Source organism: Pleurodeles waltl, chromosome 1_2 (genome assembly GCF_031143425.1).
Source record: "Pleurodeles waltl isolate 20211129_DDA chromosome 1_2, aPleWal1.hap1.20221129, whole genome shotgun sequence".
Classification (NCBI taxonomy): domain Eukaryota; kingdom Metazoa; phylum Chordata; class Amphibia; order Caudata; family Salamandridae; genus Pleurodeles; species Pleurodeles waltl.
In genome coordinates, this window is record NC_090437.1 from 145,023,400 (window position 1) to 145,167,578 (window position 144,179).

The following is a 144,179-nucleotide window of genomic DNA, read 5'->3' on the forward strand; positions in this document are numbered from 1 at the left end:
GTGACACAGAGCACCCCCTTCCTGGTGACCCTAAGAATACTCTAAGTTTCAGAGATCGTACGTCCTGTCTTAACTCTTGTTGTAGGGTAAGTATGATGCAATTTGACCCACTTCGACTATGTAATTCTGAATACCATGCAGAGCATAGTAGCCTCCAGATAATCCCATCTCACTGTATCTAAGGCTTTTTCTAAGTCCAACGACACTATCACAGCAGCAAGATCCTGAGGGTGGATTTAGTGGTAAATCAATGAGTAAAGTGTGCGGAGGTTTGGGAAGTGTTGCAAGTGGGTGAGAGCCCATTCTGATTGCTATGTATCATGGCTTACATATGGGGCAAGACTCTGGTGGCCATCACTTTACTGAGTATTTTAAAATCAGTGTTTTACATGGAAAGTGGTCTATAATCAGTGACTGTATTTCCACACCCTACAAACTTAGGTAGCAGAACCAACAAGGCCTCTGTAGTTGTGGCATGCAGGGTTTTCTTCTTGTAAGCCTCAGTATACACTTAGGTTAACTTTGGCACCAAAGTTCCTAAAAATAATTTGTAAAACTCCAAGGTAAGTCCGTCCGTTCCAACGTCCTATCTGTTGGCAGAGATCTAACAGCAGAACTAACTGCTATAACAGTCACTGGGACTTCAAGGGGCTCTTGTTCCACCATGGAAAGGACCAGCAGCAGCAGATTCTCCAATAAGGTCCCCAGTATCTCAGGGAGGTCCTCCCATGGGGGTCATAGTGTTGCATGTAGTAGCTCCTAAACAAGGCATTGATGTGCATGGTAGAGAAGAGCACTGTCCTTTCCGATGAAAGTAGCCGAGTGACTGGGATACCCCTTGATTCTGGGTGAATCAGGCATGCCTGGAGCCTCCCCGCTATACCTTCTTCCTCATGGGCTTTGTACAAATAGGTCTTGTAGTTGTGGCAGTGGAGGCGTTCAAGTGCCACATTGTAAAGTTCTCACGTTTCCAGCAACCTCAGGAATGCACCTGGACTCCTGCCTTGTTCGTCATCCTGCTCATTCAATACTTTCTTGAGCTGTCTGAGTTAACATTCCAGGTCCCACCTGATTCCCATTGTCTGTCTCAAGCAGTGCCCTTGTACCACTACTTTGAGGGCATACCATTCATCACCCCTTTGTGATGCAGTCCCCTGGTTAAATGTGTAAAAGTCTGCCATCTTAGAGGTCAATGCGTCCTTAAAGACTGTGGGGGTCATTATGACCCTGGCGGAAGGCGGAGAAGCGGCGGTAAGACCGCCAGCAGGCTGGTAGTCTTTTTTTTGCGATTATGACCATGGCGGTCACCGCCATGGTCATCCGCCGCTTCTACGTTCCGCCCGCCAGGGCGGAGACAACTGCTGGGCTGGAGACCAGGGTCTCCAGCCCGGCGGTCGTCACTATACCGCCGGCGGTATTTTGACCCGGCTGACCGCCATGGATTTCATGCGGTTTGGAACCGCCATGAAATCCATGCCGGTAAGCACTATCAGTGCCAGGGAATTCCTTCCCTGGCACTGATAGGGGTCTACCCCACCCCCCAGCCCGACCCCCTCCCCTACACCCTCCACCACCCCTGCCACCCCCCAAAGGTGGCAGGACCCCCTCCCCACCCCGACCCCCAACATCACATCACTCATACACACACGACACGCACGCAGGCACCACCAACACACATACATGCACACACACCTACATACATGCCAACATCCACACACACAGTCAGACACGCACACCCACATTCAAACATACACGCACACAACCATATAGACATACCTACAGTCATACACGCACTCATTCCCAACCTCACAACACCACTGCAAGCATACACGCACTCACCCCCCCCCACTACATACACACACGCACACCCCCATGCACGCACACAACACACAACACCCCCCCACCCCCCTCCCCTAACGGACGATCGACTTACCTGGTCCGTCGATCCTCCGGGAGGGGACGGGATCCATGGGGGCTGCTCCGTCGACACCACACCGTCAACAGAACACCGCCACGCCGAATCACAGGACGTGATTCTGTGGGCGGTGTTCTGTTGACGTGGCGGTGGAGGTGGAGCAACCTCCACTTCCCCGCCGCCCGCCAGTATGGCTGTTGGCGGCTCTCTGTCTGAAAAAGGACGGAGAGCTGCCAACAGTCATAATACGCCCAGCAGCAAACCGCCACCACTGGCAGTCTTCCGCACGGCGGTCCCTCGGCGGTCTTGGCAAAAGACCACTGAGGTCAAAATGACCCCCTGTGTCTTCTAATGCCATAGAGTCTAGAAGCCATGTCTGTATGGGTGGCTGTACGTCTGTTACCTGCAATGTTATCAATAGTGTGCTATGGTCTGACATGTACAGCCGATGTATTCTATATGGTTAACATTGCAGCTAAGGGATCTAGGGCCAGATGTAGCAAAGTTTTGCGAGTCGCAAACGGGCAGAATCGCTATTTGCGACTGTGCAAAATCAGAAATGGGATGCAAAAAGCCCATTTCCGACTTGCAAAAAGCGATGGGACCCGTTTTTGCGACCCACAAATAGCAAGTCGCAATTTGCGAGTCGCAAACCTTATGCAATTGCAACTCGCAAATTGCGACTAGTCGCAAAAGCCCATTTTGCACGTCCCATTTACCACTAACTCAGAGCAGGTGGTAACCATTACCAAAGTATAAAAGGAGACCCAGAAGGCATCTGGGTTCACCAAGATGGCGGAGATATACCTGATAGCAGTGAGAAGGAGAGTCCACGCAGCCCAGCAGAGGAGGAGGAGGGGCCACAGACAGGAGAAGATATATAGAACAAGGCAGACTCTTTTTCAGCAAACTGAGGATGAGATATACGATAAATACCGCCTTAGCAGCGCAGCCATCCTAGAATTAATTGATTTACTCAAACCACAGCTAGAACACCAGACTCTGCGTGGCTGCGCCATCCCTACGCATGTGCAAGTGCTATGCTCACTGCACCTCTTGGCCTCAGGGAGCTATCAGGGGGTCATTGCTGTGGCAGGTGGGGTATCCCAAAGTGCAGTGTCAAGGTTCCTCAGGGCCTTCCTAGATGCCTTAGTCACGCACACGTCTCACTTCATATACCTACCAAGGAATGAGGCAGAAATGAACAGCACCAAGCTGGACTTTTACCGCATTGCCCACTTTTCCCATGTCATAGGGTGTGTAGATGGGACACACATGCAAATATGCCCCCCTGCAAATCTGGAACACCTTTTCCGCAACAGAAAGTGTACCCACTCACTCAATATTCAGGTTGTTTGTGACGCCCATTATGTCATCACCGACATTGTAGCTAAGTTTCCAGGCAGTACCCATGACTCATACATGTTTAGGCATAGTGGGATACATCAACGCCTGGAACGTGGGGAATTCGGAGACGGTTACCTCCTAGGTAGAGCTACAGACACTTGCAGACATACACACAGGTCACTGTGCACGACAATATGGACTTCCTAACAGTTTACTTTTTGTGCCCAACAGGTGACAGTGCATATGCTCTTAGGCCTTGGATCATGACTCCGTTTTTAACACCCAGCAATGATTCAGAGAGGCAATACAACAATGCACATAAGAGGACCAGGAACCTCATTGAGCGCACCTTCGGACTCCTGAAAGCAAGATTCAGATGCCTCCACCGCAGTGGAGGTGCCCTCCAGTATACCCCCATTACCGCATTCAAAATTGTGGTCGCATGCGCCATCCTCCACAACATAGCCACCCGACGTGGGCTACCTCTCACCCCTGCAGACCCAGATCCTGATGATGAAGAGCAAGAACAACCACATCGCCATCATGGGGATAGGAGTATCGCTAATCAAGGCAGACTGAGACGGGAACACATTGCAACACAATATTTTGGAAGGTACGTGCCAACTCCAACCATACTCACCTATTGACCAAAAAGCCCATTTGTTAAGTGGCAAAAAAATAACTGTTTTATTTGTGCATTAATGAAACTATTTACAATTACTGATTGTCCATGGGCATGAAAATGCAAACCAGGCATGTGGCACATTAACGTCATGTGCCACATCTTATGGTCCAGGGTGATCTCTAAGACCTTCTGCCCCTCCTGCCAGCCTGGCTGCTCCCTGGTGCTTCCGTGGTGCTCTGCCTGCTACTCCTGAGCACCCTGCTGTCAGTTACAGAGACACTGCTCACTGTCGAGCCCTCCTCACTGTCCTGGGGTGTTTCCCCTGTGCCCCTCAACATATTCCGTGTCTCCATCATGTCTATGATGTGGGTCAGACGTCCCAGGGCCCTAGCCACATCCCCAGCAAAATGGCCCATTTCCACCTGCAGCCCAACTGTCCTCCTCAACAGGCCTGTGGTGTTCATGGCGAGCCTGCTGATGGATGTGGCCATCCTGTCCAGTCTGTGCAGGAGCTGACGGTCCCTGCGCCGCCCACCCTCGGCCTGGGCCAGTAGTCCTCCCGCCAATTCCCTCATGGCAAGGGCAAGGTCCCCAGTATTATTGCAAATCATGTCCATCCTTGTGTTCATTTGCTGCATGCTGGCATGGTTATTGCGCACGAAGCGTTGCAGCACACCACTAATCCTCCCTAAAATCCGATTTTGTAGGCGCTGACCATGCAGCAGATGTGCCTCACTGGTGCTGGGAGGAAGTAGCCCGGATGCAGACTGCAGCCCTGATGTGATGGATCTGCGACGCCTGTGCAGCGGTGGCTGCCCTGTGCTTTCACCTGTCTCATCCCTGCCTGTTGCTGGGGCAGCCTCTTGGGACACTGTTGCAGCAGGTGTGGCTACTGCAGGGATGCTGTTGACCGTGCAGGTGGGGGTGCTAGCGGGTCCTGGGGTGTCCTCATGGGGCTGGCTGCTTGGAGTAGTGGTGGTGTCTTGTTGGAGACCTGTGGGACATGGGGAACAGACTGTCAGTGTCTACCATCTATTGCACACTTCCCAATAAACATTTGCCTATGAACTGCCTACTTGACTACATTTCCCATAATGCATCATTCTGGTGTTTGCTACCCTGAAATGGAGCTATCTTGGTTGTGCATGCCCCTGTGTACATGGTGGGTGGGGGTATGGCATTGATAGGGGTACAGGCATATCACATGGTACTCACCGGTTGATGTGCTGGGCTCTGAGGTGTCCAGGTCCCCAAATCCAGACACTGCCTCCTGCTCCAAGGTTTCCTCCACCCTTTCTTCCAGGGGTGTGGGTGGTGGCACAGACGATGGTCCCCCTCCTGTGCCTCTCATCTCCCGGAGCCTTTCAGCCACCCTCTCCTTGGTCCGGGAGCGGAGGTCATACCACCTTTTCTTGATGTCGTCTATGGTCCTATGGCTCACCCCCAGGGAATTAATCTTGTCCTGTATGTCCTGCCACAGCTGTTTCTTGGTGGCTTCAGGAACATTGAGGGCTGATCTACCAAACAAGTCATCATAGTGCTGACAGCATTCCTCTGTCAGCACCTCCAGCTCCCTCTCAGAGAATTTCAGCTTCCTCTTCCTTGTTGTTCCCTCCATGGCAGCTGCTGTTTGTCCTCTGTGTAGTTTGGCAGTTATAAAAGGGTGTGGTCCTCCCTCCTCCCAGGTGTATTAGTAAACTTCCTGGCTGTGATGTCATCATCATGTGCCAGGAAGTGTTTCCAGAATGTTCTGGAGTGGTTTCTGGAGTGTTCTGCTGCACCTGATAGCAATTTACAAGTTAATCGCAATTTGCGACATGTACTCGCTAACTGCGAGTTTGTTTTTTGCACACTCGCAAAAAGCGACCACGCAATCGGCGGACTCGCACACTGCGTTGCGAGTCCGGATGCGAGTCGCTATTTCTGCACGTTTTTTTCCATGCATTCCAATTTGCGACTCGCATTTTGCGAGTCGCATCAACTCGCAAAATGCGAGTCGCAAACTTTTGGTTTGCTACATCTGGCCCCTAGTGCAGACATTTTCATCTACTCTATTATGGACATGGTAAAAGTGCGAGTAATAGGAGTAATCCCTATCTAGCAGATGCTGAGTGTGCCAGACATCCTCCATACCCCAATGGGACACCCAGGTCTCTAAACCAGCCGCCATCCTGTGTTGTGTGATTTGAGGCCACCGACAGCGGTGGAAGGGACCGATCCGGGTCAGGATCAATGGCAAAGTTAAAATCACCTCCTATGAGGAACTTGTCGCCAGGGAATATGGCTATCTGTGCTGAAAGAGCACGTAAGAAGGTCTGGTCCTGATTAGCTGCATACAGAATTCCTAGTGCTACTGGTATGCCACTGAGGTGCACCTCAACTAAAATATATTGACCCTCCTTATCTACATCAACCAGTGTAGCTTCAAAGGAAACCTCAGCCCTCACCCAAATCAGTGTTCCTCGTGAAAAAGCCGAATAGGTAGTCGCAAATAAGTGTTCAAGCCAATGCCTGTAAAGGCATTCGGCCTCTGTAACATAGCTACGTGTACTCCATGTCTTTTAGTGCAAGTTAGGATTTTGTGTGGCTTGGGCATTGAACCAAAGCTTTGAAAATGTCAGGTCATCATTGTAATTGTATTGGATGTGTTAGTCATGGAGTCCTTAAATTGTCTTCCCACCAAGCACTTGGCAGCCCCTTCCCCACCCCCCTCCCCAAAGGAATACATTCAGCAGGAGACTCCACCCAAAGTACCTCAAAGGACATAAAAAACAAACAAACATCCTAACTCCCTCATCCCAGAGCAGCCCAGCAACAGCTGACTGCCCAAACGACTTGTACCAACAACAGAGTATCAATTAACATTACCTCTCTGGGGTGTCCGGAGAGGTGATTATGGGGGTAATCTATAAAGTTTCTTCAGAAATTACTCCTTGAGCCCACCTCAGCCCATTCTATTGGGGTAGCAGTCACTTCTGGGTCATAGTGAACTCTCAGGTGTCGGTTAAGCAATGTCTTCAAATGTTCAGGGTGCCACATAGGGAAGTTTCTCTAGCTCCCTGGTGGCAGAGTCAGTAAATCTGTCTTCAAAATAATGCTCAGGGCTGCTGCCATTTTTTTATCCAAGGACTCTGTCTTCACAAGACTGTAGGGACGCCTCCTTCCCTTGGTCTGTTTGCATTTTTGTGGGTTTTGTCACGAATCCCACTTGGTTCCAGCCAAGAGATTGTCTCCTCTTCTACAGTGTTGAGGCATTTTGGACACTTCATTCGTCAGTCTGTCTATTCCCATATTTGTACCTCTTCAGCCAGGACCATGCTCCATCTGAGTCCTGGCAGAAGTGTAAAAGTCCATCAAATATTATCTTTAAACCGGAGGGGAAGACCAGGGAGTACCTAATTCCCTTTTCATGTAGCATCTATTTCACCACCAGGAAGGAGGTTTGTTTAGCTTGTACTGCTGTAAAGTCTGGTAACAGTGACCTGTCCTTTTCCAACTTTCAATGGGCCACCCGTCCTTGCCTATTCCAACAGCATGTCTCAATCAGGATAGTGCAGCAGTTTAGCCACCATTGGTCTAGGCAGTCGACCCGGTGGTGGTGGTCGGGTCAGCACTCGGTGTGCACGTTCCAGGGTGAAGAAAGGCATGAGCTAAGCTGTGTCCATTATTGAGCACAACAATGGTTCCAGTTATTCCACCATGTCTGTTCCTGCCAATCCTTCCAGGAGGCCCACTATTTGGATATTGTTGCGCCTACTGCGTCCTTCAGAATCTTCTGCTCTGTTCTCTAGCCATTGTACTCGACCCGTAAGTTGTGCAATTTGGGCCTTCGCAACTTGGTGTGTGGGCTGCAGGTCAGCCAGGGTGGCCTCAGCGTCCTTCACTCTGCTGGATAGTTTCTGATGATCGGCATGTAACATGCTCAGTTCTACAGAGACTTTCCCTATATCTCGTTGTAGTGTAGTTTTTGACTCTTCAATAGCACCCGTATCTTTTTGAGAGTGTCCTGCATCCCTGCAGGTGCTGCCTCCGCTTGCCCTATGTCGTCTGGCATATCATGGTGATGGTTTTGGGTTGCCAGGTGTGGTCCTTGCGATTTAAGATGTGGTTTACCCATGCTTCTCACTTGGGCCCTATCCCCGCACTCGTGTTTCATTCTCCAGGTCACTAAGAAACCTTGTCAGTTGCTCATGTGCCACAGGGTACCCCGATTACTTACCTTTACATAGCCTGGCCTGATTACGACTTTGGCAGTTGGGATACTCTGTCACATCGTGGCGGATTTCCCGCCTGCTGTTGTACAAGTTCCATAGGATATAATGGAACTTGTAATACGGCAGGTGGAATATCCGTCACATTTGTGATGGAGTATCCCATCCACCAAGGTCATAATCAGGCCCTTTATGTTTTGAGGTAGTAGCTTAAAGGTTTAGACTATTCCTCATTTGCAGAGGTATCCCTGGGGTAGGGAGGCACTTCCTCGCACTCCTCTGTTCTGCCTTTTGGCTCCCCAATTATGTTAGTGTTTCCTTGTTATTGCAATTGCTTAGGCCCCATTTCCTCTCTCTGATCTCATGGCAAAGGAAACACTCCCCGGCCAGCTCAATCCTCCTCCCCAGCACGCAGTCGAGTGGCAGATTCCGGCCACCAATGCTGTTCACCTCAGTTCTCCATGCTCGCCCATTCAACAGGCCATTTTATCAGGGTCTCTAGTGGTGGCAGCAAACTACAAGGGTGGTAGTGTAGGATCGGCTGTCCAGGGTGAAATGTCGTAATTGTTCTCCATTAGTGTTGCGTGACCAACATGGGTTGGGCAGTCTCTCACCTCTTACAGCAGTTGCCGGGGCAAAGTCGTCCCTATCACGGCTCCTCTGATCTCCAGGGACTTTAGGGAGCCAGGGGGCTCTTCAGTCCTTGTGGTTGATTAAAGGTATCAGGCAATCAGCCAGCATAGCCCCATACCCACAATGCCAGTAATGGGCTCCACTTTCTCTTTGTGGCATGTCTCGGTATCAGGCCTCCATGATGTTTTCAACTTCATCCACAAGTGAGCCCTGTCCAATATTTTCACAGCAAACCCACTGGTATCAAGTCGGGCTTGGCCACTGGCCACTCAGCCCATTCCCGCTTCTGCTGTCAGTACAGGTATTTTCCTGTTGTATGCCCTTGTGCGGTTCTCATGGAGGGGAAACATCCAGTCCCCCTCCTGATGACTCTAAGGCTCAACAGTGTAAGGGGCACTGCAGAGCGAACTTCTGCTGTTCTGTAAGGCCTCAGCACCCCGATCCCTCCTCACCTCTTCTTTTCCGACTCTGACATTGCTCTCTCCGCCCAGCTCTCTGTAACTGTTCTAGCCTCTCTGCATCTCAGTTCCAGGCCTCCTCCTCAACTTTCCTTCAATCAGCACTGTACTGCTGCATGCGTGTTCTTAACTTTGTGGCCCTCTCAGTATCTTGGCCTGGCTGTCATTTAGTCTTGTGAGTCCCTGTCTCTTCACAGTGTGCCTCTCTGTTTAGGGTCCGTGAGGTTGTTCTGCCATTGCAGGGTCTTCCGTGGCTGACTTGGCACTCCCCCAGGAACTTCTTGTATCACCTAGAGTAAAAAGGGGCAATGCCACTGTACATTCTCCCTATCTACATACACTTCATCACACAAAGTACATTAGCTCAATATTGTTATATTGCCAATACACGACCCTACGTCCAAACTGAGGGCGTGCCAGAATTACTGTCCTGATTTAACTGTGGGGGAATTATCCTTATGGAATTGGAAACCTCACACACTTACTAGTGTCATGCTTCATCCTTGGCAACCTCTCCCCACCCTAGTAGAACAATGCCACTAGGGCGGACTCAAACCTCCAGACAAACTCAGACTGGAGGGACGAACTCTGACTGGAGGGATTCTTATGTAAAAGGTGTTAGAAATGGGGTCCTTGGTTGCCAGTCAGGTTACCCCCTGTCCAAGCAAGGACCCTCACTCTAGTCAGGGTAAGTCACACACAATCTAAATTATCCTGTGCCAACCCTCTGGTAGCTTGGCACTGAGCAGTCAGGCTTAACTTAGAAGGCAATGTGTAAAGTATTTGTGCAATACACCATGTAAAAACACAGTAGAACACTGCAAAAATACACCACACAGTGTTTAGAAAAATATACAATATTTATCTGAGAAGATGCAGGTCAAAACAATTGAAATGCGATAAGTATATGTTGAGATGCTTTAAAAATGATTTAAATTGTCTTTAGTCTTTTAAAAGCAATAAATGTCTCTTCCAAGCACACAGTAACTGGTTTGAGTTAAAAATCTCCGCAAAAAATGCAGTTGAGGAGATGTGTGGAAAACAGAGAGGTGTGGTCGAGTTCTCGGGCTGCACACAGCGATGTATTGTTTAGTTTTCATACAGGGAAGGCTTTGCAGCGATTTCCGGCGCTCGGTCATGGATCCTCTACGGGTTGCAGGGTTTTCAGACACTCCGGGGACTATGCATGGATTTCCTGCACTGACAGGACGAAGTCACAAGGGCTGCGTCGATCCGATAGGCGTTGTGTGGAAATTTCTACCGCACGGCAGGTGCTGCGACAATTCCTCTCTGGAAGTCAGGCTGCATTGTTCTGGTTTGGCTGTGGGTCGATCCGGTGGGCCGTGCATCAAGTTTCTGGTTGCTACACTGGCGCTGCATCAATCTTCTTGTTGCAAAGTCAGGCTGCGTCGTTCCGGTTCGGTGTGCGGTGAATTGTTCACCGCAATGCAGGCTGTGCATCGTTTCTGGCAGGCTATGCGTCTCTTTTCATCGCACAAGGAGTCCTTCTTGTAGAGATGAAGTCCTTTTGGTCCTGATACTTCAGGGAACAGGAGGCAAGCACTATCCAAGCCCTTGGAGGGCACTTCTCACCACAGCCAGAAAGCAGCAAGGCAGCAGGGCAACAGCAAGGCAGCAGTCCTTCACAGAAAGCAGTCAGGTCAGTCCTTTGGACAGCCAGGCAGTTCTTCTTGGCAAGTTGCAGATTCTGGTTCCGATTCTATTCTCCAGGAAGTGTCTGTGACAAGAGTGTCTTGTCAAGAAGTGTCTCAGTTGGTAGGGTCAGAGAACCTGCTTAAATACCCAAATGTGCCTTTGAAGTGGGAAAGACTTCAAAGAGTGGCTTAGAAGTACACAAGTTCCCCTTTCAGTTCCATCCTGTCTGCCAGGGTCCCAGTAGGGGGTGTGGCAGTCATTTGTGTGAGGGCAGGCTACTGTCCTTTGACATGTAAGTGTCAGGCCCTCCACCCTCCCAGCCCAGGAAGACCCATTCCATATGCAGATGTATGCAAGTGTGACTGAGCATCCTGTGTTTGGGGTTGTCTGAGTGAATGCACAAGGGAGCTGTCAACTAAACGTAGCCAGACGTGGATTGGAAGGCACAGAAGGTTTTAAGTGTAGGGAAATGCTCACTTTCTAGAAGTAGCATTTCTAAAATAGTAATTCCCTATGCGAGTACTCATATGAAAAGGTGTGTGGGGTGGGCATGCTTGTGTGTTTCACTGCAACACTGCACATGTAAAACGTGCTTGTATATGTAGTGCACATGCTATAATTTCTGCGCATACTATTTGGATGAGTACAATACTATAAAGTTGAATTCATTCTTCAATAACAGTTAAAAAAATTGCAGTAGCATCTTCAAAGATTCACCTTATGTGAAATATCCCATATCCTAAACTGTAGGAGATACCACTTCTTGGTATGGAAGGGGAACGGTGTCCTTTGTAGTCACACTCTGTTCATAATGTTATGAGACACAGAAATAGGAAAATACCAGTTAATTTACATCACTGTCCATTTTTATAGAAATTGTTATTTAATATTAGTACAAATATTCATTATTGAGTCACGCTATCCAGTAAGGGTCACATGTTGGTACATATGAGAACATGTTGATATCTCAGTTTGTGCCGTTCTTGAGGTCACTGGCTAGAAGGTTCATGCACACTCATCTTATTCACTTCAATATCGAGCTCTGAGCCAAAGAAGTAGAATTGTAACATTATGTTACTCCTGCTTGACAAGATGCAACTGAATACTAGTCATTATCATAGCTCAAACGTGGGGGGGTCGTACATAACAATCTGCCACTCAGAGTTATGGGGTAAAAAGCCACTTTCGTTGGTCACTCTCACATCAGTCTCTTCATCTGAGACAAAATGGTGTACTAATGGGTTCATGCTGTGCTGTAATGGAGGAGCCGCCCCTTTCAGCTAAGAACTTGACCATCTGCTGCAAACAGCCTTAGCCCACGAGCCTGTCTGCTGCTGCAGCACCACAGTGGCCCCACCTCTACAGCCTGGCCAAAGAGCTTTGAACTCTCGAGACAAACACTCAGCCTGGCAGACATTGGCCCTCATTACAACCCTGGCTGTAAAGTCGGCTGACCGCTGTGCGGACGGCTTCCAACATACCGTGTCCGTGGCGGAAATCCACTACAGGTATTATGACCCACACTTAGAAATCCTCCACAATACAGACACCCACACATGTCCAACACACCAAAGGTCAGTGATAAATTGACGGAACCAAAACTCACACCGTAACTCCAACAGGAATACGGCCACATTATCACGACCCATGAATCATAGCAGCGGTCATTCAACTGTGGTAAAACATTGGCGGTACACACCGCCACGCTCAAAATACACGCACACTTACAAAACACAACCACATTTGACAATTAAAAATGCACGCACCTGACACACATACACACACCACACCCCCACACCCAATCCAATTTAAAACACACACCCACATTACTCACAACCCCTTACAACGAAAAGTTTTGAAGAAGCAGAGAGACAGAAAAGCAAAGGCAATACCAGCATCTGGAGGCACACAACACCATCACTCATACACCATCCATGCACAAAAAAACACACACCCCAAAACATCACCCCACACATCACCGCACAAATCAGTCATACCACATCATGGCACCTTAAAGACACCCCAGGTTTTCTGAGGAGGAGCTCAGGGTCATGGTGGAGGAAATCATCCGGGTGGAGCCACAGCTATTCAGATCACAGGTGCAGCAGACATCCATTGCTAGGAAGATGGAGCATTGGCGGAGAATTGTCGACAGGGTCAATGCAGTGGGACAGCATCCAAGAACACGGGATGACATCAGGAAGAGGTGGAATGACCTACGGGGGAAGGTACATTCCCTGGTATCCAGATGCCAGGTACCCGTACGCAGGACAGGCGGTGGACCACCACCTCATCCCCCACAACTAACAACATGGGAGGAGCAAGTCTTGGAAATCATGCAACCTGAGGGCCTCGCAGGAGCAGCAGGAGGACTGGACTGTGGTAAGGCAAATCTTTACTACTATATCCCCCACCCTACCTGCATGACACCACAAACGCCTACCCCTACCCTCACACTCATCACTCCACCACTTCACATATACCCCACTATCACAACACACCCATCCTTATACCAAGCCCTGCATGTTACACCAATGCATGGACACCCATCACCAAAGCATGTCCAAGGGAAAGACTCACCCAGGGCACACAATCACCACTCACACAAGGGCCAAGGTGATACTGCAAGCACAGTAATAGAGGGAAACACACCCACTGCACAAGATGGCACACACAAATACAATAACAATGCATTTACCTCCCAACAGGACGACAACACAACATCACCGGACAGGAGGTGCCAGCCATATCCAGCCCCCCCCACAGAAGAGGCCCACAGTGATGACAGCAGCTCTGCACGCATGGATCAAGATGACCATCAGGGACCTCTGGACAGTCGTTTCCCCTGCCACAGACCCAACTGCCCCACAGAACCTCCTCCCTCAGGAAACACCACCACAGCACTCACCCAGCGGGCCCATGCCAATGTCCCCGGGACACGTCAATCAGCAGAGTGTCCACCACTACAGGGCCCCAGGCAAACACACTAACCCAAGCAAATCAGGGACTTGGGGTTAGTGGCAGTGGGCACACGGTTTAGGGGACAGAGGCACAGGATAACAGGGAAGCTTGGAGGGCTGCTGTGCGACTGGGGGAGGACAGGCCCATTGAACCAACCCTCCACGAGGCACTATCAAACATCATGGGAGCATACAACCATTCCCAGGAGACCATGGGCACGGTACTGGCCACATTTCAGGAGACCCAGCAGCTGCAGGAGGGACAGTACCTGGGGATCAGGGAGGACTTGAAGTCCATTAACACCACCCTGGTCACCATTGCAGGAGTGCTGGCAGACATGACCAACACCATGAGGGAGACAGTGGCATACCACCGGGCCCCTGACACCAGCCCAAATGACGAACAGCCTTCCACGGGCGCTAGTAGACAGGAGCCCCTGCCACAGGACCAACAGGCCACCAGCACCCCACACCCTGCAGAAAGAGCACCCTGCAGCATTGCCAAGACCCCCACCAGAAAATAAGACTCTCCTGATTGTCACCCTTGTGTCCCACTCTCTCACCCTGTCCACATTGAACTGACATTGCTCCTCTTCCTATGTCCCATTGGACAATGCAGTTGTGATACCCAGGGACTGGACTCTACTATGGACCTTCCAACACCATCACCTAAGCCCCTTCCACATACCCCTATACACATTAACCCGTAAATAATCACCCTTGAATCACAAACCAATCTGGAGTCAGTCTGTACTTTCACAAATGTATAATTACAACTTCTTCCACAAATATCAATGTAAATGTTAATTTGCACATACCAATGTATGACAGTTGTTGGGCAGCTGTAAATATAGCAGAAGGCAGAATGAGGTACCCAGATCTGTGAAATGGAAAGCCAAAGTGAACTGTCAGTGACCATACACAGGGGTTAAAAGGGTGACTTAAACAATGTCCTACAGTAGTCAGATATGAGATGAGCAGTGCCAGTCTCTTACCTGTGTGTCACTGGGAGTACTGCATGATGATGTTGTTTCGGTTGTCAATATCTTCTTCCTCGGCCTCCTCTTCCTCATTGTCCACAGGGTCTACAGCTGCCACAATACCATCATCAGGCCCATCCTCCTGCAGAAAAGGCACCTGGTGTTGCAAAGCCAGATTTTGCATCATGCAGCATGCCACGATTATCTGGCAGACCTTCTTCGGTGAGTAGTATAGGGAGCCACCTGTGACATGGAGGCACTAGAATCTGGCCTTCGAGGCCGAAAGTCCACTCAATAATACACCTAGTTTGCCCATGTGCCTCATTGTAGCGTTCCTCTGCCCTTGTCCTGGCATTCCTCACTGGGGTCAGTAGCCATCAGAGGCTGGGGTAACCAGAGGCACATGCAAAAGTCAAGGGAAATCTGTTAGACACACACTAACCCTTAGTGACTACCCCATACACAGACACCTAGTCATACTGTGTGGGGTCCTATGGCTCACCTATTAGCCACACCCAGTGCCTCTGGAGTTGACCCATCACATAAGGAATGCTGCTATTCCTCAAAAAAATTTATGCATCATGCACACAGTCAGGATACTTGGCATTCACATGAGAGATGTACTGGTCTGCCAAACACACCATCTGCACATTCATAGAATGGTAGCTTTTTCGATTTCTGTACACCTGTACATTTCTGCGGGGGGACAAATGCCACATGTGTACCATTAATCACACCAATTATGTTGGGTCTATGTTCCCGGCCATAGAAGTCAGCTTTCACTGTGGGCAAATCCTCCACCTGGGGGAAAACGATGTAGCTATGCATGTGTTTCAGCAGGGCTGACAACACTCTGGTCAACACGTTAGAAAACATTGGCTGAGACATCCCTGATGCCATGACCATTGTAGTTTGAAAGGAGCCACTTGCCAGGAAATGGAGCACTGACAGGACCTGCACTAGGGGGGCGATTCCTGTGGATGGCGGATTGCTGACATCAGATATGGCTCCAATTGGGCACACAGTTCTTCGATTGTGGCATGATCAAGTCTGTAGGTGATAATGATGTGTCTGTCTTCAATTGTCGACAGGTCAACCAGGGGTCTGTACACCAGAGAATGACGCCATCTCATCATTTGCCCCAGCGGATGTGCCCTATGGAGGGGAATGGTGAGCAGAGGGTCATGTACCACATAGGTTGCACAAGTGTTTTTGCTGTAGTGTGAGTAAATTTCTGTGTGCGTGACCGCCATTTTCTATCTGTTCACCCACTTGATACCTGACCTTCCACAGGAGAGGACCTACACTGCAAGTGCTGCTTTGACCACAGTCTGGAAGCAACAATGGCTCATGTGTCTGGGGAAAGGGCCCCTGCCTTCACCGCTGAGGAGTTGGACAAACTGGTGGATGGGGTCCTCCCCCAGTACACGCTACTCTACGGTCCTCCAGACAAACCTTTCCTCTAGGTCATTGCCACCAGAAGAAGTGTATTTGTCGTGCCATCTCCAAGGAAGTGCAGACCCTGGGGGTCTCTCATAGACAGAGCACCCACTGCCGCAAGAGATGGGAGGACCTGTGCCGCTGGAGCAAGAAGATGGCGGAGGCCCAGCTGGGGATGGCCTCCCAATGTGGAAGGGGTGCCCGTCGCACCATGACCCCTCTGTTGTTCCAGATCCTGGCGGTTGCATATCTGGAGTTGGATGAGTGCTTGAGGGCATCACAGCAGCCACAAGGGGGTGAGTACAGTCTCATTCAGCTGACTCTGCGCACTTTATGAGGTGTCTGGGTGGGGGATGTGGGCTGTGGGTTACCCTAGGCCAGGGTGAACTTGGTAGGGCAGGTCCCTTGTTAGGCAGGCTCTGAGGCACTCCAACCCCAATAGTGTTAGCGGGAATCTACAACTAGTCAGGCTCCTGTGGGTTCCAGGTGTGCAGCAAATGGTGTTAGGCATAGTCCCCCATGGGCAGGTGATTTTCATACTAACTGGTAATGCATTGCCTAGTGCATAGGGCTGCTCCCTGTGTGTTGTGTCCGCCAACGGTAGTTGTGTTTCTGGCATTGACCATGTGTCTCCTCTGTCCTTCCCCTCCTTTCTTGTTTTGTCACCCTGTCCTTGTGTGTCTCCTCTGTCCTTCCCCCCACCTTCTTGTTTTGTCACCCTGTCCTTGTGTGCATTAGCATCATCTGGCGGAGGAGCAGAGGCACTGGAGATGGAGGGAGCTGCATCCCACATGGCCCAGGAGGGTGATTTCACAGAGGGTGAAGGCACCACTGGGACCTAGGGCGAGGGGAGCTCCACGACGGGGGCAGGAGGGACACCAGCGACAACGACTCCTCCTCTGATGGGAGCTCCCTTGCAGTGGTGGGCACCTCTGTGCCCACCACAACAACAGGTACAGCCGCCACCCCCCAACCAGCATCCCCCTCCCAGCAGCCACTCAGTGTGTTTCCCGTGCCCGCTCACCCAGGAGGGTGGGCATCTCCTTCACCCCAGGCACCTCAGGCCCTACCCCAGTCAGCCCTGCTGCCCTCAGTAAGGAGGCTATTGACCTCCTGAGATCCCTCACTGTTGGGCAGTCAACCATTCTGAATGCCATCCAGGGTGTTGAGAGGCATTTGCAGCAAACAAAAGCATACCTGGAGGGCATTCATTCTGGTGTGGTGGCCCAACAGAGAGCATTTCAGGCTCTGGCCTCAGCACTGATGGCAGCCATTGTCCCTGTGTCCAGCCTCCCCCCTCCAACTTCCTCCACCCAGACCCAATCCCCTGTACCTCAGCCTATCCCATTCCCATACAGACACATCAACATCCACTGCCTCCCCTGTGTCCCCCTCCTCCAAGTCCTCCACCTCCCTCCCAGTCTTGTCTCCACTCACACCTGCATGCACTACATCCTCAGCCACTACCTCCATCACCAGCACAGCCATTACTACACACCGCTCACGTGCAATCACCACCCCATTACCATTCATACTTCCCCTGTGTCATCTCCCAGTGTGTCTGTGAGCCCTCCTCCCAAAGTACCCAAACTTCAGCACACACTCACTATACAGCCATCCACCTCACAACAGCCTCCAACCCATGCACCTTCACCCAAACTCAGCAGACGTACACCTCCTACAACCACTACCTCTTCCTCCACTCCCAAACCCCCTCCATCTTCCCATCCCAGTGTGTCAAAACCAATTTTTCAACCTAACCTGAAACTCTTCCCTACACCTCCCCCGTCCTTCTCCTAGGGCCAGGATGTCTAGATCTCAGCCCAGCACCTCAGCCACCAAATCTGCTTCAGCTGTGGTCCCTGCTACTCCAGTATGGTCAAAGGGGGCACCCGTCAGAGCTGCCAGTGTGCCACCGACAGTAAAGAAGGACCACCCTATTCCACCACCTACAAAGCTCAAAACGGGACTGGCTTCCAGCAGGGGACAGTCACACCACCCACCCAGCAAGGCCTCGCACAAACACAGAGTGGACAGTGCCAAGGTCCCTGCAGCGACTGTCAAGATGGGAAGGGCCACAAGCCAAAGGGCACATCACCTCTGGGCACGATGTCACCTGGGGAGGGGCTGGTGACCACCAAATCATCAGGGATGGCAGCCACATGCACCACAGTCACCACCGCCACTCCGACCACCACCTGCACTGCCACCCGCACCGCCGTTGCCACAACGTCAGTCTGCAGCATCCTCCCCAAGGATCAGCCATTCGAGGCTGCCAGAGACGGTATGGTGTCTGCATCCACCCCAACAGTCACCTGCACCACGGCCAGCACTGGCAGCATCTCCGCCGCAGCCACCGCCACCTGCACCACCATCAGCACCACCACATGCACAGCCGATGCCACTCTGTCGGATGTCAGCCCCATCCCCAGTGTGCAGCCATCAGAGTCTGCAGGTGACGTTCTGGACCCTGGACACGCTTCTTGAGACACCACCTCCAGCACTGACACGAACCAGCAATTGGCAGCCTAAGTCGCCGCAGGATGGAGTGTGGGTCTGCCTCCATGGAGTATCATGCTAAATGTTCTGGGTACATCGCGTGGCTGTGACACCCAGGTGAGATGAAGTCAACATGCTACACTCCAGGTGCAGCATCACTGGGCACAAAGGCCCCTTCAGAATCAGTGGAGAAAAGCCTCCACTAACCCAGTACTTGGCAGGATAAAGCACTCTGGGCACAAAGCCCCATCCAGAACCAGTGGAGAAAAGCATCCACTAACCCAGTCCTTCGCAGGATGAAGCACTCTGGGCACAAAGCCCCCTCCAGAACCAGTGGAGAAAGGCATTGACTTGAAAGACTGTGGCTTTGCACTCTCCAGGACCAAGCAGTGGTCAAACCACCCACTTGAGAGACTTGAGAGACTGTGGCTTTGCACTCCCCAGGACCAAACAGTGGGCAAACCACCCACTTGAGAGACTTGAGAGACTGTGGTTTTGCGCTCCCCAGAACCAAGCAGTGGGCAAACCACCCACTTGAGAGACTTGAGAGACTTGAGAGACTGTGGCTTTGCACTCCCCAGGAGCAAGCAGTGTGCATGGAGCCCCCTCGAAGAGCAGTGGCGTTGTACCATCATCCGGCTGATTTGCCCCCCTCCCCTTTCCCCTGAGGTGCCTGTTTTTTTGTCGACCTGATGCCCCTGCAGTGTTCTCACCGTTTTGAGGCAAGTGTCATGTGTGGGCTTCACCCATGCTTTTTGGGACCACTGTTCCATGGACTTTTCATGGGACAGTGTAAGGACTTATGTACTTGCTGTAAATATTTGTGTATACTGCTTATTTGCTGTTCTCTTGGGTTATCTGATTGTTCATATTGTACACTAGTTAAACTCATTTCGTTTGGTCCTTGCGTTCTTCCAGGGGGTGACGGGGTGTATCTGTGATGTTATTGGATATGTGTGTGTGTGTTGTTGTGGTTGGGGGGTGAGGGGGTTGCGTTTTGCGTGTGTGTATCACTCACTTTTCCCTCCTCCCCTCCCCTGTGTGCTAGTTGCAGTACTCACCGTGGTCCTCGCCAGCGCAGCCTTCTTTCCACTTCGTGGTGTATTTATAGATACAGCAACATGGGCAATACTTGTAGTTCGGGCTCCATGGCATCCTGGTTCTTCGTTGAGTGTCGAGAGGTGAGTGGTTTCCCTTCCAAAGACTGTTTACACAGCGCTTTTGATGGCGTTGGTACAGCCCCAGAAAGGCTGGCGGATTGGTGCCTTGTAATAGTGTGGGCGGTACATTGTCTTCCGCCTGTCTGTTGGTGGTGACTGCCGTGGTATTTGTTGCTACCGCCGTGGCGGTTGGAGTGTTAAAGTGGCTGTCTGTGTTGGTGGTTTCCGTCATGGTCATAATTCCATTTTTTTGACTGCCGGCCTGTTACCAGTATTACTGCTGCTTTATCACCGTCCGCCAGGGTTGTAATGAGGGACATTGTCTTTAGGCATTTCTGAAAGAGTGAAAGGGCAGTCTAGCTAAAGAAACACACTCTCTTCTCTGCTCTGAAGTTCACTAGCATGGTTTCTGCAGCATGGAAATTAACCATACTAGGCCGTCCTTTCTGGGTTAGTTATACTGACAACCAAACGCATGTTTTCCTTTCATTTATAGTTCAGGCACACTGCACAAATGAGTGAGTTCAAACAGAAAAAGAATGCCTAGTGGATACATCAAATATTGGCAGGCTTGCATATAAAATGTTCTGTTTTCTTAAATGTAAAAACATCCTTTTAAAAAAAAATGAGAACAGAAGGGACCACTCCTTCCACCTCCTCTTAAATTTACATCTTACTTGGACCTTACTCTTTATCGTTTACCTTACCGTTTTAATTATTGCCAAAGGTATGCTTTAATGGCAATGCATGATTTGTGGCAATTTCCAGTTCCACTCAGCTGTAAAAGCTAAAATGTCAGCATACTATGAAATACGATATGTTGCTGCCCTAATGTCATGCACTAAACCCAGTCTTCAAATAAATTATCTGGTTCAGTTTGATACTGAAGAGATCATAAGATAAGAAATGGAAACACCAAAGGGAAAGAATATACATTGTGCAAGTTAAAGAAACGGATGGGAATTGCACTCTTTTACATGATGAAATCTCAGTTAATGCAGACACTGCAGATGTTTTGGGCCAGATTTACTAGAAACTGGTGCAGCGTGGTGCTACGCCAAAATCAGCAGTGCCACGCTGCGCCAGTTTTGACACGTAGGGCTGCACCGTATTCACAAGAATACAGTACTGCCCTGCATTTCCCCCTACACCGACGCAGAATTTGCTGCCTTGCGCCAATGCTGCCATCCTTGTGCCATGGTGCAGGGATGGCTGCGTTGAGGGGGAGATTGTTTTTGTGCAGGAAGGGACACAAACAATTGATTTCAAAATATAGATTTGTAGTAAATCAGATTGTACATAGTGCAAACCTTTTATGTGCCCATTGAAAGGAGGGCTTCAAAACTCAGCGCATGTTTATCACCTTCACCTCCTAGAAAGAGGTTGTAGGTTAATGTTCTTCCACTTCAGAGGGTTTCAGCACTATGGTGCAAGGATGCCTGGGGAAGGCGCAGGCATCTTAAATTAGCGCCGACGCAAGGGGAAACGCAGGGCTTAGACATATCCTTTTAAAATTCAGCGCAGCCCTGCGCTTCAAAACTGGCGCAGCGTGGCATGCCAGTTTCTTGTAAATCTGGCCCTATGTTGTTAAAAACTACAGGCACTGGGTGATTGACTGCAAAGAGCAATTTGATAAAGGAACTAGATAGAACCTTATTGCTTGAGAAAAACTCCCTGTAAAAGGCTGTAGAAGTGGATCGTTCATTATGAAAACCTGCCAAAGGACGTATTAATTATGAAAACCCTTTGTCAAAGCAAATAGGTACAGCCCTGTTAACTTTGTAACCCATTATTGAATTGTTTGTTGTTATTACGTATTCATTTATTTTTGTATCTGCACTGTTTAGCTATGTGTGGACTAAACCAAATGTTATTTTCATGGAAGAAGCACTCATGGGAACATGGGGCCAGATGTAGCAACCGGTTTGCATGTCGCAAACTGTGAAAAACGCAGTTTGCGACATGCAAAACGGCCATCGCGATGCAGAGTCACATTTTGCGAGTCAGTACCGACTCGCAAAATGTGATTCCGATTCGCAAATAGGAAGGGGTGTTCCCTTCCTATTTGCGACCGCATCGCCATGCTGAGTTGCCAAACCATGGGACTCTTTCCCCTTTATGAATGTCCCTGAAAATATTTTATACTCTGAAAAAATTAAACCAAATGGTTTCATTTTTAAATTTTTTATTGCAACTCGTTTTCCTTTAAGGAAAACGGGCTGCAATAAAAAAAAAAAAAACTGATTTATTTAAAAAAGCAGTCACAGACATGGAGGTCTGCTGTCTCCAGCAGGCCACCTTCCCTGTGAGTGCAGGGACTCGCTATGGGGTTGCAATTTGCGACCCACCTCATAAATATTCATGAGGTGGGTCTTTGCGACCCCATAGCGAGTCGCAGAAGGTGTCTGAGACACCTTTCTGCATGCACTTTTGCGAGTTGCAGTTTGCGAGTCGGTATGACTCGCAATTTGCAAGTCGCAAACATTTTTCTTGCTACATCTGGCCCATAGTTATTACCCCAGATCAACCAAAGAGGTTTTCACAAACACTCTGTAGAAGCATGGCGGAAACGAGCCAAGGTGCATGGATCAGACAGTGCAGAGATTTGCCCCGTAATGTCATTATTGGGGACCAGTCAACTATAACGAAGGTAGTCCTAGGATGGGACTACTGAGCAGTGCACATGAGCGCAATATCCACTAGCTGGCATGGAGCCTTTGTAAATAAATTAGTACTGGACACAATTACAGTCAATTTTGGGCACAATATTAATTAGCAGAGTCCTTCTTTCTTTGGTTCGTCCAGAGCTCTAATTTTTACCATTTGCATTGAAGATTTATGTTTCAGAATTCGTTCAACAGTGACTTCGAGAGGTCTCACAATTCTTTCAGCATTCCCCAGAGAAGTCGGCATGAGGCATTGATGAAATACTGAGATCACGATTTAATATTTGTATTCGCTGGCACTTTCATGGTGATAGGTGGATGAGAAGGCAATGCCGATGAACGTTTGTGCACAAAACCGTTTTTCTGCTGAAAATGAACTTAAGCGCTGCACCAAAATCAATTGGCACTTCAAACACCAGCACCCTCCTGATTGCAACATGGGAGTAACGGAACGTGAACTGCATACAACCTCCATATTTTTCTCAATGAGCAATATGCTAAAATATCGTAATTTGGCTTTGATTGGCATCCTAATTACAAAGGTGTAAACAATAGGCAAACAGAATACCGGATGACATTCCTATGCGTAAAATGTGTAATTGCAGTGAATTTACAAGTATTATATAGCTTATCCTTTGTCCTTGTGTGAAAATGTGTACTCAAGGGTTTACCTCAAGCCCACATCTCACATGGCGTGCTGCTTGACTGCCGTTGCACAATAGAGTAATGTCGTTGTCGAGCGTCACATAAATAGCTTTCTTTGAGCCCATGCGCATAAAATGACATTGGGGGTCATTCTGACCCCGGCGGTCTGAGACCGCCGGGGCCAGGGTCGGCGGGAGCACCGCCGACAGGCCGGCGGTGCCCCGCAGGGCATTCTGACCGCGGCGGTTCGGCCGCGGTCAGATGCGGAAAACCAGCGGTCTCCCGCCGGTTTTCCGCTGCCCGTGTGAATCCCCCATGGCGGCGGAGCTCGCTCCGCCGCCATGGGGATTCTGACACCCCCTACCGCCATCCTGTTCCCGGTGGGTCTCCCGCCAGGAACAGGATGGCGGTAGAGGGTGCTGCGGGGCCCCTGGGGGCCCCTGCAGTGCCCATGCCAATGGCATGGGCACTGCAGGGGCCCCCGTAAGAGGGCCCCAAAAAGAATTTCAGTGTCTGCCTAGCAGACACTGAAATTCGCGACGGGTGCTACTGCACCTGTCGCACTCCAGCAACTCCGCCGGCTCCATTCGGAGCCGGCTTCATCGTTGCTGGGTCTTTCCCGCTGTGCTGGCGGGCGGCCTTTTGGCGGTCGCCCGCCAGGACAGCGGGAAAGCCAGAATGGCCGCTGCGGTCTTGTGACCGCGGTGCGGTCATTTGGCGGTAACCGCATGGCGGGCGGCGACCGCCGTCCGCCGCGGTTAGAATCACCGCCATTATCGGCACACGACTCATTAAATTTGGCGTTCTGTAATCTTTTACCATATGTACAATGCTCACCTGGTGATTTCCATTCATGACACTAGTGATCATTTTCACACACTGATGTCTGAATATTAGCAAATCTGGTCCTGAGGCTGAGGCACTCAAGTGCATTTTCCTACTAGCTGGCCTTTGGTCTACGTTATAAAAACTGATGTCAAATCAAATCGGTTGAAGGGATAGGAATTGCAATTGACTTTACTGGTATATCTATGAGTTGGCTGCACATGCAGGATACCTGAAGTAACATGGTATAATAGTGTCAGTCAAAATTCACAGGAGTTGATATGCTGTTTCTAGTAGAATTAAGAATGATTGAGTGGCTTGTGTTGGTTTTGGAGTTGGGCTGTTCCAGCATACAGTTTGCTCTGAAGTCACAGAATATTTTTGCTGAGTTTGCATGTATTATATAGGGGTGGGCAAAATGTTCTGCTCTGCTCGTGGAATTGGTGGAATTTTGGCCACTCCGCGTTATTCTTTAATGCAGAGTTCTAACCCAATTCAGCCAATCACCGCAATGGCAGAGCTTTTCTCAAGTGAGACTTAGGAATATGCAAGCTTGTAACCAGGAGCGAGATTTGGCATCCCCTAGCTTGATTTTCTAACATGAGCCATTGCAGGCTTTCGCGAATGGTCGCAGTCAGAGGGCTATCATTCGAGAAGATTTGCTGCTGCTCTTGTGGATTTTCTACTCAAGCGGCAGTGAAATCTACTCAAATGGCCACATACTCTTGCACACTGCTTAGGGCCATTCGTGCTGTGATTTTAGCGAAGAACGCGCTACTGATGTGAAAAAGCTGCCAGAACAGTCGGACGAGCATTTTCCACCCGTTTGTGGAATTCAACAGAATTTTTCAGAGTTTTTCTGAACTCTGCTGAAATCCATGGAGTGAAACTCCATGAGTTCTGCCCAACCCTAGTATCTGGGGCCGGCTTTAGGGTGGTGCAAGCTTTGCAACCGTACCTGGTGCTGGCCTGGATTAGGGGCGCTGACCTCAGGGGTGCGCTGTGTTTTGCAATAACTTACGAAACTTGCGATTTAAAAGCACCTGCTGAAAAGTTCATTGTGTGTCCAGCCTTCAGGAAACAATTAAAATGTCAAGATACTGCTTGTGATTAATGTTCTTGCTAGGGAGAGAGATGGGAGTTTTATCTAGAGGCAACTTTGACTTGCCATAAAATAGTGCATGGGGTTAATGTGCCTGTTGCAAAGAACAGAACTATATTTTTTGAGGATAGCTGAGTGGATTAGAAAAGCCAGCCTTTACAAGTGCTTTAAAAGTATGTGAAAGGGGGTTATGAAGAGATGAAGAGCATATTTGCCGGGTGATAGTGAGGAAATCCAAGGAGGTGGTCATGAAGTTGGGGGGTGCCAAAAAAGACTGTTGCGCAGGGCACAGCCATTACTAAAGCCAGCTCTGCTAGTATTATATCACCCAGAAGATGGTGCCACTTGTAGGATCCATGCAAGTCCTTGCGAGTTAGGGTTTGTGGCCACTCTTTTGGAAAATGGACTAAAAAACAAGCAGAAGACAAGGGATGTGAGAGGCAATGGAGTTTGTAGTTGAAAGAGGTTAAGTTGACATGGTTGTGGTTAAGCGGAATGAGAATCCTGCCACTGCTCTACATGATCTGTGACTTGGGCGTGAGGGGAATGCCAGATTTCTTGATTACAATATAGGGAAAATTAGCATTTGTAAGATTGTTGTTTGGGTAGTCACTAGTTAGACGAAATTGCTGCTTATGAATGTTTGTAAATGTGTTTGACAGATGCATACTACTGAGCAGGAAATGAGAGAGAAGCATAGTGAGGCTGCTGTTTTTTAGTTCTCGGCTAGACAGTGCATGCATGTCTCGAAGAGACATGTTGTATTCAGTTGTGGGATTCATCCCACCCATAGGCTTAGCATTTGTTCACTCTTTCATGGCTCTTGTATCCGTCATTCCCTTTGGTCCATGACATGCATGAGGCATGCCTCTTCTTGTGTTCAGCCCTCCTCCATAGCACCGACCAAGTACTTCTATCAGACCACTGCTCTAATTTTAGGAGCTACTTTAGTCTTTGTTTTTGAGCACTCACACAAGCGCTCATGTTTTCACTCGCTCTGTTCTCCGTTTGCTGTTGCCACAATGCTTTCTACAGAAAAATATGTGAAGTGATCATCTCATTGAACATGTTTGTGTACAACATTAAGTAAATTAATTGTACAAACATGAATGCTTTCACACGAGCGCTCATATTATCACTTGCTCCGTTCTCGGTTTGCTTTTGCCAGATTGCTTTCTGCAAAAAAATGTGAAGTGATCATATTCTTGTACATGTTGATGTGCACATAAAGCAACATTAAATTAATGCATTTTTTAAGCATTTAACCCCTTAGCTGCTGGGCCTTTCCCCCCCCAGTGCTGAGCCCTTTTTTGGCTATTTGGGGTAGTTCGCGCTTAGGGCTTCATAACTTTTTGTCCACATAAGCTAACCACGCCAAATTTGCGTCCTTTTTTTCCAACATCCTAGGGATTCTAATGGTACCCAGAGTTGGTGGTTTCCCCTGGAGGAGACTAAGAAAATAGCCAAAATACAGTGAAAATTTTGTTTTTTTCAAAAAAATGGGAAAAAAGGGCTGCCGAAGAAGGCTTGTGGTTTTTTCCCTGAAAATGCCATCAACCAAGGGTTTCTGGTGCTGAAATCACTATCTTCCCACCTTTCAGGAACGGGCAGACTTGAATCAGAAAACCGAATTTTTCAACACAAATTTGGCATTTTACTGGGACATACCCCATTTCTACTATATTTGGTGCTTTCAGCCTCCTTCCAGTTAGTGACAGGAATGGGTGTGAAACCAATGCTGGATCCCGGAATGCTAAACATTTCTGAAAACTAGACAAAATTCTGAATTCAGCAAGGGGTCATTTGTGTAGATCCTACAAGGTTTTCCTACAGAAAATAACAGCTGAAATAAAAAAATATTGAAATTGAGCTGAAAACAACAGCCATTTTTCTTTATGTTTTACTCTGTAACTTTTTCCTGCGATGTCAGATTTCTGAAAGCAATATACCGTTTTGTCTGCTGGACTCTTCTGGTTGCGGGGATATAAAGGGCTTGTAGGTTCATCAAGAACCCTAGGTACCCAGAGCCAATAAATAAGCTGCACCCTGCAGTTGGTTTTCATTCTATACTGCGTATACAGCAATTCATTTGCTGAAATATGAAGAGTGAAAAAGAGGTATCAAGAAAACCTTTGCATTTCCAAAATGGGATCAAGATAAGGTTTTGAGGAGCAGTGGTTATTTGCACATCGCTGAATTCCGAGGTGCCCATACTAGCATGTGAATTGCAGGGCATTTCTCAAATAGACGTCTTTTTTACACACTCTCTTATATTTGGAAGGAAAAAATGTAGAGAAAGATAAGGGGCAATAACACTTGTTTTGCTATTCTGTGTTCCCCCAAGTCTCCCGATAAAAATGATACCTCACTTGTGTGGGTAGGCCTAGTGCCCGCGACAGGAAATGCCCCAAAACACAACATGGACACATCCTATTTTTTTTATAGAAAACACAGCTGTTTTTTCCAAAGTGCCTACCTGTAGATTTTGGCCTCTAGCTCAGCCGGCACCTAGGGAAACCTACCAAACCTGTGCATTTCTGAAAACTAGAGACCTAGGGCAATCCAAGGAGGGGTGACTCGCGGGGCTCGGACCTGGTTCTGTTACCCAGAATCCTTTGCAAACCTCAAAAAGTGGCTAAAAAAACAAGTTTTCCTCACATTTCGGTGACAGAAAGTTCTGGAATCTGAGAGGAGCCACAAATTTCCTTCCACCCGGCGTTCCCCCAAGTCTCCCGATAAAAATGATACCTCACTTGTGTGGGTAGGCCTAGCGCCCGCGACAGGAAACGCCCCAAAGCGCAACGTGGACACATCAACATTTTTGGAAGAAAACAGAGGTGTTTTTTGAGAAGTGCCTACCTGTAGATTTTGGCCTCTAGCTCAGCCGGCACCTAGGGAAACCTACCAAACCTGTGCATTTCTGAAAACTAAAGACCTAGGGCAATACAAGGAGGGGTGACTCGCGGGGCTCGGACCAGGTTCTGTTACCCACAATCCTTTGCAAACCTCAAAAAGTGGCTAAAAAAACAAGTTTTCCTCACATTTCGGTGACAGAAAGTTCTGGAATCTGAGAGGAGCCACAAATTTTCTTCCACCCGGCGTTCCCCCAAGTCTCCCGATAAAAATGATACCTCACTTGTGTGGGTAGGCCTAGCGCCCGCGACAGGAAACGCCCCAAAGCGCAACGTGGACACATCCAAATTTTTGGAAGAAAACAGAGGTGTTTTTTGAGAAGTGCCTACCTGTAGATTTTGGCCTCTAGCTCAGCCGGCACATAGGGAAACCTACCAAACCTGTGCATTTCTGAAAACTAGAGACCTAGGGGAATCCAAGGAGGGGTGACTTGCGGGGCTCGGACCAGGTTCTGTTACCCAGAATCCTTTGCAAACCTCAAAAAGTGGCCAAAAAAACAAGTTTTCCTCACATTTCGGTGACAGAAAGTTCTAGAATCTGAGAGGAGCCACAAATTTCCTTCCACCCGGCGTTCCCCTAAGTCTCCCGATAAAAATGATACCTCACTTGTGTGGGTAGGCCTAGCGCCCGCGTCAGGAAATGCCCCAAAACAGAACGTGGACACATCAAATTTTTTCATAGAAAACAGTGCCTACCTGTGGATTTTGGCCTCTAGCTCAGCCGGCACCTGGGGAAACCTAGCAAACCAGCACATTTTTGTAAACTAGAAACCCAGGGGAATCCAAGATGAGGTGACTTGTGGGGCTCGGACCAGGTTCTGTTACCCAGAATCCTTTGCAAACCTCAAAATGTGGCTAAAATACCACGTTTTCCACACATTTCGGTGACAGAAAGTTCTGGAATCTGAGGGGAGCCACAAATTTCCTTCCACCCAGCGTTCCCCCAAGTCTCCCGATAAATATGATACCTCACTTGTGTGGTTAGGCCTGGTGCCTGCGACAGGAATAGATCACACAACGGTCAATGTTGGTCCTTACGTGAGGCAGCTGTTGACCCTGGGGTGATCCATTCCTGACACAGGCACTAGGTGTAGGCACTCAAGTGGGGTAGTGTTTTTATCAGGACAGGTGAGGAGTCACTGGGTGGTAGGAATGTTGTGGATCCCAGCATATTCCTGTAGTTTGTGTGACAGAAATGCGAGAAAAATAGAGTTTTTTCTCAACATTTCAGCTTTGCAGGGTATTCTGGGTAAGAAAACTTTGGGGAATCCACACAAGTCACACCTCTGTGGACTCCCCCGAATGTCTAGTTTCCAGAAATGTTTGGGTTTAGTGTGTTTCTCTATATGGCCGCCGAATCCAGGACCAAAAACACAGGTGCCTGCCTTACAAAACCAGTTTGTTTTGCCATAGACAATTTTGATGTCTCCACAATATGATTTGGGTGGTGGAATTTGGGGCTGAACTAAATTGGTGAGCTCCCAAGAGAGCACTCTCTCTCTGCTTGCCGCCGCATTCACCTGCTCTCTGGGTTGGCCTAACCCACTATTACCCAGTTGCACGAACAGCTTGCGAAGGGACAGCAGGACTGTCCTCATCACCTCCCTCATAATGTACTGGAAGAGGAGTTTTCGAATGGGACTCCTCTGACTGAAAAATCACTCCCAGAGTCTGCGCCATTGTCCTATCCCTCAGATGCTGTCTCAGTATCTGATGTCTCAGTCTCTGATCCTATGTCAGAGCGGTCCTCTATAACCCGAGTGCAGGCAGCAGTCATCCATCAAGATGCCATCTCTGCTATTGGCTAAACTGTTGCTCTAAAACACTAGCCTACGTAGACAGTCACAAAATCGATGGTGTGTGTGAGATACGTGCAACAGTAGAGGCCACCTTACCTGCGCTTCTTCCCTCAATCAGCACGTACTTTCAAGACACTCAAAAAACACCTTGTCACATACCATTCGTCACAGTCTTTAGCACCTCCTGCGCCCAGTCCAACAATCATTATTGGTGCTCCCACTCCCTCCTCCTCGGATTCCCTCATTACCACCCAGCAAAAGTGCCCTTCATCTCTCCATAGACTTTACTAATGTACTCAGCTATTTACATAAAATACAGATGTGCTCTTTGCAGTAGGCATATAAACCTTCTGCGCTTCTTTATGGCACTAAAACTGCCACTAGACAAGTCGGACCCTTTTCCCCCCAGGGAAACCACACACATATTGACAAAAGTGATGTATATATGACAGCCAACCACCTGAAACTCAACTCAAGCAAAACCGAAATAATCCTCTTTGGCCCTCACCAAAAAAACCTGGGACCCCCCATGGTGGCCCACCACGCTAGGCCCTGCACCCACCCCCGCCAACTACGCACGCAACCTCAGCATCATCCTAGACTCCTCCCTCTCTATGACCCAACAAATCAACGCTCTTACCTCCTCATGCTTCAACAAACTCCGTATACTGAAAAACATTAAAATGGATCCCCACAGAGACCAGAAAAACTGTCACTCACGCACTCATCAGCAGCAGGCTTGATTACAGAAACGCCCTCTACGCCGGCACCACTCTAAAACTCAAGTGCAAACTACACGCATCCAGAACTCAGCAGCACGACTCATCCTCGACCTCCACCGACACGAACACATCTCTCCACACCTCAAATCCCTCCACTGGCTCCCCATTGACAAAAGGATCACCTTCAAGATCCTCATCCTCACACACAAATCACTCCACAACACAGGCCCTGCCTACCTCAACGAGAGTCACCTTCCACACCCCCACACGAAACGTCCGTTCAGCTGACCTCTCTCTCGCCTCTGACCCCCGCATCAAACACACCACCACCGGGGGCAGATCCTTCTCCTACATTGCACCCAAAACATGGAACGCACTCACAACCTACATTCGCAAGACCCAAAACCTACTTCTTTTCAGGAAGGGCCTCAAAACCTGGCTTTTTGAACAGTGAACCTCCTAGCCCCTTTCCCTCCCCCCCGTCCCCCCCCCCCAGCGCCTTGAGACCCTCACAGGTGAGTAGCGCGCTTTATAAATCTCTTTGATACAGATCTACCTATATATATATATATATAAATATATATCTACATAGATATATCTATAGATATATCCATGTACCTAGATATATCTATCTACATAGATATATATATATATAGATATATACATATATTTTTTTTTAGTTGTTGTATGGTTTCCTTGGGGGCCAAAATGGCCCCCAGGGAAACCCTACAACATCTAAAAAAAAAATTGCCCCCACCCTGCCCACGGGCGACCCCCTGTCATTTCATTTTTTTTTTTTTTTGAAAAAAAAAAAAAATCCCCTGGGGGGGGGGCGCGATCGCGCCCCCCCCCCCCCCTTCCCCAGGGGGCACCTACCTTTTTATTTTTTTAGGAAAATTATGCCGGGGGGGGGGCCGCCCGTTTTCCGGGGGGGGCCGCCCCCCAAAAGTGAAATCCCTGCTGTCTAGTGGGGTTTCCTGGCCCCCGATCGCAGCTGTGCTGCGATCGGGGGCCAGGAAACCGTTTCAGAAGGCCTCATAAGAAAGGTGAGACTCTCCCCTTTCTTACGAGGCCTTCTGAAACTGTTCCTGGCCCCCGATCGCAGCACAGCTCCCCTTTCTTACGAGGCCTTTTCAAAATGTTTCCTGACCCCCCCGATCGCAGCTGTGCTGCGATCGGGGGAGCCAGGAAACCTGAAAGTGTTTCCTGGCCCCCGATCGCAGCACAGCTGCGACCGGGGGCCAGGAAACACTTTCAGGAAGGCCTCGTAAGAAAGGGGAATGCCCTTCCTGGTGTCGGCCACTGGTCGTGACCCGCACCAGGGAGGGTGTGTGGGCGTCGGCCAGTGGCCGACGCCCGCATTTAAGAGGTTAATGCTTTCACATGAGCGCTCATGTTTTCACTCACTCCATATTCCATTTGCTGTTGCCAAACAGCTTTCTGCAGAACAACATGTGAAATGATCATCTCCTTGTACGTCGGTACACAACATATGGTAATTTAATTGTACAAACATGTATGATTGCAGGAGTGCTCATGTTTTCACGTTTCATTCTCCGTTTGCTGTTGCCAAACGTCTTTCTGTAGAAAAACATGTGCAGTGATTATCTAATTTTGCATGTAGGTGTACAATTAAGTAAATTAATTGTACAAACCTGAATGCTTTTAACTTTCAGATAATGTTGCCTTAAGAGTGCTGTGAACAAATGTTTGGCTACAGCAAATTCTTCGCCACAAAACTCAGACATTTGTAACTGCTACTGGATGCAGACTGCTTTCTGCCCTTCCCTTTCCCACGGCCATGTGAGGTGGTGAAGTGATATGTTCTCAGAGGAGGGCAAGGAAGAAGAAAGGGGCATGCATTTTTCTGAACAGTTGCAAACATGACTGCTGTCTTAAATATCAATATTTCACATCGGTGTAAGTCCAAAGACTTAGAGGAGAGAGTCTGTTCTCACCAGTGAAGACTTTTATTTCTTTTCAGCAGCATGCAAACTTTTGTGCCTCGTCACACACACCACCTATACAGTTAATGTTTTGCTGAGGCACAAGCCGTTTTAAAATTATGGGGGTCATTCCAACATTGGCGGTAAAAAGCGCATACCGCTGTCAGAAGACTGCCAACACACCGCCGCCGCCGCGGTAAACCGCCACAGTCATTCTGACCCACAACACGCAATCCGCCAAAATACAGACACCCACAAAAGTCCGCCACACCAAAGGCCAGCGAGAAACTGGCGATAACCAAACCGACACCGTCACGCCAACAGAAATACGCCCACACTATCACGACCCACGAATCCATGCGGCGGTCTTTCAAACGCGGTATTCCATTGGCGGTACACACCGCCGCGCTCACAATACACACACTTCTACAAAACACAGCCACATTGGACAATTCAAAATACACACACCTGATACACATACAAACACCACTCCCACACACCCAACACAATATAAAACACACACCCACATCACCCACAAACCCCCACTCCTAGAGAATCGAGACCACGCACAGAGAAATAGAGAACCGAGCACCCAGACGTGCATATTACAATCACCCAGCAATATTTCCACGCACTTCACACAACACACCAATACACATCACCACACTTAGCACCACACAATCCACCCCACACATCACCTACACCACCCCATGGCACCACAAAGACACCCCAGGTTTTCTGAGGATGAACTCAGGGTCATGGTGGAGGAAATCGTATGGGTAGAGCCACAGCTCTACAGTACACAGGTGCAGCAGACGTCCATTGCCAGGAAGATGGAGCTATGGCAAAGAATAGTTGACAGGGTCAACGCTGTGGGACAGCACCCAAGAAATAGGGATGACATCAGGAAGCGGTGGAACGACTTACGGGGGAAGGTGCATTCAACGGTATCCAGGCACAACATCGCGGTTCAGCGGACTGGCGGCGGACCCCCACCACCTCCCCCAGAATTTACAACATGGGAGGAGCAGGTATTGGCGATCATGCATCCTGAGGGCCTCGGCGGAGTATCTGGAGGAATGGACTCTGGTAAGTCTCATCTTCACTACTTCATCCCCCCCACCCCACCAGCATGCCAACTCATACACCCACCCTCACCTTCACCCCATCACTCCTACTCCTTGCAAATGTCTCCCCATCACAACCCACCCATCCCAACACCAAGCCCTGCATGCGACCACAAAGCATGGACACCCATCACCAAAGCATGCCCACTGCACATACCCACCCCCCCCAAACCACCGTCACTAAAGCCCCCACACAGGAATGCAAGCACTGGGGTACACGGGCACCCACCCATTGCACACCAGGCCACACACAGATGCAATAATCATGCCTTTATACCCCTGCAGGACCCGAACGACAAGTCACCGCGCAGGAGGGTCCACAAATGTCCACTCCACCCCCAGAAGAGGCCCACAGTGATGACAGCAGCTCTGTCAACCTGGATCTAGATGACCAGCCCGGCCTATCGGGGACCTCGGGACAGTCGATTCCCCTCAGACAGCCACAGGCCACAGCAGACCTTCCCCCCTCTGGGAACACCAGCACAGCACCCACCCAGCAGGCCCATACCTCTGTCCCCAGGACACGTCAAGCAGCGGTGTGTCCACCACTACAGGTCACCCAGGTTAACCCACCACCCCAACAACAACAGGGACCTGGGGGCAGTGGTAGTGGGCACACGGTCCAGGGGACAGAGGCAGAGGAACACAGGGGAACTGGGAGGGCTGCTGTGCGACAGGGGGGGGACAGGCCCAGGGAACCCACTCTCCACGAGGCCCTCTCCAACATCATGGGAGCCTACCATCATTCCCAGGAGACGATGGCGACGGTACTGGCCATGTTTCAGGAGATCCAGGTGCTGCAGGAGGAACAGTATTTGGGGTTCAGGGAGGAACTACAAACCATCAGTTCCGCCCTAGGCAACATTGTAGGGGCTCTGAATCTGGTAGTCACCACATAGCAGGACACTGTGGCACCACAAAGGGCCCCTCACATTAGCATGGACCAAGAACTGCCTACCACCTCTGCCGGTGCTAGTGGACAGGAGGCCCCGCCACAGGACCAACAGGCCACCAGCACCCCACCCCCTGCAGAAGGAGAACTACCCGCAAGCGGTGCCTGAGATCCAGGAAGAAGACAGAGTAAGATGCCAAGAGCCCCGCCAGGAAAGGAAACCTCCCTGATTGTCATCCCACTGTCCCACATTGTCACCCTGTCCATCCTTAAACTGCTCCACTTTCCACAGGCATTTGGAAAATGCACCTGTGATACTAATAGTCTGGACTCTGCCAAGGACATTCCTCCACCATCACCCCTCAACAATTTTAAAACACCCACCAATATAGAGCACTGTAATAAACACAGTTACTGCACAAAACAATCAGGAGTCTGGCTGTTTTTTTTAACAAATGTATTAGACATTACCGTGCCAAAATGCTTATTTACATTGTGATGCCAACATACCAATGTCACACAACTGTAGTCCATGGAGAAACAAAGCAGATGTCACACAGTGGGGCCCACATCTCTGAAATCGGAAGGGAAAGTCACAACTCAGTTACCATACACTGGGTGAAAAGGACAGACAGTAGAGAGGTAGTAGTCTTTAAGTGTATGTAATATGCCGGTGTGTATTCTTACCTGTGTGTCATTAGAAATACTGCTGTATTACTGTGTTCCTGTTGTCTATGTTGTCTTCTTCGGCTTCCTCGTCTTCACTGTCCACAGGCTCCACAGCTGCTACAACACCACCATCTGGACCATCCTCCTGCAGAAAAGGCACCTGTCGTCGCAAAGCCAAGTTGTGAAGCATACAGCAGGCCACGATGATCTGGCACACCTTCTTTGGGGAGTAGAATAGGGATCCACCTGTCATATGGAGGCACCGAAACCTGGCCTTCAGGAGGCCGAAGGTCCGCTCGATCACCCTCCTAGTTCGCCCATGGGCCTCATTGTAGCGTTCCTCTGCCCTTGTCCTGGGATTCCTCACTTGGGTCAGTAACCCTGACAGGTTGGGGTAACCAAAGTCACCAATTAGCCACACACGGTGCCTCTGGAGTTGACCCATCACGTAAGGTATGCTGCTATTCCGCATGATGTACGCGTCATGCACTGAGCCTGGGAACTTGGCATTAACATGGGAGATATACTGGTCTGCCAAACACACCATCTGCGCATTCATGGAATGATAACTCTTCCTGTTTCTGTACACCTGTTCACTCCTGTGGGGGGGGACCAAAGCCACATGGATCCCATCAATGGCACCTATCACATTGGGGATATGTCCAAGGGCATAGAAATTACCCTTCAATGTAGTCAAATCCCCCACCTCAGGGAAAACGATGTAGCTCTGCATGTGTTTCAGAAGGGCAGACAACACTCTGGACAACACCTTGGAAAACATAGGCTGGGACATCCCTGATGATATGGCCACTGTTGTTTGAAATGACCCACTTGCTAGGAAATGGAGCACTGACAGCACCTGCACTTGAGGGAGGATCCCTGTGGGTTGGCGGATTGCTGACATCAGGTCTGGCTCCAGCTGGGCACACAGTTCATGAATAGTGGCACGGTCAAGCCTGTATGTCAGTATGACATGTCTTTCCTCCATTGTTGACAGGTCCACCAGCGGTCTGTACACCGGAGGATGCCTCCATCTCCTCGCATGTGCCAGCGGACGGTGCCTATGAAGGACAACAGCGAGCACAGAGTCAATCAGTCCACAGGTACGTAACCACAGCTTGCATAGAACACGATTCTCAATCCATTGAATGGTTTGCATGAGTGTTGATGCAAGGCCTAGGTATGTGTGACGCAGTAAAAAGTAAGCCATGTGGGCCCCTGAAATGGCGGCTGCCTGACCTGTAAAGTGTGACAATGGGATGTGAGGTAAATGCGCTGGCGTTGCACACCGTAGTGGTAGGCGGTCGAAGACCGCGGCGCAAAGCAGCATTGGTTAACATTGAACCCTATGGGTCTCAGGAGCCAATAACCATGTGCGCCGGCGGTCGCGGTACGCACCGCCGCGGTACGCACCCCCGTGGGCGTGACCGCCATTTTCTATCAGCTTAATCACTCGATACCTGATCTTCGACAGGAGAGGACCTACACTGCAAGTGCTGCTGTGACCTCGGTCTGGAAGAGACAATGGCTCACGCGACTGGGGAAAGGGCCCCTGCCTTCAATGCTCAGGAGTTGGAGAAACTTGTGGATGGGGTCCTCCCCCAGCACGCACTACTCTACGGTCCTCCAGACCAACAGGTGAGTACATAGGGTACAAGTTGTATGGGCTATGCCTGTGTTGAGTGGGGTGGATGAAAGATGGGGGGGAGGGGAGCGATTGAGGCATGCATCAAACGACGGTGAGAGCATGTGCCACATGGCAAGGGTAGGGATGGGGGGCCACTCACATTGAGGGTGCAGAAGGTGATGACTATTCTTCTCCCACTGTACATTTCATATAGGTCAGCGCCCACCAGAAGATGGATATTTGGAGTGCCATCGCCAAGGACGTCCGGACCCTGGGGGTCCACCACAGAAGGGGCACCCACTGCCGGAAGAGATGGGAGGACATCCGCCGCTGGAGCAGGAAGATGGCGGAGGCTCAGCTGGGGATGGCCTCCCAACGTGGGAAGGGTGCCAGTCGGACTTTGACCCCCCTGATGGCCCGGATCCTGGCGGTGGCCTACCCCGATTTGGATGGGCGGGTGAGGACATCACAGCAGACACAAGGGGGTGAGTACAACCTCATACTGCTGACTTTGCGCACAGTGGAGGTGTCTGGGTGGGGGAGGAGGGCTGTGGGTATCCCTAGGCCAGGGTGATTTCAGTAGGCTAGGCCCCTCCGTAAGGCATGGCCCTGTGCCCCTGCCCCCCACCTCAGTAGGGTGCCAAGTACACCTATTCATGGGCCTGTGTCATCTATGTGTGCAGATGTCGTCCATTGGCTTGTAGTCCATCTCCCACGGATTGAGTAGTCAACCCCAAGTGCGCGGCGTAGTGCAGGGGGCTTGTGTGTCTGTCCTGTCCACCAACGGTGTAGCCAATGCATGCACTCAACATGTCTTTATTCTCCCCCCCCCTTTTTTTGTGGTCTTCCTGTTCATGTGTGCATTAGCATCATCAGGCGGAGGAGAAGTGGCATCGGAGCACGAGGGAGCCGCATCCCACATGGCCACGGAGGGCCACGCAACAGACTCCGAATTCACCAGTGGGATGGAGGGCGAGGCGAGCTCCACAGCGGGGACTCGGGCAGACATCAGTGACACCGACTCGTCCTCTAAAGGGAGCTAGCTTGTGGTGGCGGCAACATCCGTACCCCCCGCAACAACAGGTACAGCCGCCACCCACTGCACCAGCACCAGCACCGCCCTCCCAGCAGTCCCTCAGCGTTTGGCCTGTGCACGCTCACCCAGAAAGGTGGGCATCTCCTTCGCCCCAGGCACCTCAGGCCCTGCCCCTGTCACCCCTGCTGCCCTCAGTGAGGACGCTCACTGTTGGGCAGTCTACCATTTTGAATGCCATCCAGGGTGTAGAAAGGGAGGTGCACCAGAGTAATGCATACCTGGAGGGCATTCATTCTGGTCAGGCGGCCCTTCAGCGAGCTTTTCAGACTCTGGCCTCGGCACTGATGGCAGCCATTGTCCCTGTCTCTAGCCTCCCCCCTCCAACTTCCTCCACCCATACCCTTTCACCTGTATCTCTGCCTATGCCAGACACACCATCAGACCAGCCTGCACACACCTCAACACCCAAGGGAAGCTCAGCCAGACATAAGCACCACACATCACACAGGCACTCACACAAGCAACATCCAAATACAGACATACCAACACCCACTGCCTCCACTGTGTCCCCCTCCTCCTTGTCTCCCTCCTCCCTCCCTGTCACGTTTCCGCTCACACCTGCATGCACAACATCTTCAGCCACTACGTCCCTCAGCAGCACACACACCAGAACCCCCCGAACACGTGCAGTCACCACCCCCACTGCCATTTACACGTTCCCTGTGTCCTCTCCCAGTGTGTCTGTGACCCCCTCTTCCAAGATACACTCACGCAGGCAGCCACCCACCCAACAGCCATCCACCTCACGACAGTCTCCAGCCCAAGCACCTGCACCCAAAGCCACCAGACTTACAACTCCTACAACCACAACCTCTTCCTCCACTCCCATACCCACTACACCTACCCGTCCCACTGCTCCTAAAAAGCTTTTCCTATCCAAACTCAACCTCTTTCCACCAACTCCCCCACCCCGTCCATGTCATAGGGCTACAGTCAGCACCTCAGCCACGACAAAACCGGCCCCTGTCATCACAGTCTGCCATGGACTGTGGAGTGCCCCACCCTCCAGGCCAGCCAGTTTGGTGCGAAGCCGAGGCACGGGCAGCCCATCCCCGGAGAAACATCCCAAGATTGGCAGTGCCCAGCGCGAGAGGGTGAAAACACCAGGGACTAAAACCCCTACCAGGACTCCGGCAGAGAGTGTGGAGACAGCTGGCACACCGCCCAAGGTGGGGAAGGGCCACAGGCGATCAGGTAAGGCTGGGAAGGGCAGCACGCCCGACAAGACCGCCATCAGCCCAGCTGGTCAGGAGGGCCCCACAAGCCCCATCCCAGGTGGGCAGGAGGCCACCAACAGCCCCGGCACAGCTGCACAGGAGGGCCCTGCCAGCCATAGGACAGATGGGCAGGAGGGCCCCGCCAGCCACAGGACAGATGGGCAGAAGGGCCCCGCCAGCCACAGGACAGGTGGCAAGTGACCTCCTAGCCGTGACCGCTGAACTGGGCCCTTCATCTAAAGCACTGCTGAACTGGGCACCGCTGTCTCAAGCACCGCTGAACTGGGCCCTTCATCTCAAGCACCGCTGAACTGGGCACCGCTGTCTCAAGCACCGCTACACTGGGCACCGCCGTCTCAAGCACCGCTACACTGGGCCCTTCATATCAAGCACCGCTGCACTGGGCACCGCCGTCTCAAACACCGCTGAACTGGGCCCTTCATCTCAAGCACCGCTGAACTGGGCACCGCCGTCTCAAGCACCGTTACACTGGGCACCGCCGTCTCAAGCACCGCTACACTGGGCCCTTCATCTCAAGCACAGCTACACTGGGCACCACCGTCTCAAGCACCGCTACACTGGGCCCTTCATCTCAAGCACCGCTGCACTGGGCACCGCCGTCTCAAGCACCGCTGCACTGGGCACCGCCGTCTCAAGCACCGCTGCACTGGGCACCGCCGTCTCAAGCACCGCTGCACTGGGCACCGCCGTCTCAAGCACCGCTACACTGGGCACCGCCGTCTCATGCACCGCTACACTGGGCCCTTCATCTCAAGCACAGCTGCACTGGGCACCGCCGTCTCAAGCACCGCTGAACTGCGCCCTTCATCTCAAGCACTGCTGCACTGGGCACCGCCGTCTCAAGCACCGCTGAACTGGGCCCTTCATCTCAAGCACCGCTACACTGGCCACTCCATCGCAGGCACCGCTGGCCCATGAGCGGCAGGGGCTGGCCCGCATCTGTGTTGGGCAGGGCTGCACGAGGCGTTCTGGGCACCAGGCCCCCTCCAGAACCAATGGAGAGTGTTCTCTCCGTTGGAGTCAGGTATCCTATGTGGGCTTTGCCCATGTGATTTGGGCCCAGTGGTCCACGGACAATGCCTGCTACAATGCTCGGACTTTGACATTTCTGTATATAAGAGTTTTTGATGTGTATATAATTTTTTATCGCTGTATTGCAATATATTTAATTGTTTAGCATCATTTCCTTTTGTCTTTGCATTCTTCCGGGGGGTTTTGGGGGGGTAACTGTGATGTATTGCTATGCATTGATGTGTGTGTTGTACTTGGTGAGGGTGAGGGTGGGTGTGTCGCGTATGTGTGTCCCCGTAATTTTTTCCCTCCACCCTCCCCTGTGTCGTAGGTTCAGTACTCACCGTTGTCTTCTGCGCCGGCGTTCGTGCTCCTGGTAGAGGAGCAGGAAGACTATCACTGGGAGTATGTGGAGTTCGGGTTCCATGCTGTCCGTATTCCTCGTGGGGTGTATGGAGGTGAGCGTTTTCCATTCGAAATGGCTGTTTCCGCCGTGTTTTTATCGGCAGGGCTACAGCCCCGGAAAAGGTGGCGGATTGGATAGCTTGTGATACTGTGGGTGGTACATTGACTCCCGCCTGTCTGTTGGCGGTGACCGGCGCGCTGTTTGTTTGTACCGCCGTGGTGGGCGTGTGTTGATGTGGCGGTCTCTGTTGGCGGTTTCCGCCAGGGTCGGAATGCCATTTTTTTTACCGCCAGCCTGTTGGCGGTTTTGCCGCCGCTTTAACACCGACCGCCAGGGTTGGAATGACCACCTATGCTTCTTCAATGAGCAAGGTTGTTTATCAAGCCAGGCTGCTTTGGGGGTTGGATACTATTAGACCTGGCCCTTTTTGCAGGGTTATCCTCAGACGTTTTGCTTTCTTCCTCCTGCTTTTCCTATCCTCTGGTTATTGGCTTTAGGACTTTGGGCACTTTACCACTGCTAACCAGTGCTAAAGTGCATATACTTTCTGTCTAAAATGTATTGGTGATGGGCTTCTCCATGATTGGCAAATATGATTTACTAATAAGTCCCTAATACAGTGCCCAGTGTGTGACCAGGGCCTGTAAATCAAATCATACTAGTGGGCCTTCAGCACTAATTGTGCTACCCACATGTCACCCTGTAAATATGTCTCAGGCCTGCCACTGCAGTGTCTGTGTGTGTAGTCAGTTTAAACTGTCATTTCAATCCGGCACCCACTTGCCAGGCCCAATCTTTCCATTTTATTACCTTTAAGTCACTCCTAAAGTAAAGTATGGGAGCAGATAGAGATATGGGGTTTGGAGTCTCTGAATTCACAATATCAAAACACATCTTTTGGGGAAGTTGTTTTTTTAACTGAAATTTCAAAATGCCACTTTTAGAAAGTGGGCATTTTCTTGCTTAAACATCCGGTGCCACTGCCTGTCTGCTGAATACATGTCTGCGTCAGGATGACAGCTGGGCTGTTTGTCTATTCACTCTAGACAGTCACACAAAGGGAGCTGATGTATTCCCTGCATATCCTGATGGCCCATCATCAGGCTGATGGGTCTTCCTGAGCTAGAGTGGTGGGAGAAGCTGACACTTGCACCTGAAGAGGGCTTTGCCTGTCCTCACACAAAGCAGTCGGGTGTGTGTCTGAGGCCAGGGCAGGGAAGGGCAGAGCCTTGTGCACTACAAAGACTTATCTTTAACGTTTACCTAGTTCAAAGACGGAAATAGGTATAAGTGCTGGACCTCTAACACCACAGCACTTCTGGACAGAGGAAATTCTGCCAGGAAGGAAAACTGGATGCTGCAGGAGGGACTGCCACTCTGCCTGTTGCGTTGGTGTGCTGGCCGACTACTTGCTGTTTCAGCCTTGGGAGTGAAAAGAATGGTCTTTGCTTTCTACAACCTGCTTTTCAAGGTACTTCAAGGACTGAAACTGAGCGTGCCTCCTGTTAAGAAGTCTCAGAGCCATCAAAGACTTCATTTGCCAGTACCTGGGCTTTCTTGCTGAGAGTCCTGACTTTCCAAGTGGTGCCAAATCAGGTTCCTGGGCCTTGAAAGTGAGCTCTGGTGCACCCAAGAAGAAATTAGGCACATTGCCTCTAGAACGACTTTGCAACCGGCGACACTGTCCGACGCTGCACCGCTGCCTGCACCAGAGCTGTGGTCCCTACTGACTGGAACGAACGTGGCCTGCAATAGAGGCCTGATGCTGCTGCAGCACCTTTGAATTCCTGCCACAGTGTGATATACCGACATCTGTGACACCTGAATCTGACTCCGCCCCAGCATCTGTGGCCCTCGAGCATCTTGACCTGCTGGATTATTTGACACTGCTTTGTCATAAGGAACCAACGGCTCGCCTCCAGCACCGCATTAGCTCTCCTGCAACCTTAAAGAATCAATGCTTCCCTTCCCCTACCTAGCAGTAAGGAATCAACACCTCACGTCCCTTGAAGCAGTAAGGAACCGACACCGGACCTGCTCCAGCGACGCCTCACCTTCCCAATTCCGTAGAACGCTTGATTTCCTCGTTTTTCCCGATACTGTATCTGGGGTCTGTGCGACTCTGTAACCGGTCCGCGCTCGTGAGTGGTGTCAGACTGTTGGGAATGACTCCGCCAAGACACCACGATAGCCCCTGTTGGAGCTGATGTGTTTCTAAGCACTTTACTAAGATTTAATCTTTGAAAATTCATATCTCAACTTGTGTATGTTGGATTTTTGTTGTTTTGGTCTTCTTTTACTCCGGTAAATATTGGCTACTTTTCTAAACTAGTGTGGCTACTTTTGTGGTGTTTTCACTGTGTTACTGTATGTGTGTACAGCTATGTTACACATTGCCTCTGAGATAAGCCTGACTGCTCGCACCAAGCTACCAAGGTGTATCTTAGCTGTGTGGCTCCCTTACTTGGACAGGGTGCAAACCACTGCCAACTAGAAAGCTCGTTTCTAACAGGCAGAGACCTGTGAAATGGGCAAGCCAGGGATCAGCTGTGGGGGCTGAGCCATTTGTTTACATTTCTGTAATGACTGTTATAGTCTGAGCCAAATGCAGGCTCATCAACCTTCATGGGCAAGAAAACAGACTCAGCGTTATATGTATATTTTTTATCAATTTTTCAAAGAACGCCACACCACATGCAACAACTCTACTCCATAACACAAAGCTAAAACACATTAAGATTGATAATGCCTATAGGTTTAGAATTGCCGCTATTTATTCGCTTTACCAATGCTTGTTTGTCATATAGTGGAGCTTGATACGGTGAGTCATCCTGATTTTGTTAAGGATTAACAAGATCTGCTTCCTCAGTCCAGAGAGGATATATAGTTATTTGGCACAGAGACCCTACCGGATGATGTAGATGAACATGGTTGCTAAGTGTTAGAGGGTTGAATGAACTTGCCAGTTGGGGTGAGCAGAAAATAACCCTATTTAGGAAAGTTTATATCATGTTCGCTGAACATGCGAGATAACACAAATTTGAGTTGTGATATGAAGGTAAACATTTCACTAGTGACAACGGAAGGCCTGTTGTAGAAGGATTCAAGGAAATATAAAGGACTACCTAAGTAGAAAAATATAAGCAATGATGATGAAAACAAATGAGGGGGTAATACATGGTTCTATCTCACCTGACACAATTGAAGCACTTCTCAGTGTTTAAGGTGGAAACATCAACGCTTTTACGTACTCAAAAGTGAAGGCTTATCTGGCGTTATGCAAAAAAAACATGTTTGCGCGTTTAGGGTTACATATTGTGCATAGTTTTACCTGTTGTGCTTTTATCAAGGATCTGAATCTTGCTGGTATAGGCTTTAAATTTGGACGTCTCCTTTCTGTGAAAAATAAAGTCCATTAAAATATGGTTTTAAAACAATGCACCAACATATGGAAAACCTTTCTTGTCAGAATTGCATCTCTGCATACAAGGCACCTCCTAAAATGCTTACCACATAGCAAAAAAAGCATGACGTACCAGAATGAATACAGCATGTCATGTCTTAAAACAAATATGATACCGGACAGGCTCGGCATACCATGTAGCAAAACAAATATGACACACAGTTGAATGAATAAACTCCCTAATGAAACATGAGAATAACACATTGGATGAACTGAATAAAGTGCACACTGAAATATATGTAAACTATACTGAAATTAATAGGGCCCTCTCTGTAAAGAATATGGTAAACTCTAAAATATGACATGCATTAAAAAGAATATAACTGTGTCAATTGTTGAAAATAATATGATATGAATTAGTATACCATTCAGTAAAATGAATATTATTTGTGCTCGAACGAAATTATTGCAGTTTGAAATTACTATAATGCATGTTAAAAATAAATACGCACACTTTGAAATGGGAATAACCTCCTAGTCCTTCCCCTGCTTGCAGCCATTACATTTGAAGCCCTCCTGACTCTCCAGACACTAATCTCATACAGTCGTATTGAATAAAAACCCATTCCCCGCCACTCCTCCTGTCTTTTCGTGTCGCCTCACCAGACTATTGTTGGTGTTGGTGGGGCCTTGCTGACCGAGATCGAAGAGCATTTTTAGAAATATGTGGTAACAATCCCACAAGTCTTATTAAATAAAACACCTCCCCCCCTACCGATGGAACAATCCTAAGCAGTCTTATTAAATAAAAAATAAAAACTCCTGCCACTCCTCCTGTTTTTTGTGTCTCCTCACCAGACTATTGTTGACAATGGCGAGTCCTCGCTGGCCAATGTGTAGATTGGAGAGCATTTTTTGGAACAATGTAAGCTTCAGTTTGATGGGCCAATGAGAAGGGTTTCCTATGCATCACAGGAACAGTCTAATAAATTGAGGTGGCTGCCAAGCGTGGTCAGGAGTTGCGCAGTGGGACCCATCTTATCAGACCCTGAGTGAAACACAACCTGTGTCATGGTGCCTGTATTAATGCGCTAGGCTGCTGCGATTACTTGTGCATCCCTTTACGCAGAGTGATACAACACTGGTGAGGAGGAGATACCCACCATGTGCTACTCGCCTCGGCAGCTGCGCCAGCTACGCCTCTCTCCCGCGGAGATGCAATGCTCGTGTCACTGGTTTTGATTCCCCACCTCACCCACGCAAGGCCCTGGAGGCACATGCAATGTCACTCTGACATAGGGGAGCAGCGGCTCCTCATGCAGAGCAGGAGAAGCAAGGCTCGCCTTTGCTGCAGAGACGTGACAAGCTACCTGTGGCAGGCACGGGCCCACGTGCGCATGGCCATTGATGATGGGAGCTTTGCTGGTGAGAAACGCCCTGCGAGTGTACTCTACTACGCTGATGAAGGTATGAATGTCCCAACTAGCAGTGAGCCACGATTCCCGACTCGTGTGATGCCAAGACAGCTAGTAGCTCCTATGAGCCTACAACGAGTAGAAACTGTGCTTATTTCCTGTCAAAAAAGAGGACGGAAACAGTACATACTTCAGGAAATAAACAGTGCCACTACCTCAAAAAAGAAGAGAAATAATAAGAAATACAACAAAATGAACTACCACCCAAAAGTGCCTCAACATATACCAAGGGAGGACACAACCCCAACATCCACATAACAGGTTCAGCCTGGAATAAACACACACTGCAATACAATGACTACCATACCTCCCGTAGAACTTTTCATCGTCGAAGGTGCTGCATCAACTCAAGCGTTCAGGTAGAAAGACTGGGTCCAGAGAGTACTATTATTTTTTGAAGCCACCAAAGTGGAAAAGGCTCAGAAGAGGGCCACGGTCCTGTTTTTGGGAGGCAAAGATATCTACTGAATATCCAAAATGATCATAGAGGCCACCCCCAAAACATATCTCAAGTTGATCTCTGCCCTTAATGCTCACTTTAAGCCAATCATGAACAGAGACTGCAGACGGTTCATATTTCAACAAGCAAGACAAGAAACAGAGAAGTCCATCGAAACTTTCCACATGAGATGGAAAGAGATGGCCTACATGAAAAAGAAGAAATTAGAGGGCAAATTATCCAAGGCTGCTCCTCAGCAAAACATTGTGGGTACATTCTGAAAGAATCAGGGTGATTGCTGGCAGACATCTTAACAATGGGGTGGACGAATGAACTGTCAAAGAGCCGGGTGTCCCACATGGAGGCTGTGTTGCACAAGCTCATAAAGATAGAACCGGTCAACGAAGTTGCACCAACACCCAGCAAGCCCAAACCCAGGAGGGGTAGCACAGGGCCCAGAGCGTGGGGGTACCGCAGAAGACCAGATCCTCACCCAACAGAGTGCCTGGCACCGAGGAAGAGATGTGCAGGGTGAAGGAAGATGAATCTCTTCCTAAAGGTATGCCGGACATAAAAGGGTAAGCCACAAACTCTGTCCCGAAAGCTGCTCTTGATTCACTCAGCCGAAGCACTGATATGGATGATGATGATGTGAACCGAGAGCATACCATTCATTTGATTCATATTGGCATCGCAGACCAAACCGCGTGTCACTTACCCAAAAGTCAAATAAGATTGGGAGTGCACTCGACCCTCGCGTGGTAGACACAGGGGCCTCCATTAACATCATGTCCTCAGACACCTACATGAAGATGATGCTGTCCCCGGCCCTCAGCACCACAAAGATCAAAGTATTTAACGTATGGTAAAAAAAAGCCACTTGTCATGCAAGGCAAATTCAAGACAACCATCACATATGGACCCAAGTCCATGAATTCACAAGTTTATGAAGCTGTAAATCGCCGTGGCATGCTATTAAGGTTCCGAGCCACAGAAGCCCTTGGAATAATGATTTCTGCATTTGACATCTACCATGAGTCCATAACTGACATGCTGAAAGAATTTCCAAGTGTTTTTAGTGGTATTGGTGGTCTGAAGAACAAAGCAATAAAATTACACATTGGCAAGTCAGTACAGCCTGCATCCCTCCGACGTCGTCGCGTTGCTTGCAACCTGAGACCTGAAGTGGAAAAAGTGCTAGACAAGAAGTCATAATAGAGAAGGTGACGGACTCACACTCTGGATCTCTCTGATTGTTTTGGCCAGGAAGCCTAAACAGCCTGGAGAGGTGTGACTCTGCGTACATATGAGACTACCCAACCCAGCCATCTGGAGAGAACGACATCTGACCTCCATCATAGAATAGCTGATTCAAGAGCTAAGCGGGACCTGCTAGTTCGCAAAGGTCGACCTCAGGTCCAGCTACCACCAGCTGATCCTCAACGAAAAGTTCCACTATATTACCACCTTTTTGACACATGTGTCGGAACTGCTGAGGTGTTCCAAAATGTGATCCATGAGCTCCTCGCTGACCTCCTGAGAGTTGTAAATGTCAGCTATGACATTCACGTACATGCCAAGACAATACCGGAACACAACCTCTGACTAAGGGGTGTCCTGCAACAGATCTAAGAAACCAGCCTTATCCTCCATTGTAAGGAATGCGAGTTCCTGCAGCAAAACTCAGATTCTTCTGTCTGGTTCGTGTTCTCTTCGGAAGGGGTCACCATCAATCCCGGCAAAGTCCAGGACATCAAGGAAGCACCTCCCACAACAACAGGGACAGAGGTCAGCAGTTTGTTAGGCATTGTCAACTACTGTGGACGATCAATAAAGATCTCACACTGTTGACCCAACCGTTCTGAGACCTCACCAAGGCAGCAACGCCGTGGACCTGGGGACTGAAGCAAGAGGTGGTGTTCCAGGCCACGAAGGATGCTGTCTGTAGACATGACCCTCTGGTACTTCAACCCCACAAGGAAACATCCATTGCTGTAGACACATGCCCGAAAGGTCTTGAAGCAGTGGTGCTGCAATAGTGAGAAGGAGAAGAGTGGACCCCAGGTGCATGTGCTAGCAGGTCCATTACTGCTATAGAACAGAGGTATTCACAAATAGAAAAAGAAGTGATTATGATCCATTGGAGGTTCAAGCACTTCCACTTCTATGTGTATGGACACACGTTCACCATCAGGCCGTACCATAAACCCCTGATACCTCTTTTCAGAGGGACAGCATCAAAACCACCTCCCAGAATTGAAAAGTGGATGCTCCAACTCCAGGAGTACAACTGCCAAGTGGAATATTGCCTAAGGTCCACTAACCTTGCAAAGTACCTATCTCGCCATCCGTGAGCAACCACAGAGGAAGAAGAAGACAAAGCCCAAGAGACGGAAGAGTACGTAAGATACGTAGTGGAATGGTCTCAACCTCTTCTATTTCTACAAAGGCTATTCACCAAGCTACTTGCCAAGATGACTGTCTCCAGAAGGCACTACGTGCAGTGTGGAACAACCAGTGGCACCTACTCAAGAAAGAATGGCACCACCTCACTCCACGTGCTAGACGCATCATGGGTAGCCGGCATCATGTTCAACAGGAATCGACAGCTGACCCTGACGGCTGCCTCCTCCAGGAGCATCACCAAGTCATCTCATCAAGTCTCGCCGATACACCAGTACAGCTTGCCCATGCAGGACATCAAGGCATGGTAAGAACTAAAAAGAAATGAAGGACTAAAGTGTGGTTCCCCTTGATTGATGAGAAGGTGGAGGACTTTGAGCGATCATGTCCCTGGTGCCATGCCTCTGGAGAGCCCAGCAGCCCGACTCTGATTGAAACAGAGAAATGACCAAGCAATCCATGGGTCTCTGGCAGCCTGGATTTTGGGAGTCTTCCTGATGGCAGACACACCATGGTTCTGATTGACAACCACACAAAATGTCCTGAAGTGGAGGTTCTTCCAACTCTGATGGCCAGTGAGGCAATCCCCATGATTGAAAAAAAAACATAGTTACCCATGGTCTAATAAAATAGCTAAAGACTGACAATGGACCTTCCTTTCAATGTCAAGAAATATCTTTCCACTTATCATCAATGGGGATATCTCACATGAAAATAACACTTCACTGGCCCAAGGCAAATGGAAAAGTCGAGAGATTTATGAGAACTCTAAACAAAGTTATCTGAATTGCTACTGCCAGGCTACAGGCTCCTGAAGTAGCCATCTATTTGTTCCTGCGTAACTGCTGCCAGAGCTCCCTATGTCACTCTGGGGTGTGTTCCTGGACATTTGTCAATGAGGCGAGTGGTGATGATCTCCATTCCTCATCACCCCCTCTAGTCACCCAGTCCCGTTAACAACCAAATGGTATATGAGAAAAGGAAGCTATTGAATGACAAAGCCAGTCGCCACTGGTGAGCTAAGGCATCTGAGTTAAAATCTGGGAATGTTGTGCAGCTAAAGGATCGATATCCAGGAAGCAAATTCAGGATGCCATTTGGGTACAGACCTTAGACTGTCATACGATGCCCGGGCACCAGGATTGTGGGACGTCATGGAACAGACAAAGTCAACAGAAACATTTTGGCATTCAAGTGGTATTACCCTAGTTTGTCTCAAATGACTCTTCCACAAGGTGATGGTCCCTCAGCTAAGGAGCCCGAGATTCTAGAGGAGCCCTAAAAGGGTGCCCTTGCCACCATCTGAAAACTCCTCAGCTGAATCGCAAGCCACGTAATCCGAGTCTCAGACAGATCACACCACCAATACCAGGTATGACCTACGAAGGAATCCTACACTTTCAACCTGGCTGAAGGACTACTTTGTGTGAAGCAGGCGAGTGACATGTTTGGCTCCCAGCTGTCTATCTTCTGGTCTGGCTAATGCTGGTCTGTGGAACACTGACTCACTCCAGTCACAATGTTTTCACGGCAAGTCCCCACTGGCTTGTTGAATGTTTTCAGTTTGCCAGCAGCTGATTTGCTCTGCAGTAACTGTATTTTGTTCATAATGTATTTTGTTTATTTGGGGAGGAATGTGGTGTCGCAATTGTGGCACTGGTGCTACCATCAAGTGGTTGCATCAGAGGGGAAAATAGGACATTCCCCCTGGGGTATATCCCAGTGTAGATGTTGTTTATGCATCACATGACCAGTCTAATAAATTGAGGTGGCTACCAGGCATGGTAATGAGTGGTGCAGTTGGACCCGTCTGAGCAAACCCTGAGTGAAACACAACCTGTGTCATGGTGTCTTTATCAATGCGCTAGGCCGCTGCGATTGCTCGGGCATGCTTTAGGCAGAGCGACACAACAGATTGGGCTCACTCAATTGGAGTGGTGTCAACAGACTGTCGGAGGGAAGCAGAACTTCCCAATTAAGGTGGTATGGTCTTGTTGGAACAGTATTTATGTTTTTTACATCAGGATGTGTAATAGTTGATTGAAGTACTAACGATTGGCCTCCAGTGTTTACCTTGGGATGCATGTTTCTATGGAGAGACTAAACTTTGGGGATATTTTAGGAGGATGTAGCTGCCAGATACATTGCTTTTCAGATTTTTGGATGGCTACAATGACAGGGAAATGAGCAGCAAAGAGAAAGCTTGTGATTTATTCCTCTTCTTCCTATGATGATGAAGGCCTGATTCAGGCTAATGTGGCAGCTTGTAGTGGGGCTGCTTTTAGGTAGGTCATTACTTCCTTTATTATCACAATATGAGGTACAGGATAATATTGAGGCAGCAGTGTGTAAGGCTTTGGCCTCTGCCAATAAGAAAAAGGGTAAAAGGACTTCTCACAATCATGAGTAAAGGGATTCCCTTTCTTCAGTCTTTTATTGCCCTTTTAAGTCTTTAGGAAAATATTTTAGGAGAGAGGAGATGTGGGACTTTTATCATGTATGTCAGCATTTGAGGTTTTCTCCTTTTCTTCTGGATAATGAGGAGTAGGCCTTATTTCCACAGTATCCTAAGCCTTGCTCCACGGCTAAACCTTTTTGTAGCGCAATTAAGGGCATGATTATGTCAGAGTGGAAGGAGGTGGGTAAAGTTTCAGATCCATGATTTTTGCAGAAGCTTTAAGTTCTGGAAGGTGATGAGTTTATTTCACATAATGTTAAAGAGGACCCCGTTTTAGCTACCCTTATAGGTAAAATTGCCATTAACCCTGAGGATTGTTCTCCTACGGACCCTGATGATAAAAAGATCAATGCTGCAGAATAAGGAAGGTCTTGGTTGCAGGAAACCTGGAACTGAAGGCAGGTTTACATGCAGCATATACAACTCAGCATTTTACTAAGGACTTTGATCAGTTGGCAGTGGCGATTACGGGATGATCAGATTATAAAAGATTTTGGGATAATCAGTTCAGGTCATCTTCACGTAAGTATTTCAAGGCATGTTCTCACTACAAACAAGAGTATTAGCCCAGACGTTTTACTCCAAAGGAAGATACTGAGAAGAAGGGTCCATTTCAGAAGTGTTCCTGACAATTATGGTATGACTGACAAATTTCCAGTAGGAGGGAGGCTGCTTAATTTTGTGGATGCATGGCGACAGGATGTCATGGACAAGTGCGTACCCAACATTGTCAACTACAGTTTTGCAATAGAATTTTAGGAGGCTCCTCCAAACACTGGTGTGAAGGTTACCCATCTGCCATCACAAGGTCCAAAGCATCTAGCTCTGCTGCAGGGTGTGGAGCGGTTGCTCAGGAAAAGGGCGATCATCCAAGTCCCTCCAAAAGAAAGGGCTAAGGCAGCTAATTCAATTATGGTTTTGGTCCAGGATGCGTCTGGAGCTTATTGACCCATTCTGGATTTGAAATGGGTCAGTGCTTGAATTCAAACTCTTTACTTTCAGATGGTGACTCTGCAGACAATTCTTCCCTTAATAAGAACAGAAGGTTGACTGGCATTCATAGATCTAGAAAAGGCGTATTGCCATGCGCCCATCAAGTCCTCACCTCATGATCACTAGCAGCTTTGAGTTTTCCATTTCAGTCTCAAGTCTTAACAGAGAGTGTTCACCAAGGTCCTAACACCCTTGGTAGCTCTACTTCACTCTAAAGTCATTTTTGTCCACTGGTTGGTATGGGCTCTATCGGCAGGTGTTCTGTTGTCCCATACAAACAGTGTTCTGGTGGTTCTTCACACTCATGGATTTCTCGTAATTTGTTAGAAATCTATTTTAAGTCCAACACAAGACCAGATTTTAGTTCAAGTTGGCTCCCAGCAGGGCAGGGTGTCAAGCTTCAGGATTACATAGTAAACCTTTTGGAATGCAACCAGACAATGGTAGACTGTTGACTCATGGTCCAGGGAGATATGGCATATACAATCTTCTTGATTCCATCACCACGGTTCCATCTCCACAAATTGGTCACCTGGATCCTTCCCAACTGGGACCCAAATTCTCAAGATTTGGCAGTGTTAGACCTGACAGCCTTAGGGTGGTCACCCCTAACTTTTTGCCTGCCTCCCTTCACTTTGTGGACACTGTTGTTGCTGGTTGTAGGACTCTGCACACTTTACCATTGCTAACCAGTGCTAAAGTGCATATGCTCTCTCCCTTAAAACATGGTGACATTAGCTCATACCCAATTGGCTTATTTAATTTACTTATATAAGTCTCTAGTAAATTGCACTGCATGTGCCCAGGGTCGGTAGATTAAATGCTACTCTTGGGCCTGCAGCACTGGTTGTGCTCCCCACACAAGTATCCCCATAACCATGTCTCAGGTCTACCATTGCAGGGCCTGTGTGTGCAGTTTCAGTGCCAATTCGACTTGGCATTTAAAAGCACTTGCAAAGCCTTAAACTCCCCATTTCCTACATATAAGCCACCCCTAATGTAACTAACATTGGTGATCAGCGGTGAGAATAGGACTTGTATTTATGCAGTGACATACAATAGCTACGTGTACACTACCTACCCACAGTTAAAGGTCAACTTGATTTTTATCTTTTTTTTCTGCAATTTCATTTTTCTGCTTGACATTTGAACTTAATCCTCATACACATGTCTCTGGCTGGGTCCCAAGCAGGATCTGGAGAGTTTAACCTAGCCAAGCTGGAGACATACACTGTCAGCCAGCTGAAAGGATTCTGCAAGGGGATGGGTGTACCCACCTGGAGTGCCTCCAAAAAGGAGGAGTACCAAAAGGCGTTGAGGGCCTGGGCAGAAGCCCGTTCACAAGAGGATGTTGAGGTGGAGGAGTCAGGGAGTGGCCCCTCAGATGATTTGACATCAGCAGTGGGGGATGTTACCCCTGGAATTGTGCCCCCAGTAAACCAGGGAGCAGTGTCTCTAGCCATGGCCTGACCGCAGAGCAAAAGAGGGAGGAGAGAGAATTGCAATTGCAAATGGCAAAGTTAAACATGTAGGTAGAGGAAAGGAAAGCTCAGGAAGAGGCAGAGGAGATGAGAGCTGAGGCTGCAGCTGAGAGAGCTTTGGCTGAGAAGGTGATTCTTCTGGCTCATGAACTGAGTCTCAAAGAGTTGGCTATCAAGATGAGGCAGTCTGAGTCCAGCAGTGATGGTGGAAGCATGCATGCAGGACATGCTGGGGAAAGGAAAGTTTGTATACCCAAATATGTGGTGTAAGATGACACTGATAAGTGGTTGGCTGCTTATGGAGTTGCACTAAGGGCTCATGGGGTTTCTGAGGAGCAATGGGGGGAGGCCTTGTGGTGGTATGTACCACCTGTGGAGAGGGACACACTCCTTACACTGGATCCAAGAGATCAAAACATATAAGTGCCCATGAAAACCGCTTTACTTGCCAAGTTTGGGCTGACCCCGGAGAAATACTGTCAAAGGTTTTAGGACTTCACCAAACATTCCACACAAATCTGGGTAGACTTTCTTAGATTTTTCCAGTAAGGCATTGAATGGGTGGGTGCAAGGTAAATGATTACACAGGGTTGCAAAATCTGATCCTAAGGGAGCATATGCTCAGTGTTTGCTTTACAGAGTTGCACCAGCACGTAGTTGAAAATAAGCTGACTGATCCTAGAAAGCTTGCTGAGGAGGCAGACCTCTGGGCTAGCACCAGAGTGTCCAAAAAGGTATCTGGGGGGACACCTACAAAGGCGGTCAGGGTTCCCACCAGAAGAAAGAGGGGGGCTGAAAAACTTAAGGATAAGGAGTTCTCAAAAGGCCTCCAAACCAAAACAAGGCCCAGGGGATGGTGATACCCAGTCCCAGCCTGAGTCTGAGAAGAGGCCAGGATTCTTTGACAAGAAGAAAGGAAAGATTATCGCCAGATGCTTAGAGTGCTTCAAACTTGGGCACTCCAAGGTTGATTACAGTGTCTCAAGAGGGCATGGATGGCAGACACCTGGGTTGGCTAGTGTAGCGCCCCGGGGAGGACAGGCCCAGTTAGCTTTGGGGAGCAGAAAGAGGTGTCCCTATTATCCCTGGTAGATAAGGAAATGGTGCCAAAAGCCCACATGCCTGCCAACACTTCCAAGTATAGTCAGTGGGTCACCATTAATGGGCAAAGGATAGAGGCTCTGCTGTGACACAGGAGCCAGCATGACTACTGTCAGGAATCATCTGGTGTCAGCAGAGCAGGTCATCCCTAATATATTCCACCAGGTCATAGTCGCTGACAATCGGGAGAGCCACCTACCTGTAGCTCTCGTTCCCTTTGAGTATGAGGGGGTCTCGGGTACTCTAAAAGTAACTGTGAGTACTGCCATGAATGTACATTGTCTGTTAGGCAATGATCTTGAGCACACTACCCGGAAGGAGGAAGAGCTCAGATCCCACTTGGAGATGATAGGTTTGCCTGCATGGGTCTGCAGGACCACACAGTCCACAGCTGCCTGGGAAGGGTGTCAAGGGCATCTGGAGCCTGGAACAATGGCCCAGACAGCTGCACAGAGAAAGGGCAAGGGGTGTGGGAAACCGCCCCCAGATAGTCCCACGGTGGCTGATGGGGGTCCCAGAAAAGGAGGCCCCTGAGCCAACTGGGGAGGATATTGCCACCCTGGGTAACCTGCCTGAGCTTGCTGGCTGGCAAATGGAAGGTTGGCCAATCAGGTAGAAATTCTGCAATGTGCAGAAGGAGTGCCCCACTCTTGAGGATCTGAAGCAACAGGCCTCAGCCCAAGCGGCTGGTGAAGCCTCTGGTGACCACCATATATATTGGGAAAATGATCTCCTCTACAGTGAGCCTAAGGTACCGGCCGCTGGGGCAGCATGTGTGCTGGTGTTCCCCCAGTGTTACCGGGCCTTCCTACTGGGCCTGGCTCACAACATCACCCTGGTAAGACACTTAGGGCAAGACAAGACCTTTGCAAGGCTTGTAAGCCACTTTTATTGGCCTCAAATGCAGGTAGCTTCAGATAATTTCTGTAGGTCCTGCCTAACCTGCCAAGGCTAGTAGGAAGGCAGGAAAAAGGCTCAAGGCCTCCCTGATCCCACTCCCCATCGTTGGCACTCCCTTTGAAAGGGTGGGCATCAACGTCATTGGTCCCTTGGACCCCAAACCCGCCCTAGGCAACAGGTTTATCCTGGTTTTGGTGGACCATGCTACCCGCTATCCATAGGCAATCCCTCTAAGGACAGTGACTGCACCGGTGGTGACCAGAACTCTAAAGGGGATATTTACCCTTGTGGGGCTCCCAAAGGAGGTTGAGTCTGACAGAGGTACAAACTACATGTCAGCGTACATGAAGTCAATGTGAGATGTGTGTGGGGTAACCTACCGGTTTATCACCTCTTACCATCCTCAAACCAATGGGCTTGTTGAAAGGTTCAACAAGACCCTGGTGGCGTAAGTGGGGCGTCCTCTTGCCATGCCTTCTCTTTGCTTATAGGGAGGTGCCCAAGAAAGGGGCGGGGTTCAGCCCCTTTGAACTTCTCTATGGATACTCTGTCAGGGGATCACTAAGCATAGTCATGGAGGGGCGGGAGAAAGCGCCCAAGGAACATCCCGAGGATATGGTCAGTTACACACTAGCCCTCCGCAACCAGATGCAGCATTTCTGGAAACAGGCCAAGAGCAACCTCGAGGCCAGTAAAGATGTGATGAAGAAATGATATGACCAGAAGGCCACCCAGGTAGAATTCTCACCTGGAGACAAAGTATGGGTGATGGAGCCAGTAGAGCCTAGAGCTCTCTAGGATCACTGGACTGGCCCATTCGAAGTCAAGGAGTGAAACGGGGAGGCCACTTACCTAGTGGATCTCAAGACCCCCAGAAACCCCCTAAGGGTTCTCCACCACAACAGACTGAAGCCTCATTTTGAGAGGTCTGACGTCAGTATGCTTCTTGCGACAGATGAGGGCATGGAAGGGGAGAGTGAGCCTCTCCCGACCTCCTCTCTGCCAAGGAAGAGGATGGATCAGTGGAGGGTGTTAATCTCTCTGACTTCCTGACTCTAGATCAGAGGGGAGACTGCTACGAGTTATTGGAGTAGTTCTTTTCTCTGTTCTCCCGCACTCCTGGGCTCACACACTTGTGTGTCCACAATATTGACACAGGAGACAGTCCACCTGTAAAGAATACAATCTACAGGGTGTCAGATAAAGTGAGGCGTAAAGGTTGAAGTTGCCAAGATGCTGGCTCTTGGGGTGATAGAGAAATCCAGCAGTCCATGGTCCAGCCCAGTGGTGTTGGTTCCCAAGGCTGCTGCTCCTGGTGCCAAACCAGAACTTAGGTTCTTCGTGGACTACCAGGGTCTCAACTCTGTCACAAAGACAGATGCTCACCCCATCCCCGAGCTGATGAGCTCGTAGACAGGCTAGGCGCTGCCAAGTTCCTTAGTACCTCTGACCTCACGTCATGGTACTGGCAGATCGCCTTGACTAAGGGGGCACAAGAGAGATACGCTTTTTCTACTCCTGAGGGCTATTACCAGTTCAGAGTAATGCCCTTTGGATTGAAAAATGCCCCCGCTACCTTCCAACTTTTGGTTAATGGAGTCCTAGCGGGCAAGGATGCCGTCTGCGCAGCCTACCTAGATGACATTGCCGTCTATAGTTCCAGCTGGGAGGAACACCTGCTCCACCTCAAGAAGCTGCTTTACAGCTCTGCAACAGGCAGGCCTGACCTTCAAGGCTAGTAAGTGCCAGATTGGGCAGGGTTCTGTGGTGTACTTGGGACACCTAATAGGTGGTGACAAAGTGTGGCCCCTCCAGGCCAAGATTGAAACCATTAAAGCCTGGCAACCACCTAGAACTCAGATGTCAATCAATCAATCAATCAATCAGGAATTTGTAAAGCTCACTACTCACCCGTAAGGTGCTGAGGAGGAGGAGAAGGGGGGAAGGTACTGCTACTGCTCAAACAGCCAGGTCTTGAGAAGTTTCCTGAAGGTAAAGAGGTCTTTGGTCTGGTGCAGGTGGGTGGGAAGAGTTTTCCATGTTTTGGCAGCGAGGTGCGAGAATTATCTACCGCTGGTTGTAGTTCTGTGGACGTGTGGAACGTTTGTGAGGGCGAGGTCGGCAGGGCGGAGATGCCGGGTCGGGATGTAGAAGGAGAGTCGTCTGTTGAAGTATTCTGGTCTGGTTTTGTGCAGTGCTTTGTGAGTGTGGGTGAGGAGTTTGAAGGTGATTCTCTTGTTCCCTGGGAGCCAGCCCAGCTTGCTGCTTATGAGGGCTCTGGTGACTGTTCTTCTGGTTTCAGTGAATATCCATTTGTAGATCTTTCGGAGCAAGAGGAGGGTGTTGAAGGAGGAGGAGGAGATGGCGTTGACTTGCTGGCTCATGTATAGTGAGGGGTCCAAGATGAATCCTAGGTTGCATGCATGGTTGGTGGGAGTCGAAGTGGTTCCGAGAGTGGTAGGCCACCAGGAGTCATCCCATGCGGAGGGAGTGGAGCTGAAGATGAGGACTTCCATCTTGTCGGAACTGAGTTTGAGGCAGGTGCTCTTCATCCATTCAGCAATGGCCTTCATTCCGTCATGGAGGTAGGTCTTGGTAGACCCCTTGGTGAGGGAGAGGATCAGCTGGCCATCAGGATATGCAGGTCACACTCCAGCACCCTTTGTGTCACTGTCTAGTGGAGATGCACAAACTGCCCAACTGTCAGTCTGACCCAGACAAGGAATCCACATACAGGTAGAGTCACAGAATGATTTAAGCAAGAAAATGCACATTTTCTAAAAGTGGCATTTTCAAACTAACAATCTAAAAACCACCTTCATTAAAAGATGTATTTTTAAATTGTGAGTTCAGAGACCCCAAACTCCACATCTCTATCTGCTCTCAAAGGGAAACTACACTTTAGGGATATTTAAAGGCAGCCGCCGTGTTAACCTGGGAGAGAGATATGCCTTGCAACAGTAAAAATCGAATTTGTCAGTATTTCACTGTCAGGACATCAATACAAGTCCTACATTTAACATACGCTGCACCATGGGCTACCGATGGCCTATCTTAGGGGTGCCTTACAAGCACAAAAAGGGAAGGTTTGGGCCTGGCAAGTGGGTACACTTGCCAGATCAAAGGGCAGTTTGAAACTGCACACACAGATACTGCAGTGGCAGGTCTGAGCCATGTTTACAGGGCTACTCATGGGTGGCGCAATCAGTGCTGCAGGCCCACTAGTAGCATTTGATTTACAGGGTCTGGGCACCGCTAGTGCCCTTTGCTATGGACTTACTGGTCAATCAAATATGGCAATCATGGAGAAACCAATCACCAATGCAATTTACACAGAACACACATGCACTTTAGCAATGGTTAGCTTTGGTAAGGTGCCCAGAGTCCAAAAGCCAACAAAAACTGGTCAGAAAAAATAGGAGGAAGGAGGTAAAACATTTGCGGATGACCCTGCAAAAAGGGCCATGTCCAACACTCTGAAGTGGCCTATCTCACTGATTTCCCAATATTGAGGGTCTAAAAACACACCATTTGATGGCCCGGAGGTTGTGAAGAAGGGATTAAGACATCAGGGAATGTCAGATGCTTTAGTGGCAACGTTGCAGGCTTCTAAGAAATAGTTGTCTCATTGTTCCTATAACAGGCACTAAGGTTCTTTTTGTACATGGTATGGAAGGAAGGGGAAGGGTCTAGATCCTACTTCTGAGTTTGCTCATGCTGATGTAATTGTTGCAAGATGGGTCTAAGATGGGGTTAACGTGGCCATGCTGAGATTCTGGGGTCCTTGGAAGAATTTGTTGGATGATGAAGGTTTGGTGTCATGTCTCTTGAAAGGTCTTTCCAATTCCTGCCTAAGGTCCATTAGATCCTTTCCTCCATGGGATTTCATTGTGGTTCTAATAAAAGTCAATGATGTCAGCTTCTTTTGAGTATCTAAAACAAGGTGAGTTACATTTGCTCACTCGTAGGACAACCTTTTTGGTGGTGATTACTTCAGCCAGGAGGTTAGGGTAATTGGGAGCATTGTCTTCTAAATTTCATTTTTGCAAAACATTTGCTGACAGGGTAGTGTTGGTCTCAGTTCCAGGTTTCACTCCAAAAGTTATCTCCCCTTTCACAAGGAGGTGATTGTACTAGAATTTTCCCTTCCCCTTGCTCAGAGGAGAAGAATAAGTTTAATCGCATTAATGTGAGAAGGGTTCAAAGTATCTACTTGCAGAGGGTGCAGCCTTTTTGTAAGGTAGAGTCTTTGTTTGTGACTGTCAGGCTGGAAAGGAGGGAGAAAAATTGGCTATAGACACTTTGAGAAGGTGAATCAGGTCTTATATGTCTAAGGCCTATAAGATTTAAGGTCAGGTTCCACCATTATCTATAGAGGGTAGATCTACCCGTAGTATGGATTATACTACGGCGTTACTACAGGGGGCTTCTGTTGCTGTGAAATGCCTTGCAGCTATATGGGCTGATTCCGTCATTTTTTAAAAAACATTATTGGCTGTCAAAAGTTCAATGTACATCTGTTGTTTTTGGTTACATGCCCCTATCCTCTATGAAGAAATAGAGGTGGTTATTGTGATATGATTTCATAATGAATTTGTGTGGTGCAGCATCCATTGACAGTCATTCTGGTTTTGTTGTTTGCTACCTCTCAAATGTAATGACTGTAAGTGAGGGAAGGACAAGGAGGTAATGTCTAAATTACTTACCAGTAACTGCATTACTCTGATTCCCTCGCTTGCAGCCATAGTCCCTCCTGCTTTCCCTGTGTACAGCTGACGGATAAGGGTATTTGGAGATTGTTAGTGATGGGAGAAGTGGTGAGGGAGGGTTTAAATTTAATAAGACTGTGGGATTGGTATCTGGGGAGGCAGGAGGGCATCAAATGTAATGGTTGCAAGCGAGGTAACTGGGCTCCTAGTAATGCAATTACTGATAAATAATTTAGACATTACATATCTTGTAATAAATATGCTTGGTGTTGAAATACTTATGTCCAATATTAAATCCATACAATACTTCTTAAAATTAGTATGACACACTTTGAAATGAATAGCACACATGGAAATTATTATGAAACATGCTGTAATTAATAATGCAAGGTGAAAATGAATATGATAAGTGTAAACATAAATACGGCCTATGCTAAAATAAATATGATAACCCTTGAAATAAATGTGACTCACTCTAAAATGAAAATGACATGCATTGAAAAAAGATAGACTATATTGAGGAGAATTTGACAGATATTGAAATTAACATAGCATGTGCTGAAATGAATATGAGATATTTTGAAATTATATGAAATCATTTGAAAATTAACATGACACTTGCTAAAATCACTATGATCTATGCTTAAATGAACATAACATACTTTGAAACGAATATGACCAACAATAACAAAAATGGCATAGAGACATGATTAGCATTTGTTTTGAAATGTGTATAACCTATTTTCAAACAAATATGACATGTGTTAACATGGAATATGGCCTATGTTGATATAAATATGACATGCACTGAAATGAATATGGTATAGATTGAAAATAACATAATTTCAATTGAAAAGAACTTGACATGCTTCAAAATGACTATTATCTACACTAAAAGAAATTTGACGTTTGTTGAAATAAATATTGAATGCATTGAAATGAATATGTCAGAGGGGTTCTTTTAGCTTTGATTTAATACGTCAGATTATGGCACAGCACTGAGAAGTACTTAATAACAAGCATTTGCAATGCAATATGTCTCGCATTTGCTTGAGTTGGAGCTACTGGTGTTGTAAATGCATAACTGGACCTTTCTTTCCACATAAATGGGTCAACTCTGTCGCATAATTTGGCCCTCTCCGCCCCATAATTCCAGTGGTCCTGGATATAACTAAAGCACTAAAGTAGGTCCATACACAGCAACACTATGGAGGTGTAGAGAGGTAGAGAGATGTAGAGGTGTAGAGAGTGGTAGAGGTAGCGGTGTACAGAGGGGTAGAGATAAAGTTGTAGAGAGGGGAAGAAATAGAGAGAGAGGGGTAGTGGTAGAGAGAGAGGGAGAGGGAGGGGCAGAGAGACAAAGAGGTGCATATATGTAGAGAGAGAGGGAAGTGTAGAGGTGTAGAGAAGCAGAGGTGTAGACAGCATCTGCGCAGCTCCAGGAGAGAGAACACAGCTTATGGAGCATTCTCTGTGCATGTACTTAAGTTACCACAAATACATTTAGGGCAGCACTGTAGGCATAACTTCTATGCACATTAAGTTTTTGAGGATTCCTGCCAAAACAATTTGGCCAGAGGTTGTTTGGAACCTGTTTGCATAGACCTAAATTGCCCCATGCTACCGTTGTGCCCTGGCTCTTCCCTAAAATGTCCAACTCAGGATAAGAATAGGAGACTGGTCCATAAGACGCCTTTTATCACTGTGATTCCTTTACTCCTTTGCCATAGCTTCTCCTTATCAACTTGACCAGCCCCTCAGCCATTGGTCCAAAAACATGAACTGCTGTTTTTTTTTCTTTCTGAGAATGGACCTTTTGTAGATATTCACACATGTAAGAAGTAACAGAGTGTTATTGTGCCAGGCATTCCAAGATTTTTTAACAGCTTCTTTAGAAGCAGTGTCTGTTGCAGCCAGTACGTGGTGAGCCTTACCATGGATTGTGCAATGGAAGAGCACATACAGATGAGGTGTGACAGAAACGCAATAAACTTAAGTAACAATTTTGTAATAGTATTTAAACAGCGTTTAAAACTCATGACGAGGTGTAAAAGCACTTTACGTCAGCATTCAGTACAGAATCTGAAACTTTGCCATATAGTATTGGAATACTGGTTAAATCGCTGCTTATCATCCATATACCCTCCTGTTTTTTATGCATGTAAGTACCTGTAGTGCAGTATTTTCTCACACATAGAAAAGGTAAGCTTTGTTGAGACTGCACAGAATGAGAGCAGAGATATTAGCAGAAAAGATTCTCTTGCACATAGCATTGTATCACACAAGTCTTGAATGTACTATCTGTTACACTGTGATGTAGAAGAGAGTTATGTGGCATGCAAGGCAGCCCACCAATGTCTTCCTGGAGGCTAAGAAAGGCACGGGGCGTGTGGCTATGGGTGTGTGCAGAGCAGTGTGCTTCATAATATATGACTGCCGACAGCTCCAAAACACAGAATGAAAGCTACCAACAGATCATATACATAGTGCAAAGTGCCCCAATACTGTTGACTGAGTTCACGCTGTATAAAAATTCAAAGCACAATGGCTGCCATGTAGCACAAAGGAGAGACAAAAGGAAGACTGTGAAGTCACTGGTAGTCATGCAAAGCGCTCCACGACTGCAGACCGAGTTTGTGATGTATAAAAGTTGACAGTGGACAGACAAAATAAAAAAGTAGTTCGCCGAAAGTAAAGCATATCAGAAATTGTGCAATAATCCATGTAACTGTGTCAGCCTCAAGGCAGGACAAACATAAAGCATTTTCCAATTACATCAAGGTATTTTTGTAGGGCAAGCCCAGGAAGGAATGAAAGCGACAGGCGTGAGGTGGGCGTGGTTAAAGCCCACAGAATAGATTGCAACAGGTCAAAACGCGCTTGCACGCTCAATCTAGAAGTCATCGTTTTTAAACATGAACCGTTAGTTGTTGGACATGGCTTTTTCTGCAGGGGCATCCCAATCTTTTTGCCTCCTTCCTCCTATTTTGTTTGACCTGTTTTTGTTGGCTTAAGGACTCTGGGCACTTTACCACTGCTAACCAGTGCTAAAATGCATATGCTCTCTGTGTAAATTGTACTGTTGATTGGCTTTCCATGACTGGTCTATTTGATTTACTAGTAAGACAGTAGTAAAGTGCTCTAGAGGTGGCCAGGGCATGTTACGCAAATGCTACTAGTGGGCCTGCAGCACTGATTGTGTCCCCCACATACGTAGCCCTGTAAACATGTCTCAGACCTGCCACTGCAGTGTCTGTGTGTGCAGTCTTGCACTGCCAATTCGACTTGGCCAGTGTACCAACTTGCAAGCCCTAAACCTTCCCTTTTTATACATGCAAGGCACCCCTAAGGTAGGCCATAGGTAGCCTCATGGGCGTGGTGTAGTGTATGTTAAAGGTGGGACATGTACTTATGTGTTTTACATGTTCTGACAGTGAAATACTGCCAAATTCGGTTTTCACTGTTTCAAGGCCTATCTCTCTCATAGATTAACATGGGGGCTGCCTTTAAATGTTATTAAAGCACAAATTCCCTTTTCTGGGCAGATAGAAACGTGGAGTTTAGGATCTCTGAGCTCAAAATTTAAAGATACATCTTTTAGTGAAGTTGGTTTTTAGGTTGCATGTTTGAAAATGACACTTTTAGAAAGTAGGCATTTTCTTGCTTTAACCATTCTGACTCTCCCTGTTTGTGGATTCCCTGCCTGGATCAGTTTGACAGTTAGGCTGTTTGCACCTCTCTCTAGACAGTGACACAAAGGGGGCTGGGTTGAAGCCCGCATATCCTGATGAGCCATCTGTACTGGAAGGGAGGGGAGGAGTGGTCACACACCTGAATGGGCCGTGCCTGCCCTCACACAATGCAGTCTCCAACCTCTTGGTGGGTGGCTGTGGCCTGGCCTGGGCAAGAAAGGTTAATGCAAGTATAAGGTACACTGTTCCAGTAAGAAGCAGAAAGAAGACACAGGAGAACCCTACTGTTAGAAGCACAAGCCCTCACGCATCCAATTGGATGTCATGCTTCATCATTGGGCATGCTCCTCGTCAGACCGGTGCTGCAATGTCTGACGGGCTCCCCATAAAAGGGGCTCTTTGCTGGAGGTCTTTTACAATGTCTACGTGCGTTGAGGGATAGTAAGCCGGGCAATGCCGCCTAACAAGATCAACAAGGGAAGGACAGCAGAAAAGGCTAAAACTGGCTCAGTACCCTTCTATTCATCATAAATGTATTAGGTCAGGAAAAGGTTGAGGCCAAGGTTTAAAAAAACAGGTGGAGTATATTGATATAATGCTCAACCACTCTCTCAATCTGAATAACGGGGGGAAAGGACATTACCTAACCCCATCTCTAGTGGGTCAACATGTTTCGCGTCTCACGGGTCCACAAGGATCCAACAACGCTTCTTCAGGACAAAAAAAAAACTAAGTACTTTACCTTAAAAAGAACATGGAGACCTAAATGTGTCTGTGACAACTGGCTAGTCTAGAAAGTAGGGGTCGCCCTGTGAACAAAAATGTAAACATTGACAAACGTCACATTGATAATGTCGCAACGTTTCGTGCACACACAAATGTGAGTGGCGTGCAGTGAGCAAAAAAGGTGGAAAAGTGCTAGGTAGTGTGGTAAGGTTTCAACAAACTGGCTTACCGTCCCAGATTATGTAAACGGCTCCCTAGGAATCACTTGCCAGGAGACGGGTGCACTAGCTAAAACAATGTAAAACATAGTCAAGAGAATGTTAGTGCGAATACTGAAATCAGAGGTACATCATCTATCTCGTGTAATATACTCAAGGGACCTCATGTCTAATGAGTATCTGCAAAATAGGCCCAGCACATGTAAAGAAGTCTGGTCGATCCAGACCTCGTAAAACAATAGTACCCAATCCCACGTAGTCTGTAAGGTTCGGAATAGTTTAAGATCTGAATGACCATTGGGAGAAACGGGGGAGTGGGTGAAGGACTCCTGGAAAAAAGAAGTAAACACCCAGAGGGTAACTCTGGGTATCGTCTTTAGATGATCAATCAGCGTACAGAGTGCACTAAGAACTACGCTGAAAATTAATGTTAAAGGGAGTCGTTTAGAATAGAAAAATGTCTGAACATGCCCCTATATATCTAAAAGCAACCCATTAAGTCGCACTGAGTTATACATTTCACCAATTGCGTCTGAATTGTGGAGAAACGAAAGACTGTGAATACAGTCAATAACCGGGAACACAACAACAACGAGGAAAGATGCCCTCACATCAAACTGAAACCTTCGTATTTGTAAAAATATTCTTGGGAAGTCGTGTATTATGCAGACGTCTGGAAACGCATAGTGGAAAAAGAATCTCTCAGAACCAGACAGTCGACGCTCGCAAACAAGTACCGTACTTACTAATAAGTAGCCAGTCCTCCTCTGGGGACCTACACCGTGGCAGTGTTCCTGAAGATGGCTTCAGAGCACGGTCTGCCAAGTTAAGAAAATGACAGAACCTGGAAGTATGGTTCGAGCGGGAGGTACCGGTTGGTTCTCGCAAGTCACATGGTAAAGAACAATGGAAATGGAAAAAGGAATGTGAAAAGCTACCCCTTCTTAGGTTCGTGGAAAGCAAGGAAGGACTGATCAAGTTCCTATTTAGTAATCTATTTGCACCATCAAACACTGACTGGGAAACCCGTAAACCAGTGTTGAAGCACAGAGTAGTCATTGAATAATTAATATGAAAAGCTCTCAAAGATAGGGCAGTTTACTAATTGTCATATCATTGTCCTATCAGTGGTGGCAGGGAGCAAATGAGTCAACACAAAACATTGGGAAGGTGAAACTAAAAATCGAGTACCCTGGGCCAACAATGGTAAGTACAGGGATAGAAAAAATTGGGTATGGAGACAGTGTATAAAAATGGTGAAAAACGCTTCTCACCCCCAAGATTCAAAAAGTAGTCGTTGGATAGAGCACAAAGATGTTTGGAAAAGTGCTCAATTAGGTAGACATGTCCCTGCTTAATCATGTCAGCAAAAAGTGCGTAGACAATGCAACTAGATACATTGATTTTGAAAAGTATGGGGACAAGTAAAATTTACTCAGAACCACAGTTGGAAAAATGCCATAAGTGGGTAACGGTGGTTAATGTAAAAGAAGGTCAATGCATGTCACCTCTGTGACATGGCCATCGCTAGGGCTCCTTAATGCAAATGTTGTGACCAAGGGATTTAATTGTTTACCCCTTGGATATGTGTCTCTAGTTTGAACACCCAGCGCTTCTCAGTCTCAAATAAGGCCCTCGGGTCACTTCCCGGATATCCCGGAGAATCCAAAACTACCCACCACAAGTCATCAGGGCCATGGTGCATGTCAGAGAAATGTACACTAAGTTTAGTCATGGCACAGCCGCACCTTATATTACTGCAGTGCTCATTGATCCTGATTTTAACTGATCTGGTAGTCATCCCAATGTAACGAAGACCACGTGGACAGTGATCATATAAATACAATTCCGTGTGTTACAATTGGTGTGTTTGCCAAGGCGCCAAACGCCTATTGGTTCCAGGTCAAGAGACACCAGGTGTTTAGTGAGGGGACAAACGTTACACATCCCTCACGGGTAATGGCCTGAAACTGAGGAAAGATTCCAAAGCGTAGTCTGTTCAGCGGTCTCTTGAACCCTTAATGGTCAAGTGTGGACCACCATGTCTTTGATATTAGATGTCCTCTTGAGTGCAAATAAGGGTTTAGGAATGGGTACCCCTCCACTCACCAGGATGGACCATCTCTTATTGATCATTTTTTTAATGGTATTGGGCAGCGGAGTGTATGTGGATACAGAGGTCAAACGAGGATCAGGTTCCTTTGTGACAGTCATTGGTAATTCTTCTCTATTGTTGTTCCTAGCTCTCTTGCGTGCAGTATTCACAACAGAGGGTGGGTAATGTCTATCATACAGTTTGGTCTTAAGATCACTTGCTTGGGTCTCAAACAGCTGGATCTGTGCTACAATTACAGCAAAACCATAAAAACTGTCCTTAGGGTAGATTCTCCCGTAAAGCTTTAGGGTGGTGACTCTCATAGTGTAGCAGACTATGACAGTCTGTGACCTTATGGTAAGTGCGTGTAGTCAATTTGCCAGTGTCAATACTGATCATTAGATCCAAAAAGGAACTGTGTATTGACGAGACAGAGGAAGTGAATTTCAGGAAGGGATCGAGGGTGTTGATCCAAGCTGTGAAGGGGGTGACAACCCCTAATGATCCTTGCCATACAATCAAAATATCATCAATGTACTGCCGTTATAGTTTAATATTCTCATGAAAGGGATTGGTAGTGGGTAGAAAGTGTGGTTTCTCAAAATCATACATATACAGGCAAGCCAGACTGTGTGCGAAGGTACTTCCCATCGAGGTACCCCGAAGCTGGTGGAAAAATATGTCTTCAAACTGGAAGACAGTCCCAGTCATGGCTAGAGTAGCGCACTGCATAATGAAATGAACAGGAGTGGGTGAACTCCAGGCTCCCTCAAGAAGAGCATTCTCAACTACTTGTAGGGTTGCTTCCTGAGGAATGTTGGAATACAGGGCTTCTACATCAATTGTTATGAGCGCATGAACATACACCGTAGAGTTGATTGTTTCAATCAAATTTAAGACATCCTTAGTGTCTTGTAAATAAGTGCAGGATCCGTTCACTAATAGTTGTAAGAAGTGATCACAGAATGTGGATAAGGGTTCGAAGACAGAGCCATCTCAGATACTATGGGTCGGCCAGGTGGAGGAAACCTTCCCTTATGAATCTTGGGGAGACAATAGAAGTACGGGGTTCGAGGATGGCTGGTGTCTAGAATTCTGCCTCTTTTTGAGAGATCCATTGATTATTGGGGGCTTCCTCAATCATGATCCTTATGCCGATCTGTAATCTCTGTGTGGGGTCTGATAGGACAAGGGCATAGTAGGTGGAATCACTTAAAAGACGAACACATTCCTCCCTGTAATCGTCAGAGTTCATGATAACTATGTCCCTGCCCTTATCGGATCGGCTTGTTTAATTACAATGGTACGGTCATTTGCCAAAGTTTTTAAAGCATTCCTCTCTTTAGTGGGTATATTGATAAAGGAATGCTTGGGGCGAAGTTTGTCAAGATCAGACATCACTGCTTATTCAAAAGCAAGGATTTCACATGGCATAGTGGGTAACGGGGGGACAAAAGTAGATGTTTTTTTTAAACCAGAATCCTCTGACTGAGGCTGCATTGGATGGTCCTTGAAGAAGAAATGTAATTGGATCTTTCTAAAGAATTGAGTAAGTTCACAGTTGAGTCGGAAGAAGTCTTCCTTGAGTGTGGGTACAAAACCTAAGCCTCTGTTGAGCGCGTTGGTTTCATTAGAGGAGACACACCTGGTGGATAGATTAACCACTAAGTTCTCAATTGCTGTTTTTTGCCCTGGCTCAGTCACCATCTCGGGTTCCTCTAAGGCCCAATATACGTGTCTTCTTCTTCCTCTCCTTCTGCCTCTGCCTCTGCCACAGCCGCGGCCTAAAAAAGGCACATAAGGTAACATAGGACGGGGTTGGAAGTAAAGATAATGTGTTTGCCAAGATATCGGCTGGTTGACAGGGTACTGAGGAAAATTAAAATACAGTTGGGGCATATTATCGTCACTACTCCACCCATCTGAGGAAGAACTACTGCTGTAATTATGAGTCTTTTTGTAAGAAGTCTGACTCGTCTGAAGAACGTGACTGGGTGTCCGCCTCGAAGTCTTCCTTGAAGTAAGGGTATACTTTTTTTCTGCTGAACTTATCAATATCTTTCTGGAGTTTAGTAATCTTTTGCTGGGTCAGGAACTCTTTAGTTTCATTAAGTTCTGCATTAAGTTTGGTAAGTCGACTCTTGAATGCTGCCAAAGTGACAGTTGTCTTTAAAGTGCCTTCAACCTGGTTAGTCTGGGTGGTGATAGATTCAGCCAGACGTTTAGAGGAATTAATGATAAGGACCAGCCAGTCCCTCGTACACTTCCAGGCAATCTGTGCCCAATCCTTCCTGAATGCCAAATCTTGCAGGAAGATTTGGGGTATATTGGACACAAGTAAACCATTAGGGGCAATATTGGCTCTTAAATCTTCTGTCATAATAGTACCATGCATAACGGTCTTAATCAATTCTTGTTTCAAGGAAGAAAGTCTGTCCCAATCTTCCTTGAGACCACCTGATAGGCCAGATCCATCACTACCAAGGATAGAGGGGTCTGTAGAATTGCAGACACCACATCATCATCAAAACTAAGACCCTGGAAATCTTCCATTTTAGGGGAACACCTGAGTCTCAAGCCAAAGATAAGAAAGAAAGTGATACAAGAAAGGACCTTGCAGACACTTGAAACTTTACTTTGAAGTTGCCACCTTCAAAGGCCGAAAGGGGTATAAGTCTTGGACCCAAAACCCCAGACCCTAGATTATTTCAAGGATTTAAGAGGAAATTCTGCATGGAGAAGAACTGAAGAGCTGAGGAGAAGTGCTGCCCTGGCCTGTGAGTGTGCTGTGTTGGGGTATCCTGCAGTTGCTGCTTCTGCCTGTGCAAGGGGACCGAGACTGGACTTTGTTGCATTCCTGCTTGAGAGGAAACTCCAAGGGCTTGGAGTAGAACTTGACTCCTGTTTTGAAGCCTCTGGGACAGCAAAGGCTACACCAATCAGGCCTTATTCTTCTTGCTGTGGACTGTAGCTTGCCAGAGGGTGCCATTCCAGTTCCTAGACCTCTCGAAGTGAATTCCTGGAGAACAACCAGTCCAACGACGCTGGATGACGAAGTGCGATTTCCCAAGGGACACCATTGCCCGGATCTCACTGAGTGCGACAAATCTGTCAACCCTCTAAGCTGACGTCGCTCCCCCAGAACCGCAATGCTGCCTGCCCCGAGGCCGTGGACCTCGTAGAAGTCTGATGACCCTGTATGCCTCGCATCACTGTAGCCGCTGATCCGGCCCAACTTCACTGACAGTGGAGTGTTGTAAGTCCAACGTCCGTGACAACTCAAAGCCCCCACAATGCCTGTGGTCCTGTGAGGCCATCGCAACCCCGTGAGGTTGCCCCGTAGCATCATGACTCTGCCGGACTTCGCATCTCCCGGAATCAAGGGACCCACTTTGCATCTTAAGCCGCTTCACCTCCACCACCCTGTAGTGAGGACCCAACGCTGCTGTCCTTCTGCCCTGTGGCACTGGTACCGACGCTGCATCGGACCCAGCGAAGCTGCTCTCCCCGACTCCGTGCACCAGCCTGTTTTCTACTTGTTTCTTAAGGTGCTGTACCTCGGGGTTGAGTGACTCCATAAACTGCACCATTGGTTTTGCATTGTAGGAAACGACTCCGTCACTATGCCGCATAATACCAAATTGCAGTATTTGTGCCTCAAGGCACTGTTTTCATGCGTTTAAGGGCTAAATATGTATTTTTAACTGTATATTGTAGTTTTTTTATCGTATTTGGTCTTGTTAATTTACATAAAATGTTTACTGTTTCTCTAAACCTGTGCTGTGTCCTTTTTTAGTGGCCCACTGTATTAATGTGTGTGGTTGTACAAATACTTAGCACATTGCCTCTGAAGTTAAGCCTGCCTGCTCGTGCCAAGCTACCAAGGGCGTGGGCAGGGGTTAACTGAGTGTGATTCTCCTTTACCTTGACAAAGGTGAGGGTATTTGCTTGGACAGAGGGTATCCTGACTGCCAACCAAAGACCCCATTCCTAACATTAGTGAACTAAGAAGGCATGCCAGTTGTTATGTAATCCCTGTACATGGCCCAGATTATTGTAGAACAATATTGTCTATTAAATCAAACTGAATAGGTATTGTACAACTGGTATTCTGAACATATTTGAAAGCATGCTCAATGAAAGGAAGATTGAGTCATCTGCAAACAACAGTATTTGTATTTTTGTTTTACAAAGACTTGGATTCTCCAGTTTTGTCACTTGAGATGTGAGCCTACAACATTTAGGAATAGAGAAAAAACAAGGGAGTTAAAACACATCTTGAATGCAGACCTGTACGAGAAGCTCTAAGTACAATCCCCCTTCGGCCCACAAGGCACCTATGCTGTTGTGTCATAACTAAGACCATTATCAATGGCTTATTTAATACGTGAAATTTTGAGGCAAGCTATAAATGATCTCTATTGAACAGATCAAAAGGCAATTTTAAGTTGATACATTGTAGATAAAATGGTACTTCTCTTTGTCCAACATATTTCATAGACATTAGGTACAAACGCATAGCCTGGTCAGTTGTTCTGATACCTTTCAGAAAGCCTCCTTGATTAACAGCAATGGTGTTTTCCGAATCAACCCAATCTTTTATGCGATTGAAAATAACTCAACTATATATCTTGCTGGACAATCCACTGGTAATGTAGGGCAGCAATTAGAAGATGCATTTGAGTGCCCTTTCTTTCTTGTATATTGTGACAAATGTCACTGTGCACCATGACCTAGGAGCAGTACCAGTCCTCAAAAGAGAATTCAAGCTTTATTGATTACTAGAGCTCATATTATTGGCTTACCTTTAACATAACAGCTGGGAGAAAATGAGGGCCAGTAAGGTATGCTACTAATTCTCCTTTTTACTTTCTTTAAAATTTATAGTTTTAGATTTAATTCCTACAAATAGCCAAGCCCAGGTTTTTCTGCTGGATATGTATCATAATGGTTTTGGTTATCCTCTTTTCCACCATCTAGTCCACTTGCAAAACACCCTGTTATCTAGTCACTACTAATTAATTTGTATGATATCTAACTTTTTGTGGCAAAATACGATGGGCCACTGAGCGGGAAAAGGCACATTCATCTCTAACCACTTGATAATACAACACTACATCTACAGTGATCATCCACAGGTCATCAACCTTATCCTTGATCAATTTTGAGGCATTGATGATTGTAAATTCTACACAAGTAACAAATGAGATATATGTTGCATCACAAGTCATAAGAGTCAAGATTTAGGTCCTTGGACTAAAGAAATCACAATAAAAGTACTATATAAAAACTTCTAATAGACATGATCTGATTAACTGTAAATTAAAATAAATATCAGGGTCACAATAACATTCTCTTTCAGGGTGATTGAATGAAAGCCTTCCTAGGCCTTCTTTAATGGGCTTGTGGTCATCCTGCATAGCCAAAAAAAAGATCTTCAAGGAGTTTTATGTAGCAGATCTTGTGAACAAAGGGGTAGAAAAATGTATCCTGCATTTTTTTAACAGAATGGGAATTGTTTGACTACTGGAGCTTGATTTATGCCAGGACACTCAGAGTTCTTATCTTCCTTGAATTCATGCCCAGGCTCACACCTAACCCTGCACATCCCCTTTTTAGTATTCTGTCTTTGTGTCATTCTCTTGTTAGTATGAGTGGTTGGTCTAGGTGTAACAGGGTTTTTCTTGCAAGAAAATAACCATCTGTCTATTAAGGCAATAGTGGAGAAAGCAATAGCTGATGGAGTTGATGGGTCTCTAAAGGATGTATTTTGAGTGTCTGGCAATGTAGTACTATACATGTGTTACTTGCATAATTGTCTCAATAAGTTGACTACATCTTTAGCACTTACACACTTTTTGTCCCCTCCTGCATTTTTTGCTCTTTTTAACTTTTTTGTTAAGGCTCTTCAATTGCAATTGGTTTAATGCACGAAGCATAAATTCCAGTTCCACAGGCTAATGTTGCTGGTATTGACATTCGAAAATCCCAAATCTTTGTTGGTAACAACAAATGCTTGTTAACTCCTTCGCTGCCAGGCCTTTTCCCCTCCTGTGCCGAGGCTTTTTTTGGCTATTTGGGGCAGTTCGCACTTAGGCCCTCATAACTTTTTGTTCTATAAGCTACCCGCGCCAAATTTGTGTCCCTTTTTTCCAACATCCGAGGGATTCTAGAGGTACCCAGATTTTGTGGGTTCCCCTGAAGGAGACCAAGAAATTAGCCAAAATACAGTGACATTTTTTTTTTTTTAAATGGGAAAAAAGGGCTGCAGAAGGCGGCTCGTGGTTTTTTCCCTGAAAATGGCATCAACAAAGGATTTGCAGTGGCAAGATCACCATCTTCCCAGCTTTCAGGAACAGGCAGACTTGAATTGGAAAACCCAATTTTTCAATACAATTCTGACATTTTACTGGGACATGCCCCATTTTAACTATTTTTTGTGCTTTCAGCCTCCTTCCAGTTAGTGACCAAAATGGGTGTGAAACCAATGCTGGATCCCAGACAGCGAAACATTTCTGAAATGTAGACAAAATTCTGAATTCAGCAAGGGGTCATTTGTGTAGATCCTACAAGTGTTTCCTACAGAAAATAGCAGCTGAAATAAAAAAATATTGAAATTGAGGTGAAAAAAACAGCCAATTTTTCCACGTTTTACATTGTAACCTTTTCCTGCAATGTCAGATTTTTTAAAGCAATATACCGTTACGTCAGCTGGACTCTTCTCGTTGCAGGGATAAATAGGGCTTGTAGGTTCATCAAGAACCCTAGGTACCAAGAGCCAATAAATGATCTGCACCTTGCCATGAGTTTTTAGTCTATACCGGGTATACAGCAATTCATTTGCTGAAATATAAAAAAGTGAAAAATAGGTATCAAGAAAACCTTTGCATTTCCAAAATGGCCACAAGATAAGGTGTGGAGAAGCAGTGGTTATTTGCACATCTCTGAATTCCGGGGTGCCCATACTAGCATGTGAATTACAGGGCATTTCTCAAATAGACGTCTTTTTTACACACTGCCTTACATTTGGAAGGCAAAAATGTAGAGAAAGACAAGGAGCAATAACACTTGTTTTGCTATTCTGTGTTTCCCCACGTCTCCCAATAAATATGGTACCTCACTTGTTGGGTATGGCCCAAAACACAATGTGGACACATCACAGTTTTCCACAGAAAACAAAGGTGTTTTTTACAAAGTGCCTACCTGTGGATTTTGGCCTCTAGCTGAGCCGGCACCTGGGGAAACCTAGCAAACCAGCGCATTTTTGAAAACTAGACACCTAGGGGAATCTAAAATGGGGTGACTTGTGGAGCTCTGACCAGGTTATGTTACCCAGAATAATTTGCAAACCTTAAAATTTGGCCAAAAAAAAACACTTTTTCCTCTCATTTCGGTGACAGAAAGTTCTGGAATCTGAGAGGAGCCACAAATTTCCTTCCACCCAGCATTCCCCCAAGTCTGCCGATAAAAATGGTACCTCACTTGTGTGGGTAGACCTAGCGCCCACAAAAGGAAATGGCCCAAAACACAACGTGGACACATCGCATTTTTTCACGGAAAACAGAGGTGTTTTTTACAAAGTGCCTACCTGTGGATTTTGGCCTCTAGCTCAGTAGGCACCTGGGGAAACCTAGCAAACAAGTGCATTTTTGAAAACTAGACACCTAGGGGAATCCAAGATGGGGTGACTTGTGGGGCTCTGACCAGGTTCTGTTACCCAGAATCTTTTGCAAACCTCAAAATTTGGCCAAAAAACACTTTTTCCTCTTATTTCCGTGACAGAAAATTTTGGAATCTGAGAAGAGCCACAAATTTCTTTCCACCCACCGTTCCCCCAAGTCTCCTGATAAATATGGTACCTCACTTGTGTGGGTAGGCCTAGCACCCACAAAAGGAAATGGCCCAAAACACAACGTGGACACATCACATTTTTTCACAGAAAACAGAGATGTTTTTTACAAAGTGCCTACCTGTGGATTGTGGCCTCTAGCTCAGCCGGCACCTGGGGAAACCTAGCAAACCAGTACATTTTTGAAAACTAGACATCTAGGGAAATCCAAGATGGGGTAACTTGTGGAGCTCTGACCAGGTTCTGGTACCCAAAATCCTTTGCAAACCTCAAAATTTGGCCAAAAAAACACTTTTCCCTCATTTCGGTGACAGAAAGTTCTAGAATCAGATAGGAGCCACAAATTTCCTTCCACCCAGCGTTCCCCCAAGTCTCCCGATAAAAATGGTACCTCACTTTTGTGGGTGGGCCTACTGCCTGTGAAAGGAAATGCCCCAAAACACTATCTGGACACATCAAAATGATCAACTACAAAACTACCTGTTTTTGTGGGGGGACACCTGCGTTTTTGGTCCTGGGCTCAGCAGCCTTCTAAGGAAACCTACCAAACCCAGACATTTCTGAAAACTAAACACCCGAGGGAGTCCAGTGAGGTGTGACTTGCGTGGATCCCCCAATGTTTTCTTACCCAGAATCCTCAGCAAACCTCAAATTTAGCTAAACAATCTCATTTTTCCCACATTTCTGTGTGGGATCACTGCACTGGGACACATTTCATACCACCCAATGTTCCCCTCAGTCTCCCGGTAAAAATGATAACTCATTTGTGTAGGTGGGACAAGTGCTTGTGAAAGAGAAGAGCCAAAAACATGTCGATATTGAGGTGGAACCAAAGAGAGTCCAAAAGGGCAGTTTGCAAAAAAACATTTTTAGGCTGACAAGTACAGCAGAATTTTTATCAGTAGAGATTAGACAATGCTGGGTGGTAGGAATTTTGTGGATTCCTGCAGATTCCGGAAGGTTCCATCACAAAAACGTGGGAAAAATTTGTGATTTCCAGCAAAGTTGGAGGCTTGCAGGGGATTGTGGGTACAAAAATGGTGCGGGTGCATGTGAAACACACCACCCTGGAATCACCCAGATGTTTAGTTTTCAGATGTGTCTAGGTCTTGTGGATTTTTCTACATGGCAGCGTCCCAAAGTCCATAAAGTACAGCCCTCACCATTCCAAGTGGGACAATTTTGAGAGTAAGCCAAGCTCTCATGGCCCAAATGTAAAACTAAAACCCAAAATAATCAAATGTCTTCTTGCTTGCTGTGGGATAAGATGTTTTAGAGTGTGGGGGAGAGCTGAAAGACTGTTACCCCCTTCAGTTGAGGTGGGGGCATAACCAGGCCCATATTGGTTGGTAGCCTTCACCCCAATATTTTTTGTTTTTTAAAAAATTCCCTGGCATCTAGTAGACTTTCTGCCCCGGGGTGTGGATCAGGGGTAATTGCCCCATCTCCCCACTGGTAGGCAGAACAACTTTGGCTCCATTTATTTGGGGTGGGGGTATGGCCATACCCCCAACCTCTTATTTTTGAAAAAAAACACTTTCCTGCCCTCAGGTGGGCTTTCTGCCACCCCTTAGGGGCAGATGGGCCTTCCAAAAATAGGCCCATCTGCCCCCAACGGGGGCAGATATGGCCACCAGTCATGTGCCCCCATGGGGAGCGACCTTTACCCAAGGGGCTGCCCCCCTAAAGAAAACACACGCATACACACACACCGATCCCTGGTGCCTAAGTGGTTTCTGCCCCATGGGGGCAGATTGGCCTAACAAAAATCGGCCGATCTGCCCCCAAGGGGGGCAGAAATGGTCTGAATACAATATGCCTCCCAGGGGAGCGACCCTTGACTAAAGGGTCGCTCCCCACCTCTAAAAACAAAAACATTTTTTTTATTTTTTTTTTATCCCTGGAGCCTAGAGGTTTCTGCCACACCTGGGGACAGATCAGCCTAATAACAATAGGCCGATCTGCCCCCAGGGGAGGCAGAAAAGGCCTAAAATAAATGTCCCCACCCCCCCCTGGGTAGCAAACCTTGCCTAAGGGGCCATTCCCCACCTCTAAAAAACAAACCAAAACAAAAAAAACTAATAACAATAGGCCGATCTGGCCTCGGGGAGGGCAAAAATGGCCTAAAATATATTTGCCACCCTGCCCCCCCACCCCTCCTGGGGAGCCACCCTTGCCTAAGGGGTCGCTCCCCTTGTGTGACATTGGTGCAAAAAAAAGATCCCCGGTGCCTAGTGGATTCTGCCCCCCTTGGGGGCAGATTGACCTAAAATCAGCCGATCTGCCCCCAAGGGGGGCAGAAATGGTCTGAATACAATTTGCCCCCCCCCCCAGGGGAGCAACCCTTGCCTAATGGGTCGCTCCCCATCTCTAAAAAAACAAACAAACAAAAAAAAAATACACAAAAAAAATAATTGCCCTGGTGCCCAGAGGTATCTGCCCCCCCGGGGGCAGATCAGCCTAATAACAATAGGCCGATCTGCCCCGTGGGGGCAGAAACGGGCTAAAATAAATTTGCCTCCCGCCCCCCCGGGGAGCAACCCTTGCCTTGGGGGGCAGATTGACCTAAACCCGGCCGATCTGCCCCCAAGGGGGGCAGAAATGGTATAAATACAATTTGCCCCCCAGGGGAGTGACCCTTGCCTAATGGGTCGCTTCCCATCTCTTAAAAATCAAACAAACAAACCAAAGCAACACAATTTTTTTTTGCCCTGGTGCCTAGAGGTTTCTGCCCCCCCTGGGGGCAGATCGACCTAATAACAATAGGCCGATCTGTCCCTGGCGGGGCAGAAATGGCCTGAAATAAATTTGCACCCCTGACCCACTGCCCCCACCCCACCGGGGATCGACCCTTGCCTACGGGGTCACTCCCCTTGCGTGACATTGGCGCAAAAAAAAAGATCCCCTGTGCCTAGTGATTTCTGCCCCCATGGGGGCAGATCGGCTTAATTAAAATAGGCTGATCTGCTTAATTAAAATAGGCTGGTCTGCCCCCTGGGGGGCAGAAATGGCCTAAAATAAATGTCCCACCCAGGGGAGCTACCCTTGCCTAAGGGGTCACTCCCCTTGTGTGAAATTCACGAAAAAAAACAAACTCCCTGATGTCTAGTGGTTTCTCTTCCCCTTGGGGCGGATTGGCCTCAGAAAAATAGGCCAATCTGCCCCCAAGGGGGGCAGAAATGCCTTAAATATAATTTGCCCCCTAGGGGAGCGACCCTTGCCTAAGGGGCCGTTCCCCACCTCTAAAAAACAAAACAAAAGAAAAAAAAAAAGAAATCCCCAAAAAATGTATCCCTGGCGCCTAGAGCCTTCTTACCCCACTGGGGTCAGATCGGCCTAATAACAATAGGCCGATCTGCCCTCAGGTGCAGAAATGGCCTAAAGTATATTTGCCACCCTGCCCCCCCCTACCCCTCCTGGGGAGCGAACCTTGCATAAGGGGTCGCTCCCCTTGCGTGACATTGGCGCAAAAAAAAAAGATACCCGGTGCCTAGTGGTTTCTGCCCCCCTTGGGGGCAGATTGACCTAAAATCTGCCGAACTGGTCTAAATACAATTTTCCCCCCAGGTGAGCGACCCTTTCCTTATGGGTCGATCCCCATCTCTAAAAGAACAAACAAAAAAAAAACACCCCAAAAACTTTTCCCTGACGCCTAGAGGTTTCTGCCCCCCCGGGGGCAGAACGGCCTGATAACAATAGGCCGATCTGCCCCCAGGGGTGGCAGAAATGGCCTAAAATTAATTTGCCCCCCACCCCCCGGGGAGCGACCCTTGCCTATGGGGTCGCTCCCCTTACGTGACATTGGTGCAAAAAAAAAGATCCCCGGTGCCTAGTGGTTTCCCTAAAACCGGGCGATCTGCGACATGGTCTAAATACAATTTGCCCCCCAGGGGAGCGACCCTTGCCTAATGGGTCGCTCCCCATCTCTAAAAAAAAAACTAAAAAAAAACACAAACAAAAAACTTGCCCTGGTGCCTAGAGGTTTCTGGCCCCCCTGGGGGCATATCAGCCTAATAACAATAGGCCGATCTGCCCCCGGGGGGGAGAAACGGCCTAAAATAAATTTGCCCCCCCTGCCCTCCCCAGGGACCAACCCTGGCCTACGGGGTAGTGGCCCTTGCGCAACATTGGCGCAAAAAAAAAAGTTACCCGGTGCCCAGGGGGGGGGGGGGGCAGAAAATGCCTTTCACAAAATGCCCCCCTGGGGAGCGACCCTTTCCCAAGGGGTCGCTCCCCTTATGCCAATTTCATACAAAAAATAAATCCCTGGTGTCTAGTGGGCATTTTGGCAGCCGGATTGCTTTGCAATCCGGCTGCTAAAATGCTCAGAGAGACTTCAAAGGCAAGGAAATTCCTTTCCTTGCCTTTGAAGCCTCTCAGGCCTCCTCCACGTGATCGGATGAGAAATGCTGAGCATTTCTCTTCTGATCGCGATGGGAGGATGACTCTCTGATAGTCAGCGCGCAATCGCACGCTGAAGTCACAGAGGGAGTGGGGGAGTCAGGGGGGCTGTCAGGGGTGGAAGGGGAAGGGCTTCCCCTTCCATCCCTTCCTTTGGGGAGTGGGAGGGAAGAACACAGAGGGAGCGCTAGTGCTCCCTGTGGGCTCTGTGCCCAGGACGTAATGGTTACGTCCTGGGCACACGAGCACTGTGCCTCAGGACGTTACTATTACGTCCGCGGCACAGAAGGGGTTAAATTAATCAAACACACCTCTAACAGTTGGTATGTATGTCATTACAGTTGTTCCTGATTTCATAGTAATTTGTACTTCATCTGTTTGAGATATTGCTTCCTTTTCATTTAGTTGTTATATCTTGCTTTAACTCTACTCCATGTTCTTCACCAGGATAAGTAAAATGTCTGCCATAATCAATGAGGCATGATCTGTGCCCAACAAGAATTTTTCAAGAAGAGCAATGATCAAAATCAGAATTCTTTGTAAAGTTTGATTCTGATATAATATGATCAATATTTGCATTATGTGCATAGGATAGATCATGCATCAAGAGAGTAGCAGATAACGTGAGGCTAGAGGGTTGTTACTGCAAGTTCCACTCCTGACTTTTGACTACACTGATTTCAAAGCATTGTGCTATGGATATTTTGGACACTGGCTAAGTATGAAATGTATTTTTAATAATTGGAACATCCAGTAATGTAAAATCATTAATAAGGGAGGAGGAGGTTTGCGGGCTAGGCAATTCAACCTTGTAACATAAACTTTTTTCCTCTATACTTGAGGAGAACCCAGAGCCCTAACTTGGGTGAAAGTGGTCCTGGTTGCATGTACTCCAGTTCAGGGAAGACCTCGCGTGGCAGTTCGGGCTGGACTGTTCCCATGAGGAGCCGGGTCAAGACTGATTTGTATATGGTTTGTTCCAAACTGAGGAGGCATGATGGGCAAAAAACAATGAAGTGGGGTGCGGCCTGAGTGATTGCCAGTCAATTATTCCATCCATCACCTTATTGTTCTAAAGCTCATACAAGAGTACGCATACGTGATGTGGAATTTGCAGAGTAAAGAAATAATACAAATCCGGTGTAGCTGTGATATAATTCTCCTGCCCTTATTCTTTTAAAATGTACTACCTGTCGGTCACATTGAGGACCTGATTAGGAGTTTGGTGGTTGGCAAACTCGATCGCCAGACCTGTGGTAAGGAGACCGCTGCAAAGTGGGCGGTCCCCCCACCTGCCCTATTAGGAGTTTTCCACTGGGCTGAGCAGCAGAACCTAAGGTTTCCACCGGTCAGCTCAGAGGAAAATGTGCTGTGCCATTGTACTCGGCTCCACAGGCAGCTGAGTCCTATGCCGTCGTACAGGGGGCTCCCCTAGCACCCTCGGAATGCGCACTGTCAGCTAAGCAGACAGTGTGTTTACTGACCGTGCTGGGGAGGGGAGCCCTGCACTGCCCACAACTATGTTGTGGGCAGTGCAAGGGCCCCACTGTAACCCTAAGCACTTGTTCTCCACTAGCCTTTTCATGGTGGTCAGATTGCCATGAAAAAGCTGGCAGAGAACAAAGTTGTAATCAGCATGGCAGCTCTGACTTCAGCGCCGCAGCGGCTGATTACAACCATGTCTGCCGTCAGGTAATCTTGATCAGAGATCCTAGGGATGACAGTGGTCCTTTGGCAGCATCTCCCATCAATCTTGTAATGTGGCGGTCAGAGCACCGCAGCCATGGCGGTCCAACCTCCACCATGAGTCTGGCGGTCTTCAGACTGCCAGACTCATAATCTGGCCATAAATCTGTAGCCATGAGGTGATTTTATTATCTCTGTTTTGGTCCCTTACACCTTCCATTTTAGGGTCATACTTAGTGATATGTTTCTAGTGCACTGGCATATTACTATTAAAGCAACAAGAACTCTCTTGTTAGCCAAGGTTGAACACACTCAAGACACAAATCTGTGACAACAGTGGACAGTAGTTTACATGATGAAGCAGCCACCCTTGCCTGAGTGGGCGTACAGCATCCCTTCAACAAAGGAACTTGTACCTTAGACTGATACCGAACTCGTAAGGGAAGAACTAGAATACGTTTGCCCAAAGGGATGTTCTAATACTTAGATTTCCATTGTCATTCTTTTTAGAGTAATTGTGTTCACATAATTATCTTCAGGCAAAGTGCACTCTAGATTTCCTTCTCGTTATTTTTCTTCATCTTCACTGAGACTCCATTAGTACACTTCATCGGGCAACATACGCATTCCTACTTTCTCATAAAAATGTAGAGCCACTTAAACACTCTTAATAATAATACTTATTGTCCACATTTCACAGAGGTTTACTGAGGCCCTTCCTTTTCATTTTCAACCCTGTTTGACTCAAAAGTGGCATACGTGCACATAATATTTTCTGCACTTAAACGAATGGAAACTCACGATATAATGGTGGCGGTGGGCTCCATGTTAAAGTAGCATCACCATCGGATGAATCGTCTGATGTCCAGGACTGAGCTCGAGGTCGGCGCCGTGGTGATGGTGATGGTATATCTATTGGGGACCGCCGATGAAAAGTAGCTCTTCTCATACTCCTGGTACCAAAAGAAAGAGCGTTATAAAATGTAGTTGGGAATATTTAGGGAAAGCTTTAGTAGCAATTGCAGTTCAACAGAAAGATACTCTTGATCATAAAGCTACTGAATGAATTAAAATATAGAGTAGCAGTTCACAAGCATACACTAATTTCTCTACAGGTCTGCTATGACTAACTTGTTTTTTGTAAGTATTTGGTGAGGTTTAGCACTGTTAAGCTACATGGAGTGTTGCACAAAAAGACAGCCCCCTGTGCTCCATATATACCATATGTAATATATATGTTTGATTTAACTTGTAAGTTACATCCAAAAGGAGGAGCTCCCATAAACTCATGCCGGGGTGGAGATTTCCCCATGGAGAAAAAATGGATTACATTTCCAATGTAGACCAGATTGAAAAAATGCTACAGCACAGTTCAATTCTTTCTCTCCATTATTGTATATGTTTATATATATATATATATACATATACATATATGTTACCTAATAGCGGTCGGCACTAGGTAGTTACAGTTAGGACCATGTTTCCATAGACCACCACCTCCCTGGGGCTATCAGTTTGGATGGGGGCCACACAACCATTGTCGAGGAGCCACAGATGGCCCTGGGGACCGCCACCCCCCAGGGCCATCTCCTACTATGACCCGGGGTGCCCAACCCTGGGACACAGCTGTTTGCTGTGACTTGGCTTCAGCTTTGGCAGCTACTGCTAAGTCACAGCAAACAGTCTGCTTTCTGACAGCTGGACCTGTCAAACGTTGTCAGAAAGAGGAGTTTTCATCTCTGTTCCCTGCACGCAGATATACGTGCAGCAAGCAGATATGACAGAAATTGCTCCAGCAACCAGAGAGCTTCTACTTAAATCAGATCTTTGGATGCTGCAGCAAATGCTGGCTCACACAATAGGTGGGAGCCGGCTGGGAACGCGGGGAAGCCTTGAGGCCTCCCCCATTGTCCCAGATAGTCCATAAAGGGCAAATTATAAAATAAAATAAAAGCGATCAGCAGAGACCATAGGTGAGCCCGTAAGGACTCCCCCACAGTTCCAGATTCCCCATAAAGGGCTACAAAAATTATTTTAAAAAAGAAAGAATAGCTCAAGTGTGAAGGTCACAGATTAGAGTTATGGTGTATCCGGAGTCATTTCCCACCTTTATTTTTTTTTCAATTGCAAATGATTAAAGCTCATACTGAAAGCAGTTCTTACTATTTTTAAATGACAAATACATTTTTCTTTTCAAATTGTGCAGAAATATCTCATTCTAAGTATATCACACATCAAAGCCTGAAAAACTCTCTTTCCCTCTCACATTTTATTTCTCTCTCGCTTTCAATCTCTTTCTCCCACTCACATACCCACATAGATACGCACCCACTTACATACCCACATAGAACCTCATGCACCAACTCACAAACCCACTCAGACCCTCACACACCCACTCACAGACCCACTGAAACCCTCATGCACCCACTCACAGACCCGCACAGACACTGACACACTAAATAAAACACTAATGTACCCACTCTCACTCCCAGACAGAGATTCTTGCAGCCACTCTCACCCACAGATACACCCTCTCATACCTCTTCTCACACCCAGAGAGGCCGCAGCCATCTCCCACTGCACACAGCCAAAGCGCTGTGCACAGCATGGGGTTGGATGGTTAGGGGGGTTTGCCTGGGTTTGGCTGCAGGCCAAGTCTTGCTGGTAGACTCCGCTACGCACGGTGAAGGTCATGTACAATGCAAGGTTGGATGGTTATAGGAGTTTGGTCCCAAGGCCTAGCCTTTGGTCAACTGCCACCACGCACCGCCAAAGGCCATACATGCCAGTGGTTGGATTACCTTACAGTAATGAAAATTATATAATGTTAAAAAAATCATAGAAACTCACTGAAAAAAACACAAAAGTTACAGGGACGTAATAGTTTGGAAACAGAATTTAAAAAAAACATAGAAATTCTCTGAAACAAACATATGTTGCACAGGCGTTATAGTGGGGGGGACACAAGTTATAGTTACCTTAGGGCACTAGTTATAGTTACATGCGATGGCTCTAACTATAACTGGTGAATTTCTATGTTTTTTTTACATTCAAATTGTGTACCTAACTGTAACATCTCTGTAACCTATGTTCTTTTCAATATTATTATTATATATATATCCATAAGAAATAATGTCAAATTACAATTACAAATTTATAAAGTCAAAATAATTTGATGTAATTTTACATTATTTCCTATAGGGTTCTATTTTAAGTCTATGTCTTCAATATTTTCTATGGGAGGTTTTTGCAGTAGCAATGGTTGCAGTGGTGCTACTGGAGCTATTACTGCTCCTTGTTGCAAGGTTGTCAGTAGAAACAATACACTCATACATTTGGCTCCATCCCTGTTTCAAGGGGTGGAGACATTCAAGTCTGCATTTTTTAATAATTTAATTGGTGAATAGCCAAACGTAGTGTTTACTCAAAATTTTAGGATTAAATTCACGCATGTAGGTTTACTCATGTGTAAACGTACCATTTTTTATATGCTCCATCGACTTATGATGATCACAACAGATGGGCCGCCTGCTATAACATAGCTAAATATTGATTTTGTGGAACTGTGCAGAAGAGACTCAGGCCCTCATTATGAGTCTGGGGGTCCTAGGATGCTCCACGGTCCGACCACTGGCACCTTTACTTTTTCACCGGCCAATGGCCTGGCAGTCTTAATCCACCAGGGCAGCCCTGGAAGCATAGCTGCCCTGGGGATTATGAATCCAGTGTCAGCCAGGTTCCACCACCATGCAAAGGCTGCTGGAGAAGGGGTGCCAGGGGCTCATGGGGCCCCTGCACTGCCCATGCACTTGGCATGGGCAGTGCAGGATACCCCATGGGCAGTCCTGTTGCGCTTTTCACTGCATGAATTACAGGCAGTGAAACGCTCAACAGGTGCTGTCACACCCCACACACCACAACATTGCCGTCAATGTTGTGGGTAGTTTCCTGCTGGGCCAGCGGGTGGAAGACTAAACTGACAGTCCTCCGACCTAACGAGTTTGGCGTGCGCGTGGCCTCCGCGCCTGCCAAACTCATAATGAGGCCCTCAGACTTTCATGGAATTCAGGAATCATCATTGATATATATTCACAAACAGTCACCATGCTGTAACGTTTTCAGTTATCAGCATGCCATCAATTTTGGTTTTGGTTTTGAAAATTGTGAATTCTATTTGTGAAAGGTCACTACAACACAGACTTTTACAATTACTTCTAGATAAATGGATGTTCAGCATGGTTTACTACTCCTTCATTCAGACATACTTTGGCTTAGGAGAGGTAAAGTGTTGTAGTAATTTCTAGATCTTCTCAGTGTTTGCTTTCAGCCTTTGGATCAACAAATTGATCTGAGTCCAAATTGTCTGTGATGTCAGTTCTCAAATCGGAATGTGAATGACCCATGCTTATCAGAATGATCTCCTGAAACATGCTGTTACACATCACACTCCAAACTTTGGAAAGTTAGCTAATATTATGCAAGACATATTTACCAAAAAGCCAACATTGTCACAAACCAACCTTTCTAATAACACTTTTGATATAAATGTTTTTACCACTTGATCTACATATGCCAGCTGTCATGCACATGAAGTAAAACCAGGATATTTAATAGTATAAGGCTTAATATCCAAACTCAATAATCTTAAACATGTTTTACGTTTGGATTCTTTCAAAGTCAGGTTTTAAACCACATTTCAAAATTGCAAGTTACAGCAGCAATGTATATTCTCAGCATAGTCTGAGCTAAACATTTTTCATTACAGGCTATTTTAATTACACACCCCTGTTAGACCTTGACATCCCTGGTGTGTTGTTCCTCCAAACATTTCGCCTTCACCTCACCTGTTTTGCTGCATTTGTTTTTGTTGACATTATTACTCTGTGCGCTTTACCGCTGCTAACTAGTACTAAAGTGCTTGTGCTCTCTCTCTTTCAAACATGATCATATTTTACTACACTTAATTGGCATATTTAATTTACTTTGTCCATAGTAAATGGTACTACCTGTAACTAGGGCCAATAAATGAAATGCTACCGGTCAGCCTCCAGCACTCATTTTGCGAGCCTCTAAGTAGCCTTTAAAAACATGCCTCAGGCAAGATTTTGCAGCCTGTCAAGCAAAATAAACCTTTTGCCAGGCCTATACCTTCCTTAGTTTTACTAATACGTCAACCCTAAGGTAGACCCTAAAGGCTCATAGGTCATGGTGCATGAAGTTTGAAAAGTAGGACATGTGGGTTTCAGTTTTACATGCCTTGGTAGTGAAAAACTCCTGAAGTCATTTTCACTACTGTATGGCCTATCCCTTCTATTTGCTAATGCTGAGTTACCCTATTTCAATTAATAAGTGGTAACTTTTGATTGGAAGCAATAGAGATATGCTTTTTATAGTTACATCATTTGTTAGAAAATTGGCATTTACTTGTCCCAACCTTCTGTGCTTCCTGCCACTGTACTGGGTCACATGACTATGAATGGCTCTGCTGTTGGGGTTGTATATGTCTTCCAGACTGTGACAAAAAGGGGGCGTGGCTGTGGTTAGGATTGGGCATCCTGGCAGGATGATTAGGGAGGAGCTGTACCCAGCCTCACTTACACTACAAAGAGCTTTGCCTCCTGCAGACACAAAGGAATCAAACACCACGCCTTCCCTGCCTTTTGTCACCCCCAGTGGGAGTCTTGACTGGGGAAGGGGAAGAACTTTCCATAACTGGATGTGGGGGCAGGACAGGGAGTCCGCCAACACAAAAGCTGGCACTGAGTATAATAATTGGACCTCCAGAGCCACTCTTCAGAACACTCCTGGACCTCTGGAAGTTACAGAAGGACTGCCATGCTGCCAGAGGACTCTATACTGCCTGAGGACTGCCTTGGTGTCCAAGAAGGAAGACTGGACCTGCTTATTTTCATCCCAGACTACCCAGATTGACTTTAAAGGGTCAGCTTGCTGACCTCCTGTGTGAGCTAAAGGGACACACCAAGCTTAAGAGGCCCCTCTGCAAGCTGACCTTGTCGCGTGGGCTCTCATTATCCTAAATGAGACTCCTGGATTTCTAGGCAGCAGGATCGATAATGGTGTGGGAGACTGAGTCTGACCCACGTGTAAAGAACTCTGTCACCCTAAATCCGGTTCTTGCTCCGGATAACTAGCTGTGCCTCATTTCTCCCAAAGGGAAGAGATGATTGGGCAGCCGAGCGCATGACATCTTTGGAACTTCTCAGGGAACTGGTGGTCACTCAGATCCAAACCAACTTTCTCATTTACAATATGATCTCATATACAAATGACAAAGACAGTATAAGTTTTATATAATGTTTTAATAAAACGACTGTATTTTAGATAATAAGGCGTGAGCCGTAATAACCAGAACAATACAACACAGTAGGATTGAAATAGTCACCAGGAGAGTAAAACATAAGAACAAAGCTATCATAGTGCCTAATAGTTTCTACTCTCCCTCTGCTAGTTCTATTTAGAGCACAGCATGTTAAGCTTCTAGCTTGCCTGTCTGTATCACTGGGGAGACATCAGCCCTCATATCTGAGCAAAGGCCTGTGATCTTGGTTCAGCATCTGCAACGAGGCAGTCAGCGTCTAGTTGTGGTTCCCTGGTCTGAATCTCCCTCTTGCGTGTACTGGGACAAGAAAGTGATTTTATAACTAACATGTCAGCGCGATCACAAAATGTCCCTACGCAGGAATGCCAAAGACTAAACTCCTACCACGTCTATCGGCAATGTACCAGACTGTATCCTTGACTGAAGCACAGAGTGAACAGGAATGTGTTATGGAGAACTCCAGTACTGAAGTAGACTAAACAGTATGATATGAATAAAAAACAAAACCATAGAACTGGCTATTTGAAAAATAACAGTACGAAGCCTAATAAAAAGCATTTAGAGCAAAGTTCACAGAGGCTCTAAGCTGCAAGCAAATTATTAAAATACATCCAGGGCAAAGTGCACAAAGGCCTAAAGCCTGAAGCTAACGCGTAAAGGATACGTAAAACTAACCACACTACACCCTCCCCTTGTCGGTAGCAAGTGGTTCCAATAATATAAAAGTATGCCCCAGATATAAACAATACATAAAACTAAATATATATTTCGACAAGGTCAGAAGACATCAAAGTCATAAATTTAGGAAACATGTGACGATAAAGCCAAATTCAATATAATGTCAATTTTGCAGGAGAGGAGAAAAAAAATCCAATTGTTAGACAGAAGCAACAGAAAGTAGGAGCTCCTCCACTTCGATATATGTCAATATCGGAAGATCCACGCCACAAAGTACCACGGAGCAGGTGTGTTCCAAAGCCCCAAAACCATTCAGGGTGGCACCCCGTGCAGGGCCTATGAATGAGACAAAACCATCTTCCTCCAGGAAGGGAATCTCATAAACTGCCTCACGAAGCAAACGCAACCGTAGTGCACAAGTCTGGGAATGAGCCCTAATCGGGAACATCAACAGATCAGGATCGACCACATGAGGGCGCTGCAGTGAGAGACAGAGAGCCAGTGCATGTTTAAACGAGCACCAAAGGCATCGAAACACGGGTTGCACACAATCCAAAACCGGTCGGAATGACAGGGACCAGTCACACTCCAAATGTCCCAGGAGTGTTGCTCCAAAATGCTGCATCATGCGTTCACGACACAGCTGCGTTGACGGGAGCAGCAATATAGGATCTCGTCGTGGCGGGACAGCCATTGCGAAAAAATAGCAACAACAGCAAGACTCCAGCCAATAAAGCCAAAGTAATCGGGAAACCCCCAAAAATGCTTCCGAAAATAGAGTGTATAGCCGAAGGTATCAAACCGAATATGGAAGAGAAGGTGTGAGCAAAACCAACACCAACGGCTTTGTAAAAATGTGCAATACCAGCAGTGCTGAATGCATTAAATATACGTCCCACAAGTTCACCGAAGTGACTCGGAAAGTTAGTATTCAAAAGGGAATGTATTTCCGCCGATGACCTTGCCACCTGAAGTGCGTAGGTCTCGCTAGCAGATGTAAGGGCCACATGCTTTTGAAACAATAAAGCCTTTAGTCGACTCAACTTGTCGAAATTAACCTTGGAAGTAGCAATATGAGGCCAGATGTCCGCTACCTCCCTAATTTGAGTGGGGGGAACCAACACATTCCCGCAGCACGTAACGGCCTTGTTGACAACAACAACGTAAACTATTCCGGCACAGCAGCGTTCGCTGTTAGGAACAATGTAACTGCCGTTAGAAAGCACCTGGAAAGTGTTTTTAATAACCGGGACTGGAACTCCCTTCAGATAACAAGCTAAGTTAGCAATCGAATCGTTACACGCTCCGTGCAAGGACAGCTGTTTACAAACCATAGAATGGCTGACAGAAGTTTCGCATTCACTACCACTAAGAAAAACCTCCCTCAAACCATTAATACATCTGTATTGAAAGGGAAGCTCCCACACCTCGTGTATGTAACTGTCTCCCAATAGTTCATATCTACCCACCGGAATGTGCTTCAAACAAGAAGTAAATTGCAGAGTGGAGATAGGCAGGTTAATAACCCCATGAATCAACCACTCAGCTGACGGAATCTCAGCAACCGTAAAAGGCAGTTTCTCCAATTTTTCAATATTCAACATGACATACGTCGCTTCCTTTTTAGCCATCAGCTGTTGTTGACGAGTCAAATTAAAGGAGACAAAGATCTCTCTGGCACGAATGTGCTGCCATGGAACGAGACCTGCCTTCAAGGTCTGAAGAGTCCAACCCAGCTGCATGATGGACCGCGTCTGACTCTGCCCATGATATAAAGAAGACATGTCTGATTTAATAATCTCCATAGCAGAGGAAACAATGCTGTCAATTGTGTAAACACGGTCAGAAAGGGTATGCATGCTATTATCCACAACAGACAAAGTCTGCATCAGGTTTTCCTGATCAATTTGCCTCAACCGGGCTGCAGCCTCCTGTTGTGAAAGCTTCCAAATCTCATTATAAACTTCGTATAAAAATCTTTTCTTCCGTGGTACCTTGGGACCTGACAAAAAATCTTGTAAATCAGTATCATTAGACAGTAACGTGAGATGTGACTTAACTGCATCCAGCGTGGATGACTTCAACCATTGCTGACAAAGCTTCCCCACGCTGTATGTAGTTATAATATCAGCATGTTCTGGTGAAATGTAACGAGGGTCTGCCCTACTAGTCCTGAACCCCCCTGAAGAGGTGACAAAACGTTGATGACACTTATTAGTGTCTACAGGCCATAATAACCACCCGCCTGGATGTATCGATGAAGTGTTAAGCGTACCATTCTGGACCCAATGTGTAAATTCACTAAAAGTAGCATTCACATAGTGCTGCCAGGTGTTTAATTTGGAAGGGACAGGTATACTAGGCAAATGTAACTCTCTAATCGTTGCCAAGCCCAAACAGCCAGTCTGTTGTACTGTGTCATTGAGGAAAATCATCTGCACAGGGATAATACATGCCCTAAATAATGTGTCCCTGCCTTGCATCTGCTAATTTTTCGTACCCCAAACACTTTTCAAGTCAACAGTCTTAAACCAGTATTCATACCCCTCGACCGAAAGTTTAGATACAAACAAATTTGAATACAGTAATTTAGTATCGGTCAATAACATTTGCTTATTGGTATACGGAGTAACTTTAAAATAGGAAGACTTAGCATTTCGTTGATTATGGCCAGAAAAATATGCACATTTATCATAATACGTTTTCGAACTCCCTTGTGGAGGAGTCAAGAAATGTTCCCATTGCACATAATTAAATACGGACTTAGGGCTACTAGCTTTATGAATAAAGTGGTGTCCATAATAGTTGTAGCAAAACATGTCACCATGATTATCTCTAAATTGGTAAGCATCTTCATCGTCATAGTGTAATATTGTAAGTCTGTCAGCATAGAATCTACTGTCTTCACATCCCAATCATCAGAAACAATGCCTGGTATAACAATATCATTCATTGATAACTTGAGGACATACGGTATTTGAATCAATTCAGTGGGACCATATATATCAAACATTACTTTATCCTACACAATTCCATCCGGAATCGGTATCGCAGAAATGTTTACATCTGACAAGTCTCTTCGAACCATATGAGACGAAAAATGTGGTTTTAAGACAGTCTCCACGTGCTCAATGTCAGACCGTTCAGGAAGAAAATGACCATGTATTACTAGAAAAAAAGTAACCACAAATCATAACCACAGAAAAATAGTCATAAAAGCCATAAAAAGCCACAAATAGTTCCAATGAAAAACAAAATATGTGCGTTGAAGCCAACAGAGCAGCTTACATGGACTTCGGACTGTAGATAAAGAGGACAAGGAGCCTGACACGGCATCATCAGTGTCGCTGAAGCAGCCAGAGGCAGTTCTTGCAAAAGGTGCAACTGTGAACAAAGAAGCAGATGGAGGCTCTCGCCTTGGCACACTATAAACCACATGTTCAGAAACATCAGTAGAACATACAGCAGCTTGATCAAAAGATTCCAAATTAGTTGTTGTCTGTGGAACAATCGCGAGATCATCTTCCACCCTCCCCAAGCTCGGAGAGGAAACAGCGTCGGTGTAAATCACCTGCAGCGGGACTTCTTCCCCAGTAGTGAGAGGGATTCCGGAACTACTGGGTGTCCCTCTTGGTCTGCTGTGCAGAATCGGCCACAGGTTGTTACTTGACATTATCAATGGAAACAAAGCGATTTCCTTTGGCCCCTTGCAGCAGCGGTAAAATCACAGTTCTCGTGCCGCTTACCCCTAACACAGGGACAGGTACTCGATAAGAAGGACCAAATTCTTTCTTTACTGCAACCTTTTCATGCACTAGATCCCCAGTCCTGGGTATCCAACCAGTAGGAGTTACTGGCTCATCCTTAATTCCTGAGGAGGCAGCACTTGCAGAAGAGTTATCTTCACGGAATTGTTGTAAATCCTGCAAAACAGTGACACGATCATTTATGTCAAAAGGCGTATCTGCCTCCTCCACACCAGGACCATCTAGATCAGGAACATACATCCGTGTTCCGAACAGGCACTCATATGAAGTACGGCCCCCCAGTGACCTTCTAGGCAAGTTATTAAGTGCTCTCTCTACTCCATACAGGTGGGCTAGCCAACTATGACCCGTACCTATAACTCTGGCCGTCAAGGATTGCTTTAAAACACGATTTAAACCCTCCACGACAGAATTTCCCTTGGGAGGAAATGGAGACGAGAACTGGAGCTGGACCCCCAACGAAGCCATGGTGTCCCTGAATGCCTTAGAGGCAAAAGCAGGGCCCTGGTCCGAATGAAAAGCCGCAACGCAAATGTATCGACAAAGATGCGCAAATCTTTAATAACAGTCCGAGCGTCAGCCGAGCGTTGAGGCCAGACCCACACAAATCTGGAGCACGAATCTACAGCAACCAAAATATATTTGTATGCACTGTCTGGGGTCAGTGGACCGCAATGATCCAAGTACACACACTGTAAGGGTTTATTTGAAATCAGAAGGGGCGTCTGCTGCGGGTGTCTAGCCGACGAAGCTTTAATTTGTTGACAAACGTCACAACAAAGGACATATTGCGTTGTCTCTTTATAGAGACCAGGCCCCCAGTAACAAGCCTGTAAAAGCGAAATAGTGGCAGCCACACCGGCATGTGCAGATGCCGCCCCCTCATGTGCTGCAGAAATTAATCGAGGTCTCTCAATTTTATTGGGTAGTTCACGTACACCAATGCCTGGAATATTAACAACAGCATTTAGTGCACTACTCAAGCAGTAACTATATTTAGAAGGAAATCCTTTAGGAAATGGCGTGCCATCAGCCGTAGCTTTTAAGGCAGCCAAAATCTCTGTGTCTGGTTTGGAACTCGAACGAGTCACTGCGGCCACAGTGGCGACAGCCACTGCCGACTTTGCGGCTTCATCAGCCAAAGAATTCCCAACAACGTGTATTCCAACGCACTGATGTCCAAGTGTATGCACAACATGGACTTTAGGAAGCATTACTTTCAGATCCGCAACCTTACCCCACAACAATTTGTGTTTAATGGTGTTGCCTTTAGTATCCCTGAACCCATTCAATTTCCAGTAGTGTAAATATTCATTGAAAGACTGCACACAGTAGTAGGAGTCACAGACCAGCAAGGTTAAAATCGCGGGATCCGCGTGTTCCAACGCTAACAATAGAGCTTTGAGCTCAGCCAACTGTGCTGTGCAATCTCCCAAGGTTTTTGTATAAGTATGTCGGGGGCAGAACACTTCACCCTCCATAGTGCCGCTCACCACCGCACATGCAGCAGAATACTGTTGTTTAGTCCCAACCGCTGGTTGCGCAGAGCCATCGGTATACATGACCACCTGATATTGGTCAATAGGCAATGTGCCAGCAGGAACTGGGTACTCTATTTGATATTGAAGAAATTCTTGAGTCTGCAGTTTAGGGTCAAATATGTAATCTACATCAGTGGCTGTCAAAGACGTAGCCCATTGAATCCATCGCGGGTGTAAAGGTTTCAAATTAGGAACACTCGCTTTTGTAACAGCCTCTAAGGCCGGAATCGGGGAAACGACAATGATGCGTTGCCCCTGGGCAAGCGGTCTTTCTTTAATCACAGCCATCTGTACTGCAGTGAGTATTTTTTCAGTCTGTGCAAATCGTTGTTCTGCAGCAGAATACAAGTGGGACTTGTATGCAATCGGGACTGTCTCACCCTCATTAAAGGTGACATACGTAAACCCAACAGCCCCACGCATTTGCTCTCACTATCCTAAATGAGACTACTGGATTTCTAGGCAGCAGGATCGATAACGGTGTGGGAGACTGAGTCTGACCCACATGTAAAGAACTCTGTCACCCTAAATCTGGTTCTTGCTCCGGCTAACTAGCAGTGCCTCATTTCTCCCAAAGGGAAGAGATGATTGGGCAGCCGAGCGCATGCCATCTTTGGAACTTCTCAGGGAAGTCGTGGTCACTCAGATCCAAACCAACTCACTCATTTACAATATGATCTCATATACAAATGACAAAGACAGTATAAGTTTTATATAATGTTTTAATAAAACAACTGTATTTTAGATAATAAGGCGTGAGCCGCAATAACCAGAACAATACAACACAGTAGGATTGAAATAGTCACCAGGAGAGTAAAACATAAGAAAAAAGCTATCATAGTGCCTAATAGTTTCTACTCTCCCTCTGCTTGTTCTATTTAGAGCACAGCATGTTAAACTTCTAGCTTGCCTGTCTATATCACTGGGGAGACATCAGCCCTCATACCTGAGCAAAGGCCTGTGATCTTGGTTCAGCATCTGAAACGAGGCAGTCAGGGTCTAGTTGTGGTTCCCTAGTCGGAATCTCCCTCTTGCGTGTATTGGGACAAGGAAGTGATTTTATAACTAACATGTCAGCGCGATCACAAAATGTCCCTACGCAGGAATGCCAAAGACTAAACTCCTACCACGTCTATCGGCAATGTACCAGACTGTATCCTTGACTGAAGCACAGAGTGAACAAGAATGTGTTATGGAGAACTCTAGTGCTGAAGTAGGCTAAACAGTGTGATATGAATAAAAAACAAAAACGTAGAACTGGCTATTTGAAAAATAACAGTACGAAGCCTAATAAAAAGCATTTAGAGCAAAGTGCACAGAGGCTCTAAGCTGCAAGCAAATTAATAAAATACATCCAGGGCAAAGTGCAGAAAGGCCTAAAGCCTGAAGCTAACGCGCAAAGGATACGTAAAACTAACCACACTACAACCTGATGCAACTCAACCTGCCTGTACCTGCAACTGGATCTGCCTGAGCCCTACTAGCCTCTGCTGGAGTGAGTCCCTGTTCCCTAAGAGGTGCCTCTCAAGGTCCTTGGCTGGCATTAGAGTGTACTTGCCCCAAATAAAAGGTGAAAATCCTAACGTTTTGGATCCACACTTCCGTTAATGGGCCCGTTCTTGCCAAAGTTCTGCCTCCAATGATGACCACCAATGTGAAGCTATGGTGACAGCAACTTTTTGTGCTACATCAACTGTCAGCTACAACCAGCAGCGCAAGAGCCCCACTTCGCGCTACAGCAATGACAGTCTTCAGTGACTGCCAGTACGAAGTTACAGCAATTACCATCTGCAAAGCCAACCAGCTGTTTGCGATACAGCGACAACAGTCCATGGCATCTGGCCTGCCCTTTGCGTTACAAGGATAACCATCAACGATACTCTACCTGCTATTTGCTGCCTCCTCCACTGTAAATGGAACTCCTTGTGACTTAGAAGGTAAATCTTCAACTGGACTAACCTGACCTTGTATCTGACCCACGCGCCATCACAGTCGGCCTGAATCTGTGACCTTCCCTTGCCTAATGCAACCAGATGACTGCAAGTGGTACTTTGTGCTTTTAGGTGCTACTTTCACTTAAACCTTTCAAATTGCATAACTCCAGTTCTATTGATTGTTTTTTTTTGTCACTCTGGTATCATTTTATTTATTAAAATGTACTCTATTTTTCTAAATTGGTTTGGTACTTTTTTTGTGTTGTGTTTTTACCTTATTACTGCTTGTTTGCTGCAGAAAAAACTTTACACATTGCTTCTAAATAAAGCCAGACTGCGAAGCCACAAGAGGATTAAGAACAGGTTTATTTTAGTGACTTTTGTAGTTTACCCTGACATGGACTGTCGTTGTTGCTTGAGTGGCACTTCCATTCCCCCCCCCTTTAAATCAATAACCAATTTCTTACACTCTCCTTTAAAAATTCTGCTACTGGTGCTCAACTGAAACTGCAGTCCTTGTGTTGGAATGGTGTATATCACCGGATTCACTGTCTATGTCTGTTTTGTAACAGAATTTCTAAAACAGCAATGAGACTTAGATTATGTCTGAAACCTAAGAACTATAGCAGTGGAAAATGCACTTATTTAAAAGGATTTTTAAAACACTTTGAAAATGATTTTTATGATATCCCATATGTAATTAATTTATTTTAAAGATAGTGCTACTGCTACTCAAAAGTAATGAAACTATGCACAGCTGTTCACAGTCTGGATTATGTACATGGATGAACAGTCTAAAGCCAAAGTAGGCATGTTGGTGCACTCAATAGCAGCTAATTACCAGAAGAAACTTGATACAAATAGCAAATTGAAGAAGTAACCAAGATTTCTCAAAACCATAAGGAGTCTTTAATGAGTTCCAAAGCCTACAGAATGTAACTATGGAGAATGCTGTTTATTAAAAGGATGTTTTAAAACATTTTGAAAAATGTGTTCCCAACATCTATGTGTAAATGCATATGTTGATTCATTCACAAATAGTGGTACAGCCACTCAAAAATAACCACACCTTTATGAATCTGAATTTTGTACATCAATGCAAAATTTAAAATCAGAGTAGACATTGATTCACAGAATGACATCTAGTTATCATAAGAAACTAGATCCCAAACCCAACAAGGTAGCCAGAACCTCCAGAAATGACCAGATATCATGTAAGGCAAGATTATATCAAGTCATGACCAATACTACTGGCCGAGTGCTTAAAAATTAACACATTGACTACTTTTACAAATATTTTCTTTGAAGAACTTTCCCTATCCACACCACCCTAACACCAAAGTGGTATTTACAAAATATCAAATTATGACTAATGTCTCTGGGTGCATGTTATTTTTTGGGAATATTTCTCATACATTTCTTTAAATCAGCATTTAATAAGACAAACTCATGACTGATGTTACCGGCCTCATGTTCCTAGGGATTCATAATTTGCAACTATTTTTCCAAAATATTTAGGGGAACATACCTCCATGTCCCATTCTAAAGTTGTATTTAATTCATACCAGAAAGTGATCAATGTCACTGTTCTCATTTACTTTAATGCATCATTAACCCCTACATTTCCAAGGCGCCATGAATTTCTTATGTAACACATTGTTAAAAGTGAACTTCAAAGCCACAAAATTGACTGAAAAGCTATGACTGGATTTTTAATTAATATGCGTTTAGTGTGTTTTTGCATGATTTCTCTGCAGGTTTGGGAAGGACTGACAAGCCTTCATGTACAGTGTAATCAGATCATAGGAAAGTGAGATAAATAAAAGTAACTAATGTAGTATCATGTTTTGTTTGAAGGTATTTAAACCATTGAATAGTCTTAATATTATAAGATGACTTTTATTCCTCATAACAAAGCAGCTGATTGGTGTCTTTTTCTTGACCATCCCAGATGACCCTTTGTCTGATCCAGTCAGGAAAAAACGTGTCCATGATGTTTGTTGAAAAAGTGGATAATCGTAGATTGACAAGTACCTGCAATTTAGATATTTCATTTAATAATTGAAGTAAGGTAACAACAGTTTTCAGCCTGACCTGTAAAAACTGTGGGTGTCATCGTATGGAAAGATCTTAAATACTGTATCTGTGAGAGGAAAGGAAATTCAATTTGAAAAAAAACCTTGAGTTCTTGTGTTACCAGTTTTTAATACTTGGCCTAATGATACACAGCAGTACTATTTAAAATGAGGAAGAATCACCCCATCCTCCTTGCCATATATTATTTCCTACATTCGTCATCATCAAAACACTTTATTCAATATGAAAAAAATCAACCATAAAGAATAAATAAGCAAAACAATACATAAAACCAGATTTCATTAAAACCAGTATATAAATCCCATCATATCCAACTGAAACAAAATATACACAGATAAAAGAATTTCAATCCAAAATTCATTAACAAAAAATAAGACATCAATCAAGTTAAGAATTATAAAATCTTATTATTTTCTTTTTAAATGTTCTAAATTACTATGCCAGGTAATAGCTCCCTTCAAAAACGACCCGAGCCCCTGCCACTCCAATGCATCAGAAGCCATACGCAGCCACAAAAAAGCTGAGCAATATTGCACAAAACCCTTAGGCCTCAACAGGGGGAGTAAGAAACAACACCTAAAGGGCGCATAAAAATCACAAAACAAAGTAAAGTGAATCAAAGTCTGCAAAGACACACTATCACAGGGGCAAAGTCTGATGGATTTTTCATCATAATGACCTAGCGGAAGGCATAAGTTACTTCTGATAACCCCTTGGTGAAATTTCGTAATGAGTCCTTTCCCTCACATTTCTTAACTCTAAAAGATAGGGCTCAGGGCCCACTCCCATCTTTAGCATAATAAAAACCCTTACAGATTTTTTCCTTAAATCCTCCTCCTCCTCTCTTTTGGCCCCCAGGATTTTCAGAAAATGTACCCTAGCCCAATATTTATCTTGGCAGGTCAGACCCTCGGGAGCCTCAAACATGTCCGGCCGCCCCAATTCATAGGCAACCTTTCTTATGTACATCTGCCAGGGAATATCCTTCACTGATCACAGACCAAGCAGTCCCGTAGGATCTCTTTGTTAAAAGATGCACATTCATTAGGCCAAATGGAGATGCATAACAAGAAGGGAGCAAGCTGGATGGTATCTTATACAGACTCGAGATCTAATTCCATGTGAAGGCAAAAGCCAGAGGTGTTTTGGCCAACTCCTAGTAACCTTCTGCAAAAACATTTTTTCTCTACTGCAGGGGCCCTGTTGTCTGTATACCCCCAGAGTGCAGCATCATACAGCACGACTGGGAGACATTTATGCCAATAAACTTCAAGCAGGGACTTAATAGGTTTATTACCCAGCCTTGGGGCAAAGACAAACGTGGCACAAACTGTAGTATTGCAAAGCACCCCTCTTCTAGAGATACAGGGTTTCCAGGTACCTTATCATCAATAATAACCCCTAAATAGGGAAAATCTTGAACCTTACTCATTACTTGCTCTTCAAACTTCAGTTCCCCAACCTGCTAAGAGGCTTCCCAAAGACCATAAAATGTGATTTTCTACAATTAATCTCTAAATCAAGGGCTGACATAAAAGAATCATAGGCTCTGACTGCTTATCGGAGACCATTCATAGTGCAGGCCATAAGCATCGCATCATCCGCATAGATCAATGCGGGGACACTGTTACCATTAATTTTGGGAGCATCCCTACAGTGTCCCACTAGAAAGTCAAATAATCCATTAGTGTACAAAAGGAAGAGGGTAGGGGCCAGGACACATCCCTGGCGCACACCCCTATTTAGCTAAAAAGCATCCGAACAGTCCCCATTTGTCCCCACCATCACATTAGCATAAGTTCCTAAGTGTAGGTACTGAAGCAACTCCACAATATGAGGATCCATGCCTAACTGGTTTAGCCTCTCCCACAGCTTAGCCCAATTTACCTTATCAAAGGCACAGCTAAGATCCATAAAGGCAAGATAAAAAGTGCCTTTCCTGGCTTGTGTATATTTCCCAATCACCATCAACAGGTTTAGACACTGTTCCCGGGTACCAAGCCCTTCCCTGAAGCCATACAGTACCTGGCTCAGAATTTCATTTTCAGCCATCCAAGCCTCAATACGCCTTAAGATAATCCGGCCCAAGATTTTGGCTGAAGAATCAAGAAGGGAAATAGGGCGATAAGACTTGGGAACATTATGGTCCCCCTTTTTTCAACACAGGAATGATACAAGACGATCTCCAAGTGGCGGGAATTCCCACACTAACTGCTACATTGAAAACATTTAACAAAATAGGTGCTCATAACTGGGGACAGGATTTATAGAGATTCATAGGAATTGAATCAGGGCCCGGAGCTTTGTTACTAGCGCTACCGTGGAGCACCTCCCTGTCCTTATGGAGTGTGAACCTGATAGCTAAATTGGGGAACTCGTCAAACTGTCTATCCCGATTATTTCTTAAAGGGCTCCCCTGAAAAATTCTACAAAAATGATTCACCCAGACCTCAGGGGCGATATTATAGCCCAGGACCTCTGATGTTTCAGATTCAAAAAGACCTACATTTACAACCTTCAAAAACAGGCCAGGATTCTTACTTTCTACTGCACATTCCAATTTCTCCCAGGCTAGTTCCTTGAGTTTTAACTTTCTAGCCCTCAGAGCACTTTATAATTAGCCCTCGCATCTCAAACATGATCCATATCTCCGGGGTGGTCTTTAAGGGCCCTCTTCAAGATTTTCTAAGCATCATAACAGGCCTTACTGAACCAACCACCCATATGCTTGCCAGGGGACTGAACAGCTGAGAACAGACAGTCTTTAAAGGCTTTGTTCACTCTAAGCATTACAGACATTAATTCCTTCTGACTAGAATTTTCTACCAGAAGTATACCCGTGATCAAGTTTAGATTGTCACCTACCACCCTTACTACTACTTGCTAGATACTTGCCTGTTTCCAACTAACTCTCCTGCCCTGATCTTTTATCCTTACTAAAGTAGGCCCTCCCGGTCCTAGTTTACATAAGGTCTCTGAAAAATTAACCCCCTTGAGGGGGTTATGATCACCAAGGTGCTTCCCTAGCACCTCTCCTCCTGTCACCAGATCTTTTAATGGCGGGGACACAAAGATATATACAATTTTTTAACCAGACCCTCCACCTACAAAGGTTGGGAGCTGAAAAGTGTCCACCACTTCAATGTCAGAAATATTCAAAAGGCCCATATTCCTTAGTCCCTTAATCAAAACCATGCCCATAGAATCCTGTACACCCTCAGCTAAGCGATCCTCACAATCAAACTCAAAGGGATTTACCACTGTGCTATGTTGTCTTATCTTGGTATTAAAATCTCCTGACACGATAGCACAGAATTCCATCCCCACCTCCTCCATTCTACACTTCAGTACCTGAAGAACTGAAAAAAGGACCATGATTTGGCACCCCACATCTCAGAAAGCATTATAGAAATTAACCAAAAGAACATTGAAATTGCTAAGGAAAATTACAATTAATTTGAAATGCTCTCACTATTTTGGAGAATCGGATTAGGGTAACCAAACCACCTTTAGGGCGGCCTCTGTTAGACCGAACTGCTGGGACTGCAAATCTATAATATCCATCCCAGGCTGCCTGCCCATTTGACCAGGTTTCTTGAAGCATAATAAAATCATAATGTGCCAGACATGTAACCCATGCCCAATCAGATAGCTTAGTAACATACCCTGCAATGTTCCATGAAATAAGGAAGCACTGTGTAATCTTCCCACCCTGCACCACCATAGGCATATCAGCATTGCGGGGTACTACCAGGCTTGCTGTATGTCTCCTTGTACAGCGTTAATCCACCCCAAGTCAGGGGTTCTGATGATGTCAACTTTCCTGCTGGTTGGCTGCAGAACACTCTGGCCTTGGTGGGGATTCCTACCAATCCCAGGTAAAAACGTAACCCCCTGCCTCATATGATTGTAAAATGATCCAAAGGGACCGTACCAATCTTTCCCTCTCTCGGGGAGACCATATTTTGTGTGGAGAGGAGATTTGGGCCAGGCCGGGATATCTACAGTTTATAATGATGCAGTCCCTGTTTCCTTCTTTTTCTTGGGACCCAACCCAGTCAATTCTTCTAACAAATAAAATATCCCTAAGGTCCTTACAAGCAAAGTCACAGTTTTTATTCAGCCAATGGCCAGTCTTATTTTTCAGTTGGTCCGTAGATTCACTGGAACCCGGGGCAAGAGCAGTGACATTTGTCAACACCACCACAGAGGGGGGCACAAGCTGGAGGAAGCTCCAAACAAACCAATGGGGAATTTTTCTTTAACAGATACTGATTTTGTTTTCTACCGCTATGTTGAGATTCCCCCCCCATTCACCACAACCCCACTGTCAAGTTGCCTGCCACCACTAGGTCTTATTTCCTCCCTCGTACCTGTCGATAGAACAATTGGTGGGGCCAGCACAATCTCTACTCAGGACCCCTGTGCCCCTAGGTTTACAAAGTTAGACGATTGCTGTGTCACTCTCTCCAACACCCTAGGAGCACCCTCATGCAGAAACGCCCCCTCACTCGGTTGGTTAAAACAGCTTGGGACCAAGGGTCCACCGCTGGGTTGGCAAAGCCTCTCTAGCTCACACAGCCGGGAGACTGCTTTTTCAATGGCCAATAATTTCGCCAAAACTGGAGTCAAGCTGGTCTCAATCATCTCCTTGAATTTCATCAGTAAATTATTTACACCACATCCCAGGGGCTGGCAAGAGTCAGTGACATCTATGAGGCCCATAGAACTTTCAGAAAGGGACAGTTTCGTTTACTCCCGGCTTTCTTCAATGCCTTTTTCTTTCTCGGGAGAGGAGCTACAGCTATCCAGGGGCAAGCCGGGGAAGTGACCATCAGGAGCCTCTTACTTTTCCTCGAAGGTCCAGGCCCACCATAATCACCTATTTCTGCAGGTAGGGTTTTTTTAGAAGCAGCACACTCTCTCCTAGAATAAACCACCTCATCTTCCAAAGCCCCAGAGGCAGCATTTACTACAGAAACTTGGCACCAATCATCCATCTCCAAGGAAAGCCTCCTCTCTGCCAGATTGATCTCCTTGGTCACAACCTCAACAGCTCTGGCGAGAAAGGAATCCAGTGTAGTATTTGAGCTTCCCTGCCTTCCACCGCCACTTAGAGCTCTAGTTTGCTGACCCCTTTTCCCACTCATGCTCGCAAAACACAACAGATGCCTTTAAACTAGACAGGTCAGCTGCAGTCTCAAGTACAATTTGAATAATAGTTTTTTTGTCTCTGGAGGGAGCCTAAAGGCACTGATAAATACTTTTAGAAACCAATACAAATATTCTCATACTCAACCTCCATGGGGGGATTAAGGGGTATGGCCCAGCCCAGCCTCTGTCGATCAATGACGGGCGAAGGACAGGCCCGCTCTTGGCCCGGGCTTGGGCTGGGCGGGTCCCGCGAGGCGGTGTGGTGACTCACGCTATGTAGCGCTCACTGGCGTTGGCTCCACCCCCTGCCTCCTCTCCTTCTGGGACACGGAGTCCCTGGGTCCCAGAAACAGTGCTTGCGCATCCCGCGCGGAGGTGTGGTGACTTGTGCTATGTAGCGCTCACTGGTGCTGGCTCCGCCCCCTGCCTCCTCTCCTTCTGGGACACGGAGTCCCTGGATCCCAGAAAGAGTGCTTGCACGTCCTGCGTGGCGGTGTGGTGACTCGCGCTATGTAGTGCTCACTGGTGCTGGCTCCACCCCCTGCCTCCTCTCCTTCTGGGACACGGAGTCCCTAGGTCCCAGAAACAGTGCTCGTGCATTCAAAATGGTTTTGCCCAGATCGTTGAAAATAGGAGTTGACAGCATTTTGCAAAAAAAAAAAAAATACATAATAGCTGGATGGTGCAGATCATGGAAGAAACAGGATACAAATACCCTAGAAGAATATTTTTTTTTTAATTAAATTAACTCTCCCTAATAGGGAAGGTGGTAGATGATGCAAATTCCATGAAAGGTTTTTATTTTATATAAATAAGGGTGTTTTCAGACCTGATACAGTCATATAATGCCATAATCCTAACCCAAAACTACTCCGATGTAATTTCACCTCGGAAATCTCTTCAAGAAACACAAGAGAGCAAGATGTATATTACAGCGGAATTCATGTTATAGCCCGAACACATATTGGGCCTGATTCTTACCTTGGCGGTCGGCGGAGAGGCGGCGGTCGGACCGCGAACAGACCGGCGGTCCAAAAAATGGCATTCTGACCGCGGCGGTCACCGCCGCGATCGACCGCCACTTCCCCACTCCGACCGCCACGGCGGTCATGACCGACGGGCTGGAGTTCGCACACTCCGGCCCGGCGGTCGACCCAAGACCGCCAACCGTATCATGACCCTGCTTACCGCCGCGGTTTTTTGCGGTCGGGAACCGCCATGCGAACCATGGCGGTAGGCACTATCGGGGCCAGGGAATTCCTTCCCTGGCACTGATAGGGGTCTCCCCCACCCCCCACTGCCTCCCACGAGTCCTCCCCCCACACCCTCCACCCCCCTGCCACCCCCCAGAAGTGGTAAGAACCCCCTGCCCCCCCCACCCCGACATGCACATACACGCACCCCGACATGCACGCACCCCCAACATGCACATATGCACACCCCCTACACACACACATACACAACGGGGGCACATACCCGCACACATACATGCCGACATGCGCACCCGCCGAACTACACACATTGTCCAAAGGCACAGCAGCACCCCCCGCCCGCATGCACGCACTCACACACCCCCTCTACACACCCCCATGCACGCACACATCACACAACACCCCCCCACCCCCTCCCCTCACGGACGATCAACTTACCTTGTGCGTTGGTCCTCCGGGAGGCAACGGGAGCCATAGGGACGTGACCGCCAACAGGAGACCGCCAACAGAAGACCGCCACACAGAAATGTGGGTCGTAATTCTGGGGGCGGTGTTCTGCAGGCGTGGCGGTGGAGGTTGACCAGTCTCCACTTTCCCGCCGACCGCCAGTGTGGCTGCTGGCGGTATTCCGGCGGAACGCTCCCAGCGGTCGGAATACGTGCAGCGGCATACCGCTGCGGTCGGCGGTCTTTACCGCGGCGGTAACTCGGCGGTCTTGCGAAAAGACCGCCAAGGTCAGAATCAGGCCCATTGTGTACCCAGGAATTTCAATGCCAGCAGAGCATCTTCAGAGTCATTGGCAACAAACATAATTTCATATGCTTAGGACACAACTTTAACTGTCAGTTCTGCAAATGACAAAATTGAGGGCCATTGCAGGAGTCTTGAACAACAGATATAATTGGTTCTATAAAGAAGGGAAAACATACAGTTTGGAGAGAGCAGCCCTCCTCTTTACCACTTTCAGTTTTGAAAGTTTTAACATTTATGGTGGCAGAGGATCACAGCTGGGGGGAGCATAATGTTTTAATTGCATGCATACAGTTATTTGGAAAATTGTACCTTTCCACGAATTTGCACAGAAAATGACATAACATACGGGCAAATGCCATTTTGTCATGAAGAAAAGTTTTCATAAGGGGGGTTGTTTTATAAGCAGAGGCTGTCTACTGTTGATATTCCTGCCACAAAGCGGTGTTGTTCCCCTGAAACTACACCCAACAGCAACCCGTTTCACCTGTTGGCTAAAGGTAATGTCACCATCTACTTTTAATGAGGATATTAAGGGCCATATTTATACTTTTTGACGCAAAACTGCGCTAACGCAGTTTTGCGTCAAAAAAATTAGCCCCGGCTAACGCCATTCTGAAGCGCCATGCGGGCGCCGTATTTAATCAATGACGTTAGCCGGCGTTAGCCGCCGGCGCTGCCTGGTGTGCGTGGAAAAAAACGACGTACACCAGGCAGCGCCGGCGTAGGGGAATATGGGGCTTGGGCGTCAAAAAATGGGGCAAGTCAGGTTGAGGCAAATTTTTCGCCTCAACCCGATTTGCGCCATTTTTTCCGACTCCCAACCCCCATGGAAATGACTCCTGTCTTAGCAAAGACAGGAGTCATGCCCCCTTGCCCAAAGGCCATGCCCAGGGGACTTCTGTCCCCTGGGCATGGTCATTGGGCATAGTGGCATGTAGGGGGGCACAAATAAGGCCCCCCTATGCCACAAAAAAAAAAAAAAATGACTTACCTGAACTTACCTTAATGTCCCTGGGATGGGTCCCTTCAGCCTTGGGTGTCCTCCTGGGGTGGGCAAGGGTGACAGGGGGTGTCCCTGGGGGCATGGGAGGGCACCTCTGGGCTCCTTCAGAGCACACAGGTCCCTTAACGCCTGCCTTTTGCAGGCGCTAAAAAACTGCGCAAAAGCGGCCGTACGTCATTTTTTTTGACCCGCCCTCTCCCGGGCGTGAATTTTGCCCGGGAGTATAAATACGACGCACATGCCTCGGAGTCAATTTTTTCGACGGGAACGCCTACCTTGCATCTCATTAACGCAAAGTAGGTGTCCACGCTAAAAAATGACGCAAACTCCATGGACTTTGGCGCTAGACGCGTCTAACGCCAAAGTATAAATATGGAGTTAGTTTTGCGTCGGAATTGCGTAAAACAAAACGACGCAATTCCGGCGCAAACCGAGTATAAATATGCCCCTAAATGAATACGATGCATAAGGCTGGAGTCATTATTCTTTTTGAAAAAAACTGTGAAATTAGCCGAAAGCTTTGACACTAAAATTACAACCTAATTATTGAATGACTTTATAAATAACTAATGGTAAAATAGATGAGAGTAGGACTCAGTATTTGTGATAAAATTCAACCAGAATGTTGTCCTCCTGTTAGGTTTAGAGACAGGAGTAACATGCATAATTTCTAAGAGCTCCTACAAAGATTCTTCTCAAATAACATGTGTCTGTGCACGGTCATCTATAGTAGCTTTTTAAATTGCTGAAGAATAATAAACTATCCTCTGTTTCTCTGTGCTTCGATACTCTTTACAGATAATTTAGTGTAATAGTGCACAAAGCGTCTTTCATTTCAATTGAGTCTGAATGTAAAAACCTATCTTCATCTTGGATCCTTGGGATAAGTGAATAGGTCTGTTTGGGCCTCATCGGTAGGCAGTAGCAGGGGTCTTATGAAACAGTGAGCATAGGATTCACCATTGGGCATATATACCGTTGCACTTGGGACATCGAAAAAAATGATGTATCAATATTTTATTTAATCTCGCACAGTGGTAAATTCTCAGGGCTACATTCCAGCCCTTCGTTTTTTGCCCACCATATCACTTTAGAGAGGAATCAGCCATATGCAAATCAGAGGAACAGTCCACAACAAACTGACAGACCAGATCTGCTCTAACTAAACTAGAACATAACCAACCCAGACCATAATCAGTCTATTTGGTTTAAATCAGTAAGGTGCAGCTTGGTTCCATTGACAGAAGGAGCATGCTCGCTCATCTGGGCCTACCTATTGCATGGAAAGTATCACACTGTGGAAGATAATGCAGCAATACAACAACAAATGTCCATATTCACGGACTCTGAGGTAACTAACTAAATGTACCATGATTGAAGTAACAGCATGGTAAGTAACAGTGATAGGGAAAATGTCGGAGGAAGTCACCAAAACAGATTGAGACAATAGAAATAAAATATTTTTCTGGAATAAATGGTATGTGGGAAAGAGAAGTAAGTAAAAGATGAAACCTTGCATCACGTAATTGTAAGAGGTCAATCTCATTAAAAGTATCAGTACTTGGCAGAATTATGCTCTGACTTTTAAGCTTTTTAAGCAATACAAATTACTGTCCAGAACGGGATTTCTCTATAATTACTTCTAATATGATTTTAAATCATGCGTTCTTTAAGTAGAATTAAGGGCCTTTTTATAGAGTCTGGCGGACAGTGTGGTCTGTTAAAACATTGTGGATATTACATCTGCCACATAATGCACTTGTGAAAAATAGTGTACGGGACAGCCACCACATTGTGAGGGAAGGTATGTGGACTTTGGGCCAGATTTACGAGAAAGTGGCGCATCAGTACTGATTCACCACTTTTCTTGCGTCGCCCTTGCTCCACCTAACAACACCATTTGTGCACCGTATTTATAATATGAGGCGACATGATGGTTGTTAGAACATTTTGCTACTGTAGCAAAGTGCAAGGAGGCCCATTGAATTTGATAGGTGTGTCATTTTAATGCCTGTTCTGAGCAGGTGTTAAAGATTACGCCAAAATCTTGCAGATTTCACTGCAGCATTTAAGCAGGCTTCTTAATGCCAGAACACCCCCCATGCATGTATTATGTCTGACGTAGGAATAATGTGGCACAACGGTTCACAAAGTGGCTCACTGCATGCATTGCACAACTTTGAAAATATGGCGCAGCAAAAAATGCCTCCTTGAGCTACATTAGCATAAAAATGATTATGCTACTGTGGCACAAGGAGGCGCTAGGGCCTTGTAAATCTGGCCCTTTGTGCCCTTTGTGCCGCATTTCTTTTGATGACGGACATTTCTCTGTCTTCACTGTGGAGCCAAACAAAAGAACGCTGCAGCTAGAGGTGGCAAAATGTCTGTGGAGGGCACAGGGGACCCCTCGTAAAAAATGAAAAACAGCATTTACTGCCTGTCAAGCTCCAGCATCAAGTGCTGGTCAGTGCTTGCCCCATGAGGAAATGTCCTCAACTTGTGATGGAGTATCTCGCTCTTCAAATTCTAATCAAGGCCCTAATTTCTCGGATGAATTATAGCAAAAGTCATTATTATTAGAATTAAAAGTAATGAGAGCGGACAGACAATCCTATACCCTTGTGCAAACCAGACCAACATACTAAATGATCACTGTCTTAGACTCTTTAATACTTGAAATATAGAAAAGAATCACCACTCCCCTTGCATTTATAACTTACTTACTGCCCAGTAATTTCTGTAATTATATTATTTTAAATATCCCCTTTCTTCTGATGAAAGGTGGACGACCTGCATACATATGAGATCTGTTTGACATGCCATCTAACAATTTTAATTTGTGACAGATTCATAATGTGAGTTTTTTGCGTGACTTTACACAGCCAAATCAAAATCACGAGTCATGGTGTATTATTATTACTGCCAACAAAGTTTTTGAAAATTGTGCCCATTCCTCCCTCAGCACCCCATAATTATGCTCATCTCTCCACCTGATACACAGGAGTCCACCCCCGTTTCCCTTCTGAAGCTTGTTTGCCTTCAAGCTGCAAGTGTTTTGAAGAGCTCTCCTTCCCAGTCTCGCTTCTCTTGGCCCCAGCAAAGTAACAATAGAGGTAACTGTCACAATAAACAAGTTTGCGGTTCTGCCAGTTTTGATATAAAAGCCAAACACATGCCCACAGTGTCCAAGTAATAAATATAATACACATTGAAACTCTATCAGAAGCACCAAAAATGCATAGAAGTTTAATGAAACCACACAAATATCATATAGTGTGGCTCTTTTTTCATTTGTCAGACTCCCAAGTTAGTACCTCAGAGGAGCCAACAAGGGTGCCTGTAATTTGCACAACTTTATTAATTGACTCCCCCACCTGTATTAATGAGAAATATCCACTTGAACTCTTATCCTAAAGAAAATAGTCCCGGTCTTGCAGTTGCACAATTCCACTAATTTCAGATTGATCCTTAAAACCTTTGGAATCCTTTATCAGAGTCTTCAAAGTTTTTAAACTGGTCCCCAACAACATTGCCAAACAAATCTGTGAACGATTTAGAAGTTACAAGTGCTTTGTGTCTGTCATACTCAATTGACACTGAGGTGCACCCTAATAGAAGCAATCACTGTTTCTTGTATCACACACAGAACAAAAACGAGTCAACTGTAACAAAACGCCAATAATTGTAATGGTGCTAACATCTTACTGGGCGGTGCTCTGCTGCAATGCACATATTCTCATACGTTTCTTTCAAAATCCGTGAGCTAGGCCACCGTGGTCTGCTGCAGTGCCTGCTGACTGTCCTGCTGAAGAAGTTAAGAGACCTGATGATGGTCAGAGCTCACCTTTCTCCTTTAGTTGGTCTGATGTTTCATCAGATTGTAGAACTCTTGAATCAAGGGAGAAAAGCCTTAATCTTACCCTGATCCTGAGGTGGTTCTAGTCTATCTCTTCTGATTTGGAGAGGGAGCTGGAGTCAGAAATTAAGCCTGCCTCTCTACCACTACCTCAACTGGATAATCAGACAATTCCACTGCCAGCCCATTGAGCAAGGAAGATTGGAAATGTGGGTTATCTTTTTTGCATCTGTCACTATCATGCAGCAGGGCAAGCAGCCAAAGAGTTAACAGGTAAGAACAGGAAGGGGCCATCACAGATGCCATCATTCCCAGATTATTTTATACAGAAATATCACCTTAAAGAAATACTGTGTTCTAAATACCATTTGCTAAAATATCAACCCATTGGATATAGATTTTAAGTCATGAAGTCTAATGGATCAAGAGTTTTGTAGAGAGTATTTAAAATCCAATATTTATGCCAAGCGGTACTCTGACAGCAATATTCTGGTACCACACCCCTAGAGGGATTAGAGAATGCAAAACCTGATAAAGACCCAGAATACTTGACTGGGTCTCCTCCTTCTTTACCGGCCAAATACAGAAGATTCTCCTCCCCTCCCTTTGTCTCCACCCCCAAAGACATCATCTGCAGCATCCCCCAAGGCTCCTTCCTCAGCCCCACCCTCTTCAACGTCTGCATGACTCTGCTAGCCGACCTTGCCAGCTCTCACGGACTAAACATCATCTCCTATGCCGATGACACACAACTCATCCTATACCTCGCAGATTACACCACCTCGACCTGAACCAACTTCCAAAACAGCATGACTGACATCACCGCCTGGATGATGTCCAACTGTCTCAAACTAAGCTTGAACAAAATGGAGGTCCTCATCTTCGGACACAAGCCTTCCCCCTGAGACAACACATGGTGGCCCACCACCCTCGGCCCTCCACCCACACTCTTGGGTCAGACATGAAACCTTGGTATCATCCTTGACACCCACCTCACCATGAAGCAACAAATCAATGCTGTTTCCTTGGTCTGCTTCAACACACTCCACATGCAATTCACCCCTTCCCATCAAAGAAACCCTTTACTTTACTTCGAGCTGAAAAGACCTAGTGTTTCACAAAAAGGATATTTTCAAATATAAAAACAGGTGTTGTTACCTTCTCCTGACCTCCTACACCCCCACGGTTCGGAAGATATAAACTGTTAGGTATGAACGGATGTCATATACTTTAGAATTTGTTAATTTTGGTGAAATTACGCAATTGTTAGATCCCCCTCCTGCACAACATGGTTTTAAAATTATGTGAATTCACTGGCGGAAAATCACTAGAAGAGATGCAGCTACAATCAAGATGCGATGATGAAATTTTTTAGTTGAGCTACTCCTGTTTTCATGTTTGTTCCCTACACACAGGTGTTTCTATGCACACTGTCTAATTCCGTTTTAATACTATTTCTGTCCTCTCTTTTCTTTTAATCTTTTTTTTTGTTTGCTGTAACTTTCCTAGGGAATAGACAGATGGTGATGAGAGTGGAGGCCTTCATTTTTCACTCCATTTTTTCAGACATACCATCTTCGAATTACCTAGTTTTTGATATCTGTTTCTCTGGTGGGCATATGTTGCCCCCATCACACATTGCACCATGACATTCTCCTAAAGTACCACTGCTTCAACAAAATTAAGCCCCCTGGCACCAATACGATCTAAGAGTGTGCTTTCAGTTAATGCAGCGGCTGCCTTTTTCAACTGAGGTAAGTTTCTACACTATCCTCATCATGAAGTGTCCACTCTTATCCTGGAAAAGTTTACTTGGATTAGTTTTTAGGTGTTTCCTCACTGTAAGCAGTTCTCTGCATATAGGATGTGGGCCTTTCCTCATAATCTGTTTTTCTGTGCCATGGAAAATACTATCTAATAACTAAACTTAAATGCCACCTTTACCCTGATAATAAGATGTGATAGCACGTTTATGCCGATGAGGTGGTGGGTTTGCATCAGATGTAGATTTAGGCTGAACTATTCCTCAGAAGTATGCGATCTATAGATATCACAATGTACTGCTAGCTTATTGTTATAGCACCCAACTTGATTTTAAGTGCTGTGGTCGAATTACTATAGAGTGGTAACAGGTCTCTCTGATACATTAATTCATATCCCATCTCTCAGAACATGTGCTACCATGTTATGCCATGTGTTCATTCTTGTCATGGAACCCTAGAACTTCTTTCTCACACACCAGAGCCAGGCAAGTGTATGTAAAGGTATCCTAATAACCATTACACTTTACAACATCAAAGTCTAGTCAACTTTGAATGTGGCTTTACCTTGATATTGCAAGGTTAGCGCTAGTAGTTACACCCTTAAACAATTGTGTCAGGTGAAACCCTTCTTCTATTTGACCTGCCGAATACTTACCTGATTGCGGTCTTTAAGGACCTTGTGCTAAATATTACTTCATATCATAGTTCGTCATAAGAACAATAATTGGGGAGTAAAAAGCTTCTCAATTGTTGAATGGAATGTGAGTGTCAACTTCCATAAATATTAAAACACCTACATAAAGGTACCTAATAAAAAACATCAGCTGGAACCTGGCTTCAGAACACATGATGACATATGTAAGTCGTGCCATGAAATTTTACTGGTGTTATATTCAACGGTGAATCCACTGTAACTCCTGTGTATTTCTCACTAGCCACACCACTAACTGAGCCCTTCCTTTCTTCAGAATAAATTTACGCTACTTGGTCTAAAGTGTTAATTTCACTCTACATGCAGATATCCACTTTTTTTTTAAACATTTTATTATTATTTCCAATTTTTCAATTTTATAAAGAGACACCATCATTCCAATAATACAATTCTGGCAATCATTAACATAGTGGTACTGGGGAGGGCTTAAACAGAGACTAGAGTTCGGGGACTCCACTCGTCCATCTTATTGGCTTTCATCTCAGTAGCATGGACGCCATTTAAGGGTCGCCATGGGTCGTAGCTTGACCCTTGCGACCCCTGGCACTGCCTTTGCGACCCCTGACCTCAGAAGTCGCAAAATCAGTGCCAGTAGCATAGGTTGAGCTGATCCTTATGGACGTTGCATGGGGTTCCACTTCCTTGCTTTTAATCAGTTGTTTATTATAGTAATAATGAATAATATATTATTCACTATAGTGTAATAAAAAATGGAGTTCAGTTAGCTAGAATATGAACCTCCTTGGTAGCTGAGGTAAGTAAAAAAACACTTTTAAATGTATGTTGTGTGCACGCTTGTGGGTGAGAGTGTGCTTATGTAAAAGAAAGTGTGCGCATGAGTGAATGTGTGTTTGTATAAGTATATGTGTTTGAGTGAAAGTAAAGATGAAATGATGTGTGATGTCACTTCCGCTACCCCTGGCATTTTGGTGAAATTACGTCCATACTCAGTACATCTGTGTTCCCACACCCAGTTACCCACCTGCCCCACCCTCAAAGTTCCTACTCTCTCAGCTTCCTCCATTGGCCTCATACTTTGACAAATTTCTTGGGGCATCATCATGCCTAATACGCTACTGAGTCTGCCAACATGCACCAGTCTATATTCTGAACGCACTGAGTTGTGCTCTGTGCAATTTCTCATCCCCAAGCCTGCACGATGTCTCTCCTGTCTACTGTCAGTGCACTATTACTGAACTGAAGTCAATATATCTGTAGTGTCTGTTCTCCAAATATACTCAGGCATACCAGCTGTGCCGATATAGGGACACTGGACTACCTATCACTTGCTCCACTAATCCCCGAATCATCCGCCAATAGGATCCTAATTTTGGACAGTCCCACAAGGTATGTCCCAAGGTCCCCGTGATGCCCCACCCTCTCAGGCAGTCTTGTTCACATATAGTACACCCTGTGCAGTATCTTGTGTTGTACTAGGTGGAAGCCTGCTTGGATCCCCCCTTCTCCGGGGTACTTGTATGCTTCCTCCGAGTCCTTACCTTCTAATGCTCCAAGGTCCCACTCCATTCTGGCCTTCAAATTATATAGTTGTCTGCTGTTTCTAACTAGAGTGGTATAGATAAGCGATATTGCGTGCTGTTGGAGCTGTGCAACTAGCAACCTATCATCAAGGGGGTATTTCTCTTCTATCACTTGAAGATGACTCAGAAATTTGGTTGGTGCATGTCTAATCTGCAAGAAGAGAAATCTCTGGGAGTCTGCCACTTCATATTGGTCCTGTAGGTCTTCAAAGGAGACCAATCCTGACTCCCCCACAGGTTCCCAAATTTAGTTATCCCTCTCAGATCCCACTGCTGGTAGCCCCTTATTGCTTGCACCTCTAGCAGTGCATCAGTGTACCATAGTGGCATTTTCATGATGATTTTCCCTTCGCATCCTACATCCTTAGTTGCCTTCTGCCAAGTTTGCACCGCTACTGCTGTGGGCACTCTCCCTGCTCGTCTCTCCCTCTCACCTTACAGCTCCCCTAGGTATCCAATGGCTTGCAGCATTCTCCTGTCCACCATAAAGGCCAGATCGTGCTGGCCCGCATGAGCCCCTTAATTGATTTTGAGTAGCGGTGCCACCCAGTAGTATGGCTTCAGATTAGGTAAGGCTATACCCCCGTCTTTGGGCCCACGTGTTAAGGTATCCAAGGCTATTCTGTGGGAGCTCCATTCCACAACAGCATCCTCGTGGTCGCTTGCACCACCTGGAAAAAGGCGTCAGACATCTATTTTCAGATCCATGTTTCAAGATACAGAGTAATGATGGATTAGCATCTTACGTTCTACCTCTTGGTCATTGGAATGTTGTACCTAGTCATAAATGGGCTGTCCTTAACCTTCTAGCCTTCTCAAGGGCCATCAAAACCTGTTTGTTTAGGATTTGTTCTGCAGGCACTTCTACTCAACGGGAGTCAATTGCCATGCCATATTTCAAAAGTTACACATTTGCTTCTTCACTTGATCATTCATTCATTGAAGGCTTGAGTGGTAAATCAGAAAAAAACAGGTTTCCAAATGTATAACTACGCTCCTACGGGAGTTGCTAGAGCAAATCCTGGAACTTTCAGCAAAGCCATACACATTGATAAAGTATGGTCGTAATATGGTACATGCTAAAATGTATAGTACACATTAATGTTTGAAAAATACTTGCTGTTTTGTTAAATCAAATATGCGTTAAAATTTGTAAACACTTTAAAATATATGCTATGAGAGTTTAAAATAGTGAAAACATTCTGGCAGGAGGTGAATGGTAAGATTTATTAAATCTACACATCTCAGCATTGTCATTTTCATACAAGAACACATCACATTTCTAACACATCTGTTCTTGTCAACATTGCAGAGGTCAAACAAATAAAAGTGGCAATGCACACAGAAAAGAAAAGTGTTGTTCTTCCACTAATGTAGGTTGCACCTCATCGCCTAACACATGTCCATTTAATAAAATGTCCATGTCAAGACATCGCAAGAACCCTGCAGCAAGAAAATACTGAGGACTTGATTTACGACGGTAAACGTATACGTTTGTGTGAGTTTACACTTATCCCGGTATTCACAAAACTGAGATTTAATAGTAACTTTACGACTGCGGAGTCGGGGAGGAACCTCCACAGTCGTAAAGTTACTATTAAGTCTCAGTTTTGTAGATATCAAAAGAAACTAAACCTACACAAATGCGTAAGTTTACCTTTGTGATTCAGGCAAAGTTTATAAAATGTTTGCTAAAAAATACTGTAGACAAAAGTACAAAGATATCCCGATTCATAATATCTTCTGCACTTATTTTATCCAGTAGGTATTAAATAATCATTAAGTACGGTTTAAGGCTATTATTAGGTTCAAGGTTAGGGTGTAGGCTTAACCTCTTGGCTTCTAAGCTTTTCCTCACAAAGTTTTCCTATCCATAAGTCATTGCAAATGTAGAACGTTAGCAGAAAACACATTTTTCTCACATTTCTGTGAGGGACGTTCAGGGATGTGTGAGATTCACAAATTCCCTACCACTCAGCATTCTTCGCTATTTGCAGATTGGGGGCAAACACCCCATCTGCATCCACATCACGGGGTGCTGAACGGCACTGTTGCACCTTTCTCGGGTGAGGGCATGGCCCCACACCCATCTGGGACCTCGGGACAGTCGGTTCCCCTGACACAGTCACAGGCCACCACAGAGCCTCCCCCCTCAGGAAACACTAGCACAGCACCCACCCAGCAAGCCCATACCTCTGTCCCCAGGACACGTCAAGCAGCAGTGTGTCCACCACTACAGGGAACCCAGGCAAACCCACAAACCCAAGAACAGCAGGGACACGGGGGCAGTGGCAGTGGGCACACGGTTCAGGGGACAGAGGTCCAGGAAAACTGGGGAACTGGGAGGTCTGCTGTGCGACATGGGGAGGACAGGCCCAGGGAACCCACCCTCCACAAGGCCCTCTCCAACATCATGGGAGCGTATAATCATTCCCAGGATACTGGGATGGTACTGGCAACGGTACTGGCCAAGTTTCAGGAGACCCATTGGTTGCAGGAGGAACAGTATTTGGGATTCAGGGAGGAACTCAAGTCCATCATTACCACCTTGGGCACCACTGTAGGGGTGCTGAAGGACCTTGTGAACACCAGGAGGGACACTGTGGCACCACAAGGGGCCCCTGACACTAGCCTGGACAATGAACTGCCCACCACCTCTGCCGGCGCAAGTGGACAGGAGGCACCGCCACAGGACCACAACACTAGCTCCCTACTCCCTGCAGATGGAGAACCACCCCGCAAGCGGTCCCTGAGATCCAGGACAAAGACTGAGAACAATGCCAAGACCCCCGCCAAGGAATGAGACCACCCTGAATGTCATCCTTCTGTCCCACTTTGTCACCCTGTCCATCCTTAAACTGCCCTAGCTCCACTTCCTATGCCACCTGTGAGACTAGTAACTGGACTCTGCCATGGACATTCCTCCACCATCACCCCTGACCATTTTACAACCCCTCCACTATTTAGCACTTAAATAAACATCCTTGAATCACAAAACAATCTGGAGTCAGTCTGTGCTTTCACAAATGTGTATTTGCAATAAATGAGGAAAATAGCAATGTCCATTCTATTGTCAACATACCTATGTCACACAGCTCTAGTCCATGAGGTAACATAGCAGAGGTCACACAGTGGGACCCACATCTGTGAAATGGTAAGGCAAAGTGACAATTCAGGGTCCATACACTGGGTGAAAGTGACAGACAGATGATAGGTCTAACAATGTTATCAGATGTAAGAGGCAGTGATGTCTTCTTACCTGTGTCTCACTGGAAGTATTGCTGGATCACGTTGTTTCTGTTGTCTATGTCCTCTTCTTCTGCCTCCTCTTCTTCACTGTCCACAGGCTCCACAGCTGCCACAAGACCTCCTTCTGGACCATCCTCCTGCAGAAAAGGCACCTGTTGTCGCAAAGCCAAGTTGTGCAGCATACAGCAGGCCACTATGATCTGGCACACCTTCTTTGGTGAGTAATACAGAGAACCACCTGTCATATGGAGGCACCGGAACCTGGCCTTCAGGAGGCTGAATGTTCTTTCTATCATCCTCCTAGTTCTCCCATGCGCCTCATTGTAGCGTTCCTCTACCCTTGTCCTGGGATTTCTCACTGGGGTCAGTAGCCATGACAGGTTGGGGTACCCAGAGTCACCTGCAAATGTTGAGGGACAACTGTTAGACACACACTAACCCTTATGGACAACCCCAGACAACTATTAACCACACACGGTGCTTCTGGAGTTGCCCCTTCACATAAGGAATGCTGCTATTCCTCAAAATGTAAGCGTCATGCACTGAGCCTGGAAACTTGGCGTTCACATGGGAGATGTACTGGTCGGCCAAACACACCATCTGCACATTCATTAAATGGTAGCTCTTCCTGTTTCTGTACAACTGTTCACTCCTGCGGGGGGTACCAAGGCCACATGTGTCCCATCAATTGCACCTATGATGTTGGGGATATGTCCCAGGGCATAGAAGTCACCTTTTACTGTAGGCAAATCCTCCACCTGAGGGAAAACGATGTAGCTGCGCATGTGTTTCAGCATGGCAGACAACACTCTGGACAACACGTTAGAGAACATAGGCTGGGACATCCCTGATGCTATGGCCACTGTTGTTTGAAAAGGCCCAAATGATAGGAAATGGAGTACTGACAGGACCTGCACTAGAGGGGGGATTCCTGTGGGATGACGGATAGCTGACATCAGGTCTGGCTCCAACTGGGCACACAGTTCATGGATTGTGGCATGATCAAGTCTGTAGGTGACTATTACATGCCTCTCTTCCATTGTCGACAGGTCCACCAGCGGTCTGTACACCGGAGGATGCCGCCATCTCCTCACCTGCCCCAGCAGACGTGCCCTATGGATGAGAACAGCGAGCACAGAGTCAGCCAACACTGAGGTAGTAAGACAATAATTTTATTGCACACATTTGTTAATACGTTATATGCCTTTCTCTGTGTATATGCAAGACCTATATATATATGACGCATTAAAAATGTATGTCATGTGGCCCCCTGAAATGGCGGCTGTCTGACCTGTAATGTGGGACAAGGGGATATGAGGTAACTGCGCTGGCGTTGTACACCGTCGCGGTAGGCGGTGGAAGACTGCGGCGCAATCCTGCATTGGTTAACATTGGGCCCTATGGGTTCCAGGAGCCAATGACGATGTACGCCGGCGGTGACGGTACGCACTGCCGTGGACGTGACTGCCATTTTCTGTCTGTTCACTCGCTTGATACCTGATCTTCGACAGGAGAGGACCTACACTGCAAGTGCTGCTGTGACCTCAGTCTGGAAGCGACGATGGCTCATGTGTCTGGGGAAAGGGCCTCTGCCTTCACATCGGAGGAACTGGAGAAACTAGTGGATGGGGTCCTCCCGCAGTAAACGCTACCCTACAGTCCTCCAAACAGGTGAGTACACTGTGAGCATGGTGTATGGGCAATGCCTGTTTGGAGTGGTGTGGATGGAAGATACGGGGGGAGATGAGGCCTGCATGATCGGACGGTGGGTGTATGTGCGTCAGGGCAAGGGTGTGAACGTGGGACAATGACTGTGACGGTCCGGACGGTAAAAGTTTTACATTTTCCCCTGTACTATTCCTCTAGGTCAGCGCCCACCAGAAGAAGGATATTTGGTGTTCCATCGCCAAGGACGTTCGGGGACGTCCGGACCCTGGGGGTCCACCACAGATGGAACACCCACTGCCAAAAAAGATGGGAGGACATTTGCCGCTGGAGCAAGAAGACAGTGGAGGCCCAGCAGGGGATGACCTCCCAACGTGGGGGGGTGTCCGTCACACCATGACCCCCCTGATGTTCCGGATCCTGTCTGTGGCGTATCCAGAGTTGGAAGGTTGCTTGAGGTCATCAAAGCAGCTGACTCTGCACGCATTGGAGGTGTCTGGGTGGGGGAAGTGGGCAGTGGGTTCCCCTAGGCAAGGGCGAGCTTTGTAGGCAAGGGCCCTTTGCGAGGCAGGCTAAATGGCACCCCATCCCCACCAGTGGTGAGAGCCATCTACACCTAGTCAGGCTCCTTTGACTTCCATGTGTGCAGCAATCGGGCATAGGCCATGTACCCCATGTCCTTGTGAAGAATTAGGGAACTCTAAGTGCATGGCATGGTGCCGAGGGCAGCTGTGTCTGTAGTGTCCGCCGACGTTAGCGGTATTGTATGCACTGAACATGTCTTTCTTCTTTCTTCTCCCCCCCCCTTTTTGTGGTCTCCCTGTTTGTGTGTGCATTAGCATCATCAGGCAGAGGAGCTGTGCCACCGGAGCAGGAGGGAGCTGCATCCCACATGGCCCTGGAGTGCAACAGAGTCTGAATTCACCAGTGGGACGGAGGGCGAGGGGAGCTCCACGGCGGGGACAGGAGCTGAGACCGGCGACACCGACTCTTCCTCTGATGGGAGCTCCCTTGCGGTGGCAGGCCCCTCTGTGCCCACAGCATCTACAGGTACAGCCACCACCCCCCCTACCAGCACGGCCCTCCCAGCAGTCCCTCAGCGTGTGTTCCGTGGTGCTCACCCAGGAGGGTGGGCATCTCCTTCGCCCCAGGCACCTCAGGCCCTGCCCCAGTCAGCCCTGCTGCCCTCAGTAAGGAGGATATTGACCTCCTGAGATCCCTCACTGTTGGGCAGTCTACCATTCTGAATGCCATCCAGGGTGCAGAGAGGCAGTTGCAACAGACAAATGCATACCTGGAGGGCATTCATTCTGGCCAGGCAGCCCAACAGTGAGCATTTCAGGATCTCCCATCTGCACTGATGGCAGTCCCTGCCTCCCTCCTCCAACTTGCTCCACACAGACCCAATCCCCAGTACCTCAGCCTATCCCAAGCACACCATCAGACCAGCAGGCACACACCTCAACACACAAGGGTGGCTCGGGCAAACATAAGCACCACACATCCCACAAGCCCTCACACAAGCATCGTACCCATGCACACATACCAACATCCACTGCCTCCACTGTGTCCCCGTCCTCCACGTCTCCCTCCTCCCTCCCTGTCACGTCTCCACTCACACCTGCATGCACTACATCTTCAGCCATTACCTCCATCACCAGCACGCCCATCACCACACACTGCTCACGTGCACTCACCACCCCCACTACCATTAACACATCCCCTGTGTCTTCTACCAGTGTGTCTGTGAGCCCTCTCAAAGTACACAAACGCAGTCACACACCCACCCAACAGCCATCCACCTCACGACAGCCTCCAGCCCATGCACCTTCACTCAAAGTCAGCAAACGAATACCTCCTACAACCACCACCTCTTCCTCCACTCCCAAACCCCCTCCATCTACCCATCCCAGTGTGTCTAAAAAACCTTTCCTCTTAAACGTTGACCTCTTCCCTACACCTCCCCCCACCCATCCGTCCCCAAGGGCTCAGGCAAGACAATTGTGGGGAGTGGCAAGACAGCTGTGCCTCCATCCAAGGTGGGGAAGTGCCTGAAGAAGAAAGGCAAGTCAACGTCATCGCCAACCTGCACGGCAGACAAGACCACCACTGGCACCGCCACATGCACCGCCGCCAGCAGCCCAGAAACTGAACCCTTCACCAGCACCGCAGACACTGTGCCCTTCAGCAGCAACGCAGTCATTGAGCCTGCCACCAGCACCGCCGCTACTGACACCGCCGCCAGCACCACGGTCAGTGAGCCCGCCACCAGCACCGCCGCTACTGACACCGCCACCGGCACCGCGGTCAGTGAGCCAGCCACCAGCACGAAGTCAGTGAGCCAGCCACCAGCACCGCAGTCAGTGAGCCAGCCACCAACACCGCAGTCAGTGAGGCCGCCACCAGCACCGCGGCCACAATGACCACCGCAAGCACCGCTGCTTATGACACCGCCACCAGCCCCGCCAGCGGACCCGCGACAACCTGAGCCAGTGGCACCACCACAGACATGGCTGCCATCCCCAGTGGTCATCCGTACGTGGCTGGTGGTCAGCTCCAGGGGCCTGGGCAGCTTCCATGTTGGCCCACTGTCAGTGGACAGGCACATCTACTACCTCAGTCCTTGGCAGGATGAAGCACTGTGGGCACAAAGCCCCCTCCAGAACCAGTGGAGAATCTCATCCAATACCTCAGTCCTTGGCAGGATGAAGCATTCTGGGCACAAAGCTCCCTCCAGAACCAGTGGAGAAGGGCATCCACTACCTCAGTCCTTGGCAGGATGAAGCACTCTGGGCACAAAGCCCCCTCCAGAACCAGTGTAGAATCTCATCAACTACCTCAGTCCTTGGCAGGATGAAGCACTCTGGGCAGAATGGCGACTCCAGAACCAGTGGAGAAAGGCATCCACTACCTCAGTCCTTGGCAGGATGAGACACTCTGGGCACAATGCGCCCTCCAGAACCAGTGGAGAATCTCATCCACTACCTCAGTCCTTGGCAGGATGAAGCACTCTGGGCACAATGCCCCCTACAGAACCAGTGGAGAAAGGCATCCACTACCTCAGTCCTTGGCAGGATGAAGCACTCTGGGAACAAAGCCCCCTCCAGAACCAGTGGAGAATCTCATCCACTACCTCAGTCCTTGGCAGGATGAAGCACTCTGGGCACAATACCCCCTCCAGAACCAGTGGAGACTGTTCTCCACTTGAGAGACTGTGGCTTTGCACTCCCCAGGATAAAGCAGTGGGCAACTCACCCAGTGGAGAGACTCGAGAGACTGTGGCTTTGCACTCCCCAGGATAAAGCAGTGGGCAACACACCCAATGGAGAGACTTGAGAGACTGTGGCTTTGCACTCCCCAGGATGAAGCAGTGGGCAAACCACCCACTGGAGAGACATGAGAGACTGTGGCTTTGCACTCCCCAGGATACATCAAAGGGCATGGAGCTCCCTCGTGGAGCTGGCATCGTATGCCCCCCCTTCCCTTCCTCCTGAGGTGCCTGTTTTATTTCGATCTGATGCCCCTGCAGTGCTCTCTCAGTTTCTATCGGGTATCTTGTGTGGGCATCACCCATGCATTTTGGGCCCAGTGGTCCATGGACTTTATATGTGCAGTACCTGGACTTGAATTCTTGGTGTACATATTTGTTTATTGTGTATATAAATTTTGGACTAATGGATGTTTATTGATTACAACGGTTGCAATCAATTCCTTTTGTCCTTACGTTCTTCCAGGGGTGTGGGAGGGTGTAAATGTAATGTTTCAGCATTTATTTGTGTGAATGTTGTTGTGGGTGATGGTGGGGGTGTTGCGTGTTTCGTGTGTGTGTCACTCTCTTTTCCCTCCCTCCTCCCCTGTGTTGTAGGTGCAGTACTCACCGTGGTCGTTGTTGCCGTCGGTCGTGCTCCTGGTAAAGGAGCAGGAAGACTATCCCTGGGAGTATTTGGAGTTCAGGCTCCTTGGCTTACTGGTTCCTCGTGGGTTGTGTAGAGGTGAGTGTTTTCCCTTCCAAGTCCTGTTTCCGCCGTGTTTTTGTTTGCATTGAATCCGCCCCGGAAAAGATGGCGGATTGGCCTGCCATAATAGTGTGGGCGGTACATTGTCTTCCGCCTGTCTGTTGGCGGTGACCGCCATGCTGTTTTTTGTACCACCGTGGTGGTCGGAGTGTTAAAGTGGCTGTCTATGTTGGCAGTTTCCGCCATGGTCATAATTCCATTTTTTTTACCGCAGACCTGTTGGCGGTTTTACTGCCGCTTTACCACCGCCGGCCAGGGTTGTAATGAGGGCCAAAGTCTCTCAGAGTGGCAAGGAGTGATGAAGAATGGCGAAGAATGGCTGATTTCTCCTCGGGTCACGTCGTTATATCAAAACCGTCGAACAAGTATCTTATTTCCCATTGGGCACACCTTACTAGAATTTTCACCCAACACAGTTCTCATGCAGTCTATTGGTTCCTGTGATTGACGTCTTCATCGGGTGGAATGTTAGGTAAGAAAAGTTACACTTTACACTCCAGTCAGTAGTTCCATTGTCTTCTCATAGTCCAGGTGACCTTGCACCTGTTGCGAATTACACTGTTGCATTCGGCAAGAATGTCTCCTTGAGCAAGTCGGGTCCCATGAGAAATAATTTACTACAGCTACACACATCTCTAGCTTCTGGAAAAGTACAGCTTCGTGTCCTTCAGGAAAGCAGCACATTGCACGTTAGAAAAACACAATTAATATGTGACCAGGCAGCTAAGCCAAAATCCTCGCTAAACTGAGGCCACGGATTAACTTAGCAAAACCCCAATACATGACTCTAATTTAGATACGCTAATACAAAACCATACATTAGTACATTGTTAATTCATCATTAGTCAGTTTCATTAATCATCATATACATTGGTGGCCACTCCCCGTGGGCACATTTCAAAAGCGTACATTATTTTTCTATGCAACCACATTTTCTGTGCAGCTTCATTACACATTATATTGCAAGCTTCTCATGTTAATATTAAGTTTAAAGGTTACACTCCAACAGGGCCACCCCCACCCCTTTGTTCTTTTTTTGTTGCTATTTTCTCTAATGTTTACTAGGATTTCTCCTCCATCAGGGGAAAATCCCCAATCTGCTCTAAAAGGGGAAAAAAAATTGTATTGTCCTTTTTGGGGTTGAGGACTGGCCCTGATCATGGTGGTTCGCCACATCTTTTTAGTGTTTTCCAAAATATTCCTGGATGTCCATTGGGCTTTCTACCCAACTAGAGCAGGTTGTAGGTAAACACCTCCAACCACCTCAAGAGGGGACTGCAGAAAGATTGAAAGTGTTATAATTTCAGCCAAGTACAGGTTCTTGCCTAAGGGGCAAAACCCCCTACAAATAAAACCCTGATATCTACTGGAAACTTTGATCACCTGGTGCTTTTCAGTGTAAGAGAGCTATTGCTTGGAAGCCGATTTTCTTAAGTTTCCAACTTTACCTCGATTTAGGCACAATTCCCTAGGAGTACGGAGAACTGCGCTGTTTTCAGCCACCTCCGAGCTCCAATGGAAACCAGAATGCTATCTTCTGGGTGGCAGTTGTGCAAATGAAGTGAATGCATCTTTGGTACGAATGCCAAACCTTCCTAAGCAGGATTTGGAGAGTCTCCTGGTCTAACCTGGCAGCGTTTAATGGGGTTTGGAGCGATGAAGCAGCACACAACAACTCCAGGTTCAAGGCTAAGGTTAATTTCAAGCCTAGACTTAGGTTCAAGACTAGGGCTAATCCAAGTCTAGTGTTAGGGCTGAGGCTAGTGTTAAGTTCAAGGCTATGGTTAGTTTTGGGTCTAGGGTACAGGTCAAGGCTAGGCTAGATATGAGGCGAGGGTTAATATCACAGTAAGGTTTATTTTTAGGGTTAAGGCTAGATTACGAGCCAAGAATATGTCCAAGTCTGGGATTATGTTAAGGGTTAGGGCTATTATTAGGTATGTAATTATGCATTTTTTTGCATGTGGAATATATTTCATTATTATATTATGTACAAATATAAGGTTTGTGAATACTAGAAACAATATAATGGCCCTTGTTACAACATTGGTGGTAAATGCCGCTTACTGCTGTGCAGAAGACCGCCAACACACTGCTGCGGCGGCGAAATTCCGCCACAGCGATTATGACCCACAGCTCGGAATCTGCCATAATCCAGACCCTCACACAAGTCTGCCACATCAAAGGTCAGTGATAAACTGGCGATAACAAAACCTCCACCGTCACACCAACAGGAATACACCCACACTATCACGACCCACGAATCCACGCAGCGGTCTTTCTACCGAGGTATTCCATTGGCGGTACACACTGCCACGCTTAAAATACACACACATTTACAAAACACCACCACATTGGACAATTCGAAATGCACACACCTGATGCACATACAAACACCACTCCCACACACCCAATCCAATATAAAACACACACCCACATCACCGACAAACCCTTACTACCAAAAATTCTGAAAGAAGACCAGAGAGAGACACCACCAGAAACAACACTAGCATCCACAGACACACAACATCATCACTCACACAACATCCACGCACCTCAAACAACAAACAACAACACATCCCCTCACACATCACAACACACACCACCTCACACATCACCCACACCACATCATGACACCTCAACGACACCCCAGGTTTTCTGAGGAGGAGCTCAGGGTCATGGTGGAGGAAATCGTCCGGGTAGAGCCACAGCTATTCGGATCACAGGTTAGCACACCTGCATTGCTTGGAAGATGGAGCTTTGGCGCAGAATCGTAAACAGGGTCAATGCAGTGGGACAGCATCCAAGAACTAGGGAGGACATCAGGAAGAGGTGGAACGACCTACGGGGGAAGGTGGGTTCTGTGGTCTCAAGATACCAGATTGCAGTACAGAGGACTAGCAGTGGGCCCCACCTCCTCCCTACAACTAACAACATGGGAGGAGCAAATCTTGGCAATACTGCATCCCGAGGGCCTCGCAGGAGTAGCAGGAGGAATGGACTCTGGTAAGTCAACTCTTAACTATTATATTCCCCACCCTACCTGCATGCCATCAAATAGCCCCACCCTCACCCTCACCCCCATCACTCCAACACCTCACATATGTCCCACTATCACAACCCACCCATCCCAACACCAAGCCCTGCATGCAACACCAAAGCAGGGACACCCTTCACCAAAGCATGTCCACTACAGATACCCACACAGACCGCCAACCAAATATCACACAAGGACCAAGACAAGACCCAGCAGGCCCATCCCTCTGTCCCCAGGACATGTCAAGCAGCAGTGTGTCCACCACTACTGGGAACCCAGGCAAACCCACCACCCCAAGAAAATCAGGGACCTGGGGCAGTGGGCACACAGTTCAGGGGACAGAGGAACAGGAAAACAGGGGAACTGGGAGGACTGCTGTGCGACAGGGGGAGGACAGGCCTGGGGGAACCCACTCTCCACGAGGCCCTCTCCAACATCATGGGAGCGTACCATCATTCCCAGGAGACAATGGCAAAGGTACTGGCCAACTTTCAGGAAGCCCAGCGGCTGCAGGAGGAACAGTATCTGGGGATCAGGGAGGAACTGAAGTCCATTAACACCACCCTGATCACCATTGTAGGGGTGCTGCAGGACCTTGTCAACACCAGGAGGGACACTGTGGCACAAGGGGCCACTGACACTAGCCTGGATGATGAACAGCCCTCCACCTCCGCCGGCGCTAGTGGACAGGAGGCACCACCACAGGACCATGACACCAGCACCCCAACCCCTGCAGATGGAGAAGCACCTCGCAAACTGTCCCTGAAATCCAGGAACAAGACAGAGAACATTGCCAAGACCCCCGCCAGGAAATGAGACCCCCCTGAATGTCACCCTTCTGTCCCACTTTGTCCATCCTTCAACTGCCCTTGCTCCACTTCCTGTGCCCCTTTGGACAATGCACCTGTGAAACAAATAGACTGGACTCTGCCATGGACATTCCTCCACCATCCCCCCAGCCCATTTAACAACCCCTTCCACTTATTCGCACAGAAATAAATACACATCAATCACAAAACAATCTGGAGTCAGTCTGTGATTTCACAAATGTGTAATTGCAATAACTATGGAATATAGCAATGTCAATTTAATTGTCCACATACCAATGAAACACAGCTGTAGGGCTGGAGGAAATATAGCAGAGGTCACAAAGTGGGACCCACATCTGTTAAATGGAAAGGCAAAGTGAAAATGATAGACTTATGATAGCTCAAGCAATAGTATTACATGTGTGAGGCAGTGACATCTTCTTACCTGTGTCTCACTGGAAGTATTGCTGGATAACGTTGTTTCTGTTGTCGATATCCTCATCTTCTGCCTCTTCTTCTTCACTGTCCACAGGCTCCACAGCTGCCACAAGACCTCCAGCTGGACCATCCTCCTGCAGAAGAGGCACCTGTCGTCGCAAAGCCAGGTTGTGCAGCATACAACAGGCCACGATGATCTGGCACCCCTTTTTTGGTGAGAAGTAGAGAGAACCACCTGTCATATGGAGGCACCGGAACCTGGCCTTCAGGAGGCTGAAGGTTCGTTCTATCACCCTCCTAGTTCGCACATGTGCCTCATTGTAGCATTCCTCTGCCCTTTTCCTGGGATTTCTCACTGGGGTCAGTAGCCATGACAGGTTGGGGTACCCAGAGTCACCTGCAAATTTCGAGGGGCAACTGTTAGACACACACTAACCCGTAGGGACAACCCCAGACAACTATTCACACTGTATAGGGTCATTGTCCTCACCTATTGGCCACACACGGTGCCTCTGGAGTTGCCCCATCACATAAGGGATGCTGCTATTCCTCAGAATATAAGCGTCATGCACTGAGCCAGGAAATTTGGCATTCACATGGGAGATGTACTGGTCGGCCAAACACACCATCTGCACATTCATCGAATGGTAGCTCTTCCGGTTTCTGTACACCTTTTCACTCCTGCGGGATGGGGTGCCAAGGCCACATGTGTACCATCAATGGCACCTATGATGTTGGGGGTATGTCCCAGGGCATAGAAGTCACCTTTCACTTTAGGCAAATCCTCCACCTGAGGGAAAACAATGTAGCTGCGCATGTGTTTCAGCAGGGCAGACAACACTCTGGACAGCACTTTAGAGAACATTGGCTGGGACATCCCTGATGCAATGGTCACTGTTGTTTGAAAAGAGCCACTTGCCAGGAAATGGAGTACTGACAGGACCTGCACTAGAGGGGGTATCCCTGAGGGATGGCGGAGAGCTGACATCAGGTCTGGCTCCAACTGGGCACACAGTTCATGGATTGTTGCACGATCAAGTCTGTAGGTGACTATTTCGTGTCTCTCTTCCATTGTCAACAGGTCCACCAGCGGTCTGTACACCGTAGTATGCCCCCATCTCATCACTTGCCCTAGCGGACATGTCCTATGGACAAGAACAGCGAGCAGAGAGTCAGCCAACACTGAGGTATCACAAAATGTCATTTGCGCACATTTATTAATCCGCAATGTTCCTGTTACTGTGTGTATGCAAGGCCTTGATAGGTGTGATGCAATTATTATTAATGCCATGTGGCCCCCTGAAATGGCGGATGCCTGACCTGTAAGGTGGGACAAGGTGATATGAGGTAACTGCGCTGGCGTTCTACACCGTTGCAGTAGGCGGTCGAAAACTGCGGCGCAATCCTGCATTGGTTAACATTAGACCCTATGGGTCCCAGGAGCCAATGACGATGTATGCTGGTGTTGATGGTACGCACTGCTGCGGACGTGACCGCCATTTTATGTCTTTTCACTCACTTGATACCTGACCTTCAACAGGAGAGGACCTACACTGCAAGTTCTGCTGTGACCTCAGTCTGGAAGCGACGATGGCTCATTTGTCTGGGGAAAGGGCCCCTGCCTTCACTTCGGAGGAGTTGGAGAAATTAGTGGATGGAGTCCTCCCCCAGTACACACAACTGTACGGTCCTCCAGACAAACACGTGAGTACACTGTGAGCATGCTGCATGGGCAATGCCTCTTTGGAGTGGTGTGGATGGAAGATTCTTGGGGGGGGACTGAGGCCTGCATGTGTGGACGGTGAGTGTATGTGCATCAGGGCAAGGGTGGGAACATGGGCCAATGAGTATGACGGTCCGGACGGGTAAAGATTTTCCTTTTCCCCTGTACTAGGTCAGCGCCCACCAGAAGAAGGATATTTGGCGTGCCATCGCCAAGGATGTCCGGAACCTGGGGGTCCAACACAGACAGAGCACCCACCGCTGGAAATGAGGGGAGGACATTTGCCGCTGGAGCAAGACGACGGCGGAGGCCCAGCTGGGGATGGCCTCCCAAAGTGGGAGGGGTGCCTGTCGCACCATGACCCCCCTGATGTTCCGGATCCTGGCGGTGGCGTATCCGGAGTTGGATGGGCACTTGAGGGCATCACAGCAGCCACAAGGGGGTGAGTACAGTCACATTCATCTGACTCTGTGCGCATTACGAGGTGTCTGGGTGGCGGAGGTGGGCAGTGGGTTCCCCTAGGCAAGGGCGAGCTTGGTAGGCAAGGTCCCTTGTGAGGCAGGTCAGTGGAACCCCAACCCCACTAGTGGTTAGTGCAATCTACACCTAGTCAGCCTCCTGTGACTTCCATGTATGCAGCAATCGGGCTTAGGCCTTGTACACCATGGGCATGTGAATAATCTAGGAACTATAAGTGCATGGCATAGTGCAGAGGGCTGCTGTGTCTGTAGTGTCCACCAGCGGTAGTGATTTTGGATGCACTGAACATGTCTTTCTTCTGTCTTTTCCGTCCCCCTTTTTGTGGTCTCCCCCTTTTCTTGTGTGCATTAGCATCATCAAGCGGAGGAGCAGTGGCACCTGAGCAGGAGGGAGCTGCATCCCACTTGGCTCTAGAGGGCGAAACAATGGAGTCTGAAGCCACCAGTGAGATGGAGGGCGAGGGGAGCTCCTCGGAGGGGACTGGAGGCACCAGCAGTGACAGCGACTCCTCCTCTGATGAGAGCTCCCTTGCGTTGGCGGGCCCCTCTGTGTCCCCCGCATCAACAGGTACAGCCACCACCCCCCCTACCAGCAGCGCCCTCCCAGCAGCCCCTCAGCATGTGTCCTGTGCCCGCTCACCCAGGAGGGTGGGCATCTCCTTCGCCCCAGACACCTCAGGCCCTGCCCCAGTCAGCCCTGCTGCCTTCAGTGAGAAGGCTATTGACCTCCTGAGATCCCTCACTGTTGGGCAGTCTACCATTCTGAATGCCATCCAGGGTGTTGAGAGGCATTTGCAACAAACAAATGCATACCTGGAGGGCATTCATTCCGGCCAGGCAGCCCACCAGTGAGCATTTCAGGCTCTGGCCTCAGCACTGATGGCAGCCATTGTCCTGTGTCCAGCCTCCCCCCTCCAACTTCCTCCACCCAGACCCAATCCCCTGTACCTCAGCCTATCCCAAGCACACCATCAGACCAGCATGCACACATCTCAACACACAAGGGTGGCTCAGGCAAACATAAGCACCACACATCCCACAGACACTCACAAAAGCATCATACCCATGCAGACATACCAACATCCACTGTCTCCACTGTGTCCCCCTCCTCCACGTCTCACTCCTCCCTTCCAGTCTCATCTCCACTCACACCTCCATGCACTACGTCTTCAGCCACTACCTCCATCACCAGCACGTCCATCACCACACACCGCTCACGTGCATTCACCAACCCTACTACCATTCACACGTCCCCTGTGTCCTCTTCCAGTGTGTCAGTGAGCCCTCCGCCCAAAGTACACAAAAGTAGGCACACACCCACCCAAAAGCCATCCACCTCACAACAGCCTCCAGCCCATGCGTCTTCACCCAAATTCAGCAGACGTACACCTCCTACAACCACTACCTCTTCCTCTACTCCCAAACCCCCTCCATCTACCCATCCCAGTGTCTCTAAAAAACTTTTTTCTTGCTAATATTGACCTCTTCCCTACACCTCCCCCCCGTCCGTCCACTAGGGTCAGGATGTCCAGATCCCAGCCCAGCACCAAATCCGCTGTCACAAGGCCCGCCGCAACCACCGCTGCCACAGACCCTACAACCAGCACCGCTGCCACAGAGCCCGCCGACAGCACCGCCGCCACAGAGCCCGCCGCCAGCACCGCTGCCACAGAGCTGCCGCAAGCACCACTGCCACAGAGCCCACAACCAGCACTGCTGCCACAGAGCCCGCGGCCAGCACCGCCGCCACAGAGCCCGCCGCCAGCACCGCTGCCACAGAGCCCGCCGCCAGCACCGCTGCCACAGAGCCTGCAGCCAGCACCGCCACCACTGAGCCCGTCGCCAGCACCGCTGTGACTGACACCGCCACAAGCATCGCCAGCGGCACTGCGACTTCCTGAGCCAGTGGCACCACTGCAGACATGGCTGCCATCCCCAGTGGTCAGTCGTCCAAGGCTGGTGGTGAGCTCTAGGAGCCTGGGCAGCTTCCATGAAGCATCACTTTCAGTGGAGAAAGACATCCACTACCTCAGTCCTAGGCAGGATGAAGCACTCTAGACACAAAGCCCCCCCAGAACCAGTGGAGAATGACATCCACTACCTCAGTCCTTGGCAGGATGAAGCACTCTGGGCACCAAGCCCCCTCCAGAACCAGTGGAGAGATACATCCACTACCTCAGTCCTTGGCAGGATGAAGCACTCTGGGCACCAATACCCCTCCAGAGCCAGTGGAGAGATACATCCACTACCTCAGTCCTTGGCAGGATGAAGCACACTGGGCACCAATCCCCCTCCAGAACCAGTGGAGAGATACATCCACTACCTCAGTCCTTGGCAGGATGAAGCACTCTGGGCACAAAGCCCCCTCCAGAACCAGTGGAGAATGACATCCACTACCTCAGTCCTTGGCAGGGTGAAGCACTCTGGGCACAAAGCCTCCTCCAGAACCAGTGGAGAATGACATCCACTAACTCAGTCCTTGGCAGGATAAAGCACTCTGGGCACCAAGCCCCCTCCAGAACCAGTGGAGAGATACATCCACTACCTCAGTCCTTGGCAGGATGAAGCACTCTGGGCACCAATCCCCCTCCAGAACCAGTGGAGAGATACATCCACTACCTCAGACCTTGGCAGGATGAAGCACTCTGGGCACCAATCCCCCTCCAGAACCAGTGGAGAGATACATCCACTACCTCAGTCCTTGGCAGGATGAAGCACTCTGGACACCAATCCCCCTCCAGAACCAGTGGAGAGATACATCCACTACCTCAGTCCTTGGCAGGATGAAGCACTCTGGACACCAATCCCCCTCCAGAACCAGTGGAGAGATACATCCACTACCTCAGTCCTTGGCAGGATGAAGCACTCTGGGCACCAATCCCCCTCCAGAACCAGTGGAGAGATACATCCACTACCTCAGTCCTTGGCAGGATGAAGCACTCTGGGCACCAATCCCCCTCCAGAACCAGTGGAGAGATACAGCCACTACCTCAGTCCTTGGCAGGATGAAGCACTCTGGGCACCAATCCCCCTCCAGAACCAGTGGAGAGATAAATCCACTACCTCAGTCCTTGGCAGGATGAAGCACTCTGGGCACAAAGCCCCCTCCAGAACCAGTGGAGAATGACATCCACTACCTCAGTCCTTGGCAGGATGAAGCACTCTGGACACCAATCCCCCTCCAGAACCAGTGGAGAGATACATCCACTACCTCAGTCCTTGGCAGGATGAAGCCCTCTGGGCACCAATCCCCCTCCAGAACCAGTGGAGAGATACATCCACTACCTCAGTCCTTGGCAGGATGAAGCACTCTGGACACCAATCCCCCTCCAGAACCAGTGGAGAGATACAGCCACTACCTCAGTCCTTGGCAGGATGAAGCACTCTGGGCACCAATCCCCCTCCAGAACCAGTGGAGAGATACATCCACTACCTCAGTCCTTGGCAGGATGAAGCACTCTCGGCACAAAGCCCCCTCCAGAACCAGTGGAGAATGACATCCACTACCTCAGTCCTTGGCAGGATGAAGCACTCTGGGCACCAAGCCCCCTCCAGAACCAGTGGAGCGATACATCCACTACCTCAGTCCTTGGCAGGATGAAGCACTCTGGACACCATGCCCCCTCCAGAACCAGTAGAGACTGTTATCCACTTGAGAGACTGTGGCTTTGCACTCCCCAGGATAAAGCAGTGGGTAACCCACCCACTTGAGACTGTGGCTTTGCACTCACCAGGATAAAGCAGTGGGCAACCCACCCACTGGAAAGACTTGAGAGACTGTGGCTTTGCACTCCCCAGGATAAAGCAGTGGGCAACCCACCCACTCAAGAGACTTGAGAGACTGTGGCTTTGCACTCCCCAGGATAAAGCAGTGGGCAACACACCCACTGGAAGGACTTGAGAGACTGTGGCTTTGCACTCCCCAGGATAAAGCAGTGGGCAACCCACCCACTGGAAGGACTTGAGAGACTGTGGCTTTGCACTCCCCAGGATAAAGCAGTGGGCAACCCACCCACTTGGGAGACTTGAGAGACTGTGGCTTTGCACTCCCCAGAATGCATCAATGGGCATGGACCCCCCTTGTGGAGCAGTGGCATCGTCCGTTCTTCAGACTAAGGTGCCCCCTCCCCTTGAGGTGCCTTTATATTTTCGGTCTGATGCCCCAGCAGTGTTCTCTCCGTTTCCAGTCAGGTTTCTATTGTGGGCCTCGCCCATGCATTTTGGGCCCAGTGGTCCACGGACAATGATTGGTGCACTATCTGGACTTGTGTAGTTGGTGTACATAATTGTATATACGGAATTTGACTACTGGATTTTTACTGATTACAATCGTTCAAATCATTTCCTTTTGTCCTTGCATTATTCAAGGGGGGTCAGAGGGTGTATATGTAATGTTGCAGCATGTATTTGTGTGTATGGTGTTGTGGGTGAGGGTGGGGGTGTTGCATGTTGCATGTGTGTGTTACTCTCTTTTCCCTCCCCCTCCCCTGTGTTGTAGGTGCAGTACTCACCGTGGTCATCACCGCCGTCGTTGGAGCTCCTGATAGAGTAGCAGGAAGACCATCGCCAGCAGGATCTGCAGTTCGGGCTCCATGGCGTCCTGGTTCCTCGTGGGGTGTGGAGAGGTGAGTGTTTTCTCTTCCGTGTACTGTTCCTGCCGTGCTTTTTATTCGCTTTGGTTCTGCCCCGGAAAAGGTGGCGGATTGCCGTGTTGTGATAGGGTGGGTGGTACATTGTCTTCCGTCTGTCTGTTGGCGGTTACCGCGGCGCTGTTTGTTTGTACTGCCGTGGCGGTCGGAGTGTTAACGTGGCTGTCTATGTTGCCGGTTTCCGCCGTGGTGGTAATCCCATTTTTTTTCTGCCGGCCTGTTGGCGGTATTACCGCCGCTTTAACACCGACCGCCAGGGTTGTAATGAGGGCCAATATTCTTTATAAATCTAAATTATATTAAGGTCAAAATATACAACAAATATTTTTGTAGAGAATGTTCTGCTGTTGGACTTGGCCCTTTTGGCAGGTTCTTCCCCTGAACCTACCTTCTTTCTCCTCTTTTTTCTGACCTCTTGCAGTTTGCTATAGGACTCTGAGCACTTTATTACTGCTGATCAGTGCTAAAGGGCAAGTACTCTCCCTTCTAAAGTTGGTATGATTGGCTTACACCTAATTAGCATATTTAATTTACCTGTAAGTCCCTTGTACACTGGTATATCTAAACCCAGGGCCTGTAAATTAAATGCTACTGGTGGGCCTGCAGCACTGCTTGCGCCACCCACTGAAGTAGCCTTATAACTTGTTTCAGGCTTGCTAACGCAGGGCCTGCACAGGCAGTTTTCTGCAACAGGGACCTGGCATCTAAGTTTACTTGCCTGGCCTAGAACTCCCAAGAACTACATGTAAGTCACCCCTAAGATAGGCCCTAGCTAGCCCTATGGGCAGGGGGCTATTTATGTAGAAGGCAGGACATGTGCCTAGTAGAGTGGCCTGTACTGGTAGTGACAAACAGCCTATTTGGTTTCTCATTGATGTGAGTGTTGCCTTCTCATAGAATTGCATTGGAAATGCCATGCCTTATGTCTATGGGCTATTTTCTGATTTTTGAGGAGTAGCGTAGGCATGTTTGGTATGGTTGTAATGGTAGTGAGGAATGCTGCTTACTGGTGTAAGTGGATTTGTTATTACTATTACAGAAATGCTCCTTCTAGAAAGTGAGCATTTCTCTGTGCTTTTGAATCTGGTGTTTTGCAGCTTGGCTCAAATCCACATCCGGGCAGAGTGACACTTGAGCTGTGAGCATACTTTTCAGACAGCCTGTACACAGGGAGGTTGGAGGTGTCACAGAGGTGCATCTGCGTACTGAATAGTCTTCCTGGCTGAGAGAAGGGAGAGGCGGGGTACCCATGCATTTGTAAAGGCTGTGCCCTGGCCTTACACGAAAGGGTCATTTATCCCCAACTGATGTTTTGAGCCTGTGCTGGAGAAGAGAGGGGCACTCCCAGAACCAGTTGGAACTGGTTGGAACCCCCTCTACCCTTCTTTGTTAACACACTGCAAAACTGAATAAAAGTACAGGGCAGTTTGCCCCACAATTTGGAGACACTTTTGAAGTAGAACATACATGGAACTGGACACAGAATGCTTCTGGAGGGACTCACCAGGAACCGGCTTGGACTGCTGCTGCTGACCTGTGACCTTCTTGGTCACTTGGAGGAACTGCCACTGACTGCAACCCTTTGTGCTGGCCAGCAGTTGGGCTCTGCCATCTGTTGTACCCCCCCAGGGGATGGGTGTGTGGCCCTGGACCCCTGTTGTGACCTACCTGATGTGAATGAGGAGCGATTCAACTTTTCTGTCCCAGCACCTTAAAAAGTGCTCTACCGTCTGTCTGGGTCCCTGATGAGCATCCCTCTCTTATTTTTGCTAATAGCACCTGGAGAGCGATGTGGCCTGAAAGTTCATCGCTCTTGAAAGCGCTTTGCAGTTTTCTGGGATTCACCACTGTGATCCGCCTATTGTTTGATAAGCACGCCGGAGTCACGCTGTTCCCAGTGTACCCCAGGGGCACAACTAAAAGTATCGAAAGGAGCGAGCGTACCCCTACCATGCCCCTGGGGCAAAGCACGCTCCTAGGAGCACCCCTAGGGCACAAGCAGGAACCTGCTTTGGTGCTGCTTCACCGTCCCAGGTCTGGGCGGGCTCTGCTATTGTTCTACAGCTGGGCGGGAAAGAAAGCCTCAGCGGAGTCTCCCCGCCCCACCGGAACCCCTCTCTGTAGCCCTGAAGACGGGCAGTACGAAGGAAGCCCCATCGGAGGCTAACCCTTCCCCAGCAGACCCCAAGAAATTTCAAGAAGACGCTGGTGGAGTGGAAGCCTGTCAGGAGGCACCCCGCACCGCGTGGTCCTCCCTTGTTGTTTTGGGGCCCATGCAAGAGTCGAGTATGGCCCCCACCATGCCCTATAGTTTTGTGCTGATTTGGCCCCCCTCTGGAGAGCCAGGTGCAGCCCGGGGGAGCCCACAGAGATGGTGGGCCCCAGGAGGGGCCCCTTATAAAAAACGGAAGGGGTGCGTGTCAACCCCCCTCACCCCAAATTAGCGCAAGGCCCCCGTTTGGCTCAGAGGAGCCCCAGGGACCCCCTTTTTGGAGCTTCATGGCACTGTAAGTACCTTTTCATGACAAACAGGTACTTTTCAAAGGACATATAGGCCCTCATTACAAACCTGGCGGTCGGTGTTAAAGCGGCGGTAATACCGCCAACAGGCCGGCGGAAAAAAAAATGGAATCACGACCATGGCGGAAACCGCCAACACAGACAGTCACTTTAACACTCCGACTGCCAACAGACAGGCGGAAGACAATGTACCGCCCACTGTATTACAAGGCACCAATCCGCCACCTTTTCCGGGGCGGTACCAACGTCATCAAAAGCACGGCGGAGAGTACACAGAAGGGAAACCACTCACCTTTTGACACCCTACGAGGATCCAGGATGCCATGGAGCCCGAGTTACAGGTGTTACCAATGTTGGTTCACCTCCTCTTCTACCAGGAGCAGCATAGACGGCGGCGACGACCACGGTGAGTACTGCACCTAGCACACTGGGGGGAAGGAAAAAGAGAGTGAGACACACACTCCACACGCAACACCCCCACCCCCACCTTCACCCACAACACCATACTCACAAATACATGCATCAACATTACATTTACACCCCGTCACCCCCTGGAAGAACGTAAGGACAAAATGAAATGATTGTAATGAGTGTAATCATAGAAAATTCAAATAGGGAAACAGGTCTGTAAAATTTCAAAATATACAAATATGTACAGCAACTACACAAGTCCGGATAGTGTTCCATTCATTGTCCGTGGACCAGTGGTCCCAAAATGCATGGGCGAAGCCCACACATGTTACCTGCCTCTAAGCGGAGAGAACACTGCCGGGGCATCAGGTCGAAAATAAACATGCACCTCAGGGGGAAGGGGGCACCTCAGCTGGATGAAGGGACGACGCCACTGCTCCACGAGGGGGATCCATGCCCACAGATTGGTCCTGGGGAGTGCAAAGCCATAGTCTCAGAAGTCTCTCAAGTAGGCGGTTTGCCCACTGATTGGTCCTGGGGAGTGCAAAGCTACAGTCTCACAAATCTCTCAAGTGGGTGGTTTGCCCATTGATTGGTCCGGGGGAGTGCAAAGCCACAGTGTCTCTAGTGCATGCTTTTCTCCACTGGTTTTGGAGGGGGCTTTGTGCCCAGAGTGCTTCATCCTGCCAAGGACTAGGTAGTGGATGATTTTCTCCACTGGTTCTGGAGGGGGCATGGTGCCCAGAGTGCTTCATCCTGCCAAGGACTGGGGTAGTGGATGCTTTTCTCCACTAGTTCTGGAGGGGGCTGTAGCCGGGCGATCCCGGCTACGAGCGCGTCAGATGACGTATCGAACAAGGCCGATAAGTCATTTCCGCGTCTTCCCGTTGCCGGGGAGACGCGGTGCGAGCGAGGGAGGAGGAATGGCGTTGCCCGGGAAACTACGTCAGTTTCCCGGGCTGAAAAGGACGAAGAGGGAGACGCGCTGGGAGGAGGAGGAGGAGACAGGAACGCGGAGACGGAGAAACCGGAGGAGAACAAGAAGGAAGAGAGGAACGGGAGGAGTACAGCAGACGAGGAGCTGGAGGAGGAGGGAAAGAGAGGAGAGCCCCAGAGCCTGGAGAAAGGGGACCAGCAGGAGGAACACTACCAAGCCAGCCACGACCCTGGAGGGTCGTGGCTAAACAAGGTACGGTCCTTGTGGACAAAAAGAAGGGAAATTGGGAGAAAGGGGACTGGGGAGGGGTCATAAAGGAGGGTTGGAAAGGGAGGTGGAAGGAAGGGCACTATTATTATCACATCAGTGTCACTTATCCCTGCACTCAGATTAGATGTGAGCGCACTATTCCCCACAACAAACACCTCACCGGCACCCACCCCCTCCCTTTGTGTTTACCGCTTCCCAGTCCAGAGAGAAGAGAGGGAGGAAAGCGCCAATTATAACCCAATACTTACCTTAGCGTTCTCCCTTCTATTTCCGGCATCACCCTGGTCTTCAACGAGCGAGCACGGCAGAGGGGCACCTGAAAAACAGGACGCACGAACATAAAATCACGAACGGGGAAAAGATACGAAAGAAGAACCGAACGACGGAGAAAGACAATAGCAATTGTAGTTTTGGTACCATACCCTACTTCCCGTATAACTAAAAAAATAAACCGCGTACCACTAATAAATAACGCCTTATTGGTCTTCATACTGTTCGACCTGCCACAGTGGTGGCAGCGGTGGGATAGAGACCTGTGCGGCCTCCTCGCAGTAATCGAACAGTATAACAATGAGTGACAAACCCTCGTTGGAGGATATGATAAAGCAATTGGCAGAGGGCCAACGTCATCTACAGCTGGTGTGGGAGGCACACCAGCGAGAAGCTAAAGAGGACCGGGAAGCCTTACAGTCGGCATTGAAAAGTCAGGCGACCATCCTTGCAAATAATCAGCTGGTCCATGAGACGGCCATGGAAAAATTGACTGAGACTATTGCTAGTAGTAAAGTTCATCCCAATGTTCCCAGTTCTGTGTTACAGAAATATCAAGATGGAGAAGACCCGAAGCTTTTTTCACTAATTTTGAGAGAGTGGCGTCATCCGCCCAATGGCCTGAGGATAGATGGGGTCAGTATATCGCCCCCTTACTTACAGGGATATTACAAGCAGCATATCAAGCAGCCAACCCGGGTGGAACCACGCCATACCAAGAGATAAAGACTAGTATCTTAGAACGTATGGGACATGACACGGAATACTATAGGGTTAAATTTAGAAAAATCAAATGGGGACCGAATGAAGATCCCCGAACTTTTTATTATCGGGTAAAAGATTTGGCCTTAAAATGGTTGGGCTCTTCCGGCAATAGTAGGGAGGAGGTGATCCAAACAATTGTCCTTGAACAATATTTAGAGTCTCTATCTTCCACCACAAAACACTGGATCCGTCAACATCCAAAGGTTACTACTGACATGGCAATTGACTTAGCATGTGCTTATCATCGCTCCACCGATGTAAGAAGTATATCAACCCGACCCAGCCTCAAGCCAGGGCCTTCTACTCCTAAAATCACACCTAAAAACCTTTCGGAGGAACCAGTTCCGCACCGACTACCTGACCCTCCACCGATAGCCGGACCCCAATGTTACAGCTGTGGAGAATGGGGCCACATTGCCCGAATGTGTCCCAGAAAACAGGATAGTAGTGAGCCAATGGAAATTGGAGTTACTAGGCGACGGGTACTGTGTACCGGAAGAGCTAACCAGAAGTTTAAACAGATTGTGAAAGTCAACGGGAAAACCGTATGGGCCCTTATTGATTCAGGGTGTAGCCAGTCGGTGGTGAGAAAAGACCTAGTAACCCTAGTCGAGAATGGAATCGAGCAATGGGTGAATATATGTTGCATACACGGAGATAAGGAGCAATACCCTTTATGTGACATCACCGTAGAATGGGGAAAACACCGGGGTGTCCTACCAATGGGTATAATGGCCAATCTGATTGAGGAGTGTATCATTGGAACTGATTATGAACATTTCCAAGAAATACTGGATTATGTTCGACAACCCAAACTGATACAGGATTGATGGAGAGAAGCTCCATTTTCGGATAGCAGCATAGAAAGTCCCATAATACGTAGGAAGTTATCACGCAGAGAGAAACGAGTAGAAAAATTGAATTATTTGGGAAAAGAGAGATCAGGACTGAGCACAGGCATTATTGCAGAAACCCATGAAGTCCCTGTCAGTTTTCCCCATCAACAAAGAGAAGATCCTTCTCTCGCCCACGCCTGGAAGTCGGCCAGAGAAGAAGAAACCGAAGAGGTGGGTCCCTACTTCCTCATTAAGAAAAACCTCTTATACCGGATAACCACTACTGATACCGGGGAACATAAACAACAGTTAGTGGTACCCGATCATTACAGAAATCAGGTTCTAACGATGGCCCATTGTCAACCCGGTGGGGGTCATTATGGGAGGGAAAAAACAGAAGAATACCTCCTTAGACGATTCTATTGGCCGGGAGTGTTTGCCCACATACGTAAATATTGTTCCCAATGTCCCAGATGCCAACTCACTGAACCCGGTAGACCTAAGAAAGCACCTCTGATGCCCCTACCCATAATAGACATCCCATTCAGTAGGATAGGAATGGACCTGATTGGGCCTGTAGTACCATCCACAAAGGGTCACACATATATCCTAGTCATGGTTGACTATGCCACGCGTTACCCTGAGGCCGTTCCCTTAAAAAGTATGACAACCAAAACCGTGGCTCAGGCAATGATAAACATTTTTTCTCGAGTTGGGTTCCCGCATGAAATACTCACTGACCAAGGGACTCCTTTTATGTCTACGCTCATGAAGCAAGTATGTAAGACCTTAGGTATTTCCCAAATCCGTACGTCGGTATATCATCCACAAACAGATGGACTAGTGGAACAATATAACCGAACAATAAAAACCTTACTAAAAAAATTGATGGAAGAGTCAGGGAGAGACTGGGATCAAAAATTACCCTTAGTATTATACGCGATTCGAACACATGAACAGTCCTCTACAGGCCACAGCCCATTTGAGCTGGTGTTCGGAAGACAGCCAAGATCTCTTCTTGACATGGCCATTGAAACATGGGAGGAAGAGGCAGAAGAAGGGGGAAGGCCCCTTCTAGAATATGCCCACAATCTAAGGTCTCAGCTACAAGGTTTATGGGACACGGTCAAAATGAATATGGAACAAGCCCAAAACATTCAAAAACAGTATTATGACCGAGGGAGTAAGTTAAGGGTTTTACAGCCAGGAGATCAGGTTTTAATCATGCGTCCAACCTCAGAGCAAAAACTAATCGCCAAATGGCAGGGCCCATATAAGATAATAAGAGCAGTTTCTCCGGTTACTTACCTGGTTGAATTATCGAACACACCCCAGAAATCACAGATTTATCACATAAATCTCCTTAAAAAATGGGAAGAACCAGACAACTCAAACGCTGCCAGAGTGTTGGCAGGATTCCTATGTCCGAATAACAAGTTAAGTATTGAGTTCTGTCCAACCGAACACAGCAATGGGGAAGGTCTACCCGCAGTAAATGAAACCTTAACAAAAGCAGAAAAGGAACAGGTATTCAACTTACTAGAACACTTCCGGGATTTCTTTTCAGCAATACCGGGTAAAACCACCTTGATAACCCATAAAATAAGAACTACACCAGGGAAAATTGTAAGGTTACGACCGTATCGGATTCCTGAAGCGAAGAAACAGATTATGGAGTCTGAAATACAGAAAATGTTAGAACAAGGTGTGATTGAACAATCACATAGTCCCTGGTGCTCCCCGGTTGTTTTGGTGCCAAAACCCAATGGTACTATTAGATTCTGCATTGATTTTAGGAAGCTTAACGAGAACTCCATGTTTGATACATATCCTATACCCAGAGTTGATGACGTATTAGAGAAACTAGGAAAAGCCAAATATATGTCTACCTTAGATTTGACAAAAGGGTATTGGCAGATACCCCTAGCCCCAGAGGATAAAGAGAAAACCGCGTTCGCCACCCAGTCCGGTCTTTATCAGTTAACTGTGCTACCATTTGGTCTCCATGGAGCACCAGCTACATTCCAAAGGTTGATGAATAAACTCTTAAACCCCTTTCAGTCTTTTGCAGCAGCCTACCTAGACGACGTAGTGATTTTTTGTGAAACCTGGCACGATCATCTAGAACATTTACACCAGGTTTTTCACGCCCTTAACACCGCTGGGTTAACTGCCAATCCTAAAAAGTGCGTTATAGGAACAACCGACATATCATACTTGGGCTACAAAATTAGTCATGGGAGCCTAAAACCTCAACCAAAAAAAGTAGAGGCCATACTAAATGCACCTAAACCGACAACAAAGAAAGAGTTACGCTCCTTCCTAGGGTTGGTAGGCTATTATAGAAGATTCATACCTGATTATTCTGCCCTGGCCGCCCCTCTCACGGACCTTCTGGCTAAATCCCATCCTAATAGGCTAGCACCCTTTTTGGATCAACAGAACAGCCGCTTTGAACGACTAAAGTCCTACCTGACCAAAGACCCAATACTCCGATGCCCGGATTTTTCGAAACCCTTTCATCTCTATACAGATGCCTCAGATGTGGGTTTAGGGGGAGTTTTGGCCCAACCCGACGGGGAAGATAGGGATCATCCGGTAGTATACGTCAGTAGGAAACTGTTTCCCCGGGAACAACACTATCCGACCATTGAAAAGAATGTCTGGCCATAAAATGGGCTGTGGATACATTACAATATTACCTTCTAGGCCGCCCCTTTATCCTTTTCACGGATCATGCTCCCCTCACGTGGTTGTCTGCCCATAAAGATACCAATTCTCGGATATTACGGTGGTTCCTTGAACTGCAACCATTATCATTCCAGGTCCGTCACATACCCGGTCACCAGCAGGCCCCAGCTGACTATTTATCTCGCTTCCCAGACTCTGCTACGGTCCTCGAGCAGGACCTTTCATGGGGAGAGGTGTGTAGCCGGGCGATCCCGGCTACGAGCGCGTCAGATGACGTATCGAACAAGGCCGATACGTCATTTCCGCGTCTTCCCGTTGCCGGGGAGACGCGGTGCGAGTGAGGGAGGAGGAACGGCGTTGCCCGGGAAACGACGTCAGTTTCCCGGGCTGAAGAGGACGAAGAGGGAGACGCGCTGGGAGGAGGGGGAGGAGACAGGAACGCAGAGACGGAGAAACCGGAGGAGAACAAGAAGGAAGAGAGGAACGGGAGGAGTACAGCAGACGAGGAGCTGGAGGAGGAGGGAAAGAGAGAAGGAGAGCCCCAGAGCCTGGAGAAAGGGGACCAGCAGGAGGAACACTACCAAGCCAGCCACGACCCTGGAGGGTCGTGGCTAAACAAGGTACGGTCCTTGTGGACAAAAAGAAGGGAAATTGGGAGAAAGGGGACTGGGGAGGGGTCATAAAGGAGGGTTGGAAAGGGAGGTGGAAGGAAGGGCACTATTATTATCACATCAGTGTCACTTATCCCTGCACTCAGATTAGATGTGAGCGCACTATTCCCCACAACAAACACATCACCGGCACCCACCCCCTCCCTTTGTGTTTACCGCTTCCCAGTCCAGAGAGAAGAGAGGGAGGAAAGCGCCAATTATAACCCAATACTTACCTTAGCGTTCTCCCTTCTATTTCCGGCATCACCCTGGTCTTCAACGAGCGAGCACGGCGGAGGGGCACCTGAAAAATAGGACGCACGAACATAAAATCACGAACGGGGAAAAGATACGAAAGAAGAACCGAACGACGGAGAAAGACAATAGCAATTGTAGTTTTGGTACCATACCCTACTTCCCGTATAACTAAAAAAATAAACCGCGTACCACTAATAAATAACGCCTTATTGGTCTTCATATTGTTCGACCTGCCACAGGGGCTTTGTGCCCAGAGTGCTGCACATGGTGTGTGGCAGTTCCCATTCCCTCACCTGTGTGTGTGTGCCACGGGATTTCCTGGGAACAGGTAACATGATACTCCATGGAGTCAGAGACACACTCCATCCTGCTGCAACTTTGCCTGCCAACTGCTGGTACTAACAGTGCTGGTTGTGATGCCTCATGCAGTCTGTGCAGAGTCCAGGACATCTACTGCAGCCTCGGATGGCTGCCCACTGGGAATGTTGTACATGTCGGCTGTGGTGGCACTGTCTGTGCACGTTGCCGGGAAGGTGGCGGTGGTTGCGGCGATGTCTGTGGCTGAGATGTTGCCGGTGGTGCATGTGTAGGGAGACAGCAAGACGTCTCCTGCAGCCTCGGACGGCTGCCCACTAGGGTTGATGCCGGGGACTGTTGCAGAGGCAGCAGACGTGCAGGTGGCTGTGGTTGCGGCAGTGGCCACTTCCGTACAGGTTGCTGTTCTGTTTGGCATAAGGGGTGACACCAGTCCCTCACACGGAGGCTCCATGCCCTGAGCTGACTTCCCTTTAGCCTTGTGTCCCTTCCCCACCTTGGAAGTCGCTGCTGGGACCTTGGCACTGTCCTCTTTTGTCTTGGAGGAGGCCTTGCTGGGTGGTTGGTGAGGCTTTTCCCTACGGCATGTGAGCCCCTTCTTCACCTTGGCAGGTGGTCGAATAGGGTGATCCTTGGCCTCGCTAGGTGGCACACTGGCAGCCCTGATGGGTGCCGCCCGCAATTATACTGGACTTGCAGGGACCACAGTGCTCGAGGATTTGGTGCTGGGCTGGGATCTGGACATCCTGACCCTAGGGGAAGGACGGGGGGGAGGTGTAGGAAAGAGGTCAATGTTAGCCAGGAAAAGTTTTTTAGACACACTGGGATGGGAAGATGGAGCGGGTTTGGGAGTGGCGGAAGAGGTAGTGGTTGTAGGAGGTGTATGTCTGTGGAGTTTGGGTTGGGTGCATGGGCTGAAAGGTGTTGTGAGGTGGATGACTGTTGAGTGGGTGTCTGCCTGGGTTTGTGTAGTTTGGGAGGAGGGCTCACAGACACACTGGGAGAGGGACACAGGGAACGTGTGGATGGTAGTGGGGTGGTGATTGCACTTGTGCGGTGTGTGGGGATGGGCATGCTGTGATGGAGGTAGTGGCTGAGGATGGAGTGCATGCAGGTGTGAGTGGAGATGAGACTGGGAGGGAGGAGGGGGATGTGGAGGAGGGGGACACAGTGGAGGCAGTGGATGTTGGCGTGTCTGCATTGGTATGGTGTTTGTGTGAGTGCCTGTGGGATGTGTGGTGCTTA